Here is a 144,179-nt window from a genome sequence, read left to right on the forward strand (position 1 = left end):
AGATCGTTGTGAAATAACACTCATTTATTTTATCAAAGTAACAAGATTTTAAAAGCAAGTATGAATCACTTAAAGACAAATTTCCATAGTCTGTTATCAAAAGCCTCAATAGTGGAATCACCAAGTCCTAAATAAACACTAGACCACCAGGGAATTCCCATTGGTCTTGAATTGAGTGAGTAGCACTGGCTTATCTGACAGTTACAAGAATAGTAGAATCTCCTTCTTGAACTATCTGCTCCTGGTTCTTCTATTTTTGAGGGACTTTTTAGAACCTTCCCTTTTCTATGAATATTAGTCTGCTTCTGCTTCCTATCACCCTGTGCTTATTACTCAGTCATTCCAACTCATTGCGACCTGATGGACTGTAGCCCAGTGGACTGTAGGATATTTGGCTCCTTTGTCTATGGGGATTCTCCAGGCAAGAATACTGCAGTGAGTTGCCATGCCCTACTCCAGGGGATGTTCCCAACTCAGGGATCAAACTCAGATCTCCTGCATTGCAGGCGGATTCTTTACCAGCTGAGCTACCATGGAAACCCTCCTATCACCCTAATTAGGGTCAATATCAGTAAAGTTTAGTTTCCTAACAATTCCTAATATTTATTGATATTGAGTTGTACAAATGGGTGCACTGATATCTAATGTGGATTATTGGCACCATGTCCTTCTTGTTACTTTGATCTGCTTTGAAAGCCTCAGATATTTGGACAAATTCTACTTCTTTGTTCTTAACTTAATTGATGATCCAGCTCAATATATGAAATTCGGAAAGAATTGTCCTGAGTACAGTTTTTCAGTGAGATGGAACCTCCTTTGAGATTCGTCCTTGCAACCAGCCCCTTACATGTCAGTCCTAAGTTCTTCCTGCTTGCTCCCTGAGGTGAGCCTGTTTGCCTCCTGGGATCATGGAAAAGTGAGACTTGATCACAAACATTCTAATAGTCTCTTACGACATATTAGCTGGAAACTTCTTATTGCTCTTGACAGTTAGCAACTGGGATACAAGGATTTACTGTATGGCACAGGAGAAATATGCCATAACTTATAATAACTGACAATGCAAAATAATAGGAAATATATATATATAACTAAATCACTTTGCTGTGAAAATAACACAATGAGTCACCTATACTTTAAAAATTAAATTAAATTGAAAAATAATCTCCAATGAATAAATAGTGATGATTCAGATAAAATTGTAGATCTAATTTTATTGGACTAAATATAGACCCCTGACAGAGGAAAGCAATTTGATTAGAAAGTAAGTCCACTATGACATATTTGTGTAAAAATATAAGCAAAATAGAATATTAAGGAATTCATTTTTATGCCATTTCAGGTAAAATATCAGGTACAATATGAAACCACAATATAAAAATAGAGTATGTCTAAAACTAAAGAAAATGATCACGCATCAATATCAAAATGCCATTAGCTGTGGGATGATAAGTGAGAACCTTACTTAATTTTATTGTTTGTATATGATTGTGTTTCCATGGGAATCAGATTTCTATTGCTTCTGTAACAAACTGCCACGATATCAGCTGCCTAAAACAACATTCATTAATTTTCTCACAGGTCAGTAAGTCAGAAGTCAAAGTCAGTGTCTGCTCCCCTGGACTCTTTTTTTTTTTTTTCAAATTGAAGTATAGTTGATTTACAATCTTGTGCTAGTTTTGAGTGTCCAGCAAAGTGAATCAGTTACATATACACATATCTCTAGGCTTTTAATGTGTACTAAAGGACTTCCTTGGTGGTCCAATGGAGAAGACTCCACCCTTGAAGTACTGAGAGTATAGCTTCAATCCCTGGTCAAAGAACTAAGATCCCAGAAGATATATTGTGGATTCAAGGGAAAAAAAGGATGCTAAATTTCTAGGTAAAAGTTAACACATACTTCAGTTCAGTCACTCATTCATGTCCAACTCTTTGCGACCCTGTGAACCGCAGCATGCCAGGCCTCTGTGTCCATCACCAACTCCCAAAATTTACCCAAACTCATGTCCATTGAGTCTGTGATGCCATCCAACCATCTCATCTTCTGTCATCCCCTTCTCTTCCTGCCCTCAATCTTTCCCAGCATCAGGGTCTTTTCAAATGAGTCAGCTCTTCACATCGGGTGGCCAAAGTATTGGAGTTTCAGCTTCAACATCAGTCATTCCAATGAACACCCAGGACGGATCTCCTTTAGGATGGACTGCTTGGATCTCCTTGCAGTCCAAGGGACTCTCAAGAGTCTTCTCCATAACCACAGTTCAAAAGCATCAATTCTTTAGCACTCAGCTTTCTTTATAGTCCAACTTTCACATCCATACATGACTACTTGAAAAACCATAGCCTTGACTAGATGGACCTTTGTTGACAAAATCATGTCTCTGCTTTTTAATATGCTATCTAGGTTGGTCATAACTTTCCTTCTAAGGAGTAAAGTGAAGTGAGTGAAGTGAAGTCGCTCAGTCATGTCTGACTCTTTGCGACCCCGTGGACTGTAGCCCACCCGGCTCCTCCACCCATGGGATTCTCCAGGCAAGAACACTGGAGTGGGCTGCCATTTCCTTCTCCATGGGATCTTCCCAACCCAGGGATCGAACCCAGGTCTCCTGCATTGCAGGCAGATGCTTTAACCTCTGAGACACCAGGAGTAAGCATCTTTTAATTTCATGGCTGCAATCACCATCTGCAGTGATTTTGGAGCCCCCCAAAATAAAGTCAGCCACTGTTTCCCCATCTATTTGCCATGAAGTGATGGGACCAGATGCCATAATTTTCATTTTCTGAATGTTGAGCTTTAAGCCAATTTTTTTACTTTCACTTTCATCAGGAGGTTCTTTAGTTCGTCTTCACTCTCTGCCATAAGGATGGTGTCATCTGCATATCTGAGGTTATTGATATTTTTCCCGGCAATTTTGATTCCAGCTTGTGCTTCTTCCAGCCCTGCGTTTCTCATGATGTACTCTGCATATAAGTTAAATAAGCAGGGTGACAATATACAGCCTTGATATACTTTTTTTTTTCCTATTTGGAACCAGTCTGTTGTTCCATGTCCAGTTCTAACTGTTGCTTCCTGACCTGCATACAGGTTTCTCAAGAGGCAGGTCACACTTTAGGTGCTGTGTTTTGTACTAAATATTGTGATTTTGATTGTTGCCGGGTTGGATGGACTGGAAAGTGTAGGAAGGCTCCCATTATGAGGCAGCCAGAAGTTTGCAGATAGAACTGTTTTTCTATGGAAGATCATGTCACTGAGACAGACATGTGCATGGTGACTGTGTTTTTAAGAAGGAGGGGTATTCTGAGTTTGTTTATCTATGAGTATTAGTATATATGCATGGGAATTTTCATGTGTTCAGTATGTGTGCTAATGCTGTGAATGTCCATTGAGATTATATGAGGATGTGGGTGTGTATATGCATAAATATGTGAATGTGTGTGACTATATGTTTGAGTATGTGAATGTCCATGTGTGTATGCTTGCATGTCTGTGTAATGACTTTGTGTGTGTTTATGTCTGTGTGTGTAGAATGGGTGGTCCTCCATCATGGCTCTAACAACTGACTTGACAATTGAGAGTGAATTTATAGTGAACCCGGGTCAAAGATTTGTTTGTGAGTGGGGTCCCCTGATAACTCAGTTGGTAAAGAATCTGCCTGCAATGCAGGAGACCTCGGTTTGATTCCTCAGTCAGGCAGATCCGCTGGAGAAGGGTTGGACTACCCACTCCAGTATTGTTGGGCTTCCCTGGTGGCTCAGCTGGTAAAGAATCCACCTGCAATGTGGGAGACCTGGGTTCAATCCCTGGGTTGGGAAGATCTCTTGAAGAAAGGAAAGGCTACCCACTCCAATATTCTGGCCTGGGTCTCAAAGAGTAGGACACAACTGAGTGACTTTCACTTTTGATTTTCAGGGAAAACCTAGATAATTCAACTCAATGTATAAACCTTTTTTGTTGACCCATTCCCAATGTGCTTCTTAATTTGAAGACCTGGATGTCCATCAGCAGATGAATCGATAAGAAAGCTGTGGTACATATACACAATGGAGTATTCAGTTCAGTTCAGTTGCTCAGTCATGTCTGACTCCTTGTGACTCCCTGAATCACAGCACGCTGGGGCTCCCTGTCCATCACCAACTCCGAAATTTCACTCAGACTCACGTCCATCGAGTCTGTGATGCCATCCAGCCATCTCATCCTCTGTCGTCCCCTTTTCCTCCTGCCCCCAATCCCTCCCAGCATCAGAGTCTTTTCCAATGAGTCAACTCTTTGCATGAGGTGGCCAAAGTACTGGAGTTTCAGCTTTAGCATCTTTCCTTCCAAACACCCAGGGTTGATCTCCTTCAGAATAGACTGGTTGGATCTCCTTGCAGTCCAAGGGACTCTCAAGAGTCTTCTCCAACACCACAGTTCAAAAGCATCAATTCTTCAGCGCTCAGCCTTCTTCACAGTCCAACTCTCACATCCATACATGACTACTGGAAAAACCATAGCCTTGACTAGACGGACCTTAGTCGGCAAAGTAATGTCTCTGCTTCTGAATATGCTATCTAGGTTGGTCATAACTTTTCTTCCAAGGAGTAAACGTCTTTTAATTTCATGGCTGCAGTCACTATCTGCAGTGATTCTGGAGCCCAAAAAAATAAAGTCTGACACTGTTTCCACTGTTTCCCCATCTATTTCCCATGAAGTGATGGGACCGGATGCCATGATCTTCGTTTTCTGAATGTTGAGCTTTAGGCCAACTTTTTCACTCTCCTCTTTCACTTTCATCAAGTAGGGGAGGTGGGGGGGGGGGGGGGCGGGGGCGCAAAGACATGAATCAGCCTGCAAATAATTCTCCCCCAGAGGCTCTAGTTAAGAGCCCAGGTGAGCAGACTTCTTGATTCTGGCCCTGACTTGACTGAGCTATCAAAAAATGAATGAGTGTTGTTTCAGGTGCTATATTTCATGGAAGTTTTTTACAGAAAAAATGGAAAGAGAATAATAAAGGAAAAATAAAATAAAGTAAAATTCTCATTTATTCTTTACAACTGATGCCATTGTGATATTCAAGCATAACATTTTTTTTGTTTTTCATCTATTCTTTTTAAAATGTGGTTTTAAAAAAGTATACCTGATATTATAATTGGCGAAAAATGCATTTTGTAATATGTTGTTTTGCTTCAGTGTTTACAAAAATATTGTCAGACTGTTGTTAATTTTTCTCAAGTTGCTTACCTCAATCAGGTTGTTTATGAAGAAGATATTTTTATGTCAGTAGAAATAGCTTTACCATGTTCCGCCAAACACAACAATTTATTCAGTGGAGAATATCAGTGAGTCATCTTTATCAAAACACTCCCTGTTTATACCTTTAGAGTGTTGAATTTCAGCTATCACACACTTCGTGGGTTGTTAAAGTACATCACATTGAACTGTCCATTCGTAATTTTTATTGGTAGCTGTGGCTCAGCGGTAAAGAATCCATCTGCAATGCAAGAGACACATGAAATACGGGTTTGATCTGTGCTTTGGAAAGATCCCCTGGAGGAGGAAATGGCAACCCACTCCAGTATTCTTTCTGGGAAAAATCCCATGGACAGAGGAGCCTGGCAGGCTATAGTCGTGGGGTCACAAGGAGTTGCACACAACTGAACTGACTTAGCCTGCCTGCACACAAAATCCCTCTGCCTTTTCTGTCTCTGCCCTCTCTATAACCCCAGGCCCCCAGGCTCACTCCACCACCATCTTATCCTTATGGCTCCTTTCCTCTGTGGCCTATCCCTACTCCACTCTATCATACCTGCACACTGTCACTTACCAAAACACTCCAAGTTCCAGAGTGTATATTAACACCAGGTAGCAATATTCACCACACATTGTAGGTGCTGTGCATTATGGTAAATATTGTCTTTGTGACTGTCACAGGGTTGGAAGGACTGGAAAGTGTAGGAAGGCTCCTATTTGGAGGCATCCAGAAGTTTGGAGATACAGCCATTCTACTCTGTACAATCATGTCATTGATGTACATGCATAGTGACTGTACTTTCATGAAACAGTGTAATTGTGAGTTTGTCTGCGTGTTTATATTAATGAGTATTTTCATATTCAAGAGGGAATTTTCATGTGTTCAGTGTGTGCATTCATGGTTGTGAGTGTGCAGTTGAAATTGTATGAGGACATGAGTGATTGTGTATGTGTACAAGTATGTGAATGTGTGCAAGTATATATTTGAGTGTGAATGTTCCTGCGTGTGTGTGTAAATGAGCTTGGGTGTTTGTGTGTGTACGATGGGTTGTGGCTCTAACAACAGACTTGAAAACTAGGAGTGGATGCAGAATGAACCTGAATTAAAGAGTTAATTTGTAAGGGAAACCTGTAAAATTAAATTCAATTAATAATATATAAGTATTTTTCTTGACCCATTGAAAATGTTTCTTAATTTAAAATGCAATCACAATTCCTTAATGAAAAATTTCCACAAAACTGTGTAGAGTACTCTGTTGACCTCACTGTGGTCTTGAATTAATCACTAGCACTGGCTTATCTGACTGTTGCAGAAATAGTAGAGTCTCCCTTGTAAGCCGTCTGATCCTGGTTCTTTTATTTGCATGGGTCTCTTTTAGAGCCTTCTCTCTTTCTTCTATGGATAGTACATACTTCTGCTTCTAAAACTACAGAAGGTCCATATCAGTAAAGTTTATTTTCCTAACAATTTACATATTCATTGATATTGAGTATATATGAGTACCACAATGTCTAATGTAGATTGTTGAAATCATGTCCTTCTTGTTACTTGTATCTGTTTTGAAAACCTCAGATGTTTGGAGAAATTCTGTTTCTTTTACTGATGGTCCAGCTCAGTGTATGAAATTAGGAAAGAGGTTTCCTGGGTAGCATTTCTCAGTGAGGCAGAACCTCCATTGAGATATATATGTGCAGCCAGTGCCTTACATGTCAATCCTAATTTCTTCCTGCTCCCTGCATGTGAGCCCTGTCTGCCTCCAGGGATCATGAAAAAGTAAGCATCTGTCATGAACACTCTAATAGCCTCTTAAGACATATTAACTGGGAACTTATAATTATCTTTGGCAATTAGGAACTTGCAGAATATTTTCAAAAACAATCCGAGCTCCCAAGTCTGTTCCTGCCCACGCTGCTACAGGTGACATGAAAATTGCATTTCTGAGGGGAGGTGAGGTCACAGGTTCACAAATTCATATCTCAGGGTCCAGCTAGCCCTCCTGCACACTTACTAATTGCTTCGACCTTCACACTGAGCCCACCATTCAGGTAGCAGGAAAAAGTCAATGGTTTTCTCTGTATTCACATGAGAAGTAGAATCTGCAAGGGATAGATTTATATCAGCAATCCGGTAAGTGAACATATTGGGCAAAGGGATTCTCCCTTGTGTGAACCTGGTCCAGCACCAAAGCCCTGCGGGAGGGCGGGATAAATCCTGAGTCTGAACTGAGATAGAAAAGGGAGATGGGGTCCTAGACCTTTCACCAATTCCTGATGCCTGTCATGTGAGATTGTTGTGGTTTAATGCCAGTGTGATATTTTATGTACTTAAGGACTGTATTTCCCAAGTTAATATGATGTTCAGCCTACTTTCCAGGAATTACAGGCATAAATTTCAGGGTTCAGAAGTGGGTACATAAAAGTCCAATCTGTAACAAAGAGTGTGATGAGTCTGGAGGAATCTGCTCCAGTGTGTCTGGCAGCCATTGCTGGAGTAGAAATGTTTCCTCTAACTGTGGGTGTGTGAAGTGTTGAGAAGATTTAATTATTGTGACTCTATTGATTATGGAGAGAGTCTTCCCACTTAATGTTAGGGAAGCAGCATTTAAGAAAAATAGAACTTTATACATTTCAGATACTATTTTTTAGGCTCCAGTTTATCTTCTATTATTTCTGCCACTTTCAAATATCTTAATACTGATCCAACAGAGTATGTGCTTTGTACAGTACACAAATTACTCACCTTAACATTCCATTTACATGTGCCTTATATTTTCATATCTTTTGCAAATCTTGCTTTACTGGTAATACTTGTATTTGACTCAGGTATTAAAAAATAGGTAGATGGTGTGAAAATAGTACTAATTTTGTTTCTACAATGCACTATTAATCAGGCAGCAGTGTTCCCTGTCCCATATGTCCTGAGATCTGGCCATTGCACTTTTGTCCTGGAATGAGAGTAAATGAGTCTTTCTGTTTCCATCCTAATATTGAGCTGTTCTTGTATATATTCAACCCACCATGTCATGGTACAGGTGTCTGCAGTTTTATATTGCAGACAGTGTATTTACATTAAAAAACATTTTTTTTTTTTTTTTGGCTGCTTCTAGTGGCATGTGAGATCTTAGTTCCCTAACCAGGGATCAACCTCATCCTGTGCCATGAAAGCAGGAGTCCAAACCCCTGGATTGCCCGGGAAGTCCTAAGGGCAACTACATATAATTAAGATCTCTAAAGCTTTATTCAAATTTTGTAATTGTGTAAGTGGAAATTTATATTTGTGTAAATGGAAATTTGTTAGTACCTAAATTTTGAAATGAAATACAAGCCACCTAAATTGAAATGACAAGGTGCAAAACCAAACTAAATTTAGATGTGTTTTATTTGAAGGACAAAGGCGACTGGTATTTGAGTATGTTCTGGATTAAATGCACCATTGTTGTTATTAGCTGCTGCTGCTGCTAAGTCGCTTCAGTCGTGTCTGACTCTGTGCAACCCCATAGACGGCAGCCCACCAGGATTCCCCTATCCCTGGGATTCTCCAGGCAAGAATACTGGAGTGGGTTGCCATTTCCTTCTCCATGTTATTAGCTGAGTCAGGGTCAAATCCCCACTAGCCATCTGCCCCCAAACAGTGAGTGAATTTAAACCAAATGCTTCATTTCTCTGTGTGGACGTTTGCCTCATTTTTATAAGGAAGATAATAGTGTCTGCCTCATGAATTTGTGAGGGACAAAGACATTAACGCACGTGTGTCTCTCATCACAGTGATTCATACATTTCAAGTGTTTTTTTAATGATTACACTTTCAACCCTTGGAAGCCTTGACCTGACAGGAAATTTTTAACTAATTATTTCTCAGTAGAAGTATTTGTAAGGTCTTCCCTTGTAGCTCAGTCAGTAAAGAATCTGCCTGCAATGCAGGAAACCCAGGTTCAATTCCTGGGTCAGGAAGATCCCTTGGAGAAGGAAATGGCAACCCACTCCAGTATTCTTGCCAGGAGAATCCCATGGACTGAAGAGCCTGGCAGGCTACAGTCCATGGGGTCACAAGAGTCAGACGTGACTTAGCTACTAAACCACAGGAAGTATTTGTAAGTACAGAATGTTGCCTTTCAGTTTACATGGTACCTGTGTTCTGCATCTCATGTTCCCATTCAGGACCCTCTAGCTCAGAAGACACCCATCAGTCACTGAGACCTGGCAGCATGGCTGCTGGTGATTCGGAAATAAGAACAGTCTTCTTATCACAGACTCTGTTTGGAGTCCTGGGGAATGTCTCTCTTCTTTACCATTATCTCTTCCTTTATTGCACTGGGTGTAGGCTGAGGACCATAGATTTGATTGTCAAGAATCTGATTGTCCCCAACATCTTGGTTCTGTTCTCTAATGGATGCCACTATACAATGACAAATTATGGGTGGCACCACATGGACAGTGACTTTACATGCAGATTTTTCCCATATGCTCGTGGAGTGAGCAGAGGTGTGCCCATTGGCACCACTTTCCTCTTGAGTGTCTTCCAGGCCATCACCATCTGTCCCCAGACCTCCAGGTGGGAAGAGCTTAAAGTGAAAGCTCTGCAGTTGGTTTTCCCTTCAATTATCCTGTGCTGGATCGTGAACATGCTGGGAAATGTTGTTTATCCTATGTATATGACTGGAAATTTGAGCAACAAAAACTTCACAGACAGAAAACGTTTTGGACACTGTTTTTCTGTTCATCATGACCAAATCAGAGACTCATTATATGCAGCATTGATATCATTCTCTGATGTCTTATGTTTTGTGGTCACAATCTTGGCCAGTGGCTCCACGGGTTTTATCCTATACAGGCACAAGCAGAGGCTCAAAAACTTTCACAGGAACAAAGTCTCCTCCATATCCTCTCCTGAGTCCAGAGCCACCAAAACTGTCCTTCTTGTGGTGAGCACCTTTGTCTGTTTTAACACCCTTTTCTCCATCTATTATATTGTTTTGAGTGTTTTGAAAGATCCTGATTTGTTCATTATGAACATCTCCGCCATAATCACTGCATGTTTTCCAGCTGTCAGCCCCTTTCTGCTCATGAGTCTTGACTCCAGAATATCTAGGCTCTGCTTTGCTGGGAAAAGGAATACAAACTCCCCTGCTCTTATGAGAAAGATGTAAATGGTATATATTTGCACTGTGGGTCCAAAACAGTCATAGGATCAATGTCTCCTCCACATCCTCCCTTGAGTCCAGAGCCACCAAAACCATCCTCCTGGTGAGCACCTTTATCTATTTCAACACCTTTTTCTTCATCAGTCATATTACTTTGGCTTTAAACAAAAACAAACAGTATTGATATTTTTTTGTTTGTGAAAACGTCTGTAATAATCATTGCATATTTTGCAACTCTCAGCTCTGCTCATGAGATGTGACTCCAGAATATCCAGGATCTGTTTTGCTAGCATAAGTAATAAAACATCCTGTAATCCCGTGAGAAAAATGTAAAATGGATGTATTTGGACTATGTTCATTTCATTTCATTTCATAGTCACTTCCCCCAGAGTCCTAACTAAGATTATGAGTGGCTGAGCAGAAATAGTAGGTCAGCAAGACATGGTGAGCATCTTCTCCAAGTAAATGCAGTTATAATGGTAATTGTAATTGAAGATATATAAGTACTTATGTACTGGAAAATTCACTAGTGCTTGCATTGGAGGAGTTCAGAATTTATGCACTAATAAACATCAGGTCCTAAACAATCTGGATACTATGGAGAATTGTATGAGCGTGTAATTTAAATGTGTCACAGTATATTTCTGAAAAATGAAGTTGACCTGGAATATTAAGAAAAGGTCCATGGAAATGGAAGAGAATGCAGCAGGCCATGACTGAAACTGAAGATAATAGTTCTGGAGGGGAAATTGAGAGGGATGGTATGGGGAGGGAGATGGGAGGGGGGTTCAGGATTGGGAACACGTGTATACCCGTGGCGGATTCATGTTGATGTATGGCAAAACCAGCACAATATTATAAAGTAATTAGCCTCCAATTAAAAATAAATAAATCTAAATTTTAAAAAAAAGCTTTTCGAACCATTCATGAGGTTTGTCCATTGTGTCACTAGAGAGATGCCAGTTATGTACTTGAAATGTGATGCCTCATAGGGAGATGTGCAGGTTTTAACATTTTCAGTTAGAAATGTCCAAATTGAACTGGAGTGGGGCAAATGAGTGCATAAAATGACATTTTACCATAGTTTGAAACAATATCTCATGATGTGAAAATTGAAAAAGATGTGAATTGCATGAAATTGGGGTTTGCAAAGGCACATTTCTGTCTTTTGTGATGATGACTTGGGCAAGTTGTCAAGAAAGACATTTGGAGGTATTGCTCATGTCCCTAAAGTGATGACGTTTATTTCTACTGTTGTTGCTCAGTCAGTAAGTCATCTCCGACTCCTTGCGACCCTGTGGACTGCAGCACGCCAGGCTTCCCTATCCTTCCCTATCTCCTGGAATTTGTTCAAACTCATATCCATTGAATCAATGATGCCATCCAACCATTTCATTTTCTGTCATCCCCTCTCCTCCTGCCCACAGTCTTTCCCAAGATCAGGGTCTTTTCCAATGAATTGGCTCTTTGCAATTCTCTGCAAAGTATTGGAGCTTCAGCTTCAGCATCAGTCCTTCCACTGAATATTCAGGGTTGATTTCCTTTAGGATTGACTGGTTTGATTTCCTTGCTCTCCGAGAGACACTCAAGAGTCTTCTCCAGCATCACATTTGAAAGTATCGATTCTTCTATGCTGAGCCTTCTTTATGACCCAGCTCTCACATTGTACATGACTACGGGAAAAACCATAACTTTGACTATATGGACATTTTTTGGCAAAGTGATGTCTCTGCTTTAGAATATGCTATCTAGGTTGGTCATAACTTTTCTTCCAAGGAGCAAGCGTTTTTTAATTTCATGGCTGCAGTCACTGTCCACAGTGATTTTGGAGCCCAAGAAAATAAAAATCTGTTACTGTTTTCATTGTTTTCCCATCTATTTGCCATGAAGTGATGGGGCCAGATGCCATGAAGTGATGGGGCCAGATGCCACGATCTTCACTTTTTGAATTTGAGTTTTAAGCCTGCTTTTTCACTCTCCTCTTTCATCCTCATCAAGAGGCTCTTTAGTTCCTCTTCACTTTCTGCCATTAGAGTGATATCATCTGTATATCTGAGGTTGTTGATATTTCTCCTGGCAATATTGATTCCAACTTGTGATTCATTCAGCCCAGAATTTCATATGATGTACTCTGCATATAAGTTAAGTAAGCAGGGTGATAATACTCAGCTTTGATGTACTCCCTTCCCAATTTTGAACTAGTCCATGTCTGCTTCTAACTTTTGCTTCTTGACCTGCATACAGATTTCTTAGGAGACAGGTAAGGTTGTCTGGTATTCCCATCTCTTCAAGAATTTTCCACAGGTTGTTGTAATCCACAAAGTAAAGGGCTTTAGCAAAGTCATTCAGAGCATCACATGAAGATCCATTTGAAAGGAAAAGACATGAAAGATACAAAAAGATCCATTTTGTGTCTACAGAGTTTGGAATTTGGGGTTCCTTGATTTTTTTTTTTTCTCATCGAGCTGCTCAGTTCCTGGGATCTTAGTCCCTGACCAGGGATGGAACCTGGATGGAAGCAGGGATGGAACCTCCTTCAGCAGATGCTCGGAGTCCTAATCACAAGACTGTCAAGGAATTCCCTGGAGCTCCCAGATTTTCAGTGAGCACTGTGGATATTGCCTCAAATTTAGGAGAGATTTTTACGTGGTTTTCTCTGTATTGATGTTCTGAAATCAGTGAAAGTATTGACAATTCAACAGTTTGAAAAACAAAAAAATTATTTTCAAACAATTGATATATAGATTGAACCTTGTATCCCAAATAGAAACCACTATTTCTTTCTCACATGAGACACTTAAGTATTTACCAGAAACTGGATAACAACGAAAGAAGGAAAAAAATGAAAGAAAAACCTACATATGTGTATACATGCATAAAGTCTATCACGTTTGTTATCCATCAGTCAGTACATTGGAAAGTTATATAGTAAGAAAAATTGAAAATACCACTAATTACAATAACAAAACTCAAAGTGCATGTTGTCTAAGGAGTACGTTGCCATGTTAGCTGCTTCTTAAAACTCCATGAAATGTTTTTTTCATTTTCCTACTTTAATTCTATTATGTGGCCCTATCTCCTGCAAACCCATTCATGAATAAGGGAAAAAATTTTCAATTAAGAAATTAGTCTTTATAAATTTAATGTAATAATTGATACATTTGCTGTTAGAGTATTTTCTTATTTTGTCTATGTTAGCTTCTTTTCTATTATTTTCTAAATATAATTCTATAGTATAATTTATATATTTTCTTTGAAAAGTTGTATGCTATGTATTTATTAGCTTTTGCCCAGAAATTATAGCATATTTTCCAAAGGTAATCACAGTGTCATTGTACCTAATACTGTTAAACACCACCTTTATAATATGAGGACATTGCAACAGTAATCTGTTTTCTGTATCCCATCTTTTTTTTTTCCCAGAACGCTCCAAAGAAACCTTTATTTATTTACTTGCTGATTTAATTATTTACCTTTGTTTCCGCTTTTTATTTTTTAAAATTTAATTTTTGAAGATTGAGGTATATTTTGTTTACAATATTATGTAAGTTTCAGCTTTACAGTAGTGGTTCACAATATTTAAAGTTTATACTCCACTTACTATAAAAGATTAGCTGTATATCCTGTGCTGTATGATATTTCCCTGTACTTTATTTATTTCATACACAGTCGTTTGCAGCTCTTATCCCCCTACCCTCTGCCTCCTTTTGGTAGCCTCTAGTTTGTTTTCTATATCTTCAAGTCTGTTCTTTTTGTTATATTCAGTAGTTTGTTCAATACTTTAGATTCCACAAATAAATATATTATATAGTGTTTGTCTTTCTCTGACATATTTACAAAAGCATAATACCCTCTAAATCCATCTGTGTTGTTGCAAGTGGCAGAATTTCATTATTTTTTATTGCTAACTAGTATTCTATTGGAGAAGGCAATGGCACCCCACTCCAATACTCTTGCCTGGAAATTCCCATGGATGGAGGAGCCTGGTGGGCTGCAGTCCATGGGGTCGCTAAGAGTCGGACGTGACTGAGCGACTTCATTTTCACTTTCATGCATTGGAGAAGGAAATGGCAACCCACTCCAGTGTTCTTGCCTGGAGAATCCCAGGGACGGGGGAGCCTGGAGGGCTGCCATCTATGGGACTGCACAGAGTCGGACACGACTGAAGCGACTTAGCAGCAGCAGCAGCAGTATTCCATTTTGTTTGGTATAGATATATTCCATCTATATGTATCACATATTCTTAATCCATTCATCTGTTGGTAACGCAATTTGCTTTCATATCTTGGTTATTGTAAATAATGCTGCCATGAACATTGAGGTGCACATATCATTCTGGATTAGTGTTTTCATTTTCTTCAGATATGTACCCAGGAGTGGTCTTTGATGATGGTCATTCTCATAGCGTATCCCAACTTTTTGATTGGTGATATGTATTTTAAAATATTAAAGATACATGCAGTTTTTACAGTCAGAGCTCAACAGAAATTCACAGAATGAATACATTTCTGTAGTCTGTACCTAGATCAGTAAATGGAATATTGCCAGGCCCCCACGATCTGTTCCTTCTCATCTGTTGCTCCTCAGGGCACCCACTGCCTTGACATCCAGCAACATAAATCACTTTAGTCAGTTTGAATTTTATATAAAGTAAGTAAACTATTCTTGTATTTGGCTTTTGTCATTTCTCATGTTGTTTGTGAGTTTATTGCTGGGTGTTGTCATTGATCATTTGTTTGCATTGCTGTGTAGGGTTCTATCATATGAATAGAAAACAGTTAATCATTCCTCTGTTAGTTGGCATATGGATTGTTTTCAGTTTGGGACTATTAGGAGTAGTGCGTGGTATGTAAATCGAGAACCTGTTTCGATGAGACACATACTAGTTTCTGTTGGCTGTATATTTAATAATGGAGTTGTTGGGTGACAGATTTACATTCTTATTGTTTTTAAAGGTTGTTTTTGATGTGGACTATTTTTAAAGTCTTTACTGAATTCATTATAATATCACTCCTGTTTTATGTTTTGGTTTTTTGGCTGTGAGGCATGTGGGATCTCAGCTCCCCGACCAGGGACCGAACATGTAATCCCTGCATTGTAAGGCTAAGTCCTACCCACCGGACCACCAGGGAAGCCCCTGCATCTTTACCTTTTCAGGGCAGTGCCAAAGAGGTCTGGAAAATGTTTGGGCCAATTTCCACAGTCACAGCAGTGTAGGAGATACTCTTGGCTTACCAACATCCTTGTCGACACTTTCTGGTTTTTTTTTTTTCATTTTGGACTTCTAATTGGTGTATGATGGTTATGATGAAAATGAAGCATGTTTTCACATATTTATCTATTGGGAAACCTATTTCTGAAGTATGTATTAATTTATTTTATCCATTTTTCTATTTATTGCTTTTTTAAATTGATTTATAGTAGTTCTATATACCTGCTGGACATGATGTCATTCTTGGTTTCCTTTATCTCATGCTCTCTGTCTCTGTCTTCCTCTGTCCTTTATCTCATGCTGTCTGTCTCTTTCTTCCTCTGTGTGCGTGCGTGTGTGTGTGTGTGTGTCAATGAGGAGGAAGTGTTAATTTTAATGTAAAAATATTTACTTCTCAATAACCTTTATTAGTCTGCTTAATAAAATTTCCCATTCTAAGACTAGAAATGTTTGCCTTTGTTTTATTTTTAAATTTTTATTTAGCTTTAATATTTAGATTAGCAATCTACCAGAATTGACTCGTTGTATGTGTGGATACTCAATTACATATTTTTCTGATAAGTTAAAAAATTTCAATTTATTCAGATATGTGACATTATTCTTTCTTTTCATCTGTTCTCACCTCTCACTGCTCATCCAGGTTAATACCACCTCACCCATGAAGTCTCCTGTTAAATCTGTCTCCTTCTGTCTCCTCTAGCCTTTTAACAGTCACACAGCACCACACAGGTGGTGCTAGTGGTAAGAATCCACCTGCTAACGCGGGAGACAAAAGAGATGTAGGTTTGATCCCCTGGAGGAGGGAATCACAACCCACTCCAGTGTTCTTGCCTGGAGAATCCCATGGACGGAGGAGCCTGGTGAGCTAAGTCCATGGGGTCAGAGAGTCAGACATGACTGAAGCAACTTAGCGCAGCAGCACCACGCAATCAAGGTCAGTTTGGGTATTAGAAATCTTCAATGAATCTTTTTGCTCAGTTACTCCCAAAAGTTGAAGGGAAAGGTGTACCTTATTAGGAGACAGTTCTCCATGACCCTCTCATTTCACGTTTTCATGTCTTATATCAGCTTCTGTTCTGGATTACTTTGAAAGGATTTTTATATAACCTCCGAGAAATATGGCAGTAGTGTCTGTCTTGGGGACAAGGGCAGATTCATTATTTAACTAATATAATAAATAAAATGTCTTCCTCAGAAGCAAAGGTTGATAGATGTACTTACAATCCACACTGGAATATTAGGATTTCTTAAGCATAATGTTCTCCATCTGTGACACAGACCCCACTGTGGGTGTGGCATCCCCCTGGACTTCTTTGCACAACCCCTGTGGGGCTTGTGGGAACAAAAGGAACCAGGTGTGAACTTGGAGCTCTTGCTGCCTGTTGTGCCACACATAATAATGGCTTCTGTCTCAGTCCTAGGCATCTCACATCTTATGCCAGCATCCATGAAACTGGCAAGGTAACTTGGTTTGCAAATGGGGTAAAAATCTTACACCCTTTACCTTTCTTGACAATCTTGGAAATGAGGATGGGGTAGTGACTGAACCAACATAACAAAGAGCCTTCATGTATTATCACAAAAGCAGAGGGAAGCTAAATAGATGAGGTAGCTGGGGGCCTATCTCAGTCTGTTCAGGTTGCTGTAATGAAATTCCAGAGAGTGGGTAGTTCATAAACATCAATTTATTTCTCTCAGTTCACAAGGCTGAAAGTTTGAGATCTGGGTGGCAGCATGGTCAGGTGAGGGCCCTCTTATGGGTTGCAGACTTCTGGTTGTATCTTTACAAGACAAAAGAAGGCAAGAGAGCTCTTTCAGCCCTCTTTTGAAAGGTCATTATAATCCCATTCATGACCTAATCTCTTTCCAAAGCTCCATCTCTTAATACGATAACCTTGGGAGTTGAGTTTTAATATATGAATTTTGAGCACACACAAAGAGACCATAGCAGGATCCTTTGGAAAAATTCAGCATCCTGCATCAGAACATATCAGAAATTGCTGTGTGATATGCTTGTGTTTCCACATCCCACAGAGGCGACTGTTCCAGTAAGGGGAGATGCAGGTAGACAAGTCTTAATGAGACATATTACCTTTTTACTTGCTTCTGGCAAGTGGTAAGGATTTTGGTCAAGCGCCACTAACGTCTGATGTACAAAGTTTTCATTATATAAATTATATTCTCTTTGTTGGCAAGTTAGAGGCCCCAGCCTCCATAGCCTTGTCTAACTTGTCATCACATCTCGGCCAGTTGGGGTAGCTGATATAACCTGACCAAATTCAAGTCCTATTTTCCAGTGAAAGTTTAATGGGATTCTTTGGGCAGATTACCATGCTCAATCCTTCCATCAGTGAAAGAAAAACTATTGTCTCTTGGACTCCCCATTAGCCAAAGGAGGCCCAACACTCACTACACTCCTGGGACATGGGAGACAATGTCCTAATGATTTTGTTAGTTAATACCTCTGGCAAAGGGATGCAGCCTCCAGTTAAAAGTCCCCACTGCTTTATGAACTCAGGGCCACTCTGACACTACCAACAGGTGCACTGCTTATAAACAGCAGTAATTAGCTTGCCAATAAATGCACCTCAGGTGGGCTGCCATCTATGGGGTCAGATACGACTGAAGTGACTTAGCAGCAGCAGCAGCAAATGCACCTCAAAACTGAAGTCTGATCTGTAGAAGCCTTGCAATTCTCCTGCTTGATGTTCCAAATTTGGGGATGAATCAATTTGGACTCCACTGCCACCAAGGTACGAAGGGCCCCCGAAGTCCTGCATCTTATAGGAATCACTTATTCGAGACTGGCTCCAGCAGCATCCTGGCTTTATAGGAATAAGTGGTATCTATCCCTCTGGGGGAATTTTCAGCTCTACACTATAGCCAAAGCCACTGGCACTAGTAACCCTGTCCTCTGAGACCTTCCTAAATGCATGGTCTGACCGACGCGGAAGGTTTAGGCAAGTTGAAACCTAATGTTGCTCCCTGGGCCGCTGTGGCTGTGCAGTCTTAGTGCCAGCTGTGCAGGAATAGAAAACAGATGTGGTCAGACACCTGGACGATTGCCAGTGTGTCCAAGTGGCACACAAGCCTTTAGTGTGCCTTGGACATCACTCTTTTAGGATGTGAACTGTGGAAACAAACTGTTGTGCTGAGAGAACTCTTTGGGTCATTGGTTGAAATACTCTTGGTCAGGGTCTTTTCTGTGGAGTCTGACCAGAATCAAGCTGCTGACTGCATCTATGAGCTGCAGAGGCTGTCTCTGCATGGCACACTTGGGACTCTTGGGGGGGGGGGGGCGCTTTGAGGTGTAACTGACAAAATTATAAGATATTTAGAGCGCATCCTTAGCTAAGGAGGTTTATAGCCTCCGTGAGTTGGCAGAGTTGGGGTTGGGGGAAGATCCTGGGAATAAGGAGGAAAAGACTGAAATATGCAACGTCTTCTCCGCTCAACCCCCGCTCCCTTTTATAAGGAGCAGTTTCCTAACTGGAGTGGGTCTTTAGCGAAGACTCAGCTAAGGGATACAAATTTTGAGAGAGGGAGGGAGGGAGAGAAATTGAGATTGACTGATTACGTGGCTCTGGGAGCTTGGCCAGGACTGAAGAGAGGAAGGGAAGAGGAGATACGTAGAGATCCGACGATTTAATAGGAACTGCTTTCCAAATAGAACGTACAGTTTGGGCAAAGGCTTGTTGGCATGAAAAAGCATGATGTGCTCAAGCAATTAATTTTCCAGAACTGCTGAAGAGTAAAAAGGGGAGGTGGGAGACAGGCGTTCAGGAATCAGATCCACGCATGAGGAGCGTTGGGTTTTACCCAGAGTAAGGCAAGTCGCCACGTTTCTCGGGGCCTCAGCAAAATAAAGCATAAATCAAAGACACACTCTCTCCTCCTCTCGCGCAAAGGTTCAGGAGTCCACTTGCCAGCAAGAGGAACCACTGTCTCCCAAACCAAAACCTGCGGATAGTTCTCGTTGCCCCGCCAGTGACGTCATGCATTCCTAGCGACGCAGGCGCAGAAGAACTCGGAGGCGAGCTGGCTTAGCCACCTCCCAATCTTCCTCCTCATTGGCTAGAAGCAACTGCTCGTCTAGGCCGCTATTAGCGGCGACGTAGGCGGGCCCAATCTTGGTCGCTAAGATACGACGTACTTCCGTTTCCTCCTCCCCCTCTCCTACGGCAAACTTAATCTCGTCACTTCGGCCAATGGCAAATGGGCGGTAGGCGGGACCTTATTTGTTCGGACCAAAGAAACGCAGGCTCAGCCGGGATATCGCGGCCAATGAATGTGGGGTAGCCCCTGTAAAGTGGCTCGGGCGTCCCCACGCCTTTCTTTCCTCCTCCCAGCCCAACCCCTCCCTATCCCGGTTTTAGCACGGCGCTGGCCGCAGTCTTGACAGGAACGGGACGGGCCCAAGATGGCGGCGGCCGATGGCGACGACTCGCTCTACCCCATCGCGGTGCTCATAGACGAGCTCCGCAACGAGGATGTTCAGGTCCGGAAGCAACGGGGACTTGAGGAAGAAGGGAAAGGGGACCTGGGGGCACGGGCGTCCCTCGCGGACAAGGTTCAGTGTTCGCTGGGAGTGGCGGAAGGGGCGGCGGCCAATCAGCATTCCGTTTTCATATGTTAGGGTCCCCGGACTCGATGAGACGGCGCCCGTGATTGGGTGTCGGCCCAGCGGAGGGCGGGAGCGAAGGCCACCTTGGAGGGTCCCGGGCCTGCCAAGTGCGCGCGGGGCCCCGGGCCTACGAGGCCGCGGCTCTGGAGAGAGTCGACCGATTGGGTTGGGGAGAGGCGAAGGAACGGCTTGGTGATTGGCGGCAGCAGCCCTTGAATGGCGCCTTGGGGATGCTGTGGGCGCGTGACTTGCTCCGAGTGGGGGAGGGGCCGCCTGATTGGTGGGGGTCCGGGTAGTTTTCACCCTTCACGGCTTCAGCGGCTAAGGCTCTGCGCTGTGGGTTAAACTTTCCAAATGGAGACTGAGACGTGAACACTGACTTTACAGTTCCTGCCCTCCCACTCTCCAGTTTTGGTGTAGACCCCCGAAGGGGAGGGGGGGCGAAAAGCTCACTCCCAAAGTGGGAACTGGCCAAATTCAGGTACGAATTACGAGGTGGAAACTCGCCCCCCTTCCAGGATCCTCCCGTTGAGTGGAGGGTGGGCAGTGCACTAAACGGGCTAACATTTCTAATGTGTAGGAGCGGGAGGTTCAGATATGTGAGCCCAGCAGGCGAAGTATTGAGAGGAGGTAGGGTTAGGGTTTGCCTATCCCAGCCCTGCCTCTCACCCGAGTGACCTTGGGCCGATTAGTTCACCGATCTGGGCCTTTGTTTTCCATAAACTATGGTCTAATAATAGTCCTGGTGTCAATGGGAGGTTGTAAGGGGCTGAACGAGTTAATAATACGAGTCATATAGAACGGCGCCCGGTCTGTTGTAAGGGCCCAATAAATGTTAGCTGTAATTGTGGGGAGTGGTGATCGAAGAGTTTCTATACTCCCTTTGGGCCTTAGTTTCCCCATTTATAAAATTGTGCGGGCTACACTGGCCCAGCCTCTGTGGTTTGGGCTCCTATGACCGTAGTTCGGGAGTCAGAACAGCAAGGCCAGCGTGGTGGCTGCACAGTGAGTGTCGAAGTGGTGGCAGATGAGGATTAATCCAGAGCTAGATCAAGTGAGGCCTGTGGACCAGCAAGGCAAAGCCTTTAGTGAGGTGGAGGAGCCAGTGCCAGGCTTTGCGTAGAGGAATGACATGCTCCTGAGTTTTTGCTGTCGAATAGAGACCAGGCAGGAGCAGAGAGACCTTTCTGGATGCCACTGCAAAGCAGCACCAGCATTGGCAGGATTGGGGGTATCTTGAAAAGGAGGGTTGTTGGGATTTGCTGGTGGTTTGGATGCAGTGTGGTGAGTGATGGAGGAGTCAAGATGACTGAGATTTGAATGCCAGCACTACCGGTGCCCTCCCTGTGTGCGCTGGACCAGTCAGTGCCTTGCCTGTTCTGGGTCCAGATTCCTCATCTGTAAGGAATAATGATGAGTGAGGAAGCAGCATCTGCCTGGTTGGGCAGTTGCAGTGGAATTGACCCCTTAAGAAGGCATTCAGTGATGACCTCATTCAGTTGTCATAGCAGTTTATGGTTTTATATTTGGAGAGTGAACTTCAAAGAAATTGCTTCCTTATCCAGTAAGAAGCAGTGACTGGGTTGCATTGTCTCAGGGGTATTTGGGGCACCACGTTTCTTAAAATGTGGTTCACTGGTGGAGAGAACAGGTTTCTGTGTTACTTACACTGTGTGCTTCAGTTTTCTCATCTATGAAGTGGGAATAGGGAATTCCCTGGTGGTCCAGTGTCTGGAACTCGGCACTTTCACTGCATTGGGCTCACTGCATTGGGCTCAGACTTCAGTCTGTGGTTGGGGAACTAGGGTCCCGCAAGCCGTGCAGTGGATACCTCCCCCCACCCCAAAGTAATACTTAGCATTTCATAGGCATGTTTCAAGGATTAAATACGTTAGTACAAGGAAAATGCTTAGAACAATGCACGACATGTTTTAAGTTTTCATTAAATTTAGTCTGCCGCTTGTGGTAAGATGAGGGCTTCATCTCTCAAAGGTGAGATGCTTCAGGAATTTAAAAACTGTTCTCTTAATGGTTACTGTAGAGCAGTGGGTCTTAACAGGTTGTCACGACTGGTGGGGGGAGAGCTGCAAGCAGTAGCTAGGCATGCTCCCCAGCATCCTGCACTGCCCAGGCCGTCCCTTCACAAGGGATGGTCCAGCCCCAGAGGTCAGTTGTGCCAAGGCTGAGAAACCCTGCTGTCTGCCAGCCTGCTAAGTGCTTTGTGTGTGTTTGTTGAGTCCTCACAAAAGAAATCTGAGATAGGTGCTGGGTTTTTTTTCCAGTAAATGATTTTTGATTGTCAGATCTCAAGCCACAGAGAAAATAGTACCGAATCCAGATTCAGCAGTTTAAAAAAAAAAATTTATCATATTTTTTCACCTGTTTCTCATCCTCCTCCCCACACACTTTTTTTTTTTGGCTGAAGTATTTTAAAAATAAATCCCATACCCCAGATACTTTCTCCTACATACTTCATTATGCACCTCTAAAACCATGGACTTTTTTTATTTGGCTGTGCAGTGCAGCATGTGGTATCTTTGTTCCCCAACAAGGGATCAGACTAGTGCCCCCTGCATTGGAAGCATGGAGTCTTAACCCCTGGACCACCAAGGAAGTCCTAAAACAATGGGCATTTTAATAACCACAATGACATTATCATACATCAGTTCAGTTCAGTTGCTCAGTCGTGTCCTACTCTTTGCAACCCCATGGATTGCAGCATGCTAGGCCTCCCTGTCTATCACCAACTCCTGGAGTTTAGTCAAACTCATGTCCATTGAGTCAGTGATGACATCCAACCATCTCATCTTCTGTCATCCCCTTCTGCCTTCAATCTTTCCCAGCATCAGGGTCTTTTCAAATGAGTCAGTTCTTCGCATCAGGTGGCCAAAGTATTGGAGCTTCAGCGTTTCAGCATCAGTCCTCCCAATGAATATTCAGGATTGATCTCCTTTAGGATTGACTGGTTTGATCTCCTTGCAGTCCAGAGGACTCTCAAGAGTCTTCTCCAGCACCACAGTTCAAAAACATCATACATGACAAAGTTTTTACAGTGATATTTGATGTCATCTAACAATTGATTCATACACATAATCAGATTTTCCTGATTGTTCCAGAAGTGTCCTTTTACAATTGGCTCCTTTAAATCAGATTCTGAATCTTCATTCTGAATGTTTGGTCATTGTCACACAACCCAGTAAATACTGATATAGGACTTAGCCAAAAGCATTGGGTTTCAGGGCAACACTTTTCACCACCAGGCTGGGCCCTGTGGAGACAGAGTAGGCCCGGAGGTGACACAGGCCCGGAGGTGACACAGGTGGCAATGCCATGGGTGGAGGCAGACCAGGGTTTCAAGTCTGGTCTGGCAACGTTATGAGTTACTCAACTCTTCTGGGCCTTGATTTTCTTGTTAAGTGAGAAAAAGGGTGGGAGATACACCCGGCAGGGCTGCTGTGAGGATTAAATGAGATAAACTGTGTAAAGACAGCAGGTTCTTGCATGCTCTAAGACATTTTGGGTGCCCACACCTTAGAAATACGATGTCTCAGGCTCTGGCTTCTTTTCTGGAACACATAGAATATATGGGGGTTTGAAGCAGAACTCAGGAATCAGGTTGCTCTGAGATTTTAGTTGGTGTAGGGTGGTGGTGAAGAAAGTGGGTTCAAGATCTGCTGTGCCTTCTCTGGATGACGTGTATTTTTAAAGACTTGAAAAATATTTATGCTTGCTGTTTTTGACGTGTCCAGCCCTGTACTCGGTTCAGGAATCACCAGCTGGTAACAGTCATGCTCCTTCCTCATCCCAGAGACAAGTCACCTTCCAAATGGGGGAGCAGGGACCTCCATAATTATAAGGCCAGGTAAACTGCTAGGGAAGGACTCGTTTGTGCTGCGATTTCCAAGGAGGTGGGGAGATTACTTTTTTCCTTTCTATTTCAGGTTAACTATTTCTTCCCTGCTCAAGAAATAAAAATACATGAGAAATAGTGAGAAGAATAATGGTTACACTTGTGTGCTTGCTTCATGCCAGGCTCTATGTCCTCTATTTGATTATCCCAGCAATCCTGTGAAACAGGCATTGTTGTGATAACCATCTTACAGTGAGGAAACTGAAGCTCTGAGGTAGCCGGGATTTACCTGGGGACCTTAGCTAATTGGTGAAGCCAGAGTGCATACTTGTTCATTCTTCACTTTTAAAAAAAAAATCAAATGCTCCAGAAATAGAGATTGTGGTCCTCATTTCACTCTCTGGTGATGCAGAACTTTTCACACCCATCTGCCTGCACACACCCACACACATTATATTCATTTAAAAACACGATTCTTTGTGAAATGAGGTGGAAGGATGTTAGGATTTTGTAGAAGTTGAAGAGGCACTTGTGTCACTCACTAGGCGTTTCCAGGGCTGAGGCTTGTTATTAAAGCAGCCACCTTGCAGCGCCTGCCACCCTGCTCATTCCCAGCTGCCGGCTCTACCAAACTGTAACAGTTGGGAGCATGTTCCCCCAGGTTCTTTCCTTCTCTGCCTGTAGAAATAGATGTGTAGCCTTGATTTTAAAAAATTAATCCAGCATTTATTGGACTCTTCTTGTTTGCCAGGCCGTGCCCTGGGATTTGGAGGCACAGAGTGCAGAAGACAGAATCCCTGCCCTTGTGAAGCCCACATTCTAGTGGGGAAGGAGAAACAGTGAACAGAGAAGTGGAGTTGACCCTTGAACAGCACAGGTTTGAACTGTGTGGGTCCACTTACATGCAGATTATTTCAGTAGTAAATACCGTGGTGCTACATGGTCTGCTGTTGGTTGAACCCATAGATGTGGAACTTGAGAGGAGGGCCCACTGTGAGTTATACTCAGGTTTTCAAGTGAGCAGGTGGCGGGCGCCCCAGCCCCGTCCGTGTTGCTCAAGGATCCGCTGCCTGTGTTAGAGATGATGAGAGTTAAGATGTGTAGGGTGATGAGGCCGTGCTGGTGTATCCGGGGCAGGCGTTGGTGAGGCCTGAGCAGAGGCCTGAATGCAGTGAGGGGAGCCCTGTTGTGTCTCAGGGAAAGCTGAGGAAACAGCATGTCAGCAAGTAAGAAGACCTGACCGTAATGTTTGTGTTTTAGTAGCTGTTGAGGGAGCTACTCTGACAGGAATCCAGGGAGCAAAGAGGGCATGGGAAGTGAGGATGAACCTGTACACAGGAGCCAGTCGCGTTGGGCCTCATAGTCCACAGGAGAGCCTTCGGGTGTCACTCAGCATGAAGCGAAGATATGCTACATGTGGGACCGTACTCTATGTGGTCATATCGGGGAAGCTCTGTGGGTTGAATGTGACGTGGATTTTAAAAAGTGGTAGCGTTTGTGTGGATGTAGTGGTGAGAAGGGAGTTTTTATTTATTATGTCTCGTGTAGTAGGCTGAGGGCTGCTGGGGACAAAAACAGCCCTGGCTCATGGTGATACGTGTGGTCGTGGAACCATGGGTGTGAGCAGAGAGGTTCTCATCCTCCTCCCTCTCATCAAAGAGGAAAATCTTTCCTGGATGTTCCTTGGCCAGCTTGTCCTTATATCTTTCTGTCCAAAAAGAACTCCATCATTGACTGGGCTAGTTAGGATTAAGGTTGGCCTGCAGATTATTTCAGTAGTAAATACTGTGGTGCTACATGGTCTGCTGTTGGTTGAACCCATAGATGTGGAACTTGAGAGGAGGGCCCACTGTGAGTTATACTCAGGTTTTCAAGTGAGCAGGTGGTGGGCGCCCCAGCCCCGTCCGTGTTGCTTAAGGATCCACTGCCTGTGTCACTCAGTCGTGTCTGACCCTCTGCGACCCCATGGACTATAACCCGCCAGGCTCCTCTGTCCATAGGATTCTCCAGGCAAGCATAGTGGAGTGGGTAGCCATTCCCTTCTCTAGGGAATCTTCCTGACCTAGGGATTGAACCTGGGTCTCCCACATTGTTGGCAGATTCTTTACCATTTGAGCCACCAGGGAAGCGAAGTGAAAGTGAAGTCGCTCAGTCGTGTCTGACTCTTCGCAACCCCATAGACTGTAGCCTACCAGGCTCCTCTGTCCATGGGATTTTCCAGGCAGGAGTACTGGAGTGGGTTGCCATTTCCTTCTCCAGAGGATCTTCCCTACCCACGGATCGAACCCGGGTCTCCTGCATTGTAGGCAGACGCTTTACCGTCTGAGCCACCAGGGAAGCCAAGGTTGGCTATAAGTAATAGGAAGACTCTGAATAAATGATACTTAAATGACTCACATCAATAAGTCTGGCGGTAGTCCAAGCTGGTGTGACATTAAGTGTTAGAATCCCAGGCTCGTACATGTTGTTCTGTGTCCTCCATCCCGCCCTCCCCAGTCCCAGGTTACCTCAAGACCCCAAGATGGTTGCTGAAGCCCCAGCTATCATAGGCCCATTCCAGACAGGGAAGGAAGGATGAAGAATGTGACCCCCATCTCCCCATAAGAGCACTTCTAGAAGTCACACCCACCGTTCCCACTTGGATTTCACTGGCCAGACATTAGTCTCATGGTCACATCCAAATGCAAAAGTGATTTTAAAATATCTTTGCAGGGACTCACATGCACAGATGGAAACCAGAGGTCCTAAGCGGCAGTATAGCCCAGTGCAGGAGCTCTTAACCTGGGGTCCATCTGGCATTCAGGGCATGTCCATGATACTGGATGAGGAAGATAACATCAGGGAGTGCCTGTGTGCTTCCTACTCAGATTTCACTGGCGGTTCACATTCACCGTATTTAGTTGTTTATATGTTTCTGTATGTTTGTCTCTATATACATTTAATCTTCAGCTGAAAAGATGCAGGGCTTGTGATACTTAATCTGGAGGCCCCTTTGCTGCCAGGCAGGTGAGCGAGTGGACCACTTCAAGCCCAGGTGGTCCAAAGACCCAGTGACACTGTATGAAAAGTGGGGTGTTTTTCTGAGGAGAGGCCACCATAGCATTTCTTCAAGCTGTCATCACTGTGGTTGCCAAAGAGAGTCTTAGCGCCTTCAACCGGAGGGGGTGCAGGGTCCCAGGCACTTTGCGCCCTCTTCAGAGTCTCATGGCCTGGGGAAGAGCAGGCCAAGGGAGCCGTTGCTGCTCCCCCTTCGCCATACTCCCTTTTTTCTGCTTTTCCTCTGGGGAGGAGTCCAGCTTGTGCTTGGGCTGGTGAAGCTGATGGGCCTACCCACCACTGGGGCGTCGCCTTGCCCTTTCTGCACAGGAGCTCATGGCTGCAGCCCCGCTGTCAGGCTGGAGACATTGGAAGGGAGATTCCCAGGTGGCCAGGCCACCTGAGCAGTTGGGGTTGGGTCCTGGCCCACTCAGTGCTCATTCAGGCAGCAGTCTACACCCCCGAGTCTGCCTCCCTGCTGGTGGAAAGGAGGCATTCGTCGTGTTCCCTGGGATGAGGGCATCAGATGAGGTCCTGACACTAACATTCTGAGCCTGAGGCCTGCCTTGTGTTAGCAGAGGGTGTGATTTCAGGGGTGGCCACGACAAAGCACTGCAACTTAGGTGGCTGCAAACAACAGAAAGGGTTCTCTCTCAGCGCCTGGAGGCCAGAGGTCTGAGATCAGGTGCTAGCTGTGTTGGTTCTTTCAGGAGGTTCAAGAAGTCCGAGATCACAGTGTTGGCTGTATTGGTTCTTTCAGGAGGTTCAAGTCCGAGATCAAGGTGTTAGCTTTGTTGATTCTTTCAAGAGGTTCAAGAAATCCAAGATCACAGTGTTAGCTGTATTGGTTCTTTGAGGAGGTTCAAGAAGTCTGAGATCATGGTGTTAACCATATTGGTTCTTTCGGGAGGTTCAAGAAGTCTGAGATCACGGTGTTAGCTGTATTGCTTCTTTCAGGAGGCTCCGCACCTCTCCCCAGCTTCAAGGGTATGCCAGCCATTCTTGACAGATTCCTTGGCTTGTGGACACAGCCCCAGCTCCCTCTCTGTCTTCACACAGCCTTCCCTTCTGTGTCTCTTTGTCTTTTCTTCTGTCTCTTGTAAGTCACTGCTGTTGGATTTCGGGCTCGTGTCTTTCCTTTCCTCTCACACCCCTCTTACACTTAGCACTTCTGACACCAGATGGCTTTCCCCACTTCCTGATCAAGCAGTTCTTGGCAACACCTGCTGGATGTCCTACAATTAGCATCAAAGCAGGCCCCCTCCGTGGCTTTGATTATTTGTTAGAACAGCTTACAGACCGTGAGGATTCACTGGCATTTACCAGTTTGTTATGTAATAAAGGATGCAATAAAGAGTCTAGATGAACAGCCACGTGAAGGGATGCAGAGGGCGAGGTCAAGGGAACTTCTGTCCCCTGAAGTTGGGGTGCATCACCCTCGCAGTATGTGGGGGTGCACCCCAAGCCCCATACTCTGAGGTTTCTTACAGAGGCTTCATCACATGGACGTGACTGATCATCCGGTCAGTGCCCCTCTTGGGGGAATGGGGCTTGGGGCTCAAAGCTCCCAGCTTCTGAGCATGGCTTGCTCTCTGTGGTGACCAGCCCCATCCAGGAGCCCAGCCAGAGTCACCTCATTAGAACAAGAGACATTCCCATCATCCAGGAAATTCCAAGGAATTTTGGGGCTCAGTATCAGGAACCAGCATCGAAAATCAAACATCAGAACAAGAGATGCTCCTTGTGTTCCTGTCTCTTAGAAAGCTGCAGGGGTTTAGGAGCCAGGAACTAGGGATAGACACACGCTTTTCTAATGTTGCACAGCACCGCCAGCACCCCGGCCCCAAATTCAGGACAGTCTCGAGATGCTTAGTCACATTTGCATATTTCACATCTACCACTACTGAGGGTTAGGACTGGGACATACCTTTTTGCAGTCACTGTTCAACTCACTGTGTTAGTGGAATCACTACTGCTAATGTTGGTCTTGTTTTTATAGCAGTGTCATTATAATATTGTTTGTTCTGTTATCACTACTGTTAACCACCATCTACCATCTAACCCATCGCTGGGTTACAGTCCCCGCTCCCTGCCGCAGAGCTCTGTGACCCTGTTTGCTCTCCTGGGGTAGGGCCTGTAACCCTCTGTCCTCAGCTTGTCGTGAGAGATAAATGAGACATGCAGCTGAGTACTCTGCCTGGGACTGGGCCCAGCACAGTAAGCTGGGACCGTAGCTGCTGCTGTTAAGAGCACAAGGTGGAGTATGTTAGTGGTGTTGAGCCAGAGAGTGGGCACAGGTAGGAGGGTGGGGAACTTGGGCATGCAGGCACAGCATCAGACAGAGTGATCCTGGAAAGTGCTGAAGGGGGTGTTGGCTCAGTGAGACCCGTTGGATACTGTGGCTGAGGCTGCTGCTGTAATTTAACAGCTCAAGGTCACACAGTCGCTTGGTAGGCCTGCATTACTCAGCACCCTACACGTGCTTAGCGAGGCTTCCAGTGGCCGACTGGGTCCAAAACTATCACCTTAAGTGTGGGCTTGCTAACATTCTCCCTTCATTTTCTTCTTCTCATTAGCTTCGCCTTAACAGCATCAAGAAGCTGTCCACCATTGCCTTGGCCCTCGGGGTTGAAAGGACCCGCAGTGAGCTTCTGCCCTTCCTTACAGGTACAGTGGAGTCCTGGGGCCCACGTTGAGTTGGGGCTTCTGGGGGTGGTTCCTGCCAGATAGGAGAGAAACCTCTCTGTGAGTTTAACAGATAGTATTTAAGTGCCGTGTGCTGGGCGCTGGCGCAGGGGCTGATGGAAGGGGTCTGAAGACAGATGGAGCCTGGTTTGAAGTTAGAAGCTGGTGACTTTAGGCAAATTACTCCTCTGTTCCGTAGAGTTTTTATGTATGAAACAGGCATGGTCATCATGTGCTATAGCGTTGATGTAAACATTAAACGATAATAATAGTAATAATAGCTACTACTTACTATAAACTGATGATATGCCAGAAAGTGTTCTAAACCCTTTCTCGTGAGAACTAAGTTTGTTCACAGAGCTTGTGCTCTATGCCACCATCGTTGTCAAGATTATCTCACAGTAACTTCTTAAGGCAGGTAAGACTACTGCCCTCATTTTATAGATGAGGAAACTGAAGTATGGAGAGATGAAGTGACTTAATTGGTCATGTAGTTAGGAAGTGACTCAGGATATCTATCAAGTCACGCTGGCTCTGAACTTGACAGTATTGGTGGTCTCTCTTCCCTAGCATCGCACACCTGATCACTCAGTCCCACCCCCCGCCCCACCCCCTGCCATCTCTGCCCGCCCAGGTAGAGGGTGGCTGCCAGGTTGAGGAAGCGGACTGGAGCACGCTTGTTCCCCAGGGAAAGTCAGCTGTGGGGCGGGACTGTAACCCAGTCTGTCTTGTCCCGCAGATACCATCTATGATGAGGATGAGGTCCTCTTGGCCCTGGCGGAGCAGCTGGGCACCTTCACCACTCTGGTCGGAGGCCCCGAGTATGTGCACTGCCTGCTGGTGAGTCTGGAAGCTGGGGGGGGGCGGGTCCTGCCCGCCCCTGGGGGGTCAGAACCAGGATCCTCGCAGGGAGGGGAGAGTGCAGGCCAGGCCAGGATCATCTTCTCTGGACAGAGGGGCCTTGATCATTCACTTTAACCCAGCAGGTCAGCAGGCTTTTATTATATTTGAACGAAAATGCACGTGTCTTCCTCACTGTTGACTGGGCATGTGTGAGCAGTGCCAGGCCCCACCTAGCCCTCTGCGTGTGAGGTTTTCAGTTGGGAGTCAGGCTCCACTTACTTGCTGGGTGACTTGTAAGTCACCTGACTTCTCTGCTATCCTTTCCTCATCTGTAGAAAGGGAGTCCTTAGAACTTATGTTGAGGACCACCTCAAGAAGCCTTAGTGCAGTACTCGGCATGTAGTAAGCACTCAGAGATGTCAGCTCCGTTGTCATCCTGTCCATGCTTTGAGGTAGAGACAGTCATACTGCCTACGGCCGTACCACCCTGGACGCGCCCGATCTCATCTATCTCGAAAGCTAAGCAGAGGTTGGTCCTGGTTAGTACTTGGATGGGAAGGCAGTCACACTGCTAGTGAGTGGCAGAGCTGGGATTCCAGGGTTGTCCCTGTGACTTTTCCTGAGTTCCTGTCCATGTGACCCTGTGTTGGGTGATGGTAGAGGTTAGAGATGGTCAGATACTGAGAGTAACTGCTGTTTGGGAGAAGGGAAGGGAGGAGGCGCTCCAGTCCTGTGGCCTGGGTTTAAAGAACCTTGGAGGTTGCTCGGTTTTTGCTGTTCCTCAGAACCACCCTGTAATTCTGTCTTTCGTGATCCCTGAAGACACAGCTTCATATTTTGGCATCTGCTCTTGATGGCGTTTTGTAGTTACTCTGCAGGCTTTCTTTTAGTCTGCCGCATTTTTAATGAGATTGTAAAAAATTTGTTCTCGATTTTTAAATTTTTTTTCATGCTGAGTTAGTAGTAATTAGTGACCATTATTAGGAATTAATAGTACCATTATTAGGAATAATGGTGATAAATAGTTACTATTATTAAGAAGCAGTGATTGTTTTCACCACTCTTTTCCCATGACATTAAGTACATGCATACTGTGGTGCAGCCATCGCTACTGTTCATCTCCAGAACTTTCCATCTTCCCCAAAGAAACTGTACTCATCAAGCAGTAGCTCCCGAGCTCCTCGCACCCACCCCCAGCCACCTTTCCACTGGCTGTCTCTCTGAGTCTGCCTACAGACACACCTCAGAAATTGTGGGTTTAGTTCCACACTACCATAATAAAGAAAGTGAATGTTGCAATAAAATGAGTCACGTGAATTTTTTTGTTCCCTAGTGCATATAAAGGTTATGATTACACTTTACTGTTGTCTATTAAATGTGCAGTAACGTTCTGTCAAAAAAAAAGATACATATCTTAGTTAAAAAATACTTTCTCACCAAAAAACACTAACCATCATCTAAGCCTTCAGCAGTGGCAGTCTTTTTGTAGTAGTAACATCAAAGATCACTGATCACAGATCATCATAATAAATACATTAATAATGAAAATGTTTGAAGTATTTTGAGAATTATTGAAGTGTGACACAGACTCAAAGTGAGCAAATGCTGTTGGAAAAGTTGATGTTGATAGGCTTGATGGATGCAAGGTTGCCACACACCTTCAGTTTGTAAAACGTGGCACCTCACGTAAGGAAGCATACATTATGTAGTCTTTTGTGAAAGCCTTATTGCATTTAGTATAACGTCTTCAAGGAGTTCATCCACATTGAAGCTTGTGTCAAATGAGATTTCTTTTTCACATGTGAGAGCCTGGCCCTTTTGGCTGCTTTTGGAAACCCCGAGATTTGCTTTCCCCGGCCATGTCCCCCTGGGACAGTTGGCGGAGCTGGAAGCTGGAAGCAGCTCTGCTCCCTGGATTGGACGCCCTCCAGCCAGTCTCCGCCCCTGCTGTGCCCGCCTGTCACCTTTGCCCGTTGCTGCAGTCAGTCACCTGCCTGCGTCCTGGAGACATCTCCAGTTATTTCTTTCTGCTTTCTGTCCCTGTCAGGCAGGTTGGACTTCAGACCACAAGTCTCCACCCACATGTTTATTTGAACAGATTAGGATAAAAATTGAGTCTCCCTTCTTTAAGTGAGTAATTCCTGCATTCCTGCTCTGTGCTAGGAGGTCTGCTGGGCTCCAGGTGACCCCATGGTCAGCCAGTCACATGTCCCTAAAGGAACACGATCACTCCAGGCCTCGCAGTAACAAGAGTCTCGAGCCCCAGGTTCCCCAGTATCGTGAGATCCTGGTGTGGTTGCCTGTCCACACAGCTCTGCCCTTCAGCCCTTTGGAGGTTCTGGAGCCAGCTGGCCCGGTTTAGATCCTAGCTTGTCCCTTACATCTCGGGCAAGTTACTTAGCCTGGCTGTGCCTCAGTTTCCTGTTAGTTTAGAATGGAGACAGTAACAGGACCTGCTTCATAGGACTCAGGTGAGATAGAACCAGCACCGCTGGAGCTGTGGCCCTGCTGTGAACATGTAGTAAATAGACACTGCCGTCAACATGAGTCATTATTACTGCAGTTGGAGATGCCAGGGACAGCTGTGGCCCTCTCAGAAGGTGACATGTATAGCTTGGGGGTTTGTACACCCCACTGAAGCACCTTCAAGGACCTGTGCGTGAGGTTCTCTGTTGTGATTCTTCAGGGAGGAGACATAGGGTGCACGCGGGCCTCTGGTCATCAGGGAAAGCCTGTCGGAGGAGCTGAGTCCCTGAAGGGGTGCAGCCGGGAGCTCGGGGGGGCTGGGGGGGAGCTGTGCACTGACCTGTTCTGCCCCACAGCCGCCCTTGGAGTCGCTGGCCACGGTGGAGGAGACGGTGGTGCGGGATAAGGCAGTGGAGTCCCTGCGGGCCATCTCGCACGAGCACTCCCCCTCCGACCTCGAGGCCCACTTTGTGCCCCTGGTGAAGCGGCTGGCGGGCGGCGACTGGTTCACCTCCCGCACCTCAGCCTGCGGCCTCTTCTCCGTCTGCTACCCCCGCGTGTCCAGTGCCGTCAAGGCGGAGCTTCGACAGTGAGTCCCCCGGCTGCTGGGCCCTGGCGAGACCCCACCTCCCGCTTCTGTTTGGTCCCCTTCTCTCAAGCCTCAGGCTCTGTTAGGCCCATCCAGCTCCCAGAAGCCCCTGAGCTCTGCCAGCCCTCAGAGAGCTGGTGTGTGGATGCGGCAGGGTGTCAGTCCAGGCACTGCCTCCTGCTCATTTAGGAAATGGAGACAATGATGGTTCTTCCTCCCATTGGTTATTTAAGTGAATTACTGTGTATAAAACGCTTAGGAAAGACTGGTACATGGCAGGTGCCCAGCCAGTGACGTGCGGTGCAGTCGTAGGCCTGTCTCGGTGTGGCAGATGGGAGGCTGCCGCCTCCACCACCTCCCTCCCTCTTGGCTGAACCCCAGGAAATTGCTTGCACTTGAGATTTGGCCTGTGGAAGAACCAGTATTTTTAATTGGATTAAAATCTCCCATTAATGTGTGTTTCCTCCTCTCCTGGGGTCCTGTCCTTCCTCCATTGTCCTGAACCGTGGGCAGCACGCCCAGCCCCTGAGCCATCACTCCGGCCAGGACAGCAGCATGCAGCTGCTCGCAGGCGCTTGGAGGGCTGTTCTGGGCCCCTTGCGTTTCTTTAACTGGAAGCAGTCGGTGCTGGAAAGGAAACGCTCTGAGAAGCTTCAGTGCAGCCTCTTAGCTAAGCAGTTTTATGTGGTCACAGTTATAGATAGAATCAGCAGCTGCGGCTTGCTGTAGACCTGCGCACAGAGAGATGGCTGGGTGTCTCTCACACGGCGTCTTGTTTAAACCTCAGCGGCCCAGTGGGGTGGGTTCTGTTATCAGTTCCTTCGTGTAGGTCTGGGGAGACTCAGAGGCTCTCACTTGAATCAGGATCACTTGGGCAAAGCCAGGAGCTGCAGGGCTGCCTGGGATTCCAGGGTTTCCTCCTCCTGAGCCCCCTCTACCTGCCCAGGTACTTCCGGAACCTGTGCTCAGATGACACCCCCATGGTGCGGCGGGCCGCAGCCTCTAAGCTGGGGGAGTTCGCCAAGGTGCTGGAGCTGGACAACGTCAAGAGCGAGATCATCCCCATGTTCTCCAACCTGGCCTCTGACGAGCAGGTGGGGCCGCCTGCCCACCCCTCTCCTGCTTCTCCCCGCGGCGGACCCCGAGTCTGGGGAGTTGGCCCGGAGCTGATGGGGCTTCTGCTCCCCCTCCTTGTTCCCACCCTCTCCCCAGGACTCGGTGCGGCTGCTAGCGGTGGAGGCGTGCGTGAACATCGCCCAGCTCCTGCCCCAGGAGGACCTGGAGGCCCTGGTGATGCCCACCCTGCGCCAGGCTGCTGAGGACAAGTCCTGGCGCGTCCGTTACATGGTGGCCGACAAGTTCACGGAGGTGCGTGCAGGGGCTGTAGACAGCGTCTCACGGACGGGAAGATGGAGGCCTCAGGAAGGAGCGGGGCCACGTGGAGCCGGGGTTTAGTGAAGCCCAGTGGGTCATCCAGGCATCAAAGCAGGAAGCTCTCTTGTCATTTGGTTAGCTCACCTGACAACTCTGGTTGGTTGATAGCGGCAGCTTGAAGTGCTTCCTTGAGATTTCTGAGGCCAACTTAAGGTTCTGTGGGGGAACCACAGGAGCAGAGAAGGGTAGCATGTGTGTGTTCCCGACCTACGAACCTTATCTCCTTTCCCGGAGGCGTCTTTGCTCGGCCATAGGCGGCTTCCTTCTCCCTGCATGTTACCTGTGGGTTGTGTTCTCATCTCCTCTTCTTATAAGCGCTTTAGATGTTTTGGCTTAGAGCTCACCTTAATGACCGTATTTTAACCTGTTAGCTCTTTAAAGACCCTGTGGCCAAGTACAGTCACATTCTGAGGTACTGGAGTGGGGAGTTAGGGCGTCAGTGTATGAATTTCAGGGGATACAGTCGAGCCGCAAAACATGGCCCAAATGTTTGAATGGTCAGAGTGATGCTGTCAAGCAGGCAGAACAGATGCCGCATCTCTGAGGACAGTGCTTTTTCCATGGAGTCTCAATGGCTCATCGCACAGACATGTTTGTCGAGCTCCAGCTCGTGGCTGGGTGTTGGGGATCCAGTGAATTCAGCACATTCCTGGGCTTCAAGGAACAGGCAGCCTGAAGGGGGAAGGTCAGCTGAGACAGGGAATGCAGTGAGACAGCGCGACAGGCGCAGGGCTGGCCGGTGGGCGTGGAAGTGCCGAGATGAGGTGCTGCAGCAGCTTCTGGAGGACGAGAGAGGGCCGGGGCAGGAGCTGTCCCGTGTGTGCAGCGGGCCTGGGTGGTGAGCAGAGCACAGGCAAGAACGTCGGGCAGTGGCTCTCAGGGGAGAGGACGCTGGAGAGGCGGGCAGCAGGCTCCTCTCCTCGCAGTCAGGAACCACCCTGTTCCCCCAGGCCCTCACGAAGCAGCTTCACGGCAGAACCTGTGCATTCTCCTTGCCTGGCTTCCTGAGGGGGGGACCCTAACCTGTACTGTTTTATTTTAATTACAAAAGTAATATCGGTTCTGGTAAATAGTCATAACACAGAAATAATACAAATGAGAAAGTGGCAGTGATCATACATCGTTAGTCTTTTGGCATCAGGGACAGAAAACCCAACCCGAGTAACCTGAACAGTAAGGCAGTCTGTTGTTACTTTTAATGCAGACAGCGGCACTTTGCAGTAGGTACCCTCGGGGTTGAGGAAGCTGAGGCTCAGAGAGGTGCAGGCACTCATCCAGGGTCACACAGATGATAAGCAAGAGTAAGAACTTGAGCCAGGGAGTTGGACTCCAGGGCCACGCTTGTGACCACTGCCCTGCCCAGCCCCTCAGCACCATACACATGTCATCACTGCACAACAGGGAAACCGAGGCTCAGAGAGGCTCTGAGACCTGGCTGAGGTCGCCCCTGCGGCACCCGCGTTACATCTCAGCGGTGACGCCAAGGGCTGCTTTTGCCTCAGTCCTGGTGCCTGTAACTTTGATTTTGTTCTCATTCACCAAAGGTGCCCGGCAAGCCCTCTCACTCCCCCTGCCCTTCCTTCACTTCCTGCAGCTCCAGAAAGCGGTGGGGCCTGAGATCACCAAGACGGACCTGGTCCCTGCCTTCCAGAACCTGATGAAAGACTGTGAGGCCGAGGTGAGGGCCGCCGCCTCCCACAAGGTCAAAGGTTGGTGCTGGTGACCAGAACACAGCAAGCGGGCGTGTGGGTGGTGGGCTGGGTGTCCGAGGGACTGCAGGCAGAACGGGCACCTCGGGTCTCACCTCCCGTCACCTCCCTCTCGCTGCCCACAGAATTCTGTGAAAATCTCTCCGCCGACTGTCGGGAGAATGTGATCATGACCCAGATCTTGCCCTGCATCAAGGTAACAGGGAGTTTGGTGGGAGGAGTAGAGCATGCCTGAACCTTCTGGAAGGAAGGTGGAGATAGGGCGTGAGGGGCAGCCCGATGCAGACTGAGTTCCCAGCCTCCTCGGACCAGGCAGTGTTGGGTTTAGAGCAGTCAGGAAGCCTGAGGGCAGGCGGAATCTGAGGCTCGGGGCTGAGCGTGGTGGTGGGGTGCTTCCTCCTCAGAGCTCACAGCGTCTCCTCATCCACAGAGCTTCGAGTTTGGGGCAGAGGCTCCCGGGGAGGGGCAGGGGTCATTGAACTCCAGGCACGCCGAATGTGTAAGGCAGGCGCTCCAGTTCCCCTCGTGCACTCAGCCTGGATCGAGAGGACAAAAGCAGGCAGTGTCTCAGGGTTCGTAGGACTTGAGTTTCCGCAGCCACTGACCCTGTGGCTCCCATCCTCCTTCTACCTCCCAGGAGCTGGTGTCTGACGCCAACCAGCACGTCAAGTCGGCGCTGGCCTCCGTCATCATGGGCCTGTCCCCGATCCTGGGCAAAGACAGCACCATCGAGCACCTCCTGCCCCTCTTCCTGGCCCAGCTGAAGGACGAGGTGCGGGCGCTGTGGGGCTCTGCGCGCTGACTGTGGTGGGCGGGGAAGCTGCTCCCCAGGGTCGCCAGCACCTGTGGCAAACGCCCAGGTTGCCAGGGAGTTGAGTGTCTGTGGGCCTGATGGGCTGCACGTTAGCTCATTCGCTTGTTTGGCGTTTGTTTCATGTGCCTTTATTCTGTACGAGTCTTTTTCCTGGGCATTAGGGATACTGAGAAAAAAAGGAACAAGATCCTTTTGATCCTCCAGGACCTGCAGAGACTGGCAGTGGAGAGGGACAGATGGGCGGTCCCTTGACTCCCTGATCATACAGGTGCTGTGACAGGTTCATGTCTATCCAAGTTCAGGCTAAGGTGCTTACTAGAGACCCTGAAGTGCTGTGGATTAAATAAGGTGGAGAATGGTTTCTCTCACAGGAATCCAGGGGCAGAGGGGACCTACACTGAGGGCGTTGTTCTGGCTGACCCCAGCACCCTGTGGGTCTGAGGTGGCTGCCCTGATTTGTTCCGTCTCAGCTGGCGTGAAGGGAGAGGGCACCGACCAGCAGCAGGCCAGTCCTCTCAGTCAAACCCCAGAGAGGGTGCCCATCCTGTCTGCTGATGGCTGACCTTAGGTTACAGGTCTCTTGATGCCACATGGCCCAAGGGCCTCACCATAAGTCACAATGTTAGCATGATCTTTTTGACATGGCCCAGGGCCCTTTTTTATTTCAGATACTGAGAGATCATCTCCCAGAAGCTGGTGGGGGGCCAGTCCTCTGTTTGGAATGTGCCAAGTTTGAACAGCCTAGTGCGGTCCAGTTAATAACCCTTTACTGCACACTTGATTATTTGGTTCATTGATTGATTTCACCGCATGCCTATTCACCCCACAGCTCCCAGAGGGAGATGCAGGAAAAACTAGTGTCTGCCCTCCAGGAATATATGATGTTGGACAAGGAATTAATTATATTTGTGTGCCATTTCTTAGAAGTTGTTTCAGAGATTTTTGGAAGCAGATGGGGATATAGGTTCCCCTCTGTGCTAAGATAGAGCGTTTTGATAAGCCTGTCTTAGGTTGAAATGGCGTAGAGTGAAGCAGCTGTTTCTTCCTTTGCTAAAGCACAAATCGTCTTTGGGTTTCTTTTAGTGAAAGCAGGAACCCATGGAAGTCTCATAGTGGTGTGAAATTAACTGGATAAACGGGGGCTACCTGTGTACATGCGCATGTGTGTTTGTGTGTGTGTTAGTCACCCAGTCGTGTTCGACTTTGCAACCCCAGGGGTAAGCCCACCAGTCTCCTTTGTCCATGGAATTCTCCAGGCAGGAATACTGGAGTGGGTACCGTTCCCTTCTCCAGGGGATCTTCCCAACCCAGGGATCAAACCTGGGTCTCCTGCATTGCAGGCGGATTCTTTACTGTTGGAGCCACCAGGGAAGCCCATACATGCATGTAGTGTAAGTCCGAGCCTTGCCCTGGGCTCTGTGTGCAGTGCACCTTCTCAGAACGCTCCTGTCCTCTCCTCAGTGCCCGGAGGTGCGGCTGAACATCATCTCTAACCTGGACTGCGTGAACGAGGTGATCGGCATCCGGCAGCTGTCGCAGTCCCTGCTCCCTGCCATCGTGGAGCTGGCGGAGGATGCCAAGTGGCGGGTGCGGCTGGCCATCATCGAGTATATGCCTCTGCTGGCGGGACAGCTGGTGAGAGTGCAGGCCTGGGCCAGGCCTGCTGCCCGGGGAGGTGGGTGGTGCAGCCAGGCCTGGGGGCCATGCCGGGGCCCTGGGGGCCGTGAGGGCCCAGCGGAAGGTGTGAGGGCTGTCGTGGGAGTCAAGGGGAGGAAAAGGAAGAGAGCCCCTCGGGTGAAGTGGAACAGTGCCTGGCTCTTTGCGGGGGTTGGGGGTGGTTTCCCTGGGCTTCGCCAGATCTGCGCAGTCTCAACCCTGATCTATTATCTCGTCTCCTGCAGGGGGTGGAGTTCTTTGATGAGAAACTCAACTCCTTGTGCATGGCCTGGCTTGTGGATCATGGTGAGCACCTCCCCAGGACCTCTGGGAGGAGACTGGGGCTCCAGAAGGGTGCAGGGGCGGATTGCTTGGGGCAGGTGGGGGCTGGGTGTCACCCCACTGCTGCCAGGTACATGGACCACCTCCCTTGCGTTCTGGATTCCCACAGGAGGTCAGTGGGAGGTGGATGTATCAGGTCACCCAGGGATGCCAGGTCTAGTGGGGAGTCTGAGGGCCACCTGGCAGACAGCCCGAGTTTGAATCCCACTTCCTGGCTGTCGAACTTTAAACATGTCACTTGCCACCTTTGAGCCGACACTCTGTGAAACATAGGGTGTTTCATCCCAGTCTTTGAAGGCCATTGTGAGAATTGCTCATTGTTTTCACTAGGAGTGGCAAAAATAAAAGTTAGCATTTGTCTGTAACAGGCTCCATTCCACGTACTAAGTCATTCACTTGGGCAAATTCAGAGCCTCAGTCTGCCCGTCTGTGCCTTGGAGCTGTTGAGAATGTGCTACGTGAAAAGAAAACCCTACATCTAGCGCACAGCCCTCTCTTTTTCTCTGCGAGTTTATGGGTTCTCGTGTGGCCTGGTACCTGGGGCTGCTCTGCAGGCGGGAGCAAGTGTGACTGAGTCCCCACCTGCGTCAGTCCTTCACCTCCTGAGTCTCCCTCTCCCCTCCTCCTCCCACAGTCTATGCCATCCGCGAGGCGGCCACCAGCAACCTGAAGAAGCTGGTGGAGAAGTTCGGGAAGGAGTGGGCCCACGCAACTATCATCCCCAAGGTCTTGGCCATGTCTGGGGACCCCAACTACCTGCACCGCATGACCACACTCTTCTGTATCAATGTGAGCGCCCACCGGCCCCCACCTCTCCCTGGGGGAGGGGAAGTAGACGGGAGAGGAGGAATGGAGAAGGTCCTCGGGGGAAAGCTGGCTTGGGAGTAGGAAAGTGATGGGATCTGGGGCCGTAGGGGTTAGTCCTTGGGGAACTGCAGGCTGGAACTTGGGGCTCCCTGGTCAGAGTATAGGGCCTTTGCAGGTGGGGACCTGCGTGGGGGTGACTGGGGAAATTTGGCCAACAGAACAGTGATGGCCAGGTCTGTCTGAGCACCCCCTCCTTCCTCACAAAATAAGTGATATTTATGATACAACGGTTAAAGCACAGTTTCTAGAATCAGACCTACTGTTTAATTCTAGCTCTGCCACATATTGACTGTGCACCTTGAGAAAATTACTTAGTGCCTCAGTTTTCTCACCTGTAAAGGGTTCATACCAACAATCACAGCCCCAGACTCCCGAGGCTGTGACATTGATCTGGTTATACAGCTTAGAACAGTGGTTCATATGTAATGTATGGTGTGTATGTAATATGCATATGTATAGTGTGTATGTAATACATAACGTATGGGGTGTGTGTGTGTGACACGTAACGTATGCTGTGTGTATATATGGTGTGTGTGTGATATGTATGCTGTGTGTGTGTGGTATGTAATGTATGGTGTGTATGTGATGCATATGTATGCTGTGTGTGTGATATGTATGCTGTGTGTGTGATATGTATGCTGTGTGTGTGATATGTAAATGTGTGATAAATAAATACAGTAGAAAGTACTGATAGATAAATACAGTAGAAAGTACTTGTATGTAGTCACGTAAATAAACCATACACTTAAATAAACTTAAAACCACTTAAACCACATAACTACAAATTAAAGAATGAGATTTAAAAGTTAGCATAAAATTGTTCCGGTAATCCCTTCCTGTGCATCACTCTGGAGACCACAGCACTAAGGAAGGGATCCCAGGGTCAGGAATCCAGTCCCATCCCCAGAGGATGAGGGAGACTCTGAGGAAGGGAGCTGGGGTGGGACAGTGTGGGCTGGGGGTTTTCAGGGCAGGGAGATGGTGGAGTGAAGAGGGTGTTAGGGAACCTGGGAACTTGTGGAGAATCAAGGCCCTCAGGCTGGGCGAGTCTGAGCTCAGAGTCCCCCTGATGCTCAGCTAGTTTTATCCCCAAGCCCGATGGCCACTAAGTGTCCCGGTCAGAGGGAGCGAGGACTCTGGGGAGTCACCCTCTGCTGCTCCCTGGCCTGCAGGTGCTGTCCGAGGTCTGCGGGCAGGACATCACCACCAAGCACATGTTGCCCACCGTGCTGCGCATGGCCGGGGACCCTGTCGCCAATGTCCGCTTCAACGTGGCCAAGTCCCTGCAGAAGATCGGGCCCATCCTGGACAACAGGTGAGGCCTGCCCCTCCTCCACACACGATTGCATTTGTATCAACTTCAAAAATGGATCAAGGGGGACGCAGGCGATGGAAGTGAGAATGGTGGTTATTTTGGGGGAAGGGCCTTGGGACGCCTGCACCTGTCTGTCCAGGACACAGCTTCACCCCTTAGCTTCTCTCTGAAGACCGCCTTCGTCCCCCAAACAGCTGACTGCCGCTGCAGAAGCATTTCCCTCGGCCCTTACCTCCCTGGGCCCCTGTAGGGCCGAGTCCCTCCCTCAGGTGCTCGCCTCTCCTGTTACTTGTCAGCAATTTGATCTGCCTTCTCCCAGTCTGGGCTCCGTGTGGGTGAGAGTCAGGAGGGTTGGGTTTTCCACTGTGTCCACACCTGATGGGCAGTAGGCCTCGGTATATAATGTTACACAAATACAAGGCGTCACGTGGCCGAGGCTCAGAGACTTGAGGGTTCTGGGTTTTCTGCCCCACCTTTCCACACCACCTCACCTCCCTATACCTATTCTGGGCCCCCGAGGCCTCTGTCCTGGTTTGTGAGACTTTCAGCCTTCCAAGTACTGGTTGCTCTGGCCCTGAGAGCTCTCGTGCACCTGTGTGTCTGCGTCTGTGCAGACACCCAGCAGCCCCACCTTTCTGACCCCTCGCCTTTCCCCTCTCTTCCCAGCACGCTGCAGAGTGAGGTCAAGCCCGTCCTCGAGAAGCTGACCCAGGACCAGGACGTGGACGTCAAGTACTTTGCCCAGGAGGCTCTGACTGGTGAGGCGTCAGGAATCCGAGACGCTGGCAGGAGCGGGTGGGGGTCTGCGAGGGCGATGCTTGGCCTGGGAGCGGCTGTGGGCAGCGGGCTGGCTGCCTTCTGACTCCCGTCTCTTCCTGTTCCCCCAGTTCTGTCTCTTGCCTGATGCTGGAAGAGGAGCCACCGCCAGCCTCCGGTGTCCGCCCTCCCCCTCCAGGCTCCTCCCTGGGGGGACAGTGGGGGCCTTTGGCTGTCACTCCCTGTGCATGGTCTGACCCCAGGTCCCTTCCCCGGCACGGTTCCTCCCTCAGCCTGGGACATCCACCCCCCCACGGGGCTGGGGGCGCACAAGGTGGGACAGAGCAGAGACCCTGGGAGGAAGGGGCCACTCCCGCCCTTTGGGGTGAGGCGGGAGCATCCCAGGTCGCCGGCTCCTGCTGCTGTATGGGGACCCCTCCCCCATCTCCACCTCCCTCCCTTCCTCTCGGTGGGTTTTTTGTGTCAATTGTGCTGTTTTTATTTTATTCCCTTGCCCCCCTTTTCACAGAGAAATAAAGGTCTAGAAATAGCTGGTCCTCTGGTCTTAGTCACTAGATGGAGAAGGGGGCACCACCTCAGGGCCCCAGCCTTGCGCTTCTGTCTGGCGAGGACTGACTGGACTTGCCGCATCCCTGTCCTTGCGAGTGAGGAGGATTCCCTGGGAAGCCGATGGGAGTGCCCCTGGCCCCAGGGGCCAGCGGAGTCCTGAGGTGCACTTAGGTTTCACAGAGGCTGGCTGAGTGTGTGGTGGTTAGAGCAGGTGCCTTGGTGCCAGACTGCCTGCGTCCAGATCCTTGTCCTTCCATTAATAGCTGTGTGGCCTTGAGTAGGTGCCCAGTCTCAGATTGCAGGACTGTAAAATGGGGTAACAGACTCTAGATTGAGCGGGGCAGGAATGAAGACTAAACGAGGTAATACACACAGCGTGGGCAGTGATTGACGCGTGAGAAGAGTGGGCCAGGAGCTCTCAGGATCATCAGGGCCGCGGCAGAGCAGGCTGGGGACTGTGGCTAGACAGAACCACTGGTTCTCTCTCAGTGTCTTTTCTTCTGTTTCTTTAGTACTGATTAGACACCTGTATTTTCAGTTGGGCACATGGCTGCCTGGATTCAAGGCATTTTCACAGGGTCTCTTGAAATTTGGTGTGGCATTGCAGCTAAATTCGGGCCAGTAATATGTGAACAGAAGTGGCACGGGCAACTTCTAGAAAGCGTTCCTAAGCGGGGAAATAATGCCTCCGCCTCCCTGCTGAGCCCCGGAATGTGGCCTGATGGCCTGATGGCCATCCCAGGCCAGGACGTGAGCCCAGAAGTGCAGGCCCAGCGAGGCAGCAGCGCACGACAGGCGGGGCCCAGGGTTCCTGATGCTGTCGAGGCCCACACGGGCTACCCGTCACCTGGCGGAGTTAAACGTATAAGTGACTTTGGGGTTTGATCACTTGGCAAGTCACCCAGATCCTAACTGATGCCGGGGCCGAAGAGCCCTGCAGAGAGGAGCAACAGATGACGCAGATGGTGTGTGTCAAGTTTCACAGAGGACGTGACACCCGAGTGAAATCTGGCCTTGCAGGGTGGCAGGGACCTTGGCCTTTGGTGACAGGTTGTTTTCACCAGCGAGCTCTCATGTTACTGAGTCCCTGCTCTTTGTTAGAGCAGATCAAACCCTGGGGGATGAGGGCGAAGGAGACCCTCTTCCTCACTGTGCTAGCTGCCATTCATTTCCTAAGGACAGGGCCTGTGGGTTAAACTCAGCCCATTGCTCTCCGCACCCCCCTGCCTCACCCACACACATGTGCCTTCCTAAATATACATACTTGAAGGACTGAGTGAGTGAAGAGTTTGTGGCGTGGGGACGAGGGTAGTGTAATCACTTGCAGCAAGATGTTGAATGTTCTGGCGTAGCCAGCAGCCTACCAATAATGATCCATGGTGTCCCACTTATATTTTCCTGCCTTTCAACCCATCCCCCAAAACTTAGTGACTTAAAACAGTGAAACGTATCATCCCTCGTGATTCTGCAGTGTGGGCTTGGCTCGTAGGGAAGGTTCTGCTTCATGTCGTGTCTACTGGGGCTGCAGCCTTCAAGGTGACTTCTTCATTCCCGCGTCTGGCCCTCAGCCAAGGCCTGCTGTATCTTCTCCCATCATTTGGCTGCTCCATGGTGGCTGGATGTCTTTATCTGATGGCTAACGGCTCCAGAGCAGTTTCCAAGAGAACAAATCCCAGTTTCCAAGTGCCTTTTAAGCCTCTGCTAGCATCACAGGCCAAGTCAAGTCACATGGCCAAGCCCAAGTCAGTGTGGGAGGGGCCGCTCAAGATGTGAGTGCTGGTCCATTGCAAACTGTGGATGTAACGGTCCTCACGTGTGGTCCAGAGATAGCTGAGCTCCACTGCTGGTGAGCAGAGGCATCGAGAGCGGAAGGAGATGAGGCTGACTCCAGGGCATGTATTTTGGAAAGAGCTGAAGATGGACGCTTTACCCTGGAAGGCAGAAGAAACCGCAGGGCGTTTTGGCAAAGTAGTGACAGCATCCGAATTGAAGGGCAGGTTGAGGCTAAGAAACCTGAGAGAATTCTGGTCTAAGTGAGCTGGAGCAGGTGCAGTGAGGGAGGTGGCAGGTAATGAGGGTGACGAGGAAGATTCCCAAGGAGGCAGATTGGGACTTGGTGACGCCTGGATTAGGGGAGTAAAGGGAAGGATGCAGTCACCTTGGCACCCAGGATTGAGATCTTCCAGTCTCAGCACCCACTACTGCCTGGGAAACGTTCTTGGTTCCTGCAAACCCACACATGCTTCAGCATCTCAGTCTTGCCTGTAACGTGAACCTCTACTTGGAGAGCCTTCTTTCCTCGTCACTCGTCAGGGGAACAAGTAATTCGGTGTGCAGAGTGGGAAAGTGAGACCGAGTGGCGCAGCGAGCGTGGAGGAGTAAGTACATAGGGGTCAGATCCTGAGGAGCCTCTAAGTAGCAGGGTGGGGGGTCTTGAACTTGTCCCTGAGGGACGGGGGCCAGTAAGACTTGGGGAGATCTTTCCAGGGTCAACAAAGCCCGGAGCCAGGGAAGAGGCTGGGATGATGGTCCTGGAAGATGAAGACCTCAGCTGGGCAGTGGTCGAGGGCAGAGGGCAGAGGGATCGAGGAAGTGGACTTGATGCCACTTCCCCTTTCCAAACCACAAGAAATTACACAAAGAGCAGCCGGAAGGAAGGCCTGTCTCTCCTGTCCTTGGTTCTCATCAGAATATCCAGTCTCAGCACACGCCTGTCATCAGTCCGCCCCTGTCCAGCTGTGTCTTCCAGATGGAAGAACAGCCCCAGAGTGTGTAGGGTGTGTGATGTGGGCTCTTACAGAGCGACCACACCAGAACGCCACAAACCTCCCAGAGGAAAGCAAATGCCTCAATTTCCTCTGGTAGTTTAAGATCCTCTTCAGCGCAGCCAAAGACGGAAGCTGGCCCTACAAGTTAGGTGAGGCCTAGCGGGCCGTGGCTGGCTCAGCGCTGCGGGAACCGTGATGCGCATTGTAGAAATTCTTTCATATGAATCACTGGGGGCAGAACCTGATCTGACCTGAACTACTCTACTGACAAAAGCTGACTTGGACTGCTGTGTAGACTATTATCCCTTTTCTGTGGAATAGAAAGTACAGCAGAAATGTCCTTGTGCTTGGAATACATGGAATATATTGAATCAATGATAAAAAGCATCCACAAAGAGACGCACAGGCCCCGATGGCTTCACTGAGATCTACCAAAACACTTGCAAAATTAATAACCAGTTCTCAAACTCTTCCAAAAACAGAAGAGGAGGAAGCACTTCCCAGCTTACTTTGAGGCCAACATTGCCCTGATACCTAAAGCCAGGCGAAAACACCAAAATGAAATCTACAGAGCATTTATCTCTTAGAAACATAGATGCAAAAATGCTGACAGCCTGAATTCAGCAGCATATAAAAAGAATTGTATACCATGACCAAATATAATTTATTTCAAACATTAAAGGTTAGTTTAATGTCAAGAAAGTAAATGTAATACACCATATCAGAATAAAATGCAGAGAGAACCACATGATCATCTCAACTGATGCAGAAAAAACATTTGGCAAAACCTAACCCCTTTTGTGATTAAAAACACTCAAACTAGGACTAGAAGGGAACCTCTTTAAACTGATAAAAGGCATCTCCAAAACCCCACAGTTAACAATACTCAGGAATAAAACATTCTTGCCACTTCTGCAGACCATACTGGAAATTCTAGCCAGAATATTTAGTCAAGGAAAAGCAAAGGCTTACAGATTGGAAAGGAAGAAGTAGAATTTTGCAGGTGACATGATCTTATACATAAGAAATCCTAACAAGTCAACTAAGGAAAAAAAAAACAAAACACCACTGTTTGGGCTTCCCAGGTGGTGCTAGTGGTAAAGAATCCACCTACCAATGCAGAAGATTTAAGAGATGCAGGTTTGACCTGGGTAGCCAGATTCCCCTGGAGAAGGAAGTGGCAACCCACTCCAGTATTCTTGCCTGAAAAATTCCACAGGCAGAGGAGCCTGGCAGGCTACAGTCCATGGGACCACAGAGAGTCAAACACGACAGAGCACAGCACAGCAGCAACCATGTTTAGCAAGGTGGGCAGGATACAGGATCAACATGAAAATCACTTGCATTATTGCAGATGATAACAGGTGTTTGGTGAGGATGTGGAGGTACTGGAATCCTCATACTGCTGATGAGGATGTAAAATGCTGGACCCCGCTTTGGAAAACATTACCAAGCCAATTCCACTGCAAGGCATATTCCTGAGGGAACTGAAAATGTGGCCACACGAGCTCACACACAAATGTTCGTAAGGTTGTTCACAAGTCAAAGTGTGGAACCCATTCGAATGTTTATCAACTGATGAATGGGTAAATGTATCCATATAATGGATATTTCTTAGCTATAAAAAATAAGGACTGACGTGCTACAACATGTTGTAACCTGAAAACAAACAAAAAACAAAAAAAAAGTTGTGCTGAGCGAAAGGAGCCAGACACAAAAGGCTGTATGTGGTGTGCTTTCATTTACAGGACATGTCCAGATTGGTAAATCTGTAGAGACAAAGTAGCTGAGGTCAGCGGGTAGGGGGTGGGCAATGGAAAGTGATTCCTTAGTGGGTATAAGGTTTGTTCTGGAGGTGATGAAATGTCCTGGAGTTAGTGGAGATGGTTCCCCCACTTGATAAATAACACCTATGCAGTTGTGCCCTATAATAGGATGAGTTTTATGGTATATGAATTATGTCTCTATGAAAAGCAGTCACCACCAAGCCCTATCTGTCTACCCTGGTTTAGGTAAGTGGGTTTGTAAGAATAAAATAGAATTGTTTTCTCCCCTCTCCACCCTCCATACCCTTGGGTCAAAAATTCCAGAAAGTTTCAAACATCAGAACTTGTACTTGCTGCATTTGTTGTTCAGTCTCTCAGTTGTGTCCAACTCTCTGCAACCCCATGGACTGCAGCACACCAGGCTTCCCTCTACTTCACTGTCTCCAAGAGTTTGCTCAAACTCATGTCCATTGAGTCATTTACATTGCAGTAGGTATTATAAGTAACCTAGAGATGATTTAAAGTATACAAGAGGATGTGTGTAGGTTGTGTGCAATTGTTAAACATAAGGGGCTCAAGCATACATGGATTTTGGTATTCATGGGGGATTCTGGGGTTAACCCGCGTATACTGAGGGATGACTGTTTCACGTGCTGCTTTTAAGAAGACTTTCTAACACATTCACTATCAATTTCTATCTTCATTGCACTATAATTAGAGGATATGTTTGGTATTTATAAAAATCCTTTGATTACAGCCAAGACTTACTTTAGGCCCAATATGTGGTTGAGTTTTATAAATCCTTTTGTGTCTTTAAGAGGTGTAGTCAGCAATGGAAGCAACATTCTGCAAAGTCCAAAAGGCCAGGTTTATTGTTTGTGGTAGGCAGACCTGCTATTCATTTCTAAATTAATTCAGCTTTTAACAAACTAATACTAAGAAAATTGCTTAACTCCCACTTTTAATTATAGAATTGCCTGCTCTTCTTGTTTTATTTTTGCTTTATATATTTTGAAGCCATGTTTATAGAGGCATAAAATGAAGATTTTTTTGTATTTTGGTGAATTCAGTCTTTTATCATTATGAAACTGCTTCTTTATACCGAGCAAGACCTTTTCATGTCAAGTCTTGTTTCTCTGAAATTAATACAGATGCATCAGCTTCTTTTGATTAGTATTTTCATGCCATGCTTTTTGCATCCTTTTACTTTAAAACTTTCTGCATCCTTAGGTTTTATATATAGCAATTATAAATGGCATCTTTTTGGAAAATCTAGTCTGATGATCTTTGTTAACTGATACTTAATTCCAGTTATACTTAATATACTTAATGAATATATTTGCACCTAAATCTGCTGCCTCCCTTTATGCTTTCTATTTCTTCTATTCTTCTATGTTTCTTTTTTTTAATTTTTAATTTTTTAAAAATTTACTTTATTTTACTTTACAATACTGTATTGGTTTTGCCATACATCAACATGAATCTGCCACGGGTGTACATGAGTTCCCAATCCTGAACCGCCTTCCCACGTCCCTCCCCATACCATCTCTCTGGGTCATCCCAGTGCACCAGCCCCAAGCTTCCTCTATCCTGCATTGAACCTAGACTGGCGATTCATTTCTTACATGATATTATACATGTTTCAATGCCATTCTCCCAAATCATCCCACCCTCTCGCTCTCCTACAGAGTCCAAAAGTCTGTTCTATACATCTGTGTCTCTTTTGCTGTCTTGCATACAGGGTTATCATTACCATCTTTCTAAATTCCACCCAAGTAAGATGGTAGGTGTTGCAAGAGAGCATCAGAGGGCAGACACTGAAACCATACTCACAGAAAACTAGTCAATCTAATCACACTAGGACCACAGCCTTGTCTAACTCAATGAAACCAAGCCATGCCCGAGGGGCAACCCAAGACGGGCAGGTCATGGTGGAGAGGTCTGACAGAATGTGGTCCGCTGGAGAAGGGAATGGCAAACCACTTCAGTATTTTTGCCTTGAGAACCCCATGAACAGTATGAAAAGGCAAAATGATAGGATACTGAAAGAGGAACTCCCTAGGTCAGTAGGTGCCCAATATACTACTGGAGATCAGTGGAGAAATAACTCCAGAAAGAATGAAGGGATGGAGCCAAAGCAAAAACAATACCCAGCTGTGGATGTGACTGGTGATAGAAGGAAGGACCAGTGCTGTAAAGAGCAATATTGCATAGGAACCTGGAATGTCAGGTCCATGAATCAAGGCAAATTGGAAGTGGTCAAACAAGAGATAGCAAGAGTGAACATCGACATCCTAGGAATCAGTGAACTAAAATGGACTGGAATGGGTGAATTTAACTCAGATGACCATTATATCTACTACTGTGGGCAGGAATCCCTCAAAAGAAATGGAGTAGCCATCATGATCAACAAAAGAGTCCGAAATGCAGTACTTGGATGCAGTCTCAAAAACGACAGAATGATCTCTGTTCATTTCCAAGGCAAACCATTCAATATCACAGTAATCCAAGTCTATGTCCCACCAGTAATGCTGAAGAAGCTGAAGTTGAATGGTGCTATGAAGACCTACAAGACCTTTTAGAACTAACACCCCAAGAAGATGTCCTTTTCATTATAGGGGACTGGAATGCAAAAGTAGGAAGTCAAGAAACACCTGGAGTAACAGGCAAATTTGGCCTTGGAATGCGGAATGAAGCAGGGCAAAGACTAATACAGTTTTGCCAAGACAATGCACTGGTTATAGCAAACACCCTCTTCCAACAACACAAGAGAAGACTCTACACATGGACATCACCAGATGGACAACACCGAAATGAGGTTGATTATATTCTTAGCAGCCAAAGATGGAGAAGCTCTATACAGTCGACAAAAACAAGACCAGGAGCTGACTGTGGCTCAGATCATGAACTCCTTATTACCAAATGCAGAGTTAAATTGAAGAAAGCAGGGAAAACCGCTAGACCATTCAGGTATGGCCTAAATCAAATCCCTTATGATTATACAGTGGAAGTGAGAAATAGATTTAAGGGCCTAGATCTGATAGATAGAGTGCCTGATGAACTATGGACTGAGGTTCATGCCATTGTACAGGAGACAGGGATCAAGACCATCCCCATGGAAAAGAAATGCAAAAAAGCAAAATGGCTGTGTGGGCAGGCCTTACAAATAGCTGTGAAAAGAAGAGAAGCAAAAAGCAAAGGAGAAAAAGAAAGATATAAGCATCTGAATGCAAAGTTCCAAAGAATAGCAAGAAGAGATAAGAAAGCCTTCTTCAGTGATCAATGCAAAGAAATGGAGGAAAACAACAGAATGGGAAAGACAGAGATCTCTTCAAGAAAATTAGAGATACCAAGGGAACATTTCATGCAAAGATGGGCTCGGTAAAGGACAGAAATTGTATGGACCTAACAGAAGCAGAAGATATTAAGAAGAGGTGGCAAGAATACACAGAGGAACTGTACAAAAAAGATCTTCATGACCTGGATAATCACGATGGTGTGATCACTCATCTAGAGCCAGACATTCTGGGATGTGAAGTCAAGTGGGCCTTAGAAAGCATCACTATGAACAAAGCTAGTGGAGGTGATGGAATTCCAGTTGAGCTGTTTCAAATCCTGAAAGATGATGCTGTGAAAGTGCTGCACTCAATATGCCAGCAAATTTGGAAAACTCAGCAGTGGCCACAGGACTGGAAAAGGTCAGTTTTCATGGCAATGCCAAAGAATGCTCAAAGTACCGCACAATTGCACTCATCTCACATGCTAGTAAAGTAATGCTCAAAATTCTCCAAGCCAGGCTTCAGCAATACATGAACCATGAACTTCCTGATGTTCAAGCTGGTTTTCGAAAAGGCAGAGGAACCAGAGATCAAATTGCCAACATCCGCTGGATCATGGAAAAGCAAGAGAGTTCCAGAAAAGCATCTATTTCTTCTTTATTGACTATGCCAAAGCCTTTGATGTGTGGATCACAATAAACTGTGGAAAATTCTGAGAGAGATGGGAATACCAGACCACCTGACCTGCCTCTTGAGAAATCTGTATGCAGGTCAGGAAGCAACAGTTAGAACTGGACATGGAACAACAGACTGGTTCCAAATAGGAAAAGGAGTACGTCAAGGCTGTATATTGTCACCCTGCTTATTTAACTTCTATGAAGAGTACATCATGAGAAACGCTGGGGTGGAAGAAACACAAGCTGGAATCAAGATTGCTGGGAGAAATATCAATAACCTCAGATATGCAGATGACACTACCCTTATGGCAGAAAGTGAAGAGGAACTAAAAGCCTCTTGATCAAAGTGAAAGAGGAGAGTGAAAAAGTTGGCTTAAAGCTCAACGTTCAGAAAACAAAGATCATGGCATCCAGTCCCATCATTTCATGGGAAATAGATAGGGAAACAGTGGAAACAGTGTCAGACTTTATTTTTTGGGGCTCCAAAATCACTGCAGATGGTGATTGCAGCCATGAAATTAAGACGCTTACTCCTGGAAGAAGTTACACCAACCTAGATAGCATATTCAAAAGCAGAGACATTACTTTGCTGACTAAGGTCCGTCTAGTCAAGGCTATGGTTTTCCAGTAGTCATGTATGGATGTGAGAGCTGGACTGTGAAGAAGGCTGAGCACCGAGGAATTGATGCCTTTGAACTGTGGTGTTGGAGAAGACTCTTGAGAGTCCCTTGGACTGCAAGGAGATCCAACCAGTCCATTCTGAAGGAGATCAGCCCTGGGATTTCTTTGGAAGGAATGATGCTAAAGCTGAAACTCCAGTACTTTGGCCACCTGATGTTAAGAGCTGACTCATTGGAAAAGACTCTGATGCTAGGAGGGATTGGGGGCAGGAGGAGGAGGGGACGACCGAGGATGAGATGGCTGGATGGCATCACTGACTCTATGGACGTGAGTCTGAGTGAACTCCGGGAGTTGATGATGGACAGGGAGGCCTGGCGTGCTGCAATTCATGGGGTTGCAAAGAGTCAGACACGACTGAGTGAACTGAACTGAACTGATGCTGTATTGGTGTTTTTCTTTCTGGTTTCACTCTGTATAATCGGCTCCAGTTTCATCCACCTCATTAGAACTGATTCAAATGTATTCTTTTTAATGGCTGAGTAATATTCCATTGTGTATATGTAGCACAGTTTTCTTATCAATTCATCTGATCCTCTATGACCCACCTCTCAGAATACTGGAAATAAAAGCAAAAATAAACAAATGGGATCTAATTAAAATTAAAAGCTTCTGCACAACAAAGGAAACTATAAGGAAGGTGAAAAGACAGCCTTCGGAATGTGAGAAAATAATAGCAAATGAAGCAACTGACAAACAACTAATCTCAAAAATATACAAGCAACTCATGCAGCTCAATTCCAGAAAAATAAACGACCCAATCAAAAAATGGGCCAAAGAACTAAATAGTCATTTCTCCAAAGAAGACATACAGATGGCTAACAAACACATGAAAAGATCCTCAACATCACTCATTATCAGAGAAATGCAAATCAAGACCGCAATGAGGTACCATTTCACACCAGTCAGAATGGCTGCTATCCAAAGTCTACAAGCAAGGGAATCCTCATACACTGTTGGTGGGAATGCAAACTAGTACAGCCACCTTATGACCCAGCAATCCCACTGCTGGGCATACACACCGAGGAAACCAGAATTGAAAGAGACATGTGTACCCCAATGTTCATCGCAGCATTGCTTATAATAGCCAGGACATGGAAGCAACCTAGATGTACATCAGCAGATGAATGGATATGTTTCTTTTTCTAATCACCTCTTTGCTGATTGACTTAGGATTTATTTTACCAGTTCATTTCTCCCCTCTCCTGGTTTGGAATCCACCAACTCTGCTTGCTTTTTAAGAGGTTCCCCTAGGGCAGTATTTCCCCACCTAAGTACTCACTGATTTTTTCAGCTGGATAGTTTCTTGTGGAGGCTGTGCTTTAGGAAGTTTGTCAGCATCCCTAGCGTCCACTCACTAGTCAGCAGTCACAGCACCACCCCTCTTCTGTGAACAGAAATGTCTCCAGTATGGCATACACGGTGGAAGGCAAAATCCCTCCTGGCTGAGAACCTCTGCCCTAGAAATTGCCACACACATAGCCAACAAATTAAAGTCTAATATCAAGACCTTCATCCTCATGGTTAATGTGAGAACCTTAGAATCTTGATACTCAGAATCCAGAATGGACCAACAGCCTCAGCTGCCCCCAGAAGCTTGTTAGAAGTGCAGAATGTCTGACCACAACCCAGACCTGTTTGATTTTATATTTAGAATACTTTTGTCTTGTATGCTGGAAATCTTAGTTTTTAATGAAATATATAAGATACAAAAGTATCATAAGTAGATTATATGTTAGTTATACATTCCATATATCAGGAAGGCATATACAACACCTATAATAATTCCAGAATGACTAACAAATTTACAGATAGTCTGCTGAATATAGCTCAACATACTCTTTATGGCTCATTTTTTGGAAAAAATTTCCCACTTAATGTGACCTGAGGTTGGTCACATGGTCCTTCTCATCCACCCACTCACACTTGAGAAGTGCTTCAGCCGTGGGGTGCGTGGCAAAGGTCACTGGCCATGGGGGCCCATCCTCCCTTTTCTCCAGTCCTATCTTCTCCACCTGGAGGGTGACTTGGCTTCTGTGAACTTCACATTGGGAGAATAAAATGATGAATGCGTGGTGATAAATGTATTGCTGTGAGCAGCACCCCAGCCCACAGGCTCTGCTTGCTGTGTAAGCCTGAGCCTTTCCTTAAAAGGTGCAGTTTGCCACTCCAGGTCCTTGATCCCATCACAGTGAAGAGACCAGGGTGGCTCTAATTCCTTGTCCCCTGCAGGCCCAAACCAGCAATGGTGCATCACTCATCTCTTCCATGACACTGTTCATGAGAACCGCCACACTTACATTATCTCCCTATTTATGACTCCACTTTGGCTGGAAAAATTTTTTTTTTAACCACCAGCTTCTCCATTCAGCCCTCCAACTACTTCAACCTAGATGACCTGAAAGTGGATGAGTTTGGGGAGCCATTTGGTACCTTTGGCTGCTTTAACTTAAATGGTTGGGGTAGAGGTTCTAGCAGAGCCCTAGAATCACTGTGCTCTCAGGAGGTCTGCCTGTGGTGCATGAGATGTGGGTGTCTTGGGTGGCTCAGTGGGTAAAGAAAGCACCTGCAAGGCAGGAGACACGGGAGATGTGGTTTTGATCCCTGGGTCAAGATGATCCCCTGGAGAAGGGCATGGCAAGCCACTCCAGTATTCTTGCCTAGAGGACCCCATGGACAGAGGAGCCTGACGGGCTATAGTCCATGGCATCTCAGTCAGACATGACTGAAGCGACGGAGCCCACAAGCGCTGGAGAATTACCATGGCAGATGGCTGCCCAAGCAGATTAGGGCCACACGAGGGCACCTTGTTCCTGATGTGCAAACTGTCCGGGTGAAGGACAAGATCTCGCATACTGTCATCAAGTATGGATGGAAGGCACCAGGTTCATCTTCCCAAATGAGTGGTGACAGGCCTGAAGACATCTCTCACATCTCTGTGCTCAAAGACAAGTTCCACACACACTTAGGCAGGGATGCATCAGTGTGGTCTGGAGTTTACCACGGAGCCACAAGGACGTGGCACCTGGATCCTTTAGTGTGTGTGAGTAGATGGTGAAGATGAAGATAATGGGGATGTTTTCGTTCATTGCCACCAGGCTGGCTGTTCTTTGCCCCACTTTATTTATTTCTGAGGCATTCTACCTCAGCCTCTTTCTCATTGTCTGCCTCATTTTCCCCTAAGGCAGCATGTGCTTCCCTCATGAACACTCCCACCACTACTGGAGGATTTCTTTACCTCACAATGAAATCGTCATGACAGGCATGTAGTCTGCATAGGGAGGGTCTCCTCTTTCCCATGGTGCCACCAAGGGGGAGATGTCAGGGTCAAGATCATACTGTTTCCAGATGGGGTAACATCAGAAGACAGATCCCAACATATATTTAGGCTTTACTTGCTCTTCCCAGGATCCACATTAAAAAAAAAAATATATATATATATATATATATATATATATATATATATATATATATATATATACACACACACACACACACACACACACATTCACACACATATATATCTCCAGATCATACCTCCATCTAGTACCCTTCCAGAATTACTTCTCCTTGACACTGATGACATTTTCTAAACTTCAGCAACAACAATGCCTCTGACTCTGGGAAAACACCCCTGAACCTGAACCTCTTTGGAGTTGCGCTGCCTTGTAGAGAGAGGGCATGGGGAGAACTTGCCCACGTCAGGGCTCAGGTTCGATGTCCCTAGCTTGGAAGCCACTTCTATCTAGTGGCTGGAAAGAGACCTGGAAGCTGCTCGGACATAGGAAAAGATCTCTTGTCCAAGCCTGCAAATAGCACATCTTCTTTCCCCTCCAGTTTTTAAAGGCCTGCCCTGTGCTCATTCTGGCCGGGGTCCAGCAGTCAAATAGCCGGGGCTACTGTAGACTTGTTCATGCATCGTTACCCTTCTCACAGAACTGTTTGCCCAAACTCTAGGTTGAGACAGGAAGGAAGGGCAATAACCTCTCAACACTTTTCATCTGGGACAAGGAGCTGGACAAGGCCCACGGTGGGGTTCTTAATAGCTCTCCTGCTTCCCCACACTTGGAGCTGGAAGGTCTATTTTCCCTAATACTCTAGGTTATATGCACACAGGGTAAGGGAACAGCAGAATGGGAACAGCTCTTCATTTCCATTAAGGCTAAGCTCTAGGGTGGGGATCAGATTCCAGTCCTCAGCCTCCACTGTGGCAGGGGGCAGCTACTTGCCGTGAAGAATATCAGGGCCACAGGTTTCCCTCCACCCTTCTGAAGTCAGAGTCTAGGCAACTCAAACTTCTAGTTCTAATTTTACAACACATGGAGCTACTTTTCTTTTACTCTTCTGGAGGCTGGGGCGGGGAAAGGGGGAACTCAGCTCTATAAAGCCTGTAATCCCACTCACCCACAAATATGTAATGTTTAAAATCTTGAGAGAGAAGAGGGAAGGACTTCTGGAGCCAGGTCCTGGGGGTGGGTCTTTACTGTTGTTCAGTTTCTCAGTCGTTCTGACTCTTTGTGACCCCATGGACTTCAGCACGCCAGGCTTCCCTGTCCTTCACTATCTCCAGGAGTTTGCTTAAATTCATGTCTTTACTAGATTTTTTTTTTTTTTGACAAGACCCTGCATATATTTTTTGAGATTTGAAAAATCGTAGTAAAAAATACTCATAAAATTTACCATTTTAACCATTTAAAATTGTACAGATCAGTGGTATTAAATATATCCATAATGTTATGCAAACATCACCATATCCAGCTCCATAATTCATTTCATCTTGTAAAACTGAAACTCTATGCCCATTAAACAACAATTCATTAACTTCTCATTTTCCCCTTCCCCAGTCCCCGGAAACTACTCCTCTACTTTCTGTCTCTTATGATTTTGACTACCATTAAGTGTATCACATCCGTGGAATCATACAGTATTTGTCCTTTTGTGATTGGTCTATTTCTCCTAGCCTAATGCCCTTGTTAACCGAAAACAACAAAACAGCATTTTACCAGACAAGTGGGTTTATGCAGGAGCAACACAGAATTGCAATTTGGGACAAGCAAACTCTGGCGAAACATACAGAAGTCCAGTAAAGCAAGTAAGAGGAAACTTTTATAAAGGAGAAGAGGCAGTTGGGAGGGGCTGTTATAAACAAAAAGTCCATTGGAGGAAACTGGGAGTTCAAAGTGCAGTGGCTTTTCATTGAGTTGTGACAGTCTCTCATGATGTGGCAAAACCAATACAATACTGTAAAGTAATTAACCTCCAATTAAATAAATTTATATTAAAAAAAAACAAAAAACACAAAATGCAAGGTAACATCTCTTCTTGCTGGGATCTGTATTGCGATCCAGCGGTACATGTGTGAGTGCTCCCCCTGCTGGTCACCCGACAACATTTTGGTGAGATTTTCCTTTTCTGTTCATATTTCTCAAGTTTCATTCTGGTTGCATTATATTGCAGAATTTCCTTTCTTTTACATTTTATGTCTATACCGTCTTTTACTTATCTGTTCATCTATTGATGAACTGTTGGGTTGTTTCCATGTTTTAGCTATCAAACATCTATTTGGGACCCTGCTTCTGATTCTTTTGTATAGATACCCAGAAGTAGAATTGCTCAATCATATAGTAATTCTATTTTTAATTTTCTGAGGAGCTGCCATCCTGTTTTCCAATGGCTGTGCCATCTTACATGTCTGCCCAACAGTGCATAGAATTCCTTCCAATTTCTCCACATTCTTGTCTTCACTTGTTGTTTTCTATTGCTTTGATAGGAGCTATCTTAATGGCTGCAAGATGGCATTTCATTGTAGTTTTGATCTGCATTCCCTGATGGATAGTGATGTTGATCATCTTTTCTTGTGCTTATTTGTCATTTGTATATCTTCTATGGAGAAACGTCCTTTCCCAAGTTCTGAATTGGGTTATTTCTGGGTTTTTTGTTTGTTTGTTTGTTTGTTTTTTTGTTTAAGAGTTTTCTCCATATTTTGGATATTAATGTCTTATCAGGTATATGATTTGCAAATATTTTCTCTTATTCAGTGAATTCTCTTTTTACTCTGATGATTCTGTCTTTGATATACAAAAGCTTCTTAAATTTCAGGAGGTTCAGTTTGTGTTACCTGTGCTTTTAGTATCAAATCCAAAGAAATCATTGCCAAGTCTAATGTAAACTTTTGCCCTGTATTTTCTCCTAAGAATTTTATTGTTTTAGGTCTTACATTTAGGTCTTTGATCCATTTTGAGTTAATTTTTGTATGTAGTGTTAAGTAAGGGTCCACCTTTCTTCTTTTGCATGTGGATATCCAATTTTCCCAGGCTCATTTGTTGAAAGAACTGTCATTTTCCCACATTACCCAGAACTTGGGTAAGAAGGTTTCCATTTGTTCCAGGAAGCATTCTCGTATCCCCTAACCAAGATTGTGTAAGATCTTTATAATTTTCTCTTTGAGAAAGTGATGTCTCTCTCAGCATTACATCCTTATCATCATGACTATTAAAGAATGTGAAGAAATGTCTTAGATTTTACCCTACATGCAAGATAACAAATTATCCTGTCAACTTCATGGATGCTGTCAGAAGGCATGAGACTCCTGGGTCTGAGAAGAAAGATTTTGTTATTCGTGACACAAGAACAGCAAGAGCTTTGTGTTTTCATTTGTTCTTCTTGTCTGTATCAGGCTTCTCAGAGGTGATAAAAAGAAGCCCAAAAAACACATAATAGGTTTACATCATAAGTGAAGATGTGAAGGTTAAGAAATCCAAATATTTTAATGTTGGTTACGAACAAATCTGCCCAAATTTTGCCTCAGACGAAAGCATTGTGTTTATTATGCTGATCAAGTAATTAACCTGTCCTTTTCTCTGGAGAATATACTGTAGACATTCTCTGAAGCTGGTTGTTATATGAAAAGTTCTTGGAAAGATAATTTAGGACAGAAGCTGACACAAGCCATGAAGAAACTTAGAGCAAAACTTGTCTCTCAGCACAGTGCAACTTTCCCTTTAAAACATGAGCCTAATCAACCTTCTAGACAAACAGGCCCACTGCAGCTTTCTGGTCCCAAGACTAAACTTGACTGACTGTGGCACACTGGGGTTGTAAATACTGGAAGAGACAAGAAGAGATGGGATCATCAGGAAATCTGACAGAAAACCAGTTCCAAGGGTGAGGCGATGTCAAACTGGATGAGGCAATGATAGATGACAGCAAATAAAAAGCAAGGCAAGCACAGCATTTTCAGAAGAAGTGGAAGTGTGTTATCTTGAAGCGTAAAGAGACAAGTTGTTACTAACATATATAACAAATTATTCTGAATAGATTGCTGATGTAAATTTTAAAGATATAAAATGATGTTTTTAGAAGAAAATAGAGAACATTTCTGAGCTCTAATAGAAAAAGACTGTTCTTAAACAGAGCAAAAATATCGACTATAAAGGAGGACATGACAAATGAGCTTGTATTGAAGTTAAGTGCTTCTACTCCTCAAAAGAGAAGATAGAAAACAAGATAGAGAATTCATTTCATCTTGCAAAACTGAAACAGTAACTCCCCATCTCTCCTTCCTCAGTACCCTAACAACTGCCTTCCTGCTTTTATTGCTGTGATTTTTACTATGATAAATATCTCATAAAAGTGGAATCATACAGTGTTTGTCTTTTTGTGACTGGTTTATTTCACTTTATATAGTATCCTCAAAGTTTATCCATGTTGTGGTATATATCATTATTTCCTCCTTTTTAGCCTAAATAATATTCCATTATATGTATATACCAGTTTATTTTTGTATATGATATAAGAAACTATTCCAGTTTGAGTGTTTTGCATGTAGCTGTTCAGTTTCCCAACACCATCTATTGAAGAGGCTGTCTTTGTCCTGTTGTACCTACTTGCCTCCTTTGTCATAGAGAAATTGACCATTAAGTGTAGATTCATTTCTGTTCTATTTATTCTGTTCCATTGATCTATGTGGCCATTGATCTGGTGTCAGCACCACACTGTTTTGATGCCTGTAGCTTTATAGTGTAGTTTGAAATTGGGAGCAAGATAGCTCCAGCTTTGCTTTTCCCTCTCAAGACTGTTTTGGCTATTCAGGGTCTTCTTCTGTGTTTCCATACAGACTTTATGTCTTCACTCCAGGCTTTCCCCATCATGGTTTTATTTGGGTATGAATACATACCCATTCACTGGTATACCCTGAAACATGTTATCTTTCTTACCCACTGACCCATGAGGAGGTAATGCTCACATGGACTATAGAGTCCATGGAATTCTTCAGGCCAGAATACTGGAGTGAGTAGCCGTTCCCTTCTCCAGGGGATCTTCCCAACCCAGGGATCGAACCCAGGTCTCCCACATTGCAGGCAGATTCTTTACCAGCTGAGCCACCAGGGAAGCCCAATTTTAAGGCAGCTTATAGCAAATATTGTCTGTGGTGAAAGGATTACAAGCAGAGGAAAGGATGCCTTTTTCCTGCATCCAGAAGTCTGGAGATACACCTGTTCTTCTGTATATGAAGTCATCGTCCAGAGATACACAGGGACCAGGTGAGTTGATTTTATGAAGGTGAACGTGACCGTGTGAGTTCGTGTGAATGTGTGTCATGTGTTTAGGAATAAGATGTGAGTTTGTGTGTGGTGAGCATGTGCACAAGCGTTTGTGAGCTTTAAACTGTAATTGTGCAAGTACTATATGCATAAGTATGTGAGTATTAATGCACATGGGTGTTTGCGTCTGCCTGTGTTTAAATGAGTTTGTGTGCAGACTTGGTTGACCACCAAGTATGGCTCCAAATCCCTAACTTGAAAATTGGCAGTGATTGCATCATGATGCTGCATCAAATGTAGATGTATTTTATGAAAAAAACAGATGTCTTGCAAGTCCTAATTTATATCTCTTAATTATCAGAGTACCAAGTGCTGATTCTGGAAAAATAGCACAATTAATTAATTAATGTAGAGCACTGTGGTAACTATTTTATCTCTTTGAATGAAGTAATTGAGCATTGGTTCATCTGATATTTACAAGAATGGTAGAATCTGTCTGTTGAGCCATCAGACCTAAGTGCTCATTTGTGAGACACTCATTTTGAACCTTCTCATTTTTTCCCATGTATATTGTTCTGTTGTGTGTCAGTTGCTCAATCATGTCTGACTCTTTGCAACCCCATGGACTGTAGCCCACCAGGCTCCTCTGTCCATGGAATTCTCAAGGCAAGAATACTGGAGTGTGTTGCCATTTCCATCTCCAGGGGATCTTCCCAACCCAGGGATTGAACTTGCATTGCAGGCAGATGCTTTACAATATGGGAAGCCCCATATTGTTCTGTGTTTGATTCAAATTGCTAATGCAGGTGAATAATCATAAAGTAAATTTTCCTACAACATCTCCATATTGATTGGCATTGATTTATGCAAAGCATCCAATTAACTGGCTCTGATTTGTGCTGACATTTTCTATAATGAGTGATGCGTCCTGTTCTTCCTTTTACTTGTATCTCTTTGAATGTTTTTCCCAGGGATTTTGTCCCATTCCATTTCTCTAACAACACTTTAATTGATCATTCAGTTTAACTGTCTGAAGATTAGGAGAGCTCTGGTTTCAGGGTAGAGAAACATCTCAGGGAAGTAAAGAATGCAGAGGGACACACAGTTTATGCCAGTCCCTTAAGTGTGTGACTTCAGAAAGTCCAGCTTTCCTCAATGTGAGACCCTGTCTGCCCCCAGGGATCATGGAAATTAAGAAGGCTCTTAGAAACACTCCTTTAGTCTCCTAAGGGTGTTAACTAGAAACTTGTAATTGTTTCCAGTAATTAACAACTGAGAGAAAAGTTTCCAGAAATGTTCTCAGATCCCAGGCCTGCACTCCCATTGCTGCTGCAGGTGAAATGATAATTGCAGCTCTGATGGGAGGGGAGGGGAGGACACAGCATCTCAAACCCATATTTCAGGATCCAGTTGCCTCCTTCCCACACAGACACTGGGTATAATGACCACCAGGAAGCCCACTCTCCTGATAGCAGGAAGGTGTCAGGTAAGTATTTTCCATCTCATTCTAAGCAGAAGAGTCTGTAAGAGAAAGTCAGATCAAGAGTCTGGAGAAGAGATCATATCAGACAAAGGCAATCTTCTGTGTAGTAACTGGATTCAGTGCCGAGAGTGGGCAGGATGGTGTAAGTCTGAGGCATGAGCTGAGCTAATATTGAGAGATGGATTTCTAGAACCCACAGCAATCTCTAAAGACCCTTCATGCAATCAAATGTAATCCTCTGATTGTTTCTGTTGTGACTCAATCCAAGTTACATCAAAACCTGATTTTTAAGGTTCTTAAAAATATTTGTGATGAAAAGGATCCTAGTCCACATTGGGGAAATGTTATTTGCAAATAAGTGTTGGTCTATCATTTGGTAATATTTAAGCTATTTGTTAACTATACTGAAAACAGCTTTGCTTCTCACTGAGTTAAAGCTCTTGGATTTAACTCGTTCATGTCCATCAAAGCCTTTTCTAGACAAAGAATGAAACTGCACACATGGCATAATTCCAATAAAGATATTTTTCTCAACTTAAAAAATTGTATTTTAAGTGGTAAAATACATTTGTAAAATCAATCTGCTGTTGAGTCTGCCTTATAGGAATTATAGACTCCATGTTCAGGATGACTAGAAGTTTACCACCAATCCATACAGGTTTGCAATAAAATGTATGATGGATCTGAAGAAATCATCTAATCCCATGCAGAAAGTGTATCTAAATGAAAACGACTTGAATAGAAAGGGTTGCTCCAGTCCTGGATGTCTGATGCAATTAGTGTAGACAGTAACTTTGCCTGAACTGAAAACCTCTGTAGTGTGTTAATTCTGGTGAGGTTACTGTCATTCTTAGATTTAAAGAACAGTTGACATGGTAATTGTAAGTTAGAGGCAGCAGCTGGCAGTCTCCTAGCATGTTGATTCATTTTTTTTTTTTAAATAGGCTGCTATCAATCCAAAAATCCAGTCTCTGAATTTATAAAATACACAAGAATACATGCCTTGCAGATGCTATTTTACACATATGTCTGGTATGTCAGTGGCATACGCAAATATTATTTCTTTGTTGCTATTTATGCTTAGCTCTGGAATTAACAAATAGATAAGTATATGAATTGAAAATAGCAATAATTCAGTTTTTGCACTCTTTTATCATATATTAGTGTTTTATGGCTCAAAGTTTACAATGTTACTTGTGCTTATTCAATAATTCCTGTGATAGGTACATTATACGTGCTTTTCAGACATAAAAGCATCCTAATACCATCCCAATACTGAGCCATTCTCATCTTCATGACATTACATTATCTTGGGCAGGTTCCTGCCATATGCCATATTCTACTGCCAGCAGTCCATATATATGTATTAAGATATCTAAAACCTAATGCATAATACATAATGCCCTAAAGAATAAAGCTTTACAAAAAAGGAATCTTCTCATAATAAAAATATAAAAGACCATTGGTCTAAAATCAAGTTAAGAAGTTGTGGAATCAAAACTAAATATGGGTATGGATTATTATTTGAATACAACTAACTGGTTTTTGGCAGAGCTGGTAGTTCAGTGCACTCTCTTGACCAGCCTAATGAGTTTCTAAAGTCTTCACTCTGCCCTGTGCAGCAGATCTCAACAAATACCTAACCTTCTGTGTTACCTTTCCCTGAAAATATTGAAGTCACAGAAATCCCGGGCTTGTGGATTTGTGAAGAATGAAGTGATAGCATGGAGTGCCTTCAGCAAGTAATTTTGCATTTTAAGTGCTCTTTCAGTGTTATACATTGAATCCGTTTAAGGCTTCTAGTAGCAGAAAAGCATAAAGCAAAATTTTCCAAGTGGGACCTGAGGATAAGTGGAGAATATTGGATTTCAGTGAACATGATGCATGCAGCCCACGCCTGATGTTCCCGTAGAGACACTAACTCACGAGACAAGTACCAGTGACTGTGAACTGAGAGGATGGCCGGCAGCTTTTTCATAATAGGCATGATCATCTTAACACAGACCGTGGTTGGAATCCTGGGGAATTTCTCACTCCTTTGCAGTTATATCATCCTTCACATCACGGGTTACAGGTTAAGGTCCACAGATTTGATCCTTAAGCACCTGATTGTGGCCAACTCCTTGGTCCTCCTCTGTAAAGGGGTCCCCCAGACAATGGCAGTGTTTGGGTGGAAGCATATCCGCAGTGATTTTGGCTGCAAACTTCTCTTCTTTCTGCACAGAGTGGGGAGGGGAGTGTCCATCTGTAGCATCTGCCTCTTGAGTGTCTTTCAGGTGATCACAATCAGTCCCTGGAACTCCAGGTGGGCAGTGCTGAAAGTAACAGCCCCCAAGTACACTGTTCCCTCTCTGTTCCTGTGTTGGATCCTGCAAATGCTGGTAAATGTTATTTTTCCTATCTATATAACTGGCAAATGGAGTCACAATAACATCACAGAGGAAAGAGATTTTGGCTGCTGTTCTACTATTCTTACTGACCAGAAGAACAAAAAAACCAAAGACGCCTTGTATGCAGCATTGCTGTCATTCCCTGATGTTTTATGTTTGGGGCTCACGCTCTGGGCCGGAGGCTCCATGGTTCTCATCCTGTACAGACATAAGCAGCAGGTCCAGCACATTCGTAGGACCGACACCTTCTCCAGGTCCTCCCCTGAGTCCAGAGCTACTAAAACCATCCTTCTCCTGGGGGGCACCTTTGTCTACTTTTATACTCTTTCCTCCATCTTTCAAGTTCTTCTGGCTCTTTTTGTTCAGCCCAGCTGGTTCTTTGTGAACATGACTGTAATCATAGCAGCGTGCTTCCCAACTGTCAGCCCCTTTCTGCTCATGAGCCGTGACTCCAGTGTACACGGGCTCTACTTTGCCTGGATGAGAAATGCAAAGTCCTCTACTATTATGAGAAAAGTGTGAATTTTATTTATTTCTATAATGAGCCATTGCCAGCTCATTTATTCACCCTCAGAATCCTAATTTAAATTTTGAATTTCAAGATAATGTACTGGACATGCCAAGCATCTTCTTCAATATAAAGACCAATTGAAATATATTGTCAGGAAATATGAATACCTCATAAAAAAATCATATCATTGAAGTTTCCTTGTAGAAAAGGAGTTCACAAATTTATGCAATTAACAGCGTCTTGAAATGACATGCATATCATAAAGTGTTCAAATGTGTTACTTTCAGTCTAACAGAATGAATTTCCCACAAATGAAATAGGTATGGAATTATAGAAAAAAGTAGACATGAAAATGGATCAGTGTGTACAGTAGTCAGAAATGAAATGGATGAAATTAATGTCCTCACAGAGTAAAGAATACCCGGGTTACTTCTCAAAGGTAAAATCAGGTAAGAATCTGGGAGCCAGTTACAAGTTTATAGTTAACATTGTTAAGAGAGATGGCAGTATTTATTAGAAAGAGTCTTGCAGGGAGATTAGCACATTAAAATATTTTCATGTAGAATTGAGCAGTTTGAAGTGAAGTACAATAAAAAATACACTGAAAGAATAATGTATTTCAGGAGATTTTTAAAACAAATATATTTGACATATAACATTGTGTAAATTTAAAGTGTAAGATTTGATAATTTGTTACATGTAAATATTGTAATGTGACTGCCATTACAACCACATATCACAATGCATAACTTTTCTTTCATGTCAAATTTTTCATTGAATTATAGTTGATTTGCAGTATTATAGCAGTGGCAGAGGTACAACATTGTGGTTCAATATATAGGTTATACTTTGTTTAAAGTTATTATGAACTATTGGCTATATTCCCTGTGCTGTAAAGTATGTCCTTGTAGTTTATTTATTTTATACATAGTAATGTGTACTTCTAAATCTTTACTCTGTCTTGCCCCTTCCCACTTTCTCTCCCCACTGGTAAGCACTAGTTTATTCTCTATATGCGAGCGTCTTTTTTTACATCATTGTTTTCATCCATTTGTATTAGTTTTAGAGTCTATATGTCAAGGGATAATATACAGTATTTATCTTTCTCTGTCTGACTTAATTCACTAAACAGAATGATTTCCAGGTCCATCTATGTTAGAAGCAGCAAAATTTTATTCTTAAGGGGTGAGGAATATTCCATTATGTGTGTGTGTGTGTGTGTGTGTGTGTGTACTGAATTCATTAGTTTTCTGGTGGAGACATTAGGGTTTTCTATATAAAGTATCCTTTCTCTATAGTAGTGACAGTTTTGCTTCTCTTAGGCATTGGATGTCTCTTATTACTTTTTTGTCCAGATGCTGTGGCTAGGACTTCCACATTGTTAAACCAGAGTGGCAAGAGTGAGCATCCTTCTCTTGGACCTGATTTTAGAGGAAAAAGCTTTCAGATATCTACCTCTGAGGGTTTGCCTTGATTATGTGGAGATATATTTTCTCTATGCCCATTTTTCTGAGAGTATTTACCATGAATGGATGTTAGATTTTGTCAAGGTTTTTTCTATGTCTATTGACACAATCTTGTGTTTATCTTCCTTTTTTTTCTTTTATTTTCTTTTTTTTTTTTATTTTTTAAATTTTAAAATCAAAACCACAATGAGGTACCACTTCACACCAGTCAGAATGGCTGCAATCCAAAAATCTGCAAGCAATAAATGCTGAAGAGGGTGTGGAGAAAAGGGAACCCTCCTACACTGTTGGTGGGAATGCAAACTAGTATAGCCACTATGGAGAACAGTGTGGAGATTCCTTAAAAAATTGCAAATAGAACTACCTTATGACCCAGCAATCCCACTGCTGGGCATACACACCGAGGAAACCAAAATTGAAAGAGACACATGTACCCCAATGTTCATCGCAGCACTGTTTATAATAGCCAGGACATGGAAACAACCTAGATGTCCATCAGCAGATGAATGGATATGAAAGCTGTGGTACATATACACAATGGAGTATTACTCAGCCGTTATCTTCCTTTTTTTTAATGTGGTGTATCACGTGGATTGATTTGTGGATTTTGAACCATCCTTGCATCTCTGGAACAATGCTACGTGATAATCATTTATGATACCTTTTATAGATTGTTGAATTCTGTCTGCTAATATTTTGTTGAAAAATTTTTTCAACCATATTCATCAAGAACATGATCTGTAATTTTCTGTAATATCTCTTTATAGTACTGATATCATTGTAAAGATAGCCTGATAGAATAAATTTAAGAGTGATCCCCTCCTCTTTAATTCTTTGGAATAGTTTAAGAAGGATAGATGTTATTTTAAAAAATGTTTCATAGATCACATGTGACACCTTCAGGTCCTGGATATTGTTTTCTGGGAGGTTTTTGATTCAGTTCAGTTCAGTTCAGTTGTTCAGTCATGTCCAACTCTTTGCGACCCCATGAACTGCAGTACACCAGGCCTCCCTGTCCATCACCAACTCCCAGAGTTTACTCAAACTCATGTCCATTGAGTCGATGATGCCATCCAACCATCTCATCCTCTGTCGTCCCCTTCTCCTCTCGCCTTCAGTCTTTCTCAGCATCAGGGTCTTTTCAAATGAGTCAGCTCTTCACAGGAGGTGGCCAAAGTATTGGAGTTTCAGCTTCAACATCAGTCCTTCCAATGAATATTCAAGACTGATTTCCTTTATGATGGACTGGTTGGATCTCCTTGCAGTCCAAGGGACGCGCAAGAGTCTTCTCCAACACCATAGTTCAAAAGCATCAATTCTTTGGCACTCAGCTTTCTTTATAGTCTGACTCTCACATCCATATGTGTCTACTGGAAAAACTATAGCCTTGACTAGATGGACCTTTGTGGACAAAGTAATGTCTCTACTTTTTAATATGCTCTCTAGGTTGGTCATAACTTTCCTTTTAAGGAGTAAGCATCTTTTAATTTCATGGCTGCAATCACCATCTGCAGTGATTTTGGAGCCCCAAAAATAAAGTCTGACACTGTTTCCACTATTTTCCCATCTATTTGCCATGAACTGATGGGACTGGATGCCATGATCTTTGTTTTCTGAATGTTGAGCTTTAAGCCAACTTTTTCACTCTCCTCTTTGACTTTCATCAAGAGGCTTTTAGTTCCTCTTCACTTTCTGCCATAAGGGTGGTGTCATCTGCATATCTGAGGTTATTAGTATTTCTCCCAGCAATCTTGATTCCAGGTTGTGCTTCCTCGAGCCCAACATTTTTCATGATGTACTCTGCATATGACTTAAATAAGCAGAGTGACAATATATAGCCTTGACATAGTCCTTTTCCTATTTGGAACCAGTCTGTTGTTCCATGTCCAGTTCTAACTTTTGCTTCCTAACCTGCATATAGGTTTCTCAAGAGGCAGGTCAGGTGGACTCGTACTCCCATCTCTTTCAGAATTTTTCACAGTTTATTGTGATCCACACATCAAAGGCTTTGGCATAGTCAATAAAACAGAAATAGATGTTTTTCTGGAACTCTCTTGCTTTTTCCATGATCCAGCAGATGTTGGCATTTTGATCTCTGGTTGGTTTCTCTGCCATTTCTAAAACCAGTTGAACATCTGAAAGTTGACAGTTCATGTATTGCTGAAGCCTGACTTGGAGAATTTTGAGCATTACTTTACTAGCGTGTGAGATGAGTACTATTGTGTGGTAGTTTGAGCATTCTTTGACATTGCCTTTCTTTGGGATTGGAATGAAGGGGACCTTTTCCATTCCTGTGGCCCCTGCCAAGTTTTCCAGATTTGCTGGCATATTGAGTGCAGCACTTTCACAGCATCATCTTTTAGGACTTGAAATAGCTCAGCTGAAATTCCATCACCTCCACTAGCTTTGTTCGTAGTGATATTTCCTAAGACCCACTTGACTTCACATTCCAGGATATATGGCTCTAGGTGAGTGTGAATGATCACACCATCGTGATTATCTGGGTCGTGAAGATCTTTTTTGTACAGTTCTTCTGTATATTCTTGCCACCTCTTCTTAATATCTTCTGCTTCTGTTAGGTCCATACCATTTCTGTCCTTTATCGAGCCCATCTTTGCATGAAATGTTCCCTTGGTGTCTCTAATTTTCTTGAAGAGATATCTAGTCTTTCCCATTCTATTGTTTTCCTCTATTTCTTTGCATTGATCGCTGAAGAAGGTTTTCTTATCTCTCCTTGCTATTCTTTGGAACTCTGCATTTGAATTGGTATTATCTTTCCTTTTCTCCTTTGCCTTTCATGTCTCTTCTTTTCACAGCTATTTGTAAGGCCTCCTCAGACAGCCATTTTGCTTTTTTTAATTCAAGATTGTCTATTTCTTCCCAATTCAGTCTTTTTAAAAATATAAATGTATTCATTTTAATTGGAGGCTAATTAAAATATTGAATTTGTTTTGCCATACATGAACATGAATCTGCCATGGGTGTACACGTGTTCCCCATCCTGAATCCCCTTCCTCCCTCCCTCCGCATACCATCCCTCTGGGTCATCCCAGTGCACCAGCCCCGAGCATCAAAGACTGTTCCTAGAAATTTGGTCAGTTAAGTGGAAATAGATGGAGAAACAGTGGAAACAGTGTCAGACTTTATTTTTGGGGCTCCAAAATCACTGCAGATGCTGACTGCAGCCATGAAATTAAAAGACGTTTACTCCTTGGAAGAAGTTATGACCAACCTAGATAGTATATTCAAAAGCAGAGACATTTGTTTGCCGACTAAGGTCCGTCTAGTCAAGGCTATGGTTTTTCCAGTAGTCATGTATGGATGTGAGAGTTGGACTGTGAAGAAAGCTGAGCACCAAAAAATTGATGCTTTTGAACTGTGGTGTTGGAGAAGACTCTTGAGAGTCCCTTGGACTGCAAGGAGATCCAACCAGTCCATTCTGAAGGAGATCAACCCTGGGATTTCTTTGGAAGGAATGATGCTAAAGCTGAAACTCCAGGACTTTGGCCACTTCATGCGAAGAGTTGACTCATTGGAAAAGACTGTGATGCTGGGAGGGATTGGGGGCAGGAGAAGAAGGGGACGACCGAGGATGAGATGGCCGGATGGCATCACTGACTCGATGAACGCGAGTCTGAGTGAATTCCGGGAGTTGGTGAAGGACAGGGAGGCCTGGCGTGCTGCGATTCATGGGGTTGTGAAGTGTCGGACATGACTGAGCGACTGAACTGAACTGAACTGAAGTGGATTTGGGTTTTTTCTTTAAATTTCTTCAGACATTTGAAGTAGGCCTGTATTGATATAAAGTTTTCTCTTAGAACTGTGTTTACTGTGTTCCCTCAGTTTTGGAAAGTTGTGGTTTTTTTCTCATTTGTCTTCTGGTAATTTCTGATATACTGTTGATATCTTTTGAACCTATAGAGAGGGTAACAGGCAGGAAGGCCAGGGGTCTCCAAATGGAGGAAATAGCCTGCAAGTGTCAGACATTTTTATCTCTCTTAAAGGGCAGGAGGAAACAAACTTTTTTTCTTCTCTATACAAATTTAAAAGGAGGTTTCTCTTAAAATACTGTGTTGCTATAATAACACCTGGTTTCACCTGAAGTTAACTATTCTCAAACCCTGAGATAACCAATGCTTTTTTCTTATGGAAATGTTTGTCTTAAGCTATTTAATGTACTATGCATTTACCCCAAACTCTGTCTTCAAGTCAGTTCCACCTAATGGCTCACCTACTTGACAAACCAGTATGTTATACTCAGATATTGTTCCCCTAATCTATGTAAACAAAACTATTTGTATGGTAATCCACCCTTCTACAAGATTCAAGTTAATCATTTTATGGCCCGGGATGAATCCTCTAGTGTCAAGATTATCCCAAAATGCATCTTATGGGTGAGGGGCCTGGTGCCATTCTGAGTTTTAAGACATTCTTTTCTTTCATTAACAGACTGTTAGTGACTACATAACATCCAGCTGAAGACTGGCAGGGGGGTACTCTTTCTGCCCCTTTCTGATGCCTATGTCAGAAGCTTTCTCTATCTCCTTTATACTTTAATAAAACTTTATTACACAAAAGCTCTGAGCGATCAAGCCTCGTCTCTGGCCCCGTATTGAATTCTTCTTCTCTGGAGGCCAAAAATCCTGGCGTCTCTGTGTCGTTCAACAACAACCTTTCACTATCATATTTTAGTAGTGTGTTGTTTAGTCTCTATGTGTTTGTCTCTTTGCAGATTTATATCTGAGGTAAGTCTCTTGCAGGAAACATAGTGAAGGAACTCGTTTTTTGTTTTTAACCCAGTCAGGTGCTGGAACAGAAACCCTGTGGGTCGGGCCCAAGGTGAATCTCTTTCTTCTAAGCATGTGTTTTTCCTCTCCACACAGTGGGTCCGTTTCCCCAGAGGAAGAAGACCTCTGAATCAATTGGGAACCATGGGCAGACAGGGGTCTGATGCTCTGCCTATGTAGGTGCCAATGGCTGTGCTGTCGCAGCCTCAAGTGCAAGTTCCCATTGTCCTTCCCAGTTGAAGACCGCTCCCTGTCTTTGCAGCCCCCACCCTGTTATGGAGCTGCTCTTTACAGCTTGTAGGAGCTCTGTCCCAGAACCAGGTTGCTCTGCGTCCTTTGGTGAAGTCTTCTCTCTGGTTGTAGGCGCCTAGATCCAATGACATGGACTGAGTTGGGCAGAAGCATTTGCTGTGTTCAGGCTGGGCACATGAGTAGGTGGTAGGTGGTAGGTGGTCGTGGGAAACTCTGCAGCCACTAGATCAGACCTCTCTGTCTTGTCTGGGCAGAAAGTCCCTTGTGTCTCTAAACTTTCCCCATCCTCTGTCACTCCTGCACTGTTGTGAAACTGCTCCTCAAGGTAGGCCATTCTTTGCATGTGATATCAGGGAATGAGCTGTAGTGAAATAGCTGTCATATGATCTCCAGGCTGCTTCTGGGGGGTTGCTTGAATTAACACCAACAGTGGCTGCCACTGCTCCACCCAGGCTCTGCTCTGGCTGTGGGTTACCTCTGTGTCCCTCTGTCAACTCTTCCCTCACAGTGACTGCTCCAGATACAGTGCAATGGAGGGAGGAGGACTGGTGTGTTCGTTTCCCTGGGGCTGGGGTGTGTGGTGAGTTGGTTGTGGGAAAACAGCAGCTACTTGAGTAGACCTCTGTCTTCCCTGCCCCATGGGCTAATCAATGTGTGCTCCTCGTGAGCATAGTCCTACCTTCCTATAGCTCTTCTTCTCATCCCAGCCCTCCTCCCACCAGACAATGTGGCTTGTATCAAACAGATAGGACCCTAGGACTGGGGTACCCAATCTGTGGCTCAAACTACTCCCTCGCCAAGGTATCCATTTCTCTAAGTTGTCAGCCATGGGTACAGTTCCTGGCTCGATTGCCCAAGGATAGATCATATATTGGAACACAAAACAAATCCCAACAAGTTTAAGTAGAAATCACATATATCCTATATTCCACTCACAATGGTATGAAATGAAAAAGCCATCTTTGAGAAGAGAACTAGAAAAGTGAGAGGGGAGTTTACAGCAATATGGGCCCACCTAAAGAAAGAAGGAATATCTCGAATAACATTCTAGCCATACACCTAAAGAAACTAGAAAAAGAGGAACAAAAAAGCCCAAAGTCAGGAGAATGAAGGAAATGATAAAATTAGTGTGGAAATAAATAAAAGAGAGACTAAAAATACAGTAGAAAAGATCCATCAGGGCCTTCCCTGGTGTTCCAGGAGCTAAGTCCATTGGGACTCCATGCTCCCAATGCAGGGGACCTGGGTGTGATCCATGGTCTGGGATCTTGATAGTACATGTGACAACTAAGATTTCACATGCCGAAACTAAAGATACCGAGGGCCACAACTAAGACACAGTGCACCCAGATAAATAAATAAATATTTTTTAAAAGACCAATCAAACTAAGAATGGGTTCTTTGAAAAGGTAAACAAAATTGAGAAACTTTTAATTAGACTCACTTTTAAAAAAGAGACAGAGAAGGTTCTGATCCATAAATCATGAAACAAGAAGAAAAAGAGCAATACTTACACAAGAATACAAATAATTGTGAGAATATTTTGAACATCTATCTATGCCATCAAACTTGGACAGACCAGAAGAAATGGATCCATTTTTAGAGTCATACAACCTGAATCATGAAGTAGAAAAGCTGACTAGACTGATCACTCATCCAGTGCTTGAAATAGTAATAGAAAACTTCCCCAAACAAAAGTTCAGGACCAGATGGCTTCACAGGTGAATTCTACCAAACATTCAAAGAGTTAATACCGAGGCTTCCCAAGCACTTCCAAAATAACTGAAGAGTAGAGAATGCTTCTTACCTCATTTTATGAGGCCAACATCATTCTGATATCAAAAGCACCAAATGGCAGTAGCCAGGGATTCAGCCTGAAGGGGTGGGGGGTGTCAGCAAGAGAAACAGGCAGCCTCTCAGTTTTCTTGGACTGCCTGTTTATTTCAAGCTCATGATTCTCTTTTATACTTTTACAAAAGCATTAGGTCAGAGGTTTGATATTTTTAGTTCCCAGAGACCCAGATTTATTTTTCTCCAAAAATCATTGTTATCCCTCAAAAGGAGTTTCTTCCTCAGCGATTCTCTGATCTACTTTTTCTCATGTGTCCTTGTGAATACACTGTAACTCATGCTAATGTCTGGGCCGCATTACCACATTGCTCAGTTTAATTCTTATCTTTTTAAGACCTGTTTGCCCCTAGTATCCTAAGCTCAACTATTTCTTAGAAAGGGCTTCTAGCCAATAATATCTCTAAAGTCCCTAATTTCTATAAGTTATAGTAGAATATTGTAACATTACAGCAATCCTTAAATCTTTAGCTTCTAACTATTTTAATTATTCCTAAGCCCTACATTTAGCAAACTCCTTTGCCATAAACACTTTTCTCACAAATAGGCTTCAGATAGGAATCCCTCCCATGGTCTCAAGCTGCGGCCTCTGTGCTCACCCTGGAGCACTCTTTTGTAAAAGTCCTTGAACAAATGTCATTGATTCACTTTATGAATTATTCTTTGAGCACAGCTGCAGAAGGCTTTATGCCTTCTCCTGCTCCTCTCAAAAACATTAAGCACCTTAATATTCTCTTCAGTCAACTCAGCCGAGGAAAGGAAAAAACAAGTCAGAATCACAAAGCCTAACTCCTTCATTCTGGGTCCATGCCTATGGAACAAAGGGAGGGGGTTTAGAGACGTGCCTCCATTTTGTCAGTAATGCCTAACGTGGCTCTCGACATACTTGTAGGAAGGAGGAGCTGGAAATGAAGGACGTGGCAGAGGACTCATTGATTAATTCCACAATTTGTCATCTAATCATAGCTTCCCTGGTAGCTCAGCTGGTAAAGAATCCACCTGCAATGCAGGAAACCCCTGTATAATTCCTGGGTCAGGAAGATCAGCTGGAAAAGAAAGAAGCTATCCACTCCAGTATTCATGGGCTTCCCTGGTGACTCAGATGATAAAGAATCTGCCTGCAATGCAGGAGACGTGGATTCGATCCCTGGGTTGGGGAGATCCCCTGGAGAAGGGAACGACTGCCCAATCCAGTATTCTGGCCTGGAGAATTCCATGGAGAGAGGAGCCTGGCAGTCTACAGTCCATGGGGTCTCAAAGAGTTGGCTACGACTGGGCAACTGTCACTTCACTTCATATCTGACACATTGTTTTGTTTTGTTTTTTTTTTTAATTTATTTTACTGATATGTAGTGCTGATTTACAGTATGGTGTTAGTGTCTGCTGTACTACAAAGTGATTTAGTGACTTTTTTTCCATATTTTTTCCCACCATGGCTTATCACAAGATATTAACTATAGTTCCATGTGCTATGCAGTAGGACATTGTTCTTGATACATTCTGTTATTAAATAATGAAAATTATTAAATAATTATTAAATTATTAATTTCAAACTCCCAATCCATCCTTCCCTCACCTTCCCCCTGGGAAGCACAATTCTGTTTTCCATGTCTGTGAGTCTGTTGTTTTTCATAGATAAGTTCATTTGTGTCATGTTTTCGCTCACTCAGTTGCTTCAGTCATGTTGAGCCCTTCAGACTGCAACCTAGCAGATTTCTCTGTCCATGAGGATTCTCCAGGCAAGAATACTGGAGTGGGTTGCCATGCACTACTCAGGGAATCTTCTTGACCCAAGTAGTGGATCAAACTTGGATGGAACCCATGTCTTTTTATGTCTCCTTCATTGGCAGGAGGGTTCTTTACCACTAGTACCACCTGGGAAGCCCCAATATTTTAGTTTTGATACATAAATGATATCACGTGGTATTTGTCATTCTCTTTTTGGCTTACTCCCCTTAGTATGATCATCTCTAACTCTATCCATGTTGCTGCAAATGGCATTATTTCATTCTTTTTATGGCTGAGTTGTATTGCATTGTATACATATACCACATAGTATTTAATCAGTCAGGGTTACTTTCTAATTTCAGCCAGGGGAAAAATATCTTGCTTATTTAAAATACCCTCAAAACTGTTTTAAAAGCATATACAGTAAAGGAGGAAAGCTAAAACTTTGAGGAAACAGCACTCAACAGCATTCTCCCTCTTCCTGCACAATATCAGTCATAGGAAGTGAACTCACAGGGTCAGGAAGGAGAGGCTGTTTACTAGTGTCCAGTGATGCAGGTGTTGGGGAGTGATGTCAGCTCATCGTGATCAAAGGCCGCTGTGTTATTCAATATTTGCTATACCTCGAGGTGATGGAATTCCAACTGAGCTATTTCAAATCCTGAAAGATGATGCTGTGAAAGTGCTGCACTCAATATGCCAGCAAATTTGGAAAACTCAGCAGTGGCCACAGGACTGGAAAAGGTCAGTTTTCATTCCAATCCCAGAGAAAGGCAATGCCAAAGAATGCTCAAACTACCGCACAATTGCACTCATCTCACATGCTAGTAAAGTAATGCTCAAAATTCTCCAAGCCAGGCTTCAGCAATACATGAACTGTGAGCTTCCAGATGTTCAAGCTGCTTTTAGAAAAGGCAGAGGAACCAGAGATCAAATTGCCAACATCCGCTGGATCATGGAAAAAAAAAGAGAGTTCCAGAAAAACATCTATTTCTGCTTTGTTGACTATGCCAAAGCCTTTGACTGTGTGGATCACAGCAAACTGTGGAAAATTCTGAGAGAGATGGGAATACCACCTGACCTGACCTGACCACCTGACCTGCCTCTTGAGGAATCTGTATGCAGGTCAGGAAGCAACAGTTAGAACTGGACATGGAACAACAGACTGGTTCCAAATAGGAAAAGGAGTACGTCAATGCTGTATATTGTCACCCTGCTTATTTAACTTCTATGCAGAGTACATCATGAGAAACGCTGGGGTGGAAGAAACACAAGCTGGAATCAAGATTGCTGGGAGAAATATCAATAACCTCAGATATGCAGATGACACCACCCTTATGGCAGAAAGTGAAGAGGAACTAAAAGCCTCTTGATGAAAGTGAAAGAGGAGAGTGAAAAAGTTGGCTTAAAGCTCAACGTTCAGAAAACGAAGATCATGGCATCCGGTCCCATCACTTCATGGGAAATAGATGGGGAAACAGTGGAAACAGTGTCAGACTTTATATTTGGGGGCTCCAAAATCACTGCAGATGCTGACTGCAGCCATGAAATTAAAAGACGCTTACTCCTTGGAAGAAAAGTTATAACCAACCTAGATAGCATATTCAGAAGCAGAGACATTACTTTGCCGACTAAGGTCGGTCTAGTCAAGGCTATGGTTTTTCCAGTGGTCTGTCTGGATGTGAGAGTTGGACTGTGAAGAAGGCTGAGTGCTGAAGAATTGATGCTTTTGAACTGTGATGTTGGAGAAGACTCTTGAGAGTCCCTTGGACTGCAAGGAGATCCAACCAGTCCATTCTGAAGGAGATCAACCCTGGGATTTCTTTGGAAGGAATGATGCTAAAGCTGAAACTCCAGTACTTTGGCCACCTGATGCGAAGAGTTGACTCATTGGAAAAAACTCTGATGCTGGGAGGGATTGGGGGCAGGAGGAGAAGGGGACGACCGAGGATGAGATGGCTGGATGGCATCACTCGGATGGCTGGATGGATGACTCGATGGACGTGAGTCTCAGTGAACTCCGGAAGACGATGATGGACAGGGAGGGCTGGCGTGCTGCGATTCATGGGGTCGCAAAGAGTCGGACACAACTGAGCAACTGAACTGAACTGAAAGAAATTCTATGCCTCTCTACTGATATGATGAAAACACATTTATGTGTTCTGGTACTTCTGAAAAATACTATTTTAAATGCAGATATATGAGTCTTTAAACCCTTTCAGCTTTACTGTAACCGATTCAACAGTATGTGAACTGTGAACTTCCAGACGTTCAATCTGGATTTAGAAAAGGCAGAGGAACCAGAGATCAAATTGCCAACATCCACTGGATCGTCAAGAAAGCAAGAGAGTTCCAGAAAAACATCTACTTCTGCTTTATTGACTGTGCCAAAACCTTTGACTGTGTGGATCACAACAAACTGTGGAAGATTCTTAAAGAATGGGAATACCAGACCACCTGACCTGCCTCCTGAGAAATCTGTTTGCAGGTCAAGAAGAAACAGTGAGAGCTGGACATGGAACCACAGACTGATTCCAAATCGAGAAAGGAGTATGTCAAGGGTGTATATTGTCACCCTGCTTATTTAACTTAAATGCAGAGTGAAATGCTGGGCTGGATGGAGCACAAGCTGGAATCAAGGTGGCAGGGAGAAATATCAATAACCTCAGATATGCAGATGACACCACCCTACTGGCAGAAAGCGAAGAAGAACTAAAGAGCCTCTTAATGAAAGTGAAAGAGGAGAGTGAAAAAGTTGGCTTAAAGCTCAACATTTAGAAAACTAAGAGCATGGCATCTGGTCCCATCACTTCATGACAAATAGATGGGGAAACAGTGGAAACAGTGTCAGACTTTATTTTTGGGGGCTCCAAAATCACTGCAGATGCTGACTGCAGCCATGAAATTAAAAGACGCTTACTCCTTGGAAGAAAAGTTATGACCAACCTAGATAGCATATTGAAAATCATAGACATTACTTTGCCAACAAAGGTCCGTCTAGTCAAGGCTATGGCTTTTCCAGTGGTCATGTGTGGATGTGACAGTTGGACTGTGAGGAAACCTGAGCGCCGAAGAATTGATGCTTTTGAACTGTGGTGTTGGAGAAAACTCTTCAGAGTCCCTTGGACTGCAAGGAGATCCAACCAGTCCATTCTGAAGGAGGTCAACCCTGGGATTTCTTTGGAAGGAATGATGCTAAAGCTGAAACTCCAGTACTTTGGCCACCTCATGAGAAGAGTTGACTCATTGGAAAAGACTGTGATGCTGGGAGGGATTGGGGGCAGGAGGAGAAGGGGACGACCGAGGATGAGATGGCTGGATGGCATCACGGACTCGAGGGACAGGAGTCTGAGTGAGCTCCAGGAGATGGTGATGGACAGGGAGGGCTGGCGTGCTGTGATTCATGGGGTCGCAAAGAGTCGGACACGACAGAGCGACTGAACTGAACTGAATGAATTGATTCCAGATAGGGAATTTCCCCCAATTATCTGTGAGCCCAATGTAATTAGTTCAGTTCAGTTGCTCAGTCACGTCCAACTCTTTGTGACCCTACGGACTGCAGCCTGCCAAGCTGCCCTGTCCAGCACCAACTGCCAGAGCTTGCTCAAACTCATGTCCATCAAGCCGGTGATGCCATCCAAGCATCTCATCCTTTCGTCCCCTTCTCCTGCCTTCAATCCTTCACAGCATCAGGGTCTTTTCCAATGAGTCCAATCTTTGCATCATGTGGCCAAAGTATTGGTGCTTCAGCTTCAGCATCAGTCCTTCTAGTGAATATTCAGGACTGATTTCCATTAGGACTGACTGGTCTGATCTCTGTGCAGTTCAAGGAATTCTCAAGAGTCTTCTCAAACACCACAGTTCAAAAGCATCAATTCTTCTGTGCTCTGCTTTCTTTATGGTCCAACTCTCACATCCACACATCACTACAGGAGAAATCATAGCTTTGACTAGATGGACCTTTGTCAGCAAAGTAATGTCTCTGCTTTTTAATATGCTATCTAGGTCGATCATAACTTTTCTTCAAAGGATCTAGCATCTTTTAACTTCATGGCTGCATGACCATCTGCAGTGACTTTGGAGCCCAAGGAAATAAATTTTGTCACGTTTCCATTGTTTTCCCATCTCTTTGACATGAAGTAGTGGGACCAGATGCCATGATCTTTGTGTTTTGAATCTTGATTTTAAAGCCAGTTTTTTCACTCTCCTCTTTCACATTCATCCAGAGGTTCTATAGTCCTAGAGTTCTATAGTTCTTCACTTTCTGCCATAAGGGTGGTGTCATCTGCATATTTGAAGTTATTGACATTTCTCCTGGCAATCTTGATACCAGCTTGTGCTTCATCCATCCTGGCATTTCGCATGATGTAGTCTGCATATACGTTAAGTAGGCAGGGTGACAATATACAGCCTTGACGTACTTCATTTCCAATTTGGAGCCAGTCCATGGTTCCATGTCCATTCTAACAGTTGCTTCTTGACTTGCATGCAGATTTCACAGGAGGCAGGTCAGGTGGTCTGGTACTCTCATCTCTTGAAGAATTTTCCAGTATATTGTGATCCAGACAGTCAAAGGCTTTGTTGTATCCAATAAAGCAGAAGTAGATGTTTTTCTGGAACTCTCTTGCTTTTTCGATGATCCAGCAGATGTTGGTAATTTATCTCTGGTTCCTCTGCCTTTTCTAAATTCAGCTTGTACATCTGGAAGTTCTTGGTTCACATACTGTTGAAGCGTGGCTTGGAAAATTTTGAGCATTACTTTGCTAGCGTGTGAGATGAGTGCAATTGTGTGGTAGTTTGAACATTCTTTGGCATTGCCTTTCTTTGGGATTGGAATGAAAATGGACCTTTTCCAGTCCTGTGGCCACTGCTGAGTTTTCCAAAGTTGCTGGCGTATTGAGTGCAGCACGTTCACAGCATCATCTTTTAGGACTTGAAATAGCTTATCTGGAATTCCATCACTTCCACTAGCTTTGTTCGTCGTGATGCCTTCCAAGACCCATTTGACTTCAGACTCCAGGATGTCTGGCTCTAGGTGAGTGTGAATGATCACACCATGGTGGTTATCTAGGTCATGAGATTTTTTTGTATAGTCTTCTGTGTCTTCCTGCTACCTCTTCTTAATATCTTTTGCTTCTTTTAGGTCCATATCATTTCTGTCCTTTATTGTGCCCATCTCTGCATGAAATGTTCCCTTGGTATCTCCAATTTTCTTGAAAAGATATCTAGTCTTTCTCATTCTATTGGTTTCCTCTATTTCTTTGCATTGATCACTGAGGAAGGCTTTCTTATCTCTCCTTGTTATTCCCTGGAAGTCTGTATTCAGATGGGTATATCTTTCCTTTTCTCCTTTTCCTTTATCGTCTCTTTTTTTCTTAGCTAATTGTAAGGCCTCCTCAGACAATCATTTTGTCTTTTTGCATTTCTTTTTCTTGGGGGTGGTCTTGAACACTGCCTCCTGTACAATGTCACCAACCTCTGTCCACAGTTCTTCAGGCATTCTGTCTATCAGATCTAATCACGTGAATCTGTTTGTCACTTCCACTGTATTATTGTAAGGGATTTGATTTAGGTTATACCTGAACGGTCTAGTGGTTTTCCCTACTTTCTTCAATTTCAGTCTGCATTTGGCAATAAGGAGTTCATGACATGAGGCATAGTCAGCTCCTGGTCTTGTTTTTGCTGACTGTGTAGAGCCTCTCCATCTTTGGCTGCAAAGAATATAATCAATCTGATTTTGGTGTTGACCATCTGGTGATGTCCATCTGGTGTAGCGTTGTCTCTTGTGGTGTTGAAATAGGGTGTTTGCTATGACCAGTGCGTTGTCTTGGTAAAACTCTGTTAGCCTTTGCCCTGCTTCATTTTTGTACTCCAAGGCCAAACTTGCCTGTTACTCCAGGTATCTCTTGATTTCCTATTTTTGTATTCCAGTCCCCTATGATAAAAAGGATGTCTTTTTTTGGTGTTAGTTCTAGAAGGTCTTGTAGGTCTTCATAGAACCGTTCAACTTCCGCTCCTTCAGCATGGTTGGGGCGTCGACCTGGATTCCTGTGATACTGAATGCTTTGCTTTGGAAATGAACAGAAATAATTCTGTCATTTTTGAGATTATACTCAAATACTGCATTTTGGACTCTTTTGTTAACCATGAGGGTTACCCCATTTCTTCTAAGGGATTCTTGCACATAGTAGTACATATCATGGTCATCTGAATTAAATTCACTCGTTCCAGCGCATTTTAGTTCACTGATTCCTAAAATGTCGATGTTCACTCCTCCCATCTCCTATTTGACCACTTCCAAAGTGAAAGGAACTAAAAAGTCTCTTGATGAAAGTGAAAGAGGAGAGCGAAAAAGTTGGCTTAAAGCTCAACATTCAGAAAACGAAGATCATGGCGTCCGGTCCCATCACTATATGGGAAATAGATGGGGAAACAGTGTAAACAGTGTCAGACTTTATTTTTTGGGGCTCCAAAATCACTGCAGATGGTGATTGCAGCCATGAAATTAAAAGACGCTTACTCCTTGGAAGAAAAGTTATGAGCAACCCAGATAGCATATTCAGAAGCAGAGACATTCCTTTGCCGACTAAGGTCCGTCTAGTCAAGGCTATGGTTTTTCCAGTAGTCATATATGGATGTGAGAGTTGGACTGTGAAGAAGGCTGAGTGCCAAAGAATGGATGCCTTTGAACTGTGGTGTTGGAGAAGACTCTTGAGAGTCCCTTGGACTGCAAGGAGATCCAACCAGTCCATTCTGAAGGAGATCAACCCTGGGATTTCTTTGGAAGGAATGATGCTAAAGCTGAAACTCCAGTACTTTGGCCACCTCATGAGAAGAGTTGACTCATTGGAAAAGACTGTGGTGCTGGGAGGGATTGAGGGCAGGAGAAGAAGGGGACGACAGAGGATGAGATGGCTGGCTGGCATCACTGACTCTATGGACACGAGTCTGAGTGAACTCCAGGAGTTGATGATGGATAGGGAGGCCTGGCATGCTGCGATTCATGGGGTAGCAGAGTTGGACATGACTGAGTGACTGAACTGAATCGAACTGAACTGAATGTACCTTGATTCATGGATCTAACATTCCAGGTTCCTATGCAATATTGTTCTTTGCAGCATTGGACTTTACTTCCATCACCAGTCACATTCACAACTGGGCTTTGTTTTCTCTTTGGCTCCTTGTCTTCATTCTTTCTCGAGTTATTTCTCCACTCTTCTCCGGTAGCTGGACAGCCTCATGTAAATCAGTGAAGTCAAATCACACCTTCACACCATACACAAAAATAAACTCAACATGGCTCCAAGAGTTAAACAGAAGACATGACACCATAAAACTGCTAGAAGAAAACATAGGCAAAACTTTCTCCAATGTAAATTGCAGGATCACCCTTGGAAGTCCCAGGATCAAACAGACAGACTCTTACAGTTTGTATTACATTTTAGGTCTGCCTTAATAAAATACAAAAGCCTGGGAGGTTTAAACATAGACAGTTTTCACAGTTTTTCACAGTTCTGGAGGTTAGAAGTACATGATCAAGTTGTCTGTGTGTTTGCTTTTTGTGAAGCCTCCTACTTACATTTCAGATTGTCTTTTAATTTTGCACTGATGCACTGGTTTTTAGTGGCATATTGTTTCATCTCCAGGATGGTCCTGAATTAAGTATCTGATAAAATCACCAAGCCATCAGATCTAGGTGCTTTTATTTTATAACTATTTTCAAACCCTCTCTCTTTTTCCTATTTTTTGTTCTGCACCCAATTCTTATCACAGGGTTCAATAATAATAAAGAATATTTTCCTACAAAATTTCCATAATAATTGGCTTTGGATTATGAAAATGAGTCTAAATTGATAAAAGTTGTGCCAGTGGTTCCTATCATGAGTTCTTGATGATGTCCCTCTTTTTCTTTTGTCTCTTTGAATATACTTTCCAGGTATTTTGTCTCATTCCATCTCTTTACCAATACTTTCATTGACAGTTCCATTCAATGGTTGAAGGTGAGGAAAGTACTAGTATTGGCAGAGATGCATCTCAGGGAAGTGAAGAATCCAGAAGGATGCAAATGGTTTGTGTCAGTCCCTAATGTGTGTGATTTCAGCATTTCTTCCTCGTGAGACCATCACCTTCAGGGATCATGGCAAAGAAAATGCCTCTCAAGGACAGCCAGTTGTCTCCAAAGTGTGCTAACTAGAAACTTGTAATTGTTTCCAGTAATTAGCAACTGAGAGAAAAGTTTCCAGAAATGTTCTCAGCTCCCAGGCCTGCACTCCCATCGCTGCTGCGGGTGAAATGATAATTGCAGTTTTGACAGGATGGGAGGGGAGGACAGCGTCTCAGACCCATTTATCACGGTCTGGCTGCCTCCCTCTCACACACAGACTGGGTATAGTGGCCATCCCACTGAGCCCTTGTCCTGCCAGCTGGAAGGTATGTTCTTGTACTTTCGTCTGAGCAGCAGAGCCTGTGAGAGAAAGGCATATCGAGATTCTGGGTAAGTGATCAGATCAGAAACAGACACAAACACCAATTTGTTGACATTCTAACAAATCTAGTATGTCAGTTTATGAAAGACACAAGAATACATGCTTTACAAGTGCTAAATTTTGCCTCTGTATCTTGTATGTAATGTCAATTGCAAATATTAATTCTTTGCTAATATATTCACTGGGCTCAGGCAACAACATACTGGTTCAGTATGTGATTGGACAATAATTTTGTTTTGTCTTAAACTGTTTTATCACATGCTAGTGTTTATGCCCTAAGGTTTATTGCCTGCATATGATTATTCAAACATTTCTGTAATGTATGTTATTTTAGTTGTGTTTCTATCATAGGAACAAAAGAGTCTTTCTGTGGCCATCCTCACAGTGAAGCATTCTCGTCTTCATGACATTGCCTTGTCCTGAGGCAGGTTCCTGCTGTATTCTACTGCCAGCAATGATGTTCAGGTATTAAGATGCTAAGACTTTACCCATAATACCTGGTATCATAGAATAAAGCTTTACAAATAAATGGAATCACATTATATGAAAATTACAAAATACCACATGTCTACAATCTAGAGTTGTGAAATCAAAATCAAATATAGATCTGGTTTATTATATGCTTGCAACTAACTAGCTGTTTGGCATGGCTGCTGATCAGTGCACTCTTTTTTTTTTCCTTTGGCCGTGCATCAAAGCTCATGGAATCTTAGATCCTGGACCAGGGATTCAACCTGGACCCTCTGCGATGGAAGGCAGAGTCTTAATCATTTAAGCACCTGGGAAGTTCCTCAAACCACTGTCCAATGGGATTCACTCTTCACTCTGCAGTAAGAAGCCGATTTGAGAAATACCTAACCTGTCTGGGTAGAGGTTACACTCCTCTGTATAACTAAGGTCCCTTCAGTTCCTGCCTAATAAATTTGTGAAGAAGTGATCACATGAGTATCTTCAGTAATTAATTTTACATGTTAGTTCTCTTTAAATGTTATACATAGAACCCTTTAAAGGCTACTGGTAACAGAAAACACAAGAAGCAAATATTTCCAAGTGGGAACTATCGTTAAGTGGAGAATATTGGATTACAGTTGACACAATGCATGTAGCCCATGCCTCATATTCCCACGCAGGACATTCTAACTCACAAGTACCAATGACTGTGAACTGAGAGGATGGCCGGCAGCTTTTTCATAATAGGCATGATCATCTTAACACAGACCGTGGTTGGAATCCTGGGGAATTTCTCACTCCTTTGCAGTTATACCGTCCTTCACGTCACGGGTTACAAGATAAGGTCCACAGATTTGATCCTTAAGCACCTGATTGTGGCCAACTCCTTGGTCCTCCTCTGTAAAGGGGTCCCCCAGACAATGGCAGTGTTTGGGTGGAAGCATATCCGCAGTGATTTTGGCTGCAAACTTCTCTTCTTTCTGCACAGAGTGGGGAGGGGAGTGTCCATCGGTAGCATCTGCCTCTTGAGTGTCTTTCAGGTGGTCATGATCAGTCCCTGGAACTCCAGGTGGGCAGCACTGAAAGTAACAGCCCCCAATTACACTGTGCCCTCTATTTTCCTGTGTTGGATCCTGCAAATGCTGGTAAATGTTATTTTTCCTATCTATATAACTGGCAAATGGAGTCACAATAACATCACAGAGGAAAGAGATTTTGGCTGCTGTTCTACTATTCTTACTGACCAGAAGAATAAAAAAACCAAAGACGCCTTGTATGCAGCATTGCTGTCATTCCCTGATGTCTTATGTTTGGGGCTCACGCTCTGGGCCGGAGGCTCCATGGTTCTCATCCTGTACAGACATAAGCAGCAGGTCCAGCACATTCGTAGGGCTCACGCCTCCTCCAGGTCCTCCCCTGAGTCCAGAGCTACTAAAACCATCCTTCTCCTGGGGGGCACCTTTGTCTACTTTTATACTCTTTCCTCCATCTTTCAAGTTCTTCTGGCTCTTTTTGTTCAGCCCAGCTGGTTCTTTGTGAACATGACTGTAATCACAGCAGCGTGCTTCCCAACTGTCAGCCCCTTTCTGCTCATGAGCCGTGACTCCAGTGTACACAGGCTCTACTTTGCCTGGATGAGAAATGCAAAGTCCTCTACTATTACGAGAAAAGCGTGAATTTTGTTTATTTCTATAATGAGCCATTGCCAGCTCATTTATTCACCCTCAGAATCATAATTTAAATTTTGAATTTCAAGATAATGTACTGGACATGCCAAGCATCTTCTTCAATATAAAGACCAATTGAAATATATTGTCATGAAATATGAATACCTCATTAAAAAATCATATCATTGAAGTTTCCTTGTAGAAAAGGAGTTCACAAATTTATGCAATAAACAACATCTTGAAATGACATGCATATCATAAAGTGTTCAAATGTTACTTTCAGTCTAACAGAACGAATTTCCCACAAATGAAATAGGTATGGAATTATAGAAAAAAGTAGACATGAAAATGGATCAGTGTGTACAGTAGTCAGAAATGAAATGGATGAAATTAATGTCCTCACAGAGTAAAGAATACCGGGGTTACTTCTCAAAGGTAAAATCAGGTAAGAATCTGGGAGCCAGTTACAAGTTTATAGTTAACATTGTTAAGAGAGATGGCAGTATTTATTAGAAAGAGTCTTGCAGGGAGATTAGCACATTAAAATATTTTCATGTAGAATTGAGCAGTTTGAAGTGAAGTACAATAAAAAACACACTGAAAGAAAAATATACTTCAGCAGATTTTTAAAACTGAAATATATTTGACGTATAACATTGTGTAAATTTAAAGTGTAAGATTTGATAATTTGTTACATGTAAATATTGTAATGTGACTGCCATTACAACCACATATCACAATGCATAACTTTTCTTTCATGTCAAATTTTTCATTGAATTATAGTTGATTTGCAGTATTATAGCAGTGGCAGAGGTACAACATTGTGGTTCAATATATAGGTTATACTTTGTTTAAAGTTATTATGAACTATTGGCTATATTCCCTGTGCTGTAAAGTATGTCCTTGTAGTTTATTTATTTTATACGTAGTAATGTGTACTTCTAAATCTTTACTCTGTCTTGCCCCTTCCCACTTTCTCTCCCCACTGGTAAGCACTAGTTTATTCTCTATATGCGAGAGTCTTTTTTTACATCATTATTTTCATCCATTTGTGTTAGTTTTAGAATCTATATGTCAAGGGATAATATACAGTATTTATCTTTCTCTGTCTGACTTAATTCACTAAACAGAATGATTTCCAGGTCCATCTATGTTAGAAGCAGCAAAATTTTATTCTTAAGGGGTGAAGAATATTCCATTATGTGTGTGTGTGTGTGTACTGAATTCATTAGTTTTCTGGTGGAGACATTAGGGTTTTCTATATTGTAGGGAACTAGGTTTAAAGAAGGTTGAGAAGTGCTTGCAAACGAGACTCTCAACCAGGGCTGAACATTCTTGCAAACGAGATGTTCAGCTAAGAATCCTATTTGTTCCCGTGGGAAAAGAACATTGCTTGCACACAAGGATGTTTCTCTTCCTCAAAAGGAACAGACCCTGGGACAAAACGGATTCTAAATTGATAAGGAAGTTCCCCAAAACAAAGTCTTAGCTGCAGTAAATAAGTCAAGGTAAAGGTTATCTCGCCCTGCGCCTGCGCACTGTATAGTCTCTGAATCATAGTGCTTGGCAGCTTGCCCTGTAGGTTGTTGTGCAAGGGATATAAAATAAAGCAGCTGTAAGAAGCAAGTGTTAAAATATAAAGATTTAAACCACTCTGCAGTGTTGGTGTTTCATTCCGTCGCCGGCATCTGGCGCCCAACGTGGGGCCTGACAGAACCGAAAGGGTAAGCACCCTGGGGCAAAAGGCTAAAAGGGGGACTTTCGGGAAATAAAAAAAAAAAAGAGAAAAAAATAAAAATCCGAAAGGGTAAACACCCCGGAGCAAAAGGCTGGAAGGGGGACTTTCGAAAAAAAGAAAAAAAAAAAAAAATCCGAAAGGGTAAACACCCTGGAGCAAAATGCTGAAAGGGGGACTTTCGAAAAAATAAAAAAAATAAGAAAAAAAGAAAAAGAAAAAACTATGGGGAATTCCCCATCTTTAAAGTCACAATATATGGAGCTGGTTAAGGGGCTCCTGCATTCTATAGAAATTAAAACGTCTACTCGCCGCTTGAGTGAGTTATTCTGTCTTATAGAGCAGCATTGTTATTGGTTTCAATATCAAACAGAAGTACAGCTAAATTTAAAGGAATGGAAAGTGGTGCAGAAAGAGTTAAGAGGCAGCATCAAAAAGAAAATGTGATTCCTTTAAGGCTGTGGACTCTATGTAGCGCTATAACGCAGGCTTTAAAATTAATGGCTGCTGACAGTGAGGCCGCCTCATGTTATCTTGAGGAGGGGGCTTCACCTCGGCCTCCGCCCAAACCTCCAGATGATAGTAAAAATTCATCCACTGAGTCAGATAGAGATGTGAGTTCTGGGAAAGATTCAGATTCTGTAGAGGCAATGACTGCTGCCTTTTGAAAGGTTTTATTAAATAAAAAGAAACTTCCAAGGCTGTTAACCCTTCTGCACCACCTTACGCGTCCCTATTTCTGGTAGCTGCTGACAAGGCTGAGATAAAGAGAGAGAGTCAATAGTTTTAAAAGTACGGGAAAAAGTATATTTTGAAAAATGCTTATTAATGACTCTCGTCCTTTAATGTCACTGATTATTAAAGGTAAACAGTTTAAAGGATTAGTGGATACAGGAGCAGATGTTTCGGTTATTTCTCTCCAGCAGTGGCCTAATGACTAAAAAAAAGAAAAATTCCTCTTGTTTTAACAGGCTTAGGATCAATAGCAGATGTGTAAAAAAGCACTCAACCTTTGTCATGCCAATTGTCTAATAAAAAAAAAGTACCTATTTCTTTTTACATTGTTAATATACCTATTAATATCTGGGGAAGAGATCTTTTATTTTCTTTAAAAACAACACTCACCATCTCGTCGGAAAACTTGTAGCCACTGCTCAGATTCCTCGAGCTCTCCCATTGAAATGGTTAACTGATGTCCCTAAATGGGTTGAGCAGTGGCCGCTTCCAAAAGTAAAGCTCGAGGCTTTAAAACAATTAGTAAAAAAACAGCTTCAATCTGGCCATATTGAACCTTCTACGTCTCCTTGGAATTCTCCTGTTTTTGTCATTAAAAAAAAATCTGGTAAATGGAAAATGTTGACTGATTTAAGGGCAGTTAACAAATGTATAGAACCTATGGGAGCTTTGCAATTAGGTCTCCCTTCTCCTGCTTTGATTCCACAGGATTGGTCTTTGATGGTTTTAAATTTAAAGGATTGTTTTTTTAATATTCCTTTGCAAATAAAAGATAGAAATAAATTTGCTTTTACTATTTCAGTGTATAATCATGGGCAGCCCATAAAACGTTATCAATGGACAGTGTTGCCTCAAAAAATGATTAATAGCCCTACACTTTGTCAGGAGTTTGTTGATCGTGCTCTTATCACTGTGAGACAACAATTTTCTAATTGTCTTCTCTATCATTATATGGATGATCTTCTATTGGCAGCTCCTAGTAAAGAGGAACGAGATAAATTTTTTATTCACGTAAAGAAAGCTTTAAGTGATTTTAATCTTCAAATTGCTCCTGAAAAAATTCAAACTAAATTTCCTATTTCATATTTAGGTGCTATTTTGGAACGACAAAGAATAAAACCTCAAAAAGTCCAAATTAGACGAGATAATTTAAAAACTCTTAATGATTTTCAAAAGCTTTTGGGTGATATGAACTGGTTACGTCCTATGTTAGGGATTCCTACACATCAATTGCGTCATTTATTTTCTACTTTAGAGGGTGATACTGCTCTTAACAGTCCTCGATCTCTTACTTCTCAAGCAAAAGAGGAATTACACTTTGTAGAGCAACGGTTGAATGAAGGGTTTCTTACTTATCTACAACAGGATCAACCTATATATTTCATAGTGTTCCATACTCCCTATTCTCCTACTGGAGTTATTGCTCAATCTGCAGGGTTGATTGAGTGGGTATTTTTACCCAATAACTATACAAAAAAGCTTACTACTTATACGGATAAAATTGCTTTCCTTATTTTGAAAGGTCGAGGCCATATTACTCAGTTAATTGGAAGTGACCCTCAAACAATTATTACTCAACTTACTTCCACCCAAATTTCCAATTGCTTACAGTTTAATGAAATTGGCAGATAGCTCTTGCATCTTATTCAGGGACTTTTTCTAATCAATATCCTCAATCTAAAATGATAGATTTCCTTCGACATACATCAATGGTTTGTAAATCTCCTATACCTAATATTCCAGTTGAAGGAAAAACTATTTTTACAGATGCCAATAAAAATACTGCTGGCTATTGGACTGATACTACTTCTAAAGTTGTTCCACATTCCTTTTCTTCTGTGCAGCCTGCTGAACTTTGGGCCATTTGTTTGGCATTACAGGATTTTTTTGATATTCCTATTAATATTGTTTCTGATTCTAAATATGCAGTCTTTTCATGTATTTATCTTCCTGAAGCCACTTTACCAGTAACTTAAAAAACTAATACTGATGAATTATTTTTTCAGGTTCAACAGTTATTAATTAGGCGAACTAACCCTGTCTTTTTTACTCATATAAGAGCTCATTCTTCTCTCCCCGGACCATTATCTCAAGGAAACGCAAATATTAATGCCTTACTTTATCCTTTACAGTCTGCAACACAAGAACATTGCTTACATCATACTAATTCTAAAGGGTTACAAAAAACTTATTCGTTAACACGAAAACAAGCTCAACGCATTGTTCATTCTTGTTCCATATGTACACCGTTTATTTTGCCCTTTGCCCCTCCTGGAGTAAATCCCAGAGGACTACAATCTAACCAAATCTGACAAATGGATGTTGTTTTTATTTCTTCATTTGGTAAACAAAAATATGTTCATCATACTATAGATACTTATTCTCATTTTCAATGGACTACAGCTTTAAGTTCAGAAAAGGCAGATTCTGTTATTACTCATTTACTATTTTGTTTTGCTATTATGGGCATACCTATAGAATTAAAAACTGATAATGCTCCCGCATATCAATCCTCTACATAACATCCAGCTGAAGACTGGCAGGGGGGTACTCTTTCTGCCCCTTTCTGATGCCTATGTCAGAAGCTTTCTCTATCTCCTTTATACTTTAATAAAACTTTATTACACAAAAGCTCTGAGCGATCAAGCCTCGTCTCTGGCCCCGGATTGAATTCTTCTTCTCTGGAGGCCAAAAATCCTGGCGTCTCTGTGTCGTTCAACAACAACCTTTCACTATCATATTTTAGTAGTGTGTTGTTTAGTCTCTATGTGTTTGTCTCTTTGCAGATTTATATCTGAGGTAAGTCTCTTGCAGGAAACATAGTGAAGGAACTCGTTTTTTGTTTTTAATCCAGTCAGGTGCTGGAACAGAAACCCTGTGGGTCGGGCCCAAGGTGAATCTCTTTCTTCTAAGCATGTGTTTTTCCTCTCCACACAGTGGGTCCGTTTCCCCAGAGGAAGAAGACCTCTGAATCAATTGGGAACCATGGGCAGACAGGGGTCTGATGCTCTGCCTATGTAGGTGCCAATGGCTGTGCTGTCGCAGCCTCAAGTGCAAGTTCCCATTGTCCTTCCCAGTTGAAGACCGCTCCCTGTCTTTGCAGCCCCCACCTTGTTATGGAGCTGCTCTTTACAGCTTGCAGGAGCTCTGTCCCAGAACCAGGTTGCTCTGCGTCCTTTGGTGAAGTCTTCTCTCTGGTGGTAGGCGCCTAGATCCAATGACATGGATTGAGTTGGGCAGAAGCATTTGCTGTGTTCAGGCTGGGCACATGAGTAGGTGGTAGGTGGTAGGTGGTAGGTGGTCGTGGGAAACTCTGCAGCCACTAGATCAGACCTCTCTGTCTTGTCTGGGCAGAAAGTCCCTTGTGTCTCTAAACTTTCCCCATCCTCTGTCACTCCTGCACTGTTGTGAAACTGCTCCTCAAGGTAGGCCATTCTTTGCATGTGATATCAGGGAATGAGCTGTAGTGAAATAGCTGTCATATGATCTCCAGGCTGCTTCTGGGGGGTTGCTTGAATTAACACCAGCAGTGGCTGCCACTGCTCCACCCAGGCTCTGCTCTGGCTGTGGGTTACCTCTGTGTCCCTCCGTCAACTCTTCCCTCACAGTGACTGCTCCAGATACAGTGCAATGGAGGGAGGAGGACTGGTGTGTTCGTTTCCCTGGGGCTGGGGTGTGTGGTGAGTTGGTTGTGGGAAAACAGCAGCTACTTGAGTAGACCTCTGTCTTCCCTTCCCCATGGGCTAATCAATGTGTGCTCCTCGTGAGCATAGTCCTACCTTCCTATAGCTCTTCTTCTCATCCCAGCCCTCCTCCCACCAGACAATGTGGCTTGTATCAAACAGATAGGACCCTAGGACTGGGGTACCCAATCTGTGGCTCAAACTACTCCCTCGCCAAGGTATCCATTTCTCTAAGTTGTCAGCCATGGGTACAGTTCCTGGCTCGATTGCCCAAGGATAGATCATATATTGGAACACAAAACAAATCCCAACAAGTTTAAGTAGAAATCACATATATCCTATATTCCACTCACAATGGTATGAAATGAAGAAGCCATCTTTGAGAAGAGAACTAGAAAAGTGAGAGGGGAGTTTACAGCAATATGGGCCCACCTAAAGAAAGAAGGAATATCTTGAATAACATTCTAGCCATACACCTAAAGAAACTAGAAAAAGAGGAACAAAAAAGCCCAAAGTCAGGAGAATGAAGGAAATGATAAAATCAGTGTGGAAATAAATAAAAGAGAGACTAAAAATACAGTAGAAAAGATCCATCAGGGCCTTCCCTGGTGTTCCAGGAGCTAAGTCCATTGGGACTCCATGCTCCCTGTGCAGGGGACCTGGGTGTGATCCATGGTCCGGGATCTTGATAGTACATGTGACAACTAAGATTTCACATGCCGAAACTAAAGATACCGAGGGCCACAACTAAGACACAGTGCACCCAGATAAATAAATAAATATTTTTTAAAATACCAATCAAACTAAGAATGGGTTCTTTGAAAAGGTAAACAAAATTGAGAAACCTTTAATTAGACTCACTTTTAAAAAAGAGAGAGAGAAGGTTCTGATCCAAAAATCATGAAACAAGAAGAAAAAGAGCAATACTTACACAAGAATACAAATAACTGTGACAATATTGTGAACATCTATCTATGCCATCAAACTTGGACAGACCAGAAGAAATGGATCCATTTTTAGAGTCATACAACCTGAATCATGAAGTAGAAAAGCTGACTAGACTGATCACTCATCCAGTGCTTGAAATAGTAATAGAAAACTTCCCCAAACAAAAGTTCAGGACCAGATGGCTTCACAGGTGAATTCTACCAAACATTCAAAGAGTTAATACCGAGGCTTCCCAAGCACTTCCAAAAAAACTGAAGAGTAGAGAATGCTTCTTACCTCATTTTATGAGGCCAACATCATTCTGATATCAGAAGCACCAAATGGCAGTAACCAGGGATTCAGCCTGAAGGGGTGGGCGGTGTCAGTGAGAGAAACAGGCAGCCTCTCAGTTTTCTTGGACTGCCTGTTTATTTCAAGCTCATGATTCTCTTTTATACTTTTACAAAAGCATTAGGTCAGAGGTTTGATATTTTTAGTTCCCAGAGACCCAGATTTATTTTTCTCCAAAAATCATTGTTATCCCTCAAAAGGAGTTTCTTCCTCAGCGATTCTCTGATCTACTTTTTCTCATGTGTCCTTGTGAATACACTGTAACTCATGCTAATGTCTGGGCCGCATTACCACATTGCTCAGTTTAATTCTTATCTTTTTAAGTCCTGTTTGCCCCTAGTATCCTAAGCTCAACTATTTCTTAGAAAGGGCTTCTAGCTAATAATATCTCTAAAGTCCCTAATTTCTATAAGTTATAGTAGAATATTGTAACATTACAGCAATCCTTAAATCTTTAGCTTCTAACTATTTTAATTATTCCTAAGCCCTACATTTAGCAAACTCCTTTGCCATAAACACTTTTCTCACAAATAGGCTTCAGATAGGAATCCCTCCCATGGTCTCAGGCTGTGGCCTCTGTGCTCACCCTGGAGCACTCTTTTGTAAAAGTCCTTGAACAAATGTCAGTGATTACCTTTATGAAGGCTTTATGCCTTCTCCTGCTCCTCTCAAAAACATCAAGCACCTTAATATTCTCTTCAGTCAACTCAGCCAAGGAAAGGAAAAAACAAGTCAGAATCACAAAGCCTAACTCCTTCATTCTGGGTCCATGCCTATGGAACAAAGGAAGGGGGTTTAGGGCCGTGCCTCCATTTTGTCAGTAATGCCTAACATGGCTCCCGACATACTTGTAGGAAGGAGGAGCTGGAAATGAAAGATGTGGCAGAGGACCCATTCATTAATTCCACAATTTGTCATCTAATCATAGCTTCCCTGGTAGCTCAGCTGGTAAAGAATCCACCTGCAATGCAAGAAACCCCCGTATAATTCCTGGGTCAGGAAGATCAGCTGGAGAAGAGAGAAGCTATCCACTCCAGTATTCGTGGGCTTCCCTGGTGACTCAGATGATAAAGAATCTGCCTGCAATGCAGGAGACGTGGATTCGATCCCTGGGTTGGGGAGATCCCCTGGAGAAGGGAACGAGTGCCCAATCCAGTATTCTGGCCTGGAGAATTCCATGGAGAGAGGAGCCTGGCAGTCTACAGTCCATGGGGTCTCAAAGAGTTGGCTACGACTGGGCAACTGTCACTTCACTTCATATCTGACACATTGTTTTGTTTTGTTTTGTTTTTAAAATTTATTCTACTGATATGTAGTGCTGATTTACAGTATGGTGTTAGTGTCTGCTGTACTACAAAGTGATTTAGTGACTTTTTTCCATATTTTTTCCCACCATGGCTTATCACAAGATATTAACTATAGTTCCATGTGCTATGCAGTAGGACATTGTTCTTGATACATTCTGTATTTAATAATTTTCATCTAATAATCTCAAACTCCCAATCCATCCTTCCCCCACCTTCCCCCTTGGGAAGCACAATTCTGTTTTCCATGTCTGTGAGTCTGTTGTTTTTCATAGGTAAGTTCATTTGTGTCATGTTTTCGCTCACTCAGTTGCTTCAGTCATGTTGAACCCTTCAGACTGCAACCTAGCAGATTTCTCTGTCCATGAGGATTCTCCAGGCAAGAATACTGGAGTGGGTTGCCATGCACTACTCAGGGAATCTTCTTGACCCAAGTAGTGGATCAAACTTGGATGGAACCCATGTCTTTTTATGTCTCCTTCATTGGCAGGAGGGTTCTTTACCACTAGTACCACCTGGGAAGCCCCAATATTTTAGTTTTGATACATAAATGATATCACGTGGTATTTGTCGTTCTCTTTCTGGCTTACTCCCCTTCGTATGATCATCTCTAACTCTATCCATGTTGCTGCAAATGGCATTATTTCATTCTTTTTATGGCTGAGTTGTATTGCATTGTATACATATACCACATAGTATTTAATCAGTCAGGGTTACTTTCTAATTTCAGCCAGGGGAAAAATATCTTGCTTATTTAAAATACCCTCAAAACTGTTTTAAAAGCACATACAGTAAAGGAGGAAAGCTAAAACTTTGAGGAAACAACACTCAACAGCATTCTCCCTCTTCCTGCACAATATCAGTCATAGGATGTGAACTCGCAGGGTCAGGAAGGAGAGGCTGTTTACTAGTGTCCAGTGATGCAGGTGTTGGGGAGTGATGTCAGCTCATCGTGATCAAAGGCCGCTGTGTTATTCAATATTTGCTATACCTCGAGGTGATGAAATTCCAACTGAGCTATTTCAAATCCTGAAAGATGATGCTGTGAAAGTGCTGCACTCAATATGCCAGCAAATTTGGAAAACTCAGCAGTGGCCACAGGACTGGAAAAGGTCAGTTTTCATTCCAATCCCAGAGAAAGGCAATGCCAAAGAATGCTCAAACTACCGCACAATTGCACTCATCTCACATGCTAGTAAAGTAATGCTCAAAATTCTCCAAGCCAGGCTTCAGCAATACATGAACTGTGAGCTTCCAGATGTTCAAGCTGCTTTTAGAAAAGGCAGAGGAACCAGAGATCAAATTGCCAACATCCGCTGGATCATGGAAAAAAAAGAAACTTCCAGAAAAACATCTATTTCTGCTTTGTTGACTATGCCAAAGCCTTTGACTGTGTGGATCACAGCAAACTGGAAAATTCTGAGAGAGATGGGAATACCAGACCACCTGACCTGCCTCTTGAGAAACCTGTATGCAGGTCAGGAAGCAACAGTTAGAACTGGACATGGAACGACAGACTGGTTCCAAATAGGAAAAGGAGTATGTCAAGGCTGTATATTGTCACCCTGCTTATTTAACTTCTATGCAGAGTACATCATGAGAAACGCTGGACTGGAAGAAACACAAGCTGGAATCAAGATTGCTGGGAGAAATATCAATAACCTCAGATATGCAGATGACACCATCCTTCTGGCAGAAAGTGAAGAGGAACTAAAAAGCCTCTTGATGAAAGTGAAAGAGGAGAGTGAAAAAGTTGGCTTAAAGCTCAACATTCAGAAAATGAAGATCATGGCACCCGGTCCCATCACTTCATGGGAAATAGATGGGAAAACAGTGGAAACAGTGTCAGACTTTATTTTGGGGGGCTCCAAAATCACTGCAGATGCTGACTGCAGCCATGAAATTAAAAGACGTTTACTCCTTGGAAGAAAAGTTATGACCAACCTAGATAGCATATTCAGAAGCAGAGACATTACTTTGCCGACTAAGGTCGGTCTAGTCAAGGCTATGGTTTTTCCAGTGGTCTGTCTGGATGTGAGAGTTGGACTGTGAAGAAGGCTGAGTGCTGAAGAATTGATGCTTTTGAACTGTGATGTTGGAGAAGACTCTTGAGAGTCCCTTGGACTGCAAGGAGAGCCAACCAGTCCATTCTGAAGGAGATCAACCCTGGGATTTCTTTGGAAGGAATGATGCTAAAGCTGAAACTCCAATACTTTGGCCACCTCATGAGAAGAGTTGACTCATTGGAAAAAACTCTGATGCTGGGAGGGATTGGGGGCAGGAGGAGAAGGGGACGACGAAGGATGAGATGGCTGGATGGCATCACTCGGATGGCTGGATGGATGACTCGATGGACGTGAGTCTCAGTGAACTCCGGAAGATGATGATGGACAGGGAGGGCTGGCGTGCTGCGATTCATGGGGTCGCAAAGAGTCGGACACAACTGAGCAACTGAACTGAACTGAAAAAAATTCTATGCCTCTCTACTGATATGATGAAAACACATTTATGTGTTCTGGTACTTCTGAAAAATACTATTTTAAATGCAGATATATGAGTCTTTAAACCCTTTCAGCTTTACTGTAACCGATTCAACAGTATGTGAACTGTGAAATTCCAGATGTTCAATCTGGATTTAGAAAAGGCAGAGGAACCAGAGATCAAATTGCCAACATCCACTGGATCGTCAAGAAAGCAGGAGAGTTCCAGAAAAACATCTACTTCTGCTTTATTGACTCTGCCAAAACCTTTGACTGTGTGGATCACAACAAACTGTGGAAGATTCTTAAAGAATGGGAATACCAGACCACCTGACCTGCCTCCTGAGAAATCTGTATGCAGGTGAAGAAGAAACAGTGAGAGCTGGACATGGAACCACAGACTGATTCCAAATCGAGAAAGGAGTATGTCAAGGGTGTATATTGTCACCCTGCTTATTTAACTTAAATGCAGAGTGAAATGCTGGGCTGGATGGAGCACAAGCTGGAATCAAGGTAGCAGGGAGAAATATCAATAACCTCAGATATGCAGATGACACCACCCTTCTGGCAGAAAGCGAAGAAGAACTAAAGAGCCTCTTAATGAAAGTGAAAGAGGAGAGTGAAAAAGTTGGCTTAAAGCTCAACATTTAGAAAACTAAGATCATGGCATCTGGTCCCATCACTTCATGACAAATAGATGGGGAAACAGTGGAAACAGTGTCAGACTTTATTTTTGGGGGCTCCAAAATCACTGCAGATGCTGACTGCAGCCATGAAATTAAAAGACGCTTACTCCTTGGAAGAAAAGTTATGACCAACCTAGATAGCATATTGAAAATCATAGACATTACTTTGCCAACAAAGGTCCATCTAGTCAAGGCTATGGCTTTTCCAGTGGTCATGTGTGGATGTGACAGTTGGACTGTGAAGAAACCTGAGGTCCAAAGAATTGATGGTTTTGAACTGTGGTGTTGGAGAAAACTCTTGAGAGTCCCTTGGACTGCAAGGAGATCCAACCAGTCCATTCTGAAGGAGGTCAACCCTGGGATTTCTTTGGAAGGAATGATGCTAAAGCTGAAACTCCAGTACTTTGGCCACCTCATGAGAAGAGTTGACTCATTGGAAAAGACTGTGATGCTGGGAGGGATTGGGGGCAGGAGGAGAAGGGGACGACCGAGGTTGAGATGGCTGAATGGCATCACGGACTCGATGGACGTGAGTCTGACTGAGCTCCGAGAGATGGTGATGGACAGGGAGGGCTGGCGTGCTGCGATTCATGGGGTCGCAAAGAGTCGGACACGACTGAGTGACTGAACTGAACTGAATGAATTGATTCCAGATAGGGAATTTCCCCCAATTATCTGTGAGCCCAATGTAATTAGTTCAGTTCAGTTGCTCAGTCACGTCCAACTCTTTGTGACCCTACGGACTGCAGCCTGCCAAGCTGCCCTGTCCAGCACCAACTGCCAGAGCTTGCTCAAACTCATGTCCATCAAGCCGGTGATGCCATCCAAGCATCTCATCCTTTCGTCCCCTTCTCCTGCCTTCAATCCTTCACAGCATCAGGGTCTTTTCCAATGAGTCCAATCTTTGCATCATGTGGCCAAAGTATTGGTGCTTCAGCTTCAGCATCAGTCCTTCTAGTGAATATTCAGGACTGATTTCCATTAGGACTGACTGGTCTGATCTCTGTGCAGTTCAAGGAATTCTCAAGAGTCTTCTCAAACACCACAGTTCAAAAGCATCAGTTCTTCTGTGCTCTGCTTTCTTTATGGTCCAACTCTCACATCCACACATCACTACAGGAGAAATCATAGCTTTGACTAGATGGACCTTTGTCAGCAAAGTAATGTCTCTGCTTTTTAATATGCTATCTAAGTCGATCATAACTTTTCTTCAAAGGATCAAGCATCTTTTAACTTCATGGCTGCATGACCATCTGCAGTGACTTTGGAGCCCAAGGAAATAAATTTTGTCACTGTTTCCATTGTTTTCCCATCTATTTGACATGAAGTAGTGGGACCAGATGCCATGATCTTTGTGTTTTGAATCTTGAGTTTTAAGCCAGTTTTTTCACTCTCCTCTTTCACATTCATCCAGAGGGTTCTATAGTCCTAGAGTTCTATAGTTCTTCACTTTCTGCCATAAGGGTGGTGTCATCTGCATATCTGAAGTTATTGACATTTCTCCTGGCAATCTTGATACCAGCTTGTGCTTCATCCATCCTGGCATTTCGCATGATGTAGTCTGCATATACGTTAAGTAGGCAGGGTGACAATATACAGCCTTGACGTACTTCATTTCCAATTTGGAGCCAGTCCATGGTTCCATGTCCATTCTAACAGTTGCTTCTTGACTTGCATGCAGATTTCACAGGAGGCAGGTCAGGTGGTCTGGTACTCTCATCTCTTGAAGAATTTTCCAGTATATTGTGATCCAGACAGTCAAAGGCTTTGTTGTATCCAATAAAGCAGAAGTAGATGTTTTTCTGGAACTCTCTTGCTTTTTCGATGATCCAGCAGATGTTGGTAATTTATCTCTGGTTCCTCTGCCTTTTCTAAATTCAGCTTGTACATCTGGAAGTTCTTGATTCACATACTGTTGAAGCGTGGCTTGGAGAATTTTGAGCATTACTTTGCTAGCGTGTGAGATGAGTGCAATTGTGTGGTAGTTTGAACATTCTTTGGCATTGCCTTTCTTTGGGATTGGAATGAAAACGGACCTTTTCCAGTCCTGTGGCCACTGCTGAGTTTTCCAAAGTTGCTGGCGTATTGAGTACAGCACGTTCACAGCATCATCTTTAGGACTTGAAATAGCTCATCTGGAATTCCATCACTTCCACTAGCTTTGTTCGTCGTGATGCCTTCTAAGACCCATTTGGCTTCAGACTTCAGGATGTCTGGCTCTAGGTGAGTGTGAATGATCACACCATCGTGGTTATCTAGGTCATGAGAGTTTTTTGTATAGTCTTCTGTGTCTTTCTGCTACCTCTTCTTAATATCTTTTGCTTCTTTTAGGTCCATATCATTTCTGTCCTTTATTGTGCCCATCTCTGCATGAAATGTTCCCTTGGTATCTCCAATTTTCTTGAAAAGATATCTAGTCTTTCTCATTCTATTGGTTTCCTCTATTTCTTTGCATTGATCACTGAGGAAGGCTTTCTTATCTCTCCTTGTTATTCCCTGGAAGTCTGTATTCAGATGGGTATATCTTTCCTTTTCTCCTTTTCCTTTATCTTCTCTTTTTTTCTTAGCTAATTGTAAGGCCTCCTCAGACAATCATTTTGTCTTTTTGCATTTCTTTTTCTTGGGGGTGGTCTTGAACACTGCCTCCTGTACAGTGTCACCAACCTCTGTCCACAGTTCTTCAGGCATTCTGTCTATCAGATCTAATCACGTGTATGTTTGTCACTTCCACTGTATTATTGTAAGGGATTTGATTTAGGTTATACCTGAATGGTCTAGTGGTTTTCCCTACTTTCTTCAATTTCAGTCTGCATTTGGCAATAAGGAGTTCATGACATGAGGCACAGTCAGCTCTTGGTCTTGTTTTTGCTGACTGTTTAGAGCCTCTCCATCTTTGGCTGCAAAGAATATAATCAATCTGATTTTGGTGTTGACCATCTGGTGATGTCCATCTGGTGTAGCGTTGTCTATTCTGGTGTTGAAACAGGGTGTTTGCTATGACCAGTGCGTTTCTTGGTAAAACTCTGTTAGCCTTTGCCCTGCTTCATTTTGTACTCCAAGGCCAAACTTGCCTGTTACTCCAGGTATCTCTTGATTTCCTATTTTTGTATTCCAGTCCCCTATGATAAAAAGGATGTCTTTTTTTGGTGTTAGTTCTAGAAGGTCTTGTAGGTCTTCATAGAACCGTTCAACTTCCGCTCCTTCAGCATGGTTGGGGCGTCGACCTGGATTCCTGTGATACTGAATGCTTTGCTTTGGAAATGAACAGAAATAATTCTGTCATTTTTGAGATTATACTCAAATACTGCATTTTGGACTCTTTTGTTAACCATGAGGGTTACCCCATTTCTTCTAAGGGATTCTTGCACATAGTAGTACATATCATGGTCATCTGAATTAAATTCACTCGTTCCAGCGCATTTTAGTTCACTGATTCCTAAAATGTCGATGTTCACTCCTCCCATCTCCTATTTGACCACTTCCAAAGTGAAAGGAACTAAAAAGTCTCTTGATGAAAGTGAAAGAGGAGAGTGAAAAAGTTGGCTTAAATCTCAGCATTCAGAAAACGAAGATCATGGCGTCCGGTCCCATCACTATATGGGAAATAGATGGGGAAACAGTGTAAACAGTGTCAGACTTTATTTTTTGGGGCTCCAAAATCACTGCAGATGGTGATTGCAGCCATGAAATTAAAAGACGCTTACTCCTTGGAAGAAAAGTTATGAGCAACCCAGATAGCATATTCAGAAGCAGAGACGTTCCTTTGCCGACTAAGGTCCGTCTAGTCAAGGCTATGGTTTTTCCAGTAGTCATATATGGATGTGAGAGTTGGACTGTGAAGAAGGCTGAGTGCCAAAGAATGGATGCCTTTGAACTGTGGTGTTGGAGAAGACTCTTGAGAGTCCCTTGGACTGCAAGGAGATCCAACCAGTCCATTCTGAAGGAGATCAACCCTGGGATTTCTTTGGAAGGAATGATGCTAAAGCTGAAACTCCAGGACTTTGGCCACCTCATGCGAAGAGCTGACTCATTGGAAAAGACTGTGATGCTGGGAGGGATTGGGGGCAGGAGAAGAAGGGGACGACAGAGGATGAGATGGCTGGATGGCATCACTGACTCTATGGACACGAGTCTGAGTGAACTCCGGGAGTTGATGATGGATAGGGAGGCCTGGCATGCTGCGATTCATGGGGTAGCAGAGTTGGACATGACTGAGTGACTGAACTGAACTGAACTGAACTGAATGTACCTTGATTCATGGATCTAACATTCCAGGTTCTTATGCAATATTGTTCTTTGCAGCATTGGACTTTACTTCCATCACCAGTCACATTCACAACTGGGCTTTGTTTTCGCTTTGGCTCCTTGTCTTCATTCTTTCTCGAGTTATTTCTCCACTCTTCTCCCGTAGCTGGGCAGCCTCATGTAAATCAGTGAAGTCAAATCACACCTTCACACCATACACAAAAATAAACTCAACATGGCTCCAAGAGTTAAACAGAAGACATGACACCATAAAACTGCTAGAAGAAAACATAGGCAAAACTTTCTCCAATGTAAATTGCAGGATCACCCTTGGAAGTCCCAGGATCAAACAGACAGACTCTTACAGTTTGTATTACATTTTAGGTCTGCCTTAATAAAATACAAAAGCCTGGGAGGTTTAAACATAGACAGTTTTCACAGTTTTTCACAGAGTTTTTCACAGTTCTGGAGGTTAGAAGTACATGATCAAGTTGTCTGTGTGTTTGCTTTTTGTGAAGCCTCCTACTTACATTTCAGATTGTCTTTTAATTTTGCACTGATGCACTGGTTTTTAGTGGCATATTGTTTCATCTCCAGGATGGTCCTGAATTAAGTATCTGATAAAATCACCAAGCCATCAGATCTAGGTGCTTTGATTTTATAACTATTTTCAAACCCTCTGTCTTTTTTCTATTTTTTGTTCTGCACCCAATTCTTATCACAGGGTTCAATAATAATAAAGAATATTTTCCTACAAAATTTCCATAATAATTGGCTTTGGATTATGAAAATGAGTCTAAATTGATATAAGTTGTGCCAGTGATTCCTATCATGAGTTCTTGATGATGTCCCTCTTTTTCTTTTGTCTCTTTGAATATACTTTCCAGGTATTTTGTCTCATTCCATCTCTTTACCAATACTTTCATTGACGGTTCCATTCAATGGTTGAAGGTGAGGAAAGTACTAGTATTGGCAGAGATGCATCTCAGGGAAGTGAAGAATCCAGAAGGATGCAAATGGTTTGTGTCAGTCCCTAATGTGTGTGATTTCAGCATTTCTTCCTCGTGAGACCATCACCTTCAGGGATCATGGCAAAGAAAATGCCTCTCAAGGACAGCCAGTTGTCTCCAGAGTGTGCTAACTAGAAACTTGTAATTGTTTCCAGTAATTAGCAACTGAGAGAAAAGTTTCCAGAAATGTTCTCAGCTCCCAGGCCTGCACTCCCATCGCTGCTGCGGGTGAAATGATAATTGCAGTTTTGACAGGATGGGAGGGGAGGACAGCGTCTCAGACCCGTTTATCACGGTCTGGCTGCCTCCCTCTCACACACAGACTGGGTATAGTGGCCATCCCACTGAGCCCTTGTCCTGCCAGCTGGAAGGTATGTTCTTGTACTTTCGTCTGAGCAGCAGAGCCTGTGAGAGAAAGGCATATCAAGATTCTGGGTAAGTGATCAGATCAGAAACAGACACAAACACCAATTTGTTGACATTCTAACAAATCTAGTATGTCAGTTTATGAAAGACACAAGAATACATGCTTTACAAGTGCTAAATTTTGCCTCTGTATCTTGTATGTAATGTCAATTGCAAATATTAATTCTTTGCTAATATATTCACTGGGCTCAGGCAACAACATACTGGTTCAGTATGTGATTGGACAATAATTTTGTTTTGTCTTAAACTGTTTTATCACATGCTAGTGTTTATGCCCTAAGGTTTATTGCCTGCATATGATTATTCAAACATTTCTGTAATGTATGTTATTTTAGTTGTGTTTCTATCATAGGAACAAAAGAGTCTTTCTGTGGCCATCCTCACAGTGAAGCATTCTCGTCTTCATGACATTGTCTTGTCCTGAGGCAGGTTCCTGCTGTATTCTACTGCCAGCAATGATGTTCAGGTATTAAGATGCTAAGACTTTATCCATAATACGTGGTATCATAGAATAAAGCTTTACAAATAAATGGAATCACATTATATGAAAATTACAAAATACCACATGTCTACAATCTAGAGTTGTGAAATCAAAATCAAATATAGATCTGGTTTATTATATGCTTGCTACTAACTAGCTGTTTGGCATGGCTGCTGATCAGTGCACTCTTTTTTTTGTCTTTGCCCGTGCATCAAAGTTCATGGAATCTTAGATCCTGGACCAGGGATTCAACCTGTACCCTCTGTGATGGAGGGCAGAGTCTTAATCATTTAAGCACCTGGGAAGTTCCTCAAACCACTGTCCAATGGGATTCAGTCTTCACTCTGCAGTAAGAAGCAGATTTGACAAATACCTAACCTGTCTGGGTAGAGGTTACACTCCTCTGTATAACTAAGGTCCCTTCAGTTCCTGCCTAATAAATTTGTGAAGAAGAAGTGATCACATGAGTATCTTCAGTAATTAATTTTACATGTTAGTTCTCTTTAAATGTTATACATAGAACCCTTTAAAGGCTGCTGGTAACAGAAAACACAAGAAGCAAATATTTCCAAGTGGGAACTATCATTAAGTGGAGAATATTGGATTACAGTTGACACGATGCATGTAGCCCATGCCTCATATTCCCACGCAGGACATTCTAACTCACAAGTACCAACGACTGTAAACTGAGAGGATGGCCGGCAGCTTGTTCATAATAGGCATGATCATCTTAACACAGACCGTGGTTGGAATCCTGGGGAATTTCTCACTCCTTTGCAGTTATATCATCCTTCACGTCACGGGTTACAGGTTAAGGTCCACAGATTTGATCCTTAAGCACCTGATTGTGGCCAACTCCTTGGTCCTCCTCTGTAAAGGGGTCCCCCAGACAATGGCAGTGTTTGGGTGGAAGCATATCCGCAGTGATTTTGGCTGCAAACTTCTCTTCTTTCTGCACAGAGTGGGGAGGGGAGTGTCCATCGGTAGCATCTGCCTCTTGAGTGTCTTTCAGGTGATCACAATCAGTCCCCGGAGCTCCAGGTGGGCAGTGCTGAAAGTAACAGCTCCCAAGTACATGGTTCTCTCTCTGTTCCTGTGTTGGATCCTGCAAGTGTTGGTAAATGTAATTTTTCCTTTCCATATAACCGGCAAATGGAGTGACAAAAACATCACAAAGGAAATAGATTTTGGCTACTGTTCTTCTGGTCTTACTGACAAAACTCAACATGCCTTGCATGCAGCATTGCTATTATTCCCTGATGTTTTATGTTTGGGGCTCACACTCTGGGCTGGCAGCTCCATGGTTCTCATCCTGTACAGACATAAGCAGCAGGTCCAGCACATTCGTAGGACCGACGCCTCCTCCAGGTCCTCCCCTGAGTCCAGAGCTACTAAAACTATCCTTCTCCTGGGGAGCACCTTTGTCTACTTTTATATTCTTTCCTCCATCTTTCAAGTTCTTTTGGCTCTTTTTGATCAGCCCAGCCGGTTCCTTGTGGATATCACTATAATCATTGCAGCGTGCTTCCCTACTGTCAGCCCCTTTCTGCTCATGAGCCAGAACTCCAGTGTACAAAGGCTCTACTTAGCCTGGATAAGGAATGCAAAGTCCTTACTATTATGAGAAAAGTGTGAATTTTATTTGTTTCTATGATGAGCCATTACCAGTTCATTTATTCACCCTCAGAATCCTAATTTAAATTTTGAATCTCAATATTATACCAGACATGCCAAGCATCTTTTCAATATAAAGACCAGTTGAAATATAGTGTCATGAAATATGAATGTATCAATGAAGTTTTCTTGTAGAAAAGGAGTTCAGATTTATGCAATAAACAACAGGTCTTGAAATAATCTGCATATTATGAAGTGTTCAAATGTGTTACTTTCAGTCTAACAAAATGAATTTCCCAGAAATGAAGTAGGTATGGAATTATAGATAAAAGCATACATGAAAATGGATCAGTGTGTACAGTAGTCAGAAATAAAACTGAAAAAAATAATGTTCTCACAGAGTAAAGAATACCCTGGTTAGCACTTGAAGGTAAGATCAGGTAAGAGTTTGGGAGCCAGTTACAAATTTATAGTTAACATTGTTAAGGGAGATGGCAGTATTTATTAGAAAGAGTCTTGCAGGGAGATTAGCACATTAAAATATTTTCATGTAGAAATGAGCAGTTTGAAGTGAGGTACAATGAAAAACACACCGAAAGAAAACTATATTTCAGCAGATTTTTAAAACTGAAACATATTTGACATATAACATTGTGTAAATTTAAAGTGTAAGATTTGGTAACTTGTTACACATAAATATTGTAATATGACTGCCATTCAGTTCAGTTCAGTTCAGTCTCTCAGTCATGTCCAAATCTTTGTGACACCATGAATTGTAGCAGGCCAGGCCTCCCTGTCCATCACCAACTCCCGGAGTTCAGCATGCCAGGCCTCCCTGTCCATCACCAACTCCCGGAGTTCACTCAAACACATCCATCGAGTCGGTGATGCCATCCAGCCATCTCATCCTCTGTCACCCCCTTTCCCTCCTGCCCCCAATCCCTCCGAGCATCAGAGTCTTTTCCAACGAGTCAACTTTTCACATGGCGAGGCCAAAGTACTGGAGTTCCAGCTTTAGCATCATTCCTTCCAAAGAACACCCAGGGCTGATCTCCTTATGAATGGACTGTTTGGATCTCTTTGCAGTCCAAGGGACTCTCAAGAGTCTTCTCCAACACCACAGTTCAAAAGCATCAATTCTTCAGTGCTCAGCTTTCTTCACAGTCCAGCTCTCACATCCATACATGACTAGTGGAAAAACCATAGCCTTGACTAGACGGACCTTAGTCGGCAAAGTAATGTCTCTGCTTTTGAATATACTATCTAGGTTGGTCATAACTTTCCTTCCAAGGAGTAAGCGTCTTTTAATTTCGTGGCTGGATCATCGAAAAAACAAGAGAGTTCCAGAAAAGCAACTATTTCTGCTTTGTTGACTATGCCAAAGCCTTTGACTGTGTGGATCACAATAAATTGTGGAAAATTCTGAAAGAGATGGGAATACAGACCACCTGACCTGCCTCTTGAGAAACCTATATGCAGGTCAGGAAGCAACAGTTAGATCTGGACATGGAACAACAGACTGGTTCCAAATAGGAAAAGGAATACATCAAGGCTGTATATTGTCACCCTGCTTATTTAACTTATATGCAGAGTACATCATGAGAAACGCTGCGCTGGAAGAAACACAAGCTGGAATCAAGATTGCCGGGAGAAATATCAATAACCTCAGATATGCAGATGACACCACCCTTATGGCAGAAAGTGAAGAGGAACTAAAGAGCCTCTTGATGAGAGTGAAAGAGGAGAGTGAAAAAGTTGCCTTAAAGCTCAACATTCAGAAAGCGAAGATCATGGCATCTGGTCCCATCACTTCATGGGAAATAGATGGGGAAACAGTGGAACTGTCAGACTTTATTTTTTTGGGCTCCAAATTCACTGCAGATGACTGCCATTACAACCACATATCACAATGCATGTTTTCTTTTTGTCAAATTTTTCATTGAATTATAGTTGATTTACAGTATTATAGTAGTGGCAGAGGTACAACATTGTGGTTAAATATATAGGTTATACTTTGTTTAAAGTTATGAACTATTGGCTATATTCCGTGTACTGTAAAGTATGTCCTTGTAGTTTATTTATTTTATACATAGCAGTGTGTACTTCTAAATCTTTACTCTGTCTTGCCCCTTCCCACTTTCTCTCCCCACTGGTAAACACTAGTTTATTCTCTATATATGAGTCTTTTTCTACATCATTATTTTCATCCATTTGAACTACCTTTAGATTCCATATCTCAAGTGATAATATACAGTATTTATCTTTCTCTGTCTGACTTAATTCACTAAACAGAATGATTTCCAGGTCCATCTATGTTAGAAGCAGCAAAATTTTATTCTTAAGGGGTGAGGAATATTCCACATTGTGTGTGTGTGTTTGTGTGTGTGTACTGAATTTATTAGTTGGTTTTCTGGTGGAGATATTATGGTTTTATATATAAAGGATCATTTCTCTGCAGTAGTGACAGTTTTACCTCTTCTCTTATGCGTTCAGTACCTGTTATCACTGTTTTGTCCAATTGCTGTGGCTAGACTTCACTTTCACTTTTCACTTTCATGCATTGGAAAGGCAATGGCAACCCACTCCAGTACTCCTGCCTGGAAAATCCCATGGACTGAGGAGCCTGATAGGCTGCAGTCCATGGGGTCTCGAAGAGTCAGACACGACTGAGCGACTTCACTTTCACTTTTCACTTTCATGCATTGGAGAAGGAAATGGTAACCCACTCCAGTATTCTTGCCTGGAGAATCCCAGGGACAGGAGAGCCTGGCGGGCTGCCATCTATGGGGTGGCACAGAGTCGGAAATGACTGAAGCGACTTAGCAGCAGCAGCAGCAGGACTTCCAACGCTGTGTTAAGCCAGAGTGGCTAGAGTAAGCATTCTTCTCTTGTTTCTGATTTTTAAGGAAAAAGCATTCGGATATCTACCTCTGAGTATGATGTTAGCTGTGGGTTTGTCATAAATGGGCTTTATTATGCTGAGATGTATTTTCTCTCTACCCATTTTTCTGAGAGTTTTTTTTACTATGAATGGATGTTAGACTTTGTCAATGCTTTTTCTACATCTATTGACATAATCATGTGTTAATCCTTCCTTTTTTAAAATGTGATATATCCCATGGATTGATTTGTGGATTTTTAATCCTTGCATCTCTGGAAAAATGCTACTTGATAATCATTTATAATAGTTTTTATAGATTGTTGAATTTTGTCTGCTAATATTTTGTTGAAAAATTTTCAACCATATTCAGAGAAAATACACTATAATTTTCTTTTCTGTACTTTTGTTTTCTTTTTGTCTTTTTCTAGTACTGATATCAGTGTGAAGGTAACTTGATAGAATAAATTTAGAAGTGTTCCCTCCTTTTCAATTTTTTGGAATAGTTTAAGAACGATAGATGTTATTTTAAAAAATGTTTTACAGGATCCCTTGTGATGCCATCAGGTCCTGGACATTGTTTGCTGGGAGGTTTTGATTACTGACTGATTTCAGTACCCATCATCAGTTTGTTTAGATTGTCTATTTCTTCCTGATTCAGTCATAGAGACTGTTTCTAGAAATTTGGTCAGTTAAGTGGGTTTGGGTTTCTTCTTTAGATTTTTCTCGTATATTTGTAGTAGCCCTGTATTGATGTAAAGTTTTCTCTTACAACTGTGTTCACTGTGTTCCATCAATTTTGGAAAGTTGTGCTTTTATTCTCATTTGTCTTCTGGTAATTTCTGATTTACTCTTGATATCTTTTTTGAATCTATCATTTTTTTAGTAGTGTGTTTTATCTCTATGTGTTTGTTCTTTTCCTATTTTTCTTTCTGTACTTGATATCCAGTTTCAAAAAGTGCTTGATATGATTTCTATCCACTGAAATTTGTTAAGACTTGTTTTGTGGCTTAGCACATGATACATCCTGGAGAACATTTCACTTTAAAAGAACGTGTCTTCTATTGTTTTTCGATGTAAAATCCTAGAGATATCTACTAAATTCAGCTAGTCTGTTGCACCACATAAGATCTCTGTTGCCTTACCAATTTTCTATCTGGATGATGTGTCCATTAACGTAACTGGGGTGTTAACATCCCATACTATTTTTGTATTATTGTCAATTTCTACCATGATGAGTATAGCTATTTGCTTTATACTTTTAGTTACTCCTTGTATTGGGCATGGCAAACAGTGGAAACAGTGGCTGACTTTATTTTTCTGGGCTCCAAAATCACTGCAGATGGTAATTGCAGTCATGAAACTAAAAGACGCTTACTCCTTGGAAGGAACGTTATGACCAACCTAGACAGCATATTAAAAAGCAGAGACATTCCTTTGCCAACAAAGGTCCATCTAGCCAAGGCTATGGTTTTTCCAGTGGCCATGTATGGATGTGAGAGTTGGACTATAAAGAAAGCTGAGTGCTGAAGAATTGATGCTTTTGAACTGTGGTGTTGGAGAATACTCTTGGGAGAATATCTGTGATTGCAGCTTTTTCCTTTTCAGCACCTTGACTATATCATGCAGTTCCCTTCTGGCCTCCAGAGTTTCTGCAGAGATATCAACTGATAGTCTTTTGGGGATTCCCTCATAGATGACTCTTTGTTTTTCTGTTGCTGCCTTTTGAATTCTCTCATTTTTAATTTTTGACTTTTAACTTATGGTATTTCTTGGATGATATGTGTAGGTCTGTTTTCAGTTCATCAACTCTCTGTGCTTCCTGCATCTGAATATATGTTTTCTTCCTCAAGTTTGATAAATTTTAAGCCATATTTTCTCAAATACATCTTCCATCCTCATCCCTCTCTTCTTTTTTTTTTTTTGAGTTTAGCTTTATTTATTTATTTTTTTCATACTTTTACATTTTTATTTTTACTTTATTTTGCTTTACAATACTCTTATAGTTTGAATCCCTGATGGCTCAGATGGTAGAGAACCTGCCTGCAATGTGGGAGACCTGGCTTCGATCCCTGGAGCGGGAAGATCCCCTGGAGATGGGAATGGTAACCCACTGCAGTATTCTTGCCTGGAGAATTCCATGGACAGAGGCTATAGTCCAGGGGTCACAAAGAGTCGGACATGACTAAGCAACCAACACTTTCACTTTCACTGTTGACGTTATCTCAGAGATCTCTTTTTTCTAATTTATTTTTTAATTGGAGTCTAATTGCTTTATACTGTTGTGTTGGATTCTGCTGTATATCAATATGAGTCAGCCATAGGTATACACATGTCCCCTCCCTCTTGAAACTTCCTCCCATCTCCCAGCGTATCCCACCCCTCTAGGTTGTTAAAGAGCTCCAGGCTGGATTCCCTGAACTATACAGTAATTTCCCACTTGCTATCTATGTTACATATGGCAGTGTATATCTGTTAGTGCTACACCCTCAATTTGTTCCACCTGTTCCTTTGTTCCACGCTGTGTCCATAAGGTCTGTTCTCAGAGATCTCTTGAGTTGCTATCATTTTGAAAATTGTCCTTCTTTCTATTCTTCCTATTGGGTAATTTTCATTATTGTATCTTCCAGATCATGTGTGCATTCTTCTGTATCACCTAGTCTGCTCTCTATCCCTTCTATGTGTATTTTCTTTCAGCTATTTTTCATTTCTAATATTTTTAAGAATATATTTTCCAGTTCCTAGTTAAAATATTCAGTATTTGCATCACTTTCCCCCTTTCATTCAGTTCATATATTTTTAAAATTTTTTTTCTGATAACTTGCTGATTTATTATTTGTTTTTCAGGAGTTGTTCTGCTGGTCTGTCAGTTGCGAGTAGTTCTTTTGCCTTTTAATTTTGCTTATTTTCTCTGCATCAATGAATTTACTTAAAACAGTTGCCTAAGAGTGGCCCTGAGGAGATATGTGGTGGGCCCATATGTACCTGGTGTGTGTCTGTTGCCTTTGGTGGTTGAGCTGGATTTGAGGTGGATGCAGGTCTCGTCTTTTCTCAGGAGTGTGCTGGCAGTTGTTACCTTGGTAGGGGTTTGGTTGGAGATGGTAGAGCTGGAATTGCTGCTGATTTGAGACATTACTGAGTGAATGTCACCATTCTATTGGCAGTGGTGTCTGATCCTAAGGTGCTGGAACCCTTTGGGTCTGATCCAAGATGAATCTCTTCCTTCTAAGTATGTTTTCCCTCTCCACACAGTGGATCCATTTCCCCAGATGAAGGAGAGTGCTGAATCAGTTTGGGCCCATGGTCAAATCCATTAAGTTTACTAATCAGTTGATGTCAAGAGAGGGAATTTTCCTGGGTTATTTGGTGGCCCCCATGTAATTACGTGAACACTTAAAAGAAAAGGAAACCAGTGAACTGTGTTAGAAAATATAATCAGAGATTTAAAATGTGTGTGTGTAGTTTCTCAGCCTTTGAGATCCCATGGACTGTAACCTGCCAGGCTCCTCTGTCCATGGGGAATCTCCAGGCAAGAATACTGGAGTGGTTTGCCATGCCCTCCTCCTGGGGATCTTCCCAACCTAGGGATCAAACCCAGGTCTCCCTGATTGCAGGCAGATTCTTTACCATCTAAGCCACCAGGGAAGCCTAAGAATACTGGAGTAGGTATCCTATCCATTCTCCAGGGGAGAATTCCCAACCAAGGAATCGAACTGGGGTCTCATGCATTACAGGAGATGACAGTATTTATTGGAAATACTGTTTTGTATGGAGATTAGTACACTCAAGTATTTTCATGTAGAAATGACCAGATTTAAGTGAAGTGCAACAAAAGGAGAACAAAAGAAAATTATACTCCAATAAAAATTAAAAACAAAAAGTTTGCTTCAGCTGATTTTTAAAATTAAATGTATTTGACATATAGCATTGTATAAATGTATAATTGTACAAGATGGTAATATATTTAGGTATTGTATTATGATTGCCATTTTAGCCATAGTTAGCACCTCTATTGGGCTTCCCTCTTGGCTCAGAGGTTAAAGCGTCTGCCTGCAATGCGTGAGACCCCGGTTTGATCCCTGGTTAGGGAAGATCCCCTGGAGAAGGAAATGGCAACCCACTCCAGTATTCTTGCCTGGAGAATCCCATGGAGGAAGGAGCCTGGTAGGCTACAGTCCATGGGGTTGCAAAGAGTCAGACACAAGTGAGCTACTTCGTATTAGTCCTTTTAAATTTGTTTTTTTCTATATAGTTGTATTTGATTTACAGTTTAGTTTTATGAATGCAGCATTGTGATTTAGTGTTATATATAGATTCTAAATTCTAAGTCTTTACAGTACCTTGTTCCACCCTCTTTTTCTCTCCTCAGTGGCAACAGTTAGCTTCTTCCCTGTATCTGAGTCTCTTTCTGTTTAGTTGTATTCATTCATTTCTGTTTTATATTTTAGGTTTCACATATAAGTCATAGCATACAGTATTTGTCTTTGACTTATTTCACTAAGCTTACTAGCTTCCATGTCTATCCTTGTTGTTGCAAATGGCAAAATATAATTCTTTTGTGACTGACTGATATACCAGTGTGTGTATTTCTGTGTGTGTCTGTGTGTGTGTACAATATCTTTATCCATTCACTTCTCAGTGAGTTAGTATTTTCATTTTCTTTGGATGTATATTATTGTTGTTCAGTCACTCAGTCATGTCTGACTCTTTGTGACCTCATGGACTGCAGCACACCAGGCATCCCTGTCCTTCACCATCTCCCAGAGTTTGCTCAAACTCATGTCCATCGTGTCAGTGATGCCATCCAACCATCTCATCCTCTGTCATCCCCTTCTACTCCTACCTTCAATCTTTCCCAGCATCAGGGTCTTCTTTAATGTATCAGCTCTTCGCATCAGGTGGCCAAAGTATACTCAGGCATATAGTTGCTGCTTGATATGGTAGTTCTTTTTAGGTATTTGAGGACACTCCATACTGCTTTCCAAAAGAGGCTGCACAAATTTCCATTCCCTTCCACAGTGTACTAAAGTTCTCCTTTCTCCACATCCTCACCAACATTTGTTATGTGTGACCTTTTTGATGATATCCATTCTGATGGATGTGGGGTGATATATAACTGTGGTATTGTCTGCATTTCTCTAATGGATAATGATGTTGAGCATCTTTCCATGTGCCTGTGGGCCATCTGCACGTCTTCTTTGGAATAGTGTTTATTGAGGTTTTCCACCCATTTTCTACCACATTGCTTTTGATTTTAGTATTGAGTTGTATGAACTGTGCATACATTTGACTATTAACTCCTTATCTGTCACATTCTTGGAAACTATTTTATCTGATTCAGGATGTTATCTTCTTTTGTCAATGACTTCCTTTTATGTGCAAAAGATTTTTTTAATTTAAATTTATTTATTTTAATTGGAGGCTAATTACTTTACAATATTGTATTGGTTTTGCCATACATCAACATAAATCCATCACGGGTGTACACGTGTTCCCTATCCTGAACACTCCCTCCCACCTCCCTCCCCATGCCATCCCTCTGGGTCATCCCAGTGCACCAGCCCCAAGCATCCTGTATCCTGCATCGAACCTAGACTGGCGATTCCTTTCTTATATTATACATGTTTCAATGCCATTCTCCCAAATCATCCCACCCTCTCCCTCTCCCACAGAGTCCAAAAGACTGTTCTATACATCTGTGTCTCTTATGCTGTCTTGCATATAGGGTTATCATTACCATCTCTCTAAATTCCGTATATATGCGTTAGTATACTGTACTGGTGTTTTTCTTTCTGGCTTACTTCACTCTGTATAATCGGCTCCAGTTTCATCCACCTCATTAGTTAGGTCTCATTTTTGAAATGTAGTATTGGAGAAGACTCTTGAGAGTCACTTGGACTGCAAGGAGATCAAACCAGTCAATCCTAAAGGAAATCAGTTCTGAATATTCATTGGAAGAACTGACGCTAAAGCTGAAATTCCAGTACTTTGGCCACCTGATGTGAAGAACTAACTCATTATAAAAGACCTTGATGCTGGGAAAGATTAAAGGCAAGAGGAGAAGGGGATGACAGGCAATGAGATGGTTCGATGGCATCACTGACTCAATGGACATGAGTTTGAGCAAGCTCCAGGAATTGGTGATGGACAGGGAAGCCTGGTATGCTGTAGTCCATGGGGTCACAAAGAGTCAGACACGACTGAGCAACTGAACTGAACTGAGGTCTCATTTGTTTATTTTTGCTTTTGTTTCCTTTGCTTTAGAAGACAGACTCCCAAAAACACTGCTACCTTTTATGACAAAAAGTGTTCTGGATATATTTCCTTCTAGGGATTGTGTTTATTCTTGTATACACTTTGAGAAAATATTCAGATAATTTCATTCTTTTACACATAGCAGGCCAGTATCACTTTTTTAAATTTGTTTTTGATTGGAGGATAATTGCTTTACATTGTTGTGTTAGTTAGTGCTGTGTGCTGCACAACAGCATGAATCAGCCATAAGTATACTCATAACCCCTCCCTATTAACCTCTCTCAGGCCTACAATTCCACCCCCCATTACACTTCTGGAAGAGACTATCTTTTCTCCAGTATATAGTCCTGCCTTCTTTGTCATAGATTAAATGGCCAATAGGACATGGATTTATTTTTGGGCTCTCTGTTCTAGTCCAGTTTTCTATGTGTTTGTTTTTGTGCCAGGTGGATACTGTACTGATGACTGTAGCTTTGTAGTATAGTCTGAAATCAAGGAGCCTGTTTCCTCTATTTTCTTCTTTTTTTGAAAGCAGACATATAATGTGCGAACCAAATTACAATAATGAGATTGAATAAGATGGACATTCTCATTACCAAAACAAGAAATCAGAAAGAAGAAACAAATCATCTGTCCAAAGCAGCTGAAAATCCTAGGAAGGTAAATTTCATCAGATTTTAAAGTTTGAAAAATAGCCTATTTGTCTCAATGTTCTGTCCCTGGGCTGTCTGTTTACAACCCCACCTCTCAAATACCCAGTAGCCATGAGCACGTGAACAGTGCATGTTGTCTTTCATCACACCATTCACTAACAAAAGCAGCTGCTGCTCTGTGGAGTGATGGTTGAAGCTGGGACCAAGACAGAACAGGATATATATATATCTATATATTATTCCTGGAGTATCATATAGAACTAGAAAATTTTATTATTTTGTTTTTTATTCATTCAGTCATGTCCAACTATTCTGTGACCCCACAGACAGTAGCCGACCCGGCTTCTTTCCTCTGGGGTTTCCCAGGTAAGAATACTTGAGTGGTTTGCCATTTCCTCCTCCAAGGGATCTTCCCAACCCAAGGACTGAACCTGCATCTCCTGCATTGGCAGGCAGATTCCTTACCACTGAGCCACTAGGGAAGCCCACTGCTGCTGCTGCTGCTGCTGAGTCGCTTCAGTCATGTCCAACTCTGTGCGACCCCATAGACGGCAGCCCACCAGGCTCCCCCGTCCCTGGGATTCTCTAGGCAAGAACACTGGAATGGGTTGCCATTTCCTTCTCAAAAGCATGAAAGTGAAAAGTGAAAGTGAAGTCTCTGTCATGTCCAACTCCTAGCGACCCCATGGACTGCAGCCTAACAGGCTCCTCCGTCCATGCGATTTGCTAGGCAAGAGTACTGGAGTGGGGTGCCACTCTCAGTTCAGTTCAGTTGCTCAGTCGTGTCCAACTCTTTGCAACCCCATGAATCACAGCACGCCAGGCCTCCCTGTCCATCACCAACTCCCAGAGTTCACTCAGACTTGCACCCATCGAGTCAGTGATGCCATCAGGCCATCTCATCCTCGGTTGTCCCCTTCTCCTCCTACCTCCAATCCCTCCCAGCATCAGAGTCTTTTCCAATGAGTCAACTCTTCTCATGAGGGGGCCAAACTACTGGAGCTTCAGCTTTAACATCATTCCTTCCAAAGAAATCCCAGGGATCCCAATGGACTGGTTGGATCTCCTTGCAGTCCAAGAGACTCTCAAGAGTCTTCTCCAACACCACAGTTCAAAAGCATCAATTCTTTGGCGCTCAACCTTCTTCACAGTCCAACTCTCACATCCATACATGACCACAGGAAAAACCCTAGCCTTGACTAGACGGACCTTAGTCGGCAAAGTAATGTCTTTGCTTTTGAATATACTATGTAGGTTGCTCATGACTTTTCTTCCCAGGAGTAAGTGTCTTTTAATTTCATGGCTGCAGTCACCATCTGCAGTGATTTTGGAGCCCAGAAAAATAAAGTCTGACACTGTTTCCACTGTTTTCCCATCTATTTCCCATGAAGTGATGGGACTGGATGCCATGATCTTTGTTTTCTGAATGTTGAACTTTAAGCCAACTTTTTCACTCCTCTTTCACCTTCATCAAGAGGCTTTTTAGTTCCTCTTCACTTTCTGCCATAAGGCTGGTGTCATTTGCATATCTGAGGTTATTGATATTTCTCCTGACAATCTTGATTACAGCTTGTGTTTCTTCCAGTCCAGCATTTCTCATGATGTACTCTGCATAGAAGTTAAATAAGCAGGGTGACAATATACAGCCTTGATGTCCTCCTTTTCCTATTTGGAACCAGTCTGTTGTTCCATGTCCAGTTCTAACTTTTGCTTCCTGACCTGCATACAGATTTCTCAAGAGGCAGGTCAGGTGGTCTGGTATTCCCATCTCTCTCAGAATTTTCCACAGTTTATTGTGATCCACACAGTCAGGGGTGCCACTCTAGTGCTCCTCAAATCAGTCACCTCATTAAACCTGAGGAATATCTGACTAATTGTCCCAGCAAAGGGGAGCGTTTGGAGAGGTGATTACAACTTGAGATTTGGTATCTGGAAGAGTTCTTGGAAAAGAAAATGGATATAAAGGAAAAAATGAGCAAAATCTGAAAAAAGTGTTGACTTTAGTTAACACAATGTAATCATTAATTATGACAATTTAACACACATAAGATTTTCAGAGTTAGTGCACTGAGTATGGAATCTGTGGGAACTCTGTATAGTCTTGCCATTTTGGTAAGCCAAAAACTGTTCTAAAATAAAATCCTCTTAAAAAAAGAAAAAAGAAAACCATGACTAGAATTCCCAATACATATTTGAGTTAACTGCACAGTTTTTCTCCTGAGTTATCTCTTGGAATGAATACCAAGAGGGTGTGATTCTCTGCTTGGTTTTCAGCAATCTCAGCTGAGTGGTGCATGCATGCCATGTCGCTTCATTTGTGTCCGACTCTAAGTGACTCTATGGACTGTAGGCCTCCAGGCTCCTCTGTCCAAAGAATATTGAAGTGGGTTGTCATTTCTTCCTCCAGGGGATTTTCCTGACCCAAGGATTGAACCCACTTCTCTTATGTCTCCTGCATTGCCAGGCAGGATCTTTACCACTAATGCCACCTGGGAAGCCTCAGCCCAGTGGTGGGAAAAGGTAAGGGTCTCCTTCAGGGCACACACAGAAGCCTTGGGTCCTTTATAGAGTGCTGAAACAGGGCATTCCAGTCCCTGAGCTCAACATTTTCACTCACCTCTTAGTCCAGCAACATTAAGAGCAAGCAGCCAATGTTATTACATTCATTACTTTCTCCCCAAAGTTCAAAAGTATTGTAAACAAAGTCACCAAGGAACTTACTTCTTCTAAGAGGTGATGAATCCCATGGATAGAGGAGCCTGGCAGGTTACATTCCATGGGATAACAAAGAGGCAGACATGACTTCAAGACGTGATGGGGACTATCCCATGCAGATGTGTTCCAAGTCTGTACTGCTGAATCAGAACATGGACTATCCGTGCTCTCCTTACCGCTGAAAATCAACTCATTAGTGTCTTTACTTCTAATCAGATTCGAAAGCCATCTCCAAAAACCCAGAAACCAATGAAAAGCTCTCCCTTAAATTCCGTTTCTCTAGAATCACTCCTCATAACAGTGGACTCATAAGACATTATTTAATATTCTTAAAATGAAATCCTATATTGTATATTGCAGAAGGAAATGGCAACCCACTCCAGTATTCTTGCCTGGAAAATCCTATGGACAGAGGAGCCTGGTGGGCTACAGTCCATGGGGTTGCAAGAGTCAGACAGGAGTTAGCGACTAAACCACAACCACGATCATATTGGCATATACAGAAACGCCAATGAGTGCTGTAGAACTTTCTGCTAATCTTAAATTTGCAAACAACATAAAAAATGTAAGAAGACTAATACTAAACAGTAAGTGTACTTCTTTTTAAAGATTTTTGAATGTGAACCATTTCTAAAGTCTTTATTGAACTTGTTACAATATTTCTTCTGTTTTATGTTTTGATTTTAGGCAGCAACATTTTAGCTCCCCGACCAGGGATCAAACTCCCACCTTGGAACTACTAAAACACCAGGAAAGTCCCAGATTCACCCTTTTTTTTTTTTTTTTTTGATGACCCCTAGTAAAGGCTTATCAGTTGTGTGTGTCTTTTCAAAAAACCAACTCTTGATTTCACTGACTTGTTCTATTGGTTTTTTGATCTCTGATCTTAAAATTTTCTCTTTGGTGTATCACTTCCTCTGTCTGCTATCTTTGACATTATGCGTAGTTTTTTCCTGATTTCTTTAGATGGTAGGTTAGATTGCTTATTTGAGATTTTTCTTGCTTCTTGAGCTAGGTTTTTATCCCTATCAAGTTTTTGAAATTTTCTGCTTTTATTTTATTTGCTTCAAGGTAATTTCTTATTTTCTTCTGATTTCACATGGATCCATTGGTTGCTGATAGCCTGTTGTTCAGTGTCCATGTTTGATCCTCTTGAATTAAGTAATTGTTAAAAATCACCAAGCCATTAGATCTAGGTGATTTTATTTTATGACATACTCTTTTCGACCCCATCCCTTTTGTCTGAGTGTATGTTCTGCATCCACAGACAGAAGTCAATAATAATATTTTTTTTCCTACAAGAGATTTCCATAATAATTGGCATCGAGTTATGAAAATGAGTCTAAATTGATTTGATTTGTGCCAGTGATCCACATAATGAGTTCCTAATCATATTCCTCCTTTTTCTTCTGTCTCTTTGAATGTACTTGCTAGGTATTTTGTCTCATTCCATTTCTCTACCAGTACTTTTGTTGATGGTTTGGTCCAGTGGTTGAAGGTGAGGAAAGTACTAGTTTCAGAGCAGAGCCACATCACAAGGAAGTGAAGAATCCAGAGGGACAAAAATGGTTTATGTCAGTCCCTAACATGTAGGATTTCAGCATTTTCTGCTTTCCTCCTTGTGAGACCCTGTCACCTTCAGGGATCATGAAAATAAAAAAAAAAAAGCCTCTCAAATACATCTAGTTGTCTCCTAAGGGTGCCAACTAGAAACTTGTAATTGCTTCCAGTAATTAACAACTGAGAGAAAAGTTTTCAGAAATGTTCTTGGCTCCCAAACCTGCACTCCCATCACTGCTGCTGGTGAAATGATAATTGCAGCTTTGATGGAAGGGAAGGGGAGGACACAGCATCTCAAACCTACATATCAGGGACCGACTGCCTGCCTCCCGCACACGAACTGGGTATAATGACCATCAGGGAACCCACTCTCCTGGCAGCAAGAAGGTGTCAGGTAAGGGTGTTCTATTTCAGTCTGAGAGGGCAGAGTCTGTGAAAGAGAGGCAGATCAAGATGCTGAGTGATCATATCAGAAAGGGGCAGTCTTCTGTGTAGTCACTGGATTCAGTGCCAACACTATGCTTAAGGTAGTAAAACCCTGAATTATGAGTCGAGATGGCAAAGAGAGATGGGGTCCTCACCCTAAACCAATCCCTGCTGGCTCCTCCTGTAGTTTAATTTAATCCTCACTGACAGTGGCTGTTGTGATTCAGTCCAAGTGGTAACAAAACCTGATTTTTTTGAGGTGTTTAAAAATGTAGATATAAAATCAATTTTCTCTTGAGTCTGCCTCAGGGGAATCATAGACTAAATGTTCAGGATGACTAGAGGGGCCACAAGAATAACTCCAGGGTGGTAATAAACAGTAGGGTGAGTCTGCAAATATCATGTAATCCTGTACAGAAAGTGAATGCAACTGGAAATGGCTTGAAGGGAAATGTTTTCTCTGACTCTGGATATTAATGGAGACAGTAATTGTGTCCTCACTGAAAACATCCAGAGTCCATTGATTATGGTGAGGCTGTCTTCACTCTTCATGTTATGAAATGAGCAGTTAAGGAAACTTCACATAATGCCAAGTTTTAGGCTGCAGCTCTTAGTCATATATCGTATTGTTTTTGCCCATTTAAAAGGTATTTTAATATGAATCTAAATGCCTCATATTTTAATTTATGAAATGCATAAGAATAGATCCCTTGCAGGTGCTGATTTGTATATATCTCTGGTATGTTAATATCATTTGAAAAGCCTAATTCATTGCCATAGATTCAATTAACTCTGCTATTAATGAATAGATATCTGTATCACTGGAAAATAATAATAATTTACTTTTTCCTTTTGTACTACTTCATCATGCATGACTATTTTATGACCCAAGTTAATGACTTTATATGGGATTATTTAACAGTTTCTGGAATACTTGCATTATAACTGCTTTTCTGAAATAAAAGCAAAAGACTTCCTGTTCCCATCCTAATTCTGAGCCATCCTCGTCTTCATGACATTACCTGGTCCTGGGGCAGGCTCCTCCCATATTCTCCTGGCAGGCAGCAGTACATATACATATACTAAGACACCTGAAGCCTCATTTATAATACAAAATGCCTTGCCTCTAATAAAAATTATGAAATAGCAGTCAAATATCAAAGAACAAGTTCTGAAAACAAAACTAAATATATATCTGAATTATTATATGAACAGTTAACTAACTTTTTGGCAAAGTCAGGGTTCAATGAACTATCTTTACCAGTCCAGTGGGTTTCAAGTCCTCACTCTGTCCAAGAGCAGATTTTGACAAATATTCAACCTCTCTGTGCTTATGTCACCCTCCTCTGTATCATTAATGTCACTTAAGTACCTGGCTCATAGATTGTTGAAGAATGAAGTGATCATGTGTAGAACCTACAGCTTTTAATTTTATATAGTAATGCTCTTTAAATATCATATATGCAACTGTTTAAAGGTGCTGGTAACTGAAGAACATAAAGTAAAGGTTTCTTAGTGGGAACTAAGGGTAAATGGAGAATACTGGATTTCAGCTGACATGATGTGTGTAACCCACACCTCATGTTCCCATGCAGGACATTCTAACTCACAAGACAAATATCAGTGACTGTGAACCGAGAGGATGGCCAGTATTGATTTAACAATAGGCGTTATCTTCTTAATGCAGATGGTGCTTGGAATCCCGGGGAATTTCTCACTCCTTTGCCATCATATCATCCTTCACTTCACTGGCTCCAGGTTAAGGTCCACGGATTTGATTCTTAAGCACCTGATTGTGGCCAACTCCTTGGTCCTCCTCTGTAAAGGTGTCCTCCAGACAATGGCAGTGTTTGGATGGAAGCATATCCGCAGTGATTTTGGCTGCAAACTTCTCTTCTTTTTTGCACAGAGTGGGGAGGGGAGTGTTCATCGGTAGCATCTGCCTCTTGAGTGTCTTTCAGGTGGTCATGATCAGTCCATGGAACTCCAGGTGTGCAGCGCTGAAAGTTAAAACTCCTAAGTACATCGTTCCCTCTATTTTCCTGCATTGGATCCTGCAAATGCTGGTAAATTTTATTTTTCCTCTACATATAAATGGGAAATGGAATGACAAAAACAACGCAAACAAGAAGGATTTTGGATACTGTTCTTCTATTCATCCTGACAAAATCCAACAGTCATTGTCTGCAGCATTGCTATCACTCCCTGGTGTTCTATGTTTGGGGTTCATGCTCTGGGCCAGCAGCTTCATGGTTTTCATCCTGTACAGACATAAGCATCGTGTCCAACACATTCGTAGGACCGATAGCCCCACCAAATTCTCCCCTGAGACCAGAGCTACCAAAACCATCCTTCTCCTGGTGAGCACTTTTGTCTACTTTTATAATCTTTCCTCCATTTTTCAACTGATGATGGCTCTTTTTGATTATCCCAGCTGGTTCCTTGTGAACATCACTGTAATCTTGGCTTTGTATGTCCCAACTGTCAGTCCCTTTCTGCTCATGAGCTGTGACTATAATGTACACAGGCTCTATTTTGCCTGGATAAGGAATACAAAGTCCCCTACTATTATGAGAAATGTGTGAATTGGGTGTATTTCTGAAGTGTACAGTTGACCATTCATTAATTCACCTCAGTTGTTGTTCAGACATTCAGTCATGTCTGACTCTTTGCAGCCCCATGGACTGCAACACGCCAGGCTTCCCTGTCCTTTAACATCTCCTGGAGTTTGCTCAGACTCATGTCCATTGAGTCGATGATACCATCCAACCATCTCTTCCTCTATCATCCTCTTTTCCTGCCTTAAATCTTTCCCAGCCTCAGGGTCTTTTCTAATGAGTCATTTCTTCGCATCAGGTGGCCAAAGTATTGGAGCTTCAGCATCAGTCCTTCTAATGAATATTCAGGATTGATTTCCTTTAGAATTGACTGGTTGGATCTCCTTTCAGTCCAAGGGACTCTAGAGTTTTTCCAACACCACAGTGCAAATTATCAGTTCTTTAGTGGTCAACTTTCTTTATGGCTTCTCCTCAGAGATCTAGCTAAAGTTTTGAATCTCAAGAGAATCATAAACATGACATGCTGAGCATCTTCTTCAAAATAAACAATTGTAATAGTATTGTCATGACATATAGTTATCTTGTAAAGAATTATATGATTTAATTTTTCTAATACTTTCAGAAAATGAGTTCAGAATTTATGTGATAATAAACTCAAGTCTTGAAACAATCTGCATATATTCAGGTGTGTAGTTTTCAGTCTGCTAAAACTTCAGTTTCCTAAAGTTATACAGGCATGAACTTATAGAGAAAGGTATGCATGACTGTCGGTTAGCATGTGCAATAGTCATTAATGAAACAGAACAAGTTAATGTCCTCACAGAATAAAGAGTGACTTGGTGAGGAGTTGGAATTTAAAATCCATCTCCTTCAGTAGAGACTTTGGCAGTCCATTATGAGTTTATAGATAACATGCCTAGAGAGGTGGTAGTACTTATTAGAAATATGTTGTTTGGGACAAACATATTTAAAACATTTAAATACTTTCATGCAGAAATGACCAGATTGAAGTGAAATGTACTTTCCAAAAAGAAACACAAAACCAAAAGAATATTCCAATATTTTTAAAACAATAGATGAACTATGTCAGCTGATTTTTAAAATTAAAATGTATTTGATATATAGCATTATGTAAATTTAAAGTGCACAAAATATTGAAATAATTTTATTGTCTAACATGTACATAGCTGTCGAGTTTCCCAGCATCACTTTTGAAGAAACTATGTTTTCTCCATTATATGTATATCTCCATTATATATTATTCCATCCATGTTTGTGTGGTGAGATTTAGTCTATTTCGTGCTCATTCACAAAGGAGGTGTATTAAGGTCTTTATAACAAGCATGGAATGGGAGGAGAGAAGGTCCTGGAAGGAGAAAATCCTCAAGAGGGAGGTCCACCAGCCCTCAGTGGTAGGGCTTATTTGCCATAGATTAATTGACCAATAGCACATGGGTTTATTTCTGGCCTCTCTATTCTATTCCAATTATTTATGTGTCTATTTTTGTGCCAGTTTGATACTATTTTGGTGACTGTAGCTCTGTAGTATAGTCTGAAATCAAAGAGCTTGTTTCCTCCATTGTCTTCTTCTTTTTTTTTTAAAGCAGATATGTAATATGCTTACCAAATTCCAATGGTGTGACTGAATAGGATGGATATCCTCTTTCTCAAAACAGGAAATCAGAAAGAAGCAACTCACCTGTCCAAGGCAGGTAAAATCCAAGGAGGGTAAATTCTGTCAGACTTGAAAGTTTGAGAAATATCATATTTGACTGGATATTCTGTCCCCTGGACTACCTGTGTACAACCCCACCTTTCAGACACCAGTGGCCATGACCACACGTACAGTGCATACTGTGGTTCATCACACCATTCACTAATAAGAGCAGCTGTTGCTTTGTGAAATAATGGCTGAACCTGGGGCTAGGATATATATATTTCCTTGAGAATCCTATATTAAATAGTAGAAAACAGGAAATGATTTAAATAAGAAGTAAGAAGAACCATAATGATGGGCTATATCAGAGACACACAGAAGTCACCTAAAAGAACTGCCAATCACCAAGTTGGACAATTTGATTTTTTAAGAAAGTTATTTTGGGTTATAACTCAAAGTATAGAAATTAATGTGTACCAGTGAAAACTGAAATGAAATACAATTGAATAAGTAATGTATTTGAGGAAACAGAATTCCTTTTCAGAAAGATTTTCCATAATTGTGTTAAAAGTTTATATGAAAAAAGTGGAAATGCTTAAGTGTGGCATAGTGTCTTACTTTCAATGAGTTCACCATGAAAAGGGACAAAAGTAACATTTGATGAGCAAATCAGAGGCCCCTACCTCATCCTGGAGACCCAGGTTAATATCAACTGTGATAAGTCATGTTGGTTGTATGGACCCTTGATATGATGAAATGAAAATGGCTCTTATACCTCTGCGGTCTTCCTCCCCAAAACACAGAACCCAAGTATAATCATGAAAGAAATGTCACATTCAGTTCAGTTCAGTTCAGTCACTCAGTCATGTCCAACTCTTGGTGACCTCATGAATTGCAGCACACCAGGCCTCCCTGTCCATCACCAACTCCCAGAGTTCACCCAAACTCACATCCATTGAATTAGTGATGCCATCCAGCCATCTCATCCTCTGTCGTCCCCTTCTCTGCCTGCCCCCAATCCCTCCCAGCATCAGAGTCTTTTCCAATGAGTCAACTCTTCACATGAGGTGACCAAAGTACTGGAATTTCAGCTTTAGCATCATACCTTCCAAAGAAATCCTAGGACTGATCTCCTTTAGAATGGACTGGTTGGATCTCCGTGCAGTCCAAGGGACTCTCAAGAGTCTTCTCCAACACCACAGTTCAAAAGCATCAATTCTTTGGTGCTCAGCATTCTTCACAGTCCAACTCTCACATCCATACATGACTACTGGAAAAACCATAGCTTTGACTAGATGGACCTTAGTCAGCAAAGTAATGTCTCTGCTTTTTAATATGCTATTTAGGTTGGTTATAACTTTCCTTCCAAGGAGTAAGCGTCTTTTAATTTCATGGCTGCAATCACCATCTGCAGTGATTTTGGAGCCCAAAAAGATAAAGTCTGACACTGTTTCCACTGTTTTCCCATCTATTTCCCATGAAGTGATGGGACCAGATGGCATGATCTTCGTTTTCTGAATGTTGAGCTTTAAGCCAACTTTTTCACTCTCTTCTTTCACTTTCATCAAGAGGCTCTTTAGTTCCTCTTCACTTTCTGCCATAAGGGTGGTGTCATCTGCATATCTGAGGTTATTGATATTTCTCCCGGCAATCTTGATTCCAGCTTGTGTTTCTTCCAGTCCAGCGTTTCTCATGATGTACTCTGCATAGAAGTTAAATAAGCAGGGTGACGATATACAGCCTTGATGTACCCCTTTTCCTATTGGAACCAGTCTGTTGTTCCATGTCCAGTTCTAACTGTTGCTTCCTGACCTGCATATAGGTTTCTCAAGAGGCAGGTCAGGTGGTCTGTATTCCCATCTCTTTCAGAATTTTCCACAATTTATTGTGATTCACATAGTCAAAGGCTTTGGCATAGTCAATAAAGCAGAAATAGATGTTTTTTCCTCTGCCTTTTCTAAAACCAGCTTGAACATGTGGAAGTTCACAGTTCACGTATTGCTGAAGCCTGGCTTGGAGAATTTTGTGCGTTACTTTACTAGCATGTGAGATGAGTGCAATTGTGCAATAGTTTGAGCATTCTTTGGCATTGCCTTCCTTTGGGATTGGAATGAAAACTGATCTTTTTCAGTCCTGTGGCCACTGCTGAGTTTTCCAAATTTGCTGACATATTGAGTGCAGCACTTTTACAGCATCATCTTTCAGGGTTTGAAATAGCTCAACTGAAATTCCATCACCTCCACTAGCTATGTTCATAGTGATGCTTTCTAAGGCCCACTTGACTTTACATTCCAGGATGTCTGGCTCTAGGTGAGTGATCACACCATTGTGATTATCTTGGTCATAATAGCTGTGAAAAGAAGAGAAGCAAAAAGCGAAGGATAAAAGGAAAGATATAAGCATCTGAATGCAGAGTTCCAAAGAATAGCAAGAAGAGAAAAGAAAGCCTTCCTCAGCGATCAATGCAAAGAAATAGAGGAAAACAATATAATGGGAAAGACTAGAGATCTCTTCAAGAAAATTAGAGATACCAAGGGAACATTTCATGCAAAGATGGGCTCGATAAAGGACAGAAATGATATGGGCCTAACAGAAGCAGAAGATATTAAGAAGAGGTGACAAGAATACACAGAAGAACTGTACAAAAAGATCTTTCACGACCAAGACATCACCAGATGGTCAACACCAAAATCAGACTGCTTATATTCTTTGCAGCTAAAGATGGAGAAGCTCTATACAGTCAGCAAAAACAAGCCTGGGAGCTGACTGTGGCTCAGATCATGAACTCCTTATTGCCAAATTCAGACTTAAATTGAAGAAAGTAGGGAAAACCCCTAGACCATTCAGGTATGACCTAAGTAAAATCCCTTATGATTATACAGTGAATGTAAGAAATAGATTTAAGGGACTAGATCTGATAGAGTGCCTGATGAACTATGGATGGTGGTTCATGACATTGTACAGGAGACAGGGATCCAGACCATCCCCATGGAAAAGAAATGCAAAAAAAAAAATGTCACATTAATCTCAGTTAAAGTCATTCCAGAAAATACAAGACTAGTGCTTCTGAAATCTGTCACCATCATTAAACCTGAGGAATGTCTGATTAATTGTCACAGCAAAGAGGAGACTAGGGAGTGATGGCTACAACGTGACAGTTGGTATCTGGATCAATTCTTGGAAAAGAAAATGGATATAAAAGAGAAACTGAGAAAATATGAATACAGTATTGACTTTAGTTAGCACAAATTAATTACTATTTGTTCATTAATTAAACAACTTGACACATACAAGATTTCAGAGTCACCAATTGAATGTGAAATATAAGGAGACTCTGTATAGTCTCACCATTTTGGAAAATCTAAAGCTATTCTAAAATAAAATCTTCTTTAAAAAACCCAACTTGACATAATTCTCGATACATAATTGTGTGAACCCCACAATTTTTCTCCTGAGTTATCCTTTGTAATACATAACAAGAGGGTGCGATTCTCTGCTTGATTTTCAGCAATCTCAGCTAAGGGGTGGGAGAGGGTAAGGGTCTCCTTCAGGGCACACATAGAAGCCCTGGGGTTCTATATATGGTGCTGGAATGGGGCATTCCAGTCACTGAGCTCAAACTCTTCACTCATCTCTTAGTCCAGCAACATTAGGAGCAAGCAGCCAATGTTAATACATTCATCAGTTTCTCCCAAATGTTCGAAAGTATTGTAAGCAGAGTCACTCAGATACTTATCTAAGAGGTGATGGGGTGTATCCCATGCAGATGTGTTGGGAGTCTGTACTGCTGAAATGGGGCATGGACTCTCCATGCTCTTTACTGCTGGAAATGAACTCATTAGTGTCTTCACTTCTAATCAGATTCGAAGTGAAGTGAAGTGAAAATAGCTCAGTCGTGTCCAACTCTTTGTGACCTCATGGACTTAGTCTATGGAATTCTCCAGGCCAGAATACTGGAGTGGTTACCCTTTCCCTTCTCAAGGGGATCTTCCCAACCCAGGGATTGAACCCAGGTCTCCACATTGCGGGCAGATTCTTTACCAGCTGAGTCACAACGGAAGGGCTTCAGATTCAAAAGCCATTTCCCAAAACCCAGGAACCAATGCAAAACTCTCCCTTAAATTCCATTTTTCTAGAATCACTCCTTATAATAGTGGACTCATGACATTATTTGATATTCCTAACATGAAATTCTCATACAGCAATGCTAATGAGTGTTGCACAACATTATGCAAACTTTAAATTCACAAACAACATAAGAAATGTGAAAAGCCTAATACAAAACAGTACATGTACCTATTTCTTTTTCTTTTTTTTTATGTGGACCATTTTTAAAGTATTTATTGATTCTGTTACAATATTGCTTCTGTTTCACATTTTGCTTTTTGTCCACAAGGGATGTGGGATCTTGGCTCCCTTTCCAGGGATCAAACCTGCACCCCTTGCACTAGGAGGTGAGTCTTAACTGCAGCACCACCAGGGAAGTTCCAGGTTCACTCTCTCTCTCTCTCTCTCTCTGTCTCTCTCTCTCTCTCTCTTTTTTTTTTTGATGAACTCCAGCTAAAGGCTTATCAGCTGTATGTATCTTTTCAAAAAACCATCTCTTGGTTTCATTGACTTGTTCTGTTGGTGTTTTAATTTCTGATTTTTAAAATGCTCTTTGATTTATATCATTTCCTCTGTCTCCTATCTTTGACATTTTATGTAACTCCTTTTATAATTTCTTTAGATGGTGGGTTAGGTTGTTTATTTGAAATTTTTCTTGTTTCTTCATGTAGGCTTTTATTGTTCTCAGTTTCTCTTAGAATTGCCTTTTCTATTTCTCGATTTTTATTATTTTTTCTTCCTTTTTTTTTAGTTTATTTATTTTTTTAATTTTTATTTTTACTTTCTTTTACTTTACAATACTGTATCGGTTTTGCCATACATTGACATGAATCCGCTACGGGTGTACATGAGTTCCCAACCTGAACCCCCTTCCCACCTCCCACCCCATATCATCTCTCTGGATCATCCCTGTGCACCAGCCCCAAGCATCCTGTATCCTGTATTGAACCTAGACTGGCGATTTGTTTCTTACATGATAGTATACATGTTTCAATGCCATTCTCCAAAATCATCCCACCCTCTCCCTCTCCCTCAGAGTCCAAAAGTCCGTTCTATACATCTGTGTCTCTTTTGTTGTCTCGCATACAGGGTTATCATTACCATCTTTCTAAATTCCATATATATGTGTTAGTATACTGTATTGGTGTTTTTCCTTCTGGCTTACTTCACTCTGTATAATCGGCTCCAGTTTCATCCATCTCATTAGAACTGATTCAAATGTATTGTTTTTAATGGCTGTATTTCTCAATTTTTAAAGTTTCTGTTTTTATTTGCTTCAATGTAATTTCTGATTTTCTTTTGATTTCCCATTGATCTACTGGTTTTAGTAGTTTTTTATTTAGTCTCTCTGTTTGATCCTCCTGAATTAAGTAATTGCTCAGACTATTGAGCCATCAGATCTAGATGATTTTAAGAGCTACTCTTTTCGAACCCTCTCTTTGTTTCTATGCATTTATTCTGCATCCCATTCTTATCACCAACAGAATTACATAATAATAAAGTGTATTTTCTGACAAGATTTCCTTCAGAATTGCCATGAAATTGTGAAAATGAGTCTAAATTAATTGATTTTATTTGTGCTAATGATTCATATAATGAGTTCTCCCATGTTCCTCCTTTCCCTTTTATCTCTTTGAATTTACCTCCCAGGTGATTGGACTCATTCCATTTCTCCACCTACTCTTTAACTGATGGTTCAGATTAGTGGACTATTGAGAAACATCTCATGGAAGTGAAGAGTCCAGAGAGACCCAAGTAGTTACCTCAATCATGTGTGTATTTCAGTATTTCTTATACTCTTCTATGCAAGACCCTGTCTGCCATTAGTGGTCAGGGAAAATAAGAAGGCTTTTGGAAACATTCCTTTAGTCTCCTAAAGGTGCTAACTAGAAACTTGTAATTGTTTCCAGTAATTAACAACTGAGAGAAAAGTTTCCAGAAATGTTCTCAGATCCCAGGCCTGCACTCCCATTGCTGCTGCAGGTGAAATGATAATTGCAGCTCTGATGGGAGGAGCAGGGAAGACACAGCATCACAAACCTATATATCAGGGTCTGGCTGCCCCCCTCCTACACACATACTGGGTATAATGACCATCAGGGAGCCCACTCTCCTGGGAGCAGGAAGGTGCCAGGTAACAATGTTCTATTTCAGTCTAAGAGGCAGAGTCCATACAAGAAAGGCAGATCAGGATGTTGAGTAAGCGATTATATCAGAAAGGCACAGTCTTCTGTGTAGTAACTGGATTCAGTGCCAACTCCAGGTGGGAACATGGGAATATTGCGAAGTATGAGCTGAACTGATAAAGAGAGATGGGGTCCTAATCCTAAACCATCTCAGGCAGTTTAACTGAATCCTCACTGACAGTGACTGTTGTGGCTTGGTCCAAGTGAAAAACGAAACCTGATTGTTTAAGGTGCTTAAAACTGTAGATGTAAAATAAATTCCCTCTTGAATCTACTGTAGGGGAAACATAGACTCAATGTTCAGGGTGAGGAGAGGTATAGCAATAATAACTCCGAGGTGGCAATAAAGAGTATGACGAGTCTGCAAAAAATGTTATCCTGTGCAGAAAGTGTATCCAAATGGAAACAGCTTGAAGGAAAATGTTTTCTCTGACTCTGGATGTTAATGAAGACAGTAATTGTGTCCTCACTGAAAACATCCTGAGTCCACTGATTATAGTGAGGCTGTCTTCACTCAATATTATGAAATGTTAAGGAAAGTTCACACAATAATGCTGAGTTTCAGGGAGCAACTCTCAGTCATATATCATATCGTTTCTGCCCATTTAAAAAGTATCTTAATATCAATCTAAATATGTGGTGTTTTCATTTATAAAATGCATAAAAATACATGCCTTGCAGGTTTTGATTTGTATATATCTCTGGTATGTTAATGTCATTTGCAAATCCTAATTCATTGTCATATTTTCTATTACAAATAGATAATTGTATCACCTGAAAATAATAATTTAGTAACTCCTTACACTAATTAATCATGCATGAGTATTTTATGTCCCACAGTTTATGGCATTACACATGCCTATTTAACAATTTCTGGGATACATGCTATTATCACTGCTTTTCTCAAATAAAAGCAAAGGATCTTCCTGTTTGCATCTTAATTCTGAGCCATTCTCATCTTCATGACATTACCTTGTCTTGGGCAGGTTTCTGCCAGATTCTTATGGCAGCAGTGCATGTACATATACTAAGACAGCTAAAGCCTCAGTCACACTACATAGTGCCCTCCAGAATAAAACTTTACAAAACTGGAATCTTCTTATAATGGAAATTATAAAATAGTACCAGTCTAAAATCAAAGAACAAGTTGTGAAAAAAAAAGCTAAATATAAATCTGGATTTATATGAGCACAGGTAATTAACTTTTTGGCAGAAAATAGGGGATCAAAGCACTTTTTTTACCAGTCCAGTGGGTTTCAAGTCCTCACTCTGTCCTAACAGTAGATTTTGACAAACACTCAACCGCTTTGTGATTATCTTACCCTTCTCTGTATCATTAAGGTCAAATAAGTGTCTGGCTCATAGATTTTGAAGAATGAAGAACTGATCACGTGTAGAGCCTGCAGTGATTACTTTTATGTATTAGTGCTCTTTAAATTGGAGAAGGAAATGGCAACTCACTCCAGTGTTCTTGGCCTGGAGAATCCCAGGGATGGGGGAGACTGGTGGGCTGCCATCTATGGGGTCGCACAGAGTCGGACACGACTGAAGCGACTTAGCAGCAGCAGCTCTTTAAATATCATACATGCAACTGTTTATAAACTGCTAGTTTCCAAGTGGGAACTAATGTTAAGTGGAGAATATGAGATACCAGCTGACACTGTGTATGTAACCCACACCTCATGTTCCCAGGAAGGACATTCTAACTCACAAGACAAGTGTCTCTCTGTGAACTGAGAGAATGGGCAGCAGCAAGTTGGCAATAGGCATAATCATCTTAACTCAGATGGTAGCTGGAATCCTGGGAAATTTCTCACTCCTTTGCCATCATATCATCCTTCACTTCACTGGCTCTGTTAAAGTTCACAGATTTGATCCTTAAGCACCTGACTGTGGCCAACTCCTTGATCCTCCTCTGTAAAGGGGTCCCCCAGACAATGGCAGTGTTTGGGTGGAAGCATATGCGCAGTGATTTTGGCTGCAAACTTCTCTTCTTTCTGCAGAGTGGGGAGGGGAGTGTCCATCAGTAGCATCTGCCTCTTGAGTGTCTTTCAGGTGATCACAATCAGTTCCTGGAACTCCAGGTGTGCAGTGCTGAAAGTAATAGCTCCCAAGTACGTGGTTTTCTCTCTTTTCCTGTGTTGGATCCTGCAAATGCTGGTAAATGTCATTTTTCCTTTCCATATAACTGGCAAATGGAGTGACAAAAACATCACAGAGGAAAGAGATTTTGGATACTATTCTACTGTTCATCATGACAGAACCCTCAGAGAGGCATTGTCTGCAGTGTTGCTATTATTTCCTGATGTTTTATGTTCGGGGCTCATGCTCTGGGCTGGCAGCTCCATGGTTCTCATCCTGTACAGACATAAGCAGTGAATCCAATGCATTCAGGGGACCAACACCTTCCCTAGGTCCTTCCCTGAGTCCAGAGCTACCAAAACCATCCTTCTCCTGGTGAGCACTTTTGTCTATTTTTAGACTCTTTCCTCCATTTTTCAACTTGTTGTGGCTCTTTTTGATCATCCGAACTGTTTCCTTGTGAACAAGACTGTAATCATAGCAGCATGCTTCCCTAGTGCCAGTCCCCTTCTGCTCGTGAGCTGTGACTCCAGTGTACACAGGCTCTACTTTGCTTGGATAAGAAATAAGAAAATCCCCTACTATTATGTGATATATGTGAATTGTATGTATTTCCACAGTGCACAGTTGCCAATTCATTCATTCCTTCACTTTCAGTGTCCAAAGAGATTTTTGAAGTGGAACCTAAATAAGAATTGCTTCCAGTCTGATTCATGTTGTTGGTAGAATTTGTTTCCTTTAATAGACTTACGTTTGAATTCTCTCCATCTACTATGCCTGCATTGGCAAGTTGAGCCCCACTCCTGTTTTCAGTCTCTTATCTTTCAGTTATCTCTATTTGACTTCTAAAGTTCAGGTGAGTGTAATCAACCCACCTTCCTTAACCAGAAAAATCTGTTTTAGTCAGCTGGGGGCTGCTATACCAAGCATACCCCAGGCGACTGCTCCAAAATGGTGGAGCAAGAAAACTGTGAACTCTTCACTTCTCATGGACACACCAAAGTTACAACTGTATACAGAGCAAATATTGAGAGGGGAAAACTGGAAGCTACCAGAAAAGGTCTGCTACAACTCAAGAAATGTAGAAGGATCCACAACAAGACAGGTAGGAGGGTTGGAATCTCTGTATAGTCAAGAAATGTAGCGCTGGGTGCGTGACCTACATACAGGAGAATAATACAACTACAGAGATTCTCCTCAAGGGGTGAGGGTTCTGAGCCCTACATGGAGCTCTAACACGGAGAAGATGAGCACCCAGAACACTTAGCTTTAAAATCCAGCAGGGCTTTCTTTCAGGAGAGCCAGAAGGCTGTGGGAACTAGAGCCTCCACTCTCTCTCTCTTTTTTTCAGAGGTATAGTTGATTTACAATAGTGTATTAGCCTCAGTGTACAGCAAAGTGACTTGGGTTTTTTCTTCAGATTATATGCCACTTTAGGTTATTACAAGATACTGAATATATTTCCCTGTACTATAAAGTAACTCTTTAAAAATAAAGAATATCAAAAACAGCAAGAGAAAAGGAACAAGTTACCTACGAGGAACACCTGTAAGGCTATCAACTGACTTTTCAGCAGAAACTCTGCAGGTCAATGGGTGTGGAACAGTATTACTCAAAAGATGAAAGGAAAATAGTGGATTGGCCAAGAAGTTCATTTGAGTTTTTCTGTAAGATCTTATGGAAAAACCCAAATGAACTTTTTGACCCAACCAATATCTGTAACCAAGAGTACTCAGCAAGGCTTTTGTTTAGATTTGATGGAGAGGTTAAAAGTTTTATAGACAAGCAAAAGTTAAGAATTCAGCACTATGAAACCAGCTGTAAAAGAAATGTTAGAGGGACTTCTCTAAGCAGAAAAAAAGGCCACACTAGAAGCATGAACATTACAAAAGGAAAAATCTCATTGGTAAAGGTGGTAAATCAACCAGTTCAAAGCTAGTAAAATGCTTTAAAAATACAGTAAAAGCATCCATTTCCTCAGAAAGTAAGAAAGGAAGTAAAAGACATGTACTTGGAAACCTGTAAGACACTGAGGAAAGAAATTACAACACAAACAGGTGGAAAGATATACCAGATTCATGGTTTGGGGGATTAGAATTGTAAAAATGAACACACCATCCAATATAAGCTACGTCTTCAGTGGAATCTCTTTTATGTTCCCATCACTCCTGTAACCCTTATTCCCCACAGTGCAAATATGTGATGTGCTCTTAACGTTTTAGCTTAACGTTTTTGCTTAACCTCTGAGTTCCCTTAAATCACGCAGTGGACTTGAAACCTACTGCAGCCTTCAAATCCATGTGCTGTTTACTCCTGCACCCCCCTTCCTCCTGTGCTCTGCACCCCAGAATCTCTTTCCCTCACCTTACCCTCTCACCTGCCCCTCATGTCCTCTTGCTTATCTCTCATTACACCCACTCCCAGTCATACCCACAGGCATTCCGGAGTTTATACCATACTTCCCACCTCAAGAGGCAAAGCTCTCAGAAATTTTTAAAAGATGCATGTCTAATATATTATCCTTGAGTCCTTTGACAGGATGGACAGAGGGTAAAATGCATGTTTCTGCCCTTTTTCTGGCCTTCACTCCCCAGAAAAGATGCAGCCTTACCTTATACAAACACATGGTGGACATAATAACCCTCTTGATGACTGAATAAATGATTCTGTGAAAGTGAGTGGGATTGTGTCTTTTATGTTGCTGTGTGAGTGAAGAGTGTGCAATAATGTGAGTGTGGCTCAACGTGTCATGAGCTTTTGTGAGTGTGGGATGAGTGTGGAGTATGGGGTGGTTAAGTATATATTTGAGTGCAAACACGTGCGTGTCAGACTATGTATGTGTATGTTTGTGTTTGGAGCATGTGTGGCCAGATATGATTGCATTCACTGACTTGGAAGCAGAGGGTCATGCGGTGAAGAATGAGCAAGGGGGAAAGGAAACTTGAATTAGTAGAAATCTGTGAAAATGTATGTAATAGCTTTGTAGGATGGAGTCACTGTCTCCTTAAAATCTCATTAAATCTCTATTTACCTCATACTGGCTCTTCAAATGTTAGCACATTCAGAGATACTATTGCCATCTGTCTTGTGAAGCTTATAGTAAATGTACTAAATACAGATGCTCAGACAAAGATGTGCATTTTGCTGAGAGCTGTGGCCAGAGACCAGGAGATGACGTCTGCAGAGAACAATGAGCGGTCTGGCCTTGTCCTGGGCTGCTGTACCCCTTGCATCTCTTCCTTGTCTGGTGCTAATCTATATCTTTCCATATAATAAACCATAACTGTGAGGAGAAGAGCGCCAGTTAGTTCTGAGTCCTTCAAGAGTATTACCGAAATGGGCATGGGTTTGGGAAAGCCCACACTTGCAGTTGGAGTCAGAAGTGGATGTGCTTTTGTGTGAGCTGTGTTTCCTTTAACTTCCCAGCGGGACTAAAAACACACTTGGGAACTATTGAGTAGACCTTGTTCAGACTGTGGGTGTGTCTGTTGGAAAATCCGAAGCAGGGATGGAGGTTCTTATTTTAAGTGTCTTCATCAATCTCGTAACCAATGAGTTCTCCTTAATGAAATTTCAGCACAAGTGTAAAGACCTCTGGTAACAATCCAATGCTGTTGAGTTGAGAAAGCAGCACTGGCTTGTCTGAGTTTAAAAGAATCGTAAAAACAATCTGTTATACCACCTGATCCTTGTGCTTTTGTTTATAAAGGATGCTTTTCAAAATGCTTTGTTTTCTGTGGTATATCCCTATTTGCACTTAATGTCATTGTTAACATCAATCAGTCAGCTCTGTCACTCAGTCATGTCTAACTCTTTGCGACCCCACAGACTGAAGCAGGCCAGGCTTCCCTGTCTATCACCAACTCCCGAAGCTTGCTCAAACTCATATCCATCGAGTCGGAGATGCCATCCAACCATCTCATCCTCTGTTGTCCCCTTCTCTTCCTGCCTTCAATCTTTCCCAGCATGAGGGTCTTTTCAAATGAGTCAGTTCTTTACAACAGGTGGCCAAAGTATTCGAGTTTCAGCTTCAGCATCAGTCCTTCCAATGAATATTATGACTGATTTCCTTTAGGATGGACTGGTTGGATCTCCTTGCAGTCCAAGGGACTCTCAAGAGTCTTCTCCATCACCACAGTTCAAAAGCATCAATTCTTCCATGCTCAGCTCTCTTTATAGTCCAACTCTCACATCTATACATGACTACTGGAAAACCATAGCTTTGATTAGATGGACCTTTGTCAGCAAAGTAATGTCTCTGCTTTTTAATATGCTGTCTAAGTTGGTCATAGCTTTTCTTCCAAGGAGCAAGAATCTTTTAATTTCATGGCTGCAGTCACCATCTGCAGTGATTTTGAAGCCCAAGGATATAGTCTGTCACTGTTTCCACTGTTTCCCCATCTATTTGCCATGAAGTGATGGGACCGGATGCCATGATCTTCATTTTTTGAACATTGAGTGTTAAGCCAACTTTTTCACTCTCCTCTTTCACTTTCACCAAGAGGCTCTGTAGTTCTTCTTCACTTTCTGCCTTAAAGGTGGTGTCATTGGCATATCTGAGGTTATTGATATTTCTCCCAGAGATCTTGATTCCAGCTTGTGCTTCATCCAGCCTGGCATGTCACATGATATATTCTGCATATAAGTTAAATAAACAGGGTGACAATACACAGCCTTGAAGTATTCCTTTCCTGATTTGGAACCAGTCTGTTGTTCCATGTCCAGTTCTAACTATTGCCTCTTAACCTGCATTCAGATTTTGCAGGAGGCAGGTCAGGAGGTCTGCTACTGCCATCTCTTCAAGGATTTTCAACAGTTTGTTGTGATTTCCACAGTGGAAGGCTTTGGTGTAGTCAATAAAACAGAAGTAGATGTTTTTCTGGAACTCTGTTGCTTTTTCGATGATCCAATTGATGTTGACAATTTGATCTCTGGTTCCTTTGCCTTTTCTAAATGCAGCTTGAAGATCTGGAAATTCACAGTTCACATCATGTTGAAGCCTGGTTTGAAAAGTTTTGAACATTACTCTGCTAGCATGTGAGATGAGTGCAATTGTGCAGTACTTTGAGCATTCTTTAGCATTGCCTTTCTTTGGGATTGGAACTAAAACTGATCTTTTCCAGTTCTGTGCCCACTGCTGAGTCTTCCAAATTTGCTGGCATATTGACTGTGGCACTTTCACAGCATTATCTTTTAGGATTTGAAACAGCTCAACTGGAATTCCGTCACTTCCACTAGCTTTGTTTGTAGTCATGGTTCCTAATTCCCACTTGACTTCACATTCCAGAATGTCTGGCTCTGAGTGAGTGATCACACCATTGTGGTTATCTGGGTCATGAAGATCTTTTTTGTATAGTTCTTCTGTGTATTCTTGCCACCTCTTCTTAATATCTCTTGCTTCTGTTAGATCCATACCATTTCTGTCCTTTATTGTGCCCATCTTTGCATAAGATGTTCCCTTCAGTTGTTCAGTTGTGTCCAAATATTCCCTTGGTATCTCTAATTTTCTTGAAAAGATCTCTAGTCTTTCCAATTCTACTGTTTTCCTCAATTCTACTGTTTTGCTCTATTTCTTTGCACTGATCACTGAGGAAACTTTCTTATTGCTCCTTGCTATTCTTTGGAACTCTGCATTCAAATGGGTATATCTTTCCTTTTTTCTTTGCTGTTCACTTCTCTTCTTTTCTCAGCTATTTGTAAGGCTTCCTCAGACAACCATTTTGTCTTTTTCCATTTCTTTTTCTTGGGGATGGTCTTGAACATTGGCTCCTGTACAATGCCACGAACCTCTGTCCATAGTTCTTCAGGCACTCTATCTATCAGATCTAATCCCTTGATTCTATTTGTTACTTCTACTGTATAATCATCTGGGATTTCACTTAGGTCATACCTGAATGGTCTAGTGGTTTTCCCTACTTTATTCAACTTAAGTCCAGTTTGGCAATAAGGAGTTCATTTTCTGAGCCACAGTCAGCTCCCGGTCTTGTTTTGTGCTTGAGGGCATTATAATAAAACATCTTTAAATTAACGTTCACATCTTCAGACCCAGTACCAGTAAGGAAAATGCCTTACTGGCATTTCCCTTTGAACTGCTGATTTTTAAGAAGTGGTTTTAAAACAAAATCATGAAAAGTAGATTATATGGGTTGCATATGACCAACTTCAACAGAAAAGTACCATATCTGTAAAGTACCATCTCTTAGAAACTTTTCTGTATTTCCATTTCCAAACTAAATTATTTAATTTGGTTGTTGCGCTGGGTCTTCGTTGCACTTCATGGCCTTCTTATCGTGGTGGCTTCTCTGGTTGCAGCTCCCAGGCTCCAGAGCACAGGCTCATAGTTGTGGCGCCCCAGCTTAGTTGCCCTACACCAAGTAGGATCTTCCCGGACTAGGGCTTGAACCTATATCCCCCTGCATTGGCAGGCAGATCCTTATTCACTGTACCACCGGGGAGGTCTCAAATTAACCTGCTTTTTTTTTTTTTTTTGTTACTTTTTTTTTTTATTTTTTAAATTTTAAAATCTTTAATTCTTACATGCATTCCCAAACATGAACCCCCCCTCCCACCTCCCTCCCCATAACATCTTTCTGGGTCATCCCCATTCACCAGCCCCAAGCATGCTGCATCCTGCGTCAGACATAGAAACTATAAAACACTGATGAAAGAAATCAAAGAGGACACTAATAGATGGAGAAATATACCATGTTCATGGATTGGAAGAATCAATATAGTGAAAATGAGTATACTACCCAAAGCAATTTACAAATTCAATGCAATCCCTATCAAGCTACCAGCCACATTTTTCACAGAACTAGAACAAATAATTTCAAGATTTGTATGGAAATAACCTGCTTTTAATTATACAAATGAAAAAGTAACATCATGCATGTTCTTCCTTTTATTCCTATCCCAGATATTCTTGTGCTACGTCTGAATCCAAGTCTAATAGTAGTGCAGCTTAGAAGTCCAAAGATGAAGGATGAACTAGATTTTTAGTGGAAGAGCTTCTCAGGGAATCAGGGAATCCTGAGACACACATAACTCACTACTAATCACTCAGACATCAGCATGACTCCTCCTCCCACAGGTGACCTTCTGTGCCATCAGGGATCATGAAAAATTACAAGCCTCTTCCCAAACACATCAATGGTCCCTTTGGAGATACTCACCGGAAAGTCATAATTGGTTTTGGTAATTAGCAACTCAAAAAAAGTTTTTCAGAAAGATCATTAGCGCCTCAAGCATGTCCTGTTATTACGACTTCAAATGAAATGATAACTGCATTCTGAGGGAAGATGAGGTCACAGAACATAAACCTATATCTCAGGGTCTGACCGCCTCCCTCCCACTCACATCCTGGCTGTCATGACCTTCACCCCGAGCCCACCATCCTGGCAGTGGAAAGGAGTCAGGTGAGTATTTTCTATTTCAGCCCAAGAGACGGAGTTTATGGAAAGAAGTCTGTAAGTGTTCATGTCTGGAAAAGGGAAGCAGAATAAGACTGTAGGTATGAGCTGAGCTTGTAAAGAGATATGAGGATTCTAAACCCTGCCTCATGCCTCCTGGTGTCGTTGAATGAAATCTTCACTGTGGGTGATCAATTGAATCATCACAGTGAGGATGAAGAATCATTTTTTTAAGGTCTTAAGGCTTTTTGTTTTGAAATCATTTTGATGTTACCTTGCATGCATGCTTGCAGGCTCAGTTGTGTCCAACTCTTGGTGGCCCCATGGACTATAGCCCACCAGATTCCTCTGTCCATGGAATTTTCCAGGCAAGAATATTGGAGTGGGCTGCCATTTCCTTCTCCAGAGAATTTTCCTAACCCAGGGATCGAACCTGCATCTCCTGCATTACAGGTGGATTCTTTACCACTGAGCCACATTTACATTACTTTACAGGGTTTAAAGATTAATTTTTCATTATAATCAGAGGTAGGTTTATAATGCCTTTTTGCCTATAATACAGAGTAGGATAGCACTGTGCATGTATGCTCAGTCACTTCAGTCATGTCTGACTCTTTAAGACTCTATGGACCATAGTCTATCAGCCGCCTCTGTCCATGGAATTTTCCAGGCAAGAATACTGGAGTGAGTTGCCATTTCCTCCTCCAGGGGATCTTCCCAACCCAGGCATTGAACCCACGTCTCTCTCATTGCAGGCGGATTCTTTACTGCTGAGCCACCAGGGAAGCCAGGATAGTACAGTAACACTTTTCTAATCCTCTGCATACATTGAGAATATGAGTTTGTTTCTGGATAAAAATGTTTTTTTAAATCAAGCTCTAGGAATATGATACATTTACTAGATACAGTGATTATCTCCATTGAAAACATTAGAGGTCTAACAACTGTGGAGAGATGCTTTCCCTACTCAAGTTAGAGAAGTAACAGTTAAGGAAAAGATTACTTTTTAATTATGAATGTTAAGATACAGTTAATGGTTAATGCTGAAAATAATGCCCTCAGGAAAATAATGTACCTCTGGCAGGTACAAAAATCAAAGAAAACACTTCATGTGATGTAGTATGATAGTGATGCATCCATCGTAAGCGCTATTTAAAGGTTACATATTCAACTCTGTGAAGCCTCTTAATATTTACTTGAGACCATGAACCTCTCAAGTAAATATTTGTCAAGGCAAATATGGGATTTCCATTGATCTGAAGACTGTAGCCCATAGCACATGTTCCAAAACAGGATCCTCTCATTCTGAAGACAAAAAAAAATCAGTCACCAACAACTGGCAGAATGGCCTCAGGGGATTTGTAAAGAAGGATCTGCTCTTTTCAGACTACAGGAGGAATCCTAGCATTTTCTTCCTTTACCATTCTCTCTTCCTAAAGGTTGAGATCCACACATTTGATCCTCAAGCACACATACACAGTCGCTTCTTGGCCATTCTCTTTAAAGCATCCCCATGACACTGGTAGTTGTTAGTTAAAGCATGTCTTCAGTGACATATCCAATTTTCTATCCTCACAGACCTGGCAGGGTATGTCCATGGGCACATCCTGCCTCTTATGTGTCTCCAGCCATCACGATCCTCCCCAGGAACTAGAGTTGGGTAGAACGGAAAAGCTCCAAAGGAGTTGAGGTTTCTTATTCCTCTGCTGGACCTTGTATAAGCTGCTGCTGCTGCTGCTGAGTCGCTTCAGTCATGTCCGACTCTGTGCAACCCCATAGACGGCAGCCCACCAGGCTCCCCCATGCCTGGGATTCTCCAGGCAAGAACACTGGAGTGGGTTGCCACTTCCTTCTCCAATGCATGAAAGTGAAAAGTGAAAGCGAAGTTGCTCAGTCATCTCCAACTCTTAGCGACACTATGGACTGTAGCCTACCAGGTATAAGCTGGTGTATATCAATTCCCAGTGCATAGACTTGCCGAATGAAGCAACAGATGAACACAAAGAGCAAAGATCTGGGATACCACTCTTCTGAATTATAAAACCAGTGACTCACTATATGCAGCCATGTTATTATTGTCTGATGCTTGTTGTTGGGCTCATGATCAGGACCTGTGGCTCTCTCAGGCTTATCCTCTACAGACACAATCAGCAGATCCAACATTCAAAGAAATAGCTTTTCCTCAGTTTCTTTAAAATCTATTTATTGTAATAGATTTTATTTTAAGTTAAAAACATATGCACAGGTTATAAGTACACAGCCTAGTGGAGTCTCGGGAATGACCACATCTCTGTAGGCAATGAGTGGATTAAAAAAAAAACAACAACAGACTGTTGAGCTTCCCTGGTGGCTCAGTGGTAAGGAGTCAGGCTGCCAATACTGAGCTCACATGCTGCAGTGAATGAAGCCTGAACACCCTAGAGCTTGAGCTCCACAACAAGAGAAGCCACTGCAATGAGAAACCTGAGCACTGCAACTAGAGAGTAGACCCTGCTCTCTGCAACTAGAGAAATGCCCATGCAACAGTGAAGACCCAACACAGCCAAAAGTCAATAAAAAAAATTATATATGTATACATATATATATATGTATATGAATGAAACCGAATGTTGTGGTCCACCTAGAAACCCTGTATACTCCAAGTCTCTATTCCCAAGACTATAGTTTTCTTGAATCTATTTGTAGGTCAGGATTTTTGGTAAGAGCTTTACAACTATTCTAACATTTAAGAGATTAGATCACTTTTACCTGCTTCATACTTAAATGGAATCATAGGGTCTGAAAACCTTCATATCGGCCTTTTCTCCCAGTTGCATATGATTTTGGGGAATCTATTTGTATGTTATTGTTCTAGTCATTAACTTGTGTCCGACTGTTTACAATCCCGTGAACTGTAGCACTGTAGGCTTCCCTGCACTTCCCTATCTCCTGGAGTTTGCTCAAGCTCATGTTCATTGAGTTGGTGATGCTACCTAACTATCTCATCCTGTTCCCCCTTCTCCTCCTGCCCTCAGTTTTTCCCAGCATCAGGGTCTTTTCCAATGATTCATCTCTTCACATCAGGTAGCCAAAGTATTGGAGCTTCAGCATCAGTCTTTCCAATGAATAGTCAGGGTTGATTTCCTATAGGATTCACTGATATGATCTCCTTTCATTCCAAGGGACTCTCAAGAGACTTCTCTAGCACCAAAATTTGAAAGCATCTATTCTACAGCACTCAGCTTTCTTTTTGGTCCAACTTTCATATCCACACATGACTACTCCGTATTATTGCATTTAATTATTAGTATACATTAGCATTGCTGTGTGATTATCAAAGGATTAATTCTACTGATTTATTCTACTGTTCATGGACAACTGGGTAGTTTTGACTTTAGGGCTATTATGAGTAATGTGTGGGTTTCCCAGGTGGCTCAGTGGGTAAATATCTGCCAGCAATTCAGAAGAAACAGGTTTGATTCCTGCACTGGGAAGATCCCCTGGAAGAGGGCATGGCAACCCACTCCAATATTCTTGCCTGGAGAATCCCTGGTAGGCTACAGTCCATAGGGTCTCAAATAGTCAGACACAACTGAAGTGACTGAGCATGCACACACACATGAATAATGGGTAAGTGCTAGCATATAAATTCTACTAGTCTTGATGATACACATAGGAGAGGAATTGTTGAAACATAAATTACATCCAGTCTCCAAAATCTTTGTTCCGATTTTAATATCTGATTGAGATTCTTGGTCGACCCACATCTTTGCCAAAATATTATATTTCTGTCATTTCCATTCTAGTCTTCTGGATGGTGTTTAATGTGTAGGTAGTGGTTATATTTTCCTTTTCCTGATTCCTAAGGACATTAAATATTTTTTACATATGTGTTATCCATTGAATAACTATTGAGGTTTCTGTTGAAACAGTTTGGCCATGTTGTATTCTACTATATGGTCTTTAGGAGTTCTTTGTGCTGGTGACAAATCTTGTGTGTGTGTGTGTGTGTGTGTGTGTGTGTGTGTGTGTGTGTGTTGATGTGAGCCAGTCTTAATAGAAGCTAAAGATAAAGTCATTTTGCCATATGCTTTATATGTTTTGTGGTGTTTCAGATATATTTTTA

General features: G+C 42.7%; 4 protein-coding genes and 1 pseudogene across 5 annotated transcripts; all 5 read left to right on the plus strand.

Moving 5' to 3' along the window:
* Positions 1-19,940: 19,940 nt before the first annotated feature.
* PPP2R1A (protein phosphatase 2 scaffold subunit Aalpha) lies at positions 19,941-43,113 on the plus strand. The gene is made up of 15 exons (XM_027978664.2): positions 19,941-20,075; positions 29,664-29,754; positions 30,512-30,612; positions 33,438-33,670; positions 34,617-34,764; positions 34,883-35,038; positions 36,699-36,813; positions 36,939-37,009; positions 37,451-37,585; positions 39,089-39,262; positions 39,529-39,589; positions 40,260-40,414; positions 41,665-41,807; positions 42,474-42,565; positions 42,695-43,113. Exons 1-15 carry the CDS (start codon positions 19,998-20,000, stop codon positions 42,709-42,711), a joined length of 1,770 nt encoding a protein of 589 aa, XP_027834465.1. The 5' UTR covers positions 19,941-19,997; the 3' UTR covers positions 42,712-43,113.
* A 21,163-nt stretch (positions 43,114-64,276) lies between these two features.
* On the plus strand, positions 64,277-65,368 carry LOC101104852 (vomeronasal type-1 receptor 4). The gene has a single exon (XM_027977960.3). The coding sequence runs from the start codon at positions 64,285-64,287 to the stop codon at positions 65,236-65,238; it is 954 nt and encodes a 317-aa protein (XP_027833761.1). The 5' UTR covers positions 64,277-64,284; the 3' UTR covers positions 65,239-65,368.
* An 18,313-nt stretch (positions 65,369-83,681) lies between these two features.
* Positions 83,682-135,343, plus strand: LOC114117911 (vomeronasal type-1 receptor 4-like). Of its 2 annotated transcripts, XR_009596406.1 has the most exons (4): positions 83,682-84,259; positions 84,493-87,635; positions 118,450-118,676; positions 118,777-135,343. XR_009596406.1 is itself a non-coding variant. In XM_027977961.3 (3 exons), the coding sequence occupies exon 3, from the start codon at positions 84,967-84,969 to the stop codon at positions 85,918-85,920; it is 954 nt and encodes a 317-aa protein (XP_027833762.1). In that variant the 5' UTR covers positions 83,682-83,802; positions 84,146-84,259; positions 84,493-84,966; the 3' UTR covers positions 85,921-87,563. The 2 variants fall into 2 exon arrangements, 1 of the variants encoding a protein (XP_027833762.1); XM_027977961.3 differs by lacking the exons at positions 118,450-118,676; positions 118,777-135,343 and having other exon boundaries at positions 83,682-83,802; positions 84,146-84,259; positions 84,493-87,563.
* On the plus strand, positions 87,541-135,343 carry LOC101105099 (vomeronasal type-1 receptor 4). Its single transcript, XM_012094702.4, has 3 exons — positions 87,541-87,635; positions 103,846-117,894; positions 118,450-135,343. Exon 2 carries the CDS (start codon positions 104,669-104,671, stop codon positions 105,596-105,598), a length of 930 nt encoding a protein of 309 aa, XP_011950092.2. The 5' UTR covers positions 87,541-87,635; positions 103,846-104,668; the 3' UTR covers positions 105,599-117,894; positions 118,450-135,343.
* On the plus strand, positions 124,928-135,343 carry LOC105602086 (vomeronasal type-1 receptor 4-like; annotated as a pseudogene).
* Positions 135,344-144,179: the final 8,836 nt, after the last annotated feature.

This window comes from Ovis aries, chromosome 14 (genome assembly GCF_016772045.2).
Source record: "Ovis aries strain OAR_USU_Benz2616 breed Rambouillet chromosome 14, ARS-UI_Ramb_v3.0, whole genome shotgun sequence".
In the NCBI taxonomy this organism is placed as follows: Eukaryota; Metazoa; Chordata; class Mammalia; order Artiodactyla; family Bovidae; genus Ovis; species Ovis aries.

Excerpts from the sequence above, each read along its gene's own strand:
- PPP2R1A (XM_027978664.2), top strand. The coding sequence starts at position 19,998 with ATGGCGGCGGCCGATGGCGACGACTCGCTCTACCCCATCGCGGTGCTC. Across the intron at positions 33,671-34,616 it reads GTCAAGGCGGAGCTTCGACA|GTACTTCCGGAACCTGTGCT; the intron begins GTGAGTCCCCCG and ends CTACCTGCCCAG. Across the intron at positions 39,263-39,528 it reads CTCTGCTGGCGGGACAGCTG|GGGGTGGAGTTCTTTGATGA; the intron begins GTGAGAGTGCAG and ends CGTCTCCTGCAG.
- LOC101104852 (XM_027977960.3), top strand. The coding sequence starts at position 64,285 with ATGGCCGGCAGCTTTTTCATAATAGGCATGATCATCTTAACACAGACC.
- LOC114117911 (XM_027977961.3), top strand. The coding sequence starts at position 84,967 with ATGGCCGGCAGCTTTTTCATAATAGGCATGATCATCTTAACACAGACC.
- LOC101105099 (XM_012094702.4), top strand. The coding sequence starts at position 104,669 with ATGGCCGGCAGCTTGTTCATAATAGGCATGATCATCTTAACACAGACC.